This window comes from Lissotriton helveticus, chromosome 1_1 (assembly GCF_964261635.1).
Source record: "Lissotriton helveticus chromosome 1_1, aLisHel1.1, whole genome shotgun sequence".
NCBI classification, from domain to species: Eukaryota; Metazoa; Chordata; class Amphibia; order Caudata; family Salamandridae; genus Lissotriton; species Lissotriton helveticus.
The window spans coordinates 1,018,853,355-1,018,997,533 of NC_136057.1; positions in this window are offsets into that span (position 1 = coordinate 1,018,853,355).

Below are 144,179 nucleotides of genomic sequence, written 5' to 3' on the forward strand. Positions count from 1 at the left end.
GTTAGTGGCACCTGAAGCACTCAGCGTGTGCGCACCCTGCGATAATGCATGGTCCGGGCTGGCCACACTGGGAGGAATGTCTTTTGCCTACTGAATTCTGCCTTAATAAGGGTATGTGGTGATGACTTGTGGTGCACTGACTTAGTGGCACCTGAAGCACTCAGCGTGTGCGCATCCTGTGATGATGCGTGGTACGGGTGGGCAGCACTGGTAGCAATGTCTTTTGCCTACTGAATTCTGCCTTAATAAGGCTATGTGGCGATGACTTGTGGTGCACTGAGTTAGTGGCACCTGAAGCACTCAGCGTGTGCGCACCCTGCAATGATGCGTGGTCCGGGCCGGCCGCACTGGTAGCAATGCCTTTTGCCTACGGAATTCTGCCTTAATAAGGCCATGTGGCGTTGACTTGTGGTGCACTGAGTTAGTGGTACCTTTAGTGCTCAGCATGTGCGCAGCCTGCGAAGATGCAGGGTCCAGGCGGGCCACACTGGGAGCAATGTGGCTTGCGTACTGGACTGGGTCATCTGCAATCGCCACTCCATCTGAATTGTGAGCCCTACTGTACGCAGTGTAGATCGAAGGCAGTAGTCTGTACAGACATAAGTCTGCGTTGCTGTGCCGCTGTGTTCGCAGGGGGCCTATGTCGAGGATGCCCGCAGTCATGGGGGCGGCCACATGGCATGTGAGGGCCGCCACTCTGGCAGATGTGTTGGCCTTACCAGAAGTGAACCACGCCCAGAGCCCTGGTCTATTTATTCACACTTCTATGCTGGAGTGGTGTACGTTGGACCAGCCCACTGCGCTTCCGCTTACAGGGGGGGACAACACAGCTACATGACCGAGATCTTCCTCACTGCCTGAGGTAACATGGTTGTGTCTATTGTCCACAACACTACAAGCACCAGCAGTATATGTACACATGGAGAGGTTTGTGCTCTGCATAGTGAGGTCTGTCCAGCATATCACCGCTAGACTTGGTATTGCGTGCATTATTATTGATCGGCGACTTGGGTCCTTCACACATACTTGGTTGCCACATCTCCCAACATTCAGCTATTGTGTGGCTGAGGGACCATGCCATTTTTGTAAGGTCAGCTGTCCTGCTCTGCACTGCCTCGGTGGTTGTAGGGAGCGGGGTGGTCCGGGGGGAGGTCCTGAGGGTGGTGGCAGTGGGTGTTGTGTAAGGGTGGGCGTAGTTGGCAGAGTACTACTACACAGAACTCCACGAAGTCGAACTAAAACTCTGCAACTTCGATCCGCCTACAGAGACCTCATACATTTTTGGTAAATCAACAAGTATCTCTGTCTTTAAATGCTAAATTGCATATATTCATTTCACAAAAAAGATAGTGATAATTTAACAAGCACTGAGAGAGGTGATGGTTTTGGGATCCTCCCTAACCTAGGGAGAGAAACTTGCAGATGCCTTGAACCTCACGAGTCAAATGCAAAAGCATTGACATTTTTACATCAAGCTGCAGTTCCACTAGTCATTACTAGATGTCCCTCACGAGTCAAATGCAAAAGCATTGAAACCCTGAGCTGAGAGCTAATACTATAAATTCTACAAAACTGCAGCTTCATGAAAGGGTTTCAATGCTTTTGTTTTGACTCCCGAGGGACATCTAGTAACGACTAGTGGAACTGCAGCTTGATTCAATGCTTTTGCATTTAACTCGTGAGGGACACCTAGTAACGACGAGTTGAACGGCAGCTCTTTGTAGTATTATTTTGATATTGGATACTATTATATTTACTGCCCACTGCTAATCTCATCCCATAATGCTTTGCGGGGCCTTTGGTTAGGATTGTAATTTTGCCCATAATAACTGTGCTTGGGGTGGTCCACTGAATCGTTCAGAATGATATGCTATTTGTGTTCAAGGCATCTGCTTGGTCCCCCCCCCTTGTTTAGGAGGGACCCCAAAATCATCACCTCTCTCATTGCCTGATATTTTTCAATTTCAAAGTTCACTTTTGTGAATTGGTTTTATGCTTTTTAACATGTAAAGTTGCTTTATCAAAGCATTTGTGGGTGCAGTTTAGAAGCTGACTTCGCTACATGGGGGAGCGGATTTTTGATTTGTTTGCCTAACTACGTGCTTTTCATGGAATGTGTAGTTAACAAATCTCCGCAAACTCCAAGAGCGGAGCGGAGTTCATTGCCCAGGGTTAGTGCTGTGGCCTTCTTGGGTGTCGGAGCTGCATGATCCTTAACTCTATGATATGTGTTGGTCTTTAGATGTGATTCTGGGCTGGTCTCCCTTTCACACTCTAGGTAGTCGTCCTGCTTTACCCCAGTAAAAGGCAGATGTTAAATTCCTACTGCTAACGCTTGTTAACACCTGTTTGTGGATCGCACCCCAGATTTGGCTGCTCGTTGAAAATATCGGGAAGTGGTATTTTCATCTTATTTTTGCACAGAAATGCCTACTCTGCATATTATTACCATTAGTTGTCGCTCTCTTTTTTTGCGGAAGCTATTGCTGGAAAACTGGCTAATTTCACTAGGTTGAGAATAGAATGATAATTTAAAATGACTGAAAAAGTGAACATTATAATTAGAAATTAGCATTTAAAAAACATTTGAAATTCACTGAAAAAAACCATAGGTTTCAGGGACATTACAGTTAGAAATTAGCATTTAAAAAACCTTTGAAATTCACTGAAAAAAACATAGGTTTCAGGGCGTTATTGTTAGTTGGACATTTCACTCATACAAAACCATAGAAATTGTGCTGTTATAGTTAGTTGAGCTAACTATAACCCGCGCCCCTGCAATGCACTGCTGATTACGTCACATATTACATCATTCATGACATGGTCAGTGACATTACTGAGGACATCACTGATGACATCTTAAATGACATCACTGATGACATCATCAAGTGACTGTGTGTTTCTGTAAAGTTTAAATATGATATATATATATATTCACAGAAAAAACCATAGGTTATGGACCATATATAGTTAGGAATTAGCATTTACAAAACCTTGAAAATTCACTGAAAAAACCATAGGTTATAGACCATATATAGTTAGGAATTAGCATTTACAAAACCTTGAAAATTCACTGAAAAAACCATAGGTTATAGACCATATATAGTTAGGAATTAGCATTTAAAAAACCTTATTTTACTCACACAAAACCATTGAAATTCCATATATAGTTAGTTGCACTAACTATATATCGCGCACCCGCAATCCACTGCTGATCATGTCACATATTACATCATTCATGACATGGTCAGTGACATCACTGATGACATCACTGATGACATCTCAAATGACATCACTGACATCACTGAACGCAAGTGAACGGAAAGGAAACAAAATTAGAAAGTGTAGAAACAACTATTCACATTATTTACAAAACAATAACAAACTTTCAGCTCAATCATATTTGAACCCTGGCCAACTGATTTGTAGTCTCTTTAAAGGATTTTTCCAATTAGACGTGTGTCCGAAAATTATTTGGCACTATATACAATTCTTAGGTTGGTCCAAGGGTAATGAGTGGTAGTGTCGACGTTTCGACTCGTCTTATGCCCAACCGGTGATTTGAACCTTGGGATTGCGAGTCTTCATCAGGACTGGAGAATGTACGTGGGCAACCAAGGGATAATAATAACCCCTTCAATAGGATGAAAAGCAAAGGGACGTGGTCCTGAATTCCAACTTCCTATTAATACTTCTTATTATGTGGATTCCATTGTTACCACATCTCGTTGAGGTTTCCAAATGTCATACAGGCACCATGGTAAAAGATTTACCTTGGAAAATTGGATGATTCGCAATTTCTCGAAAGCTCCAGTCTTTAAGTCAGGTAGCTTATCAGATCATAGGCGTGCCTATTCCTCGGTTCGTGATTCTACAATGGAGGAAGGGAGAGGCACTTTCTCGAAAGCTCCAGTCTTTAAGTCAGGTAGCTTATCAGCTCATAGGCGTACCTCTTCCTCAGTTCGTGATTCTGTCTATCTGTGAATACAACCGGTCAACCTCGCCTGCCCCGTGGACGTTATAATTCAACAAGAAGAAGAAGAAGAGGAACAGGAGGACGAGCACGAAGAGAGGCAGTTTTTGCCTGAGCAGCCCAGGACGTCTCACCGGAAAGAAAACTTCATTTGGCAATTTTTTAAAATTCCCAAAGGTCAGAAAAAAGTAAATGCAAGATACGTAACTTGCCTTATATGTCAAGATAGACTGTCCAGAGGGACCGACAAAAAATACAGTTTCGGAAACTACACAATGCATCGCCATATGACTAGGTGGCATCCTAACAACTACAGTGCTGCACAGTTTCGGAACGACCTAGATAATCTCCCTATTATGGCCAGAAGATCTGTTGTACCGGAAGTAACGGGACCAGAGGGCAGGGAGATGGTGCCAAATATACAAATGAGATTTGGTGAAGTAAAACACACCTGCGTATTTTGCGATGGATTCATTTCCTACGGAGAAAGAAGCATCACTCTGATCAACAGAGCTATTGACTATCATATGCAAGTTTGTCCGAAACGCCCAAAATAATAAATACTTCTTTTTTTTGTTTTGTTGCTCCCGTTGAGCCCTTTACAATGAATCGTTTTCATTGCCCCCTCCAAGAAAAACCCCAAAAAATATAAAACTGTTCCGAAAAATTCAAAAACAGTAAAAAAATGTTCAGAAAAATAAAAAAAAAAGTTCTTTTCAGAACTACCTCCCCGTTATTAAAAAATTGGTACAATATTTGGAACTGTGCCAACCTCTATTTCTCTTAGTTCGCTTCCTAGTTCGCTCGCCGGTACGCGAACTGGAAGCGAACCAAAAACAGTAAGTATAAGGGAGGGAAACACACACTTATGTTAAAATAAAGACAGCTATAGGGGAGTAAACTAGAGATACTATTACCCGTAATCCACTGCTGATGATGTCACATATTACATCATTCATGACATGCTCAGTGACATCATCAGCAGAGGATTGCGGGTTTTTTGACAACATGCCTTATCCACGGTTTAATAACGCTGCCTTTTGCTTTATATAAGTTTTCAAATTGTATGAAATATATACCAATAGGTCGTTATGAACCTTTAGGTAGTGCTTTTCTTCATGAGGTCTGGTCGCTTCCATACACATACAGATGTTTCAAAGATGATCAAGAAGTTTATCTGAATGGAGAGGAATGCACTGAGACGCCAGATCATTCACTAATGTGTAGGCACATACAGTTACACGGTTCATGCAACAAACACCGACCAAATATGGCTTGCGTGTTGCAAGGCACGCCAGTTCCTGCTATCATCCCCACGTTCAAGTTGTTGGAAAATGGTAGTTATTTGATGCTCAATAATGAAGATTGTTCTGAGTTAATTAAAAGTATTCCTTTTATCGTAACAGTAAGTGAACGGGTTATTTGCTGCAGAAATGTTCTATTTCCTCCCACACATGAACATAGGGAGTTTTCAATCTGGCCACAAATACCAACCTTGGGACACGTTTCAACGGCATGGCAAGAATAAGAGCTCTTTTGTCTCAGAGAGAGGTGGCCTTGAGTTCGGCCCGTGAAACTTTCGTACTTCACATAGCGAACACCCGTACAGAGGTGCACACCCTTTTCAATTAAGATTTGCCTTTCAATTTCAGCAACATGTTTCCGACTATCTTTAACGCATCCTCCACAAAGTCCCTGACACACTTTTTTAAAGTTGTTACCAGTGGTCTCGTGACTTCATTTGAGAAAATCTTTGGAGTCATCCCTGCTTCCTTTCATTGTATTTTCTGCACTCTGGTTCGTGGATTGGCATTTTTACTTGCATTACCAGCGGACGCTCTTGTGCTTTTTTACATTTTTAAATATGGATGTCCCTCCTATGCAACCTCCGACCCTGCAGCTGCTGACACTGTTCCGCAATCGCATGCTAGAATATTATGGCACAATGCCGTTGGCGATATTAAGCACGGCATATGGATTATCTTTTCGGTTCTCCTACTTCACCTGTGTCCAGCCTGTATTTCACTGCCTGACCTGTGATTTCGATTGGGCCATTGATTTGTGTCTCTGCGGACCGGTTTCTCCTGACGTCGACTTTAATCAGCTGATGACTCCTATCATTACTCACGAGTTGGTTTGTCCTGGCGAAAGGATTATGGCTGTGGCATTGATGCATGGACTACTTGGTCCCCGGAATTTACTGGCGGCAGCACAGTCTTTCTTGGAAGAGAGCTTTCTTGAAAACCCACCGAGCTGTCCTCTGATGGTGATAGAGGATCCGGTGCTGGGAGAGCACGTATGTTCTTTTCCGCTTTTAAATTGGATGGCTGAACTGTTTTCGGATGAAGACGGTGACTTCCTATTGGAGGCTGTTGCAGCTTATTTTGCATACACAGTTATGTCATAGACCTTTTTCATGTTTGATATGCTGAGTACTAGCATTTCATTGACAATTCATTGACTTATTTGTCAAGTTTTTATTATTTACCTTGCCTATTGGCTTAAGACTCGATAAAGTACTTGGCTGTTTTATTTTTCTTTAGCATTAAATTTTCCTAGTTTTTAATGCTTTACCTTGCGGACCGTCCACATATAAACTTGCAATCTGCTCTCATGAGATGGCACTTCTATTATCTTATTCAGTTCGTTTCCGGATCATGAGGAGGTGTCATCTAGGTCCTGGATATCTTTACACCGTGTTAAGTTAGCATGGGCTCATTACCGGTTTAAACGCCATTTTTCCTTTTTTGCAACTTCTGCACACGACACTTAGTTGTTGCTTTAGCTTTCCACCTAGTAGTTCATCGTGGTTTACATGAGAATAATATGTTATTGGTCTACTATCTGCTTTACTTGTTAAACTATATCTGTACAGCGAGTGCTAAAGTTTCAAGAACAACACGATACAGAATTGTTATGAGGTCTGATCTCCACGACTTCATACTCATAACATAAGTGCAACTTCTGCCAATTCTGGGCATGAGGCGGGTTTTATATTGCTTTGCCGAACACACATACACAACAGTTGATGCGGTTCACATGAAGAGAGAGCTGGTGTATGGTGATGTGATTCCTTCAAATCTAAGACACTAAAGTATGGGCACGCCCTAAACCAACACAAAGAGACCTTCTTAGCAAATAATATAATATGTGTATTAGGGAGGGTGAGATATAAGCAGCCGCGGGCCGTGGAGGGAGTTACGATGGGGCAGGGAGGCGGGGAGGGGGAGAAGCAGGGTGGAGCCCTCTCTACCTTGCCCCTCCCCCTCCCCGCCTCCCTGCCCCACCGTAACTCCCTCCACGGCCCGCGGCTGCTTATAAGTGTTGCTAACTCTTATTCATTTACAGCATGTTAACATACTGTCACCATTCGCTTTTTATGTACTAGTAACTATGCTGGTAATTTTGCTACTGATAATATGTGTACTTGTATTCTCCACCCTGCTTCTCCCCCTCCCCGCCTCCCTGCCTCACCGTAACTCCCTCCACGGCCCGCGGCTGCTTATAAGTGTTGCTAACTCTTATTCATTTACAGCATGTTAACATACTATCACCATTCACTTTTTATGTACTAGTAACTATGCTGGTAATTTTGCTACTGATAATATGTGTACTTTTATTATCTAAGGTACTACGCCTGAGAAGACGGCATTAGTAAATAAACATTTCAAATACACATCTGTTCTTCTTAACTCCATGTTCTGGTTTCTAAGAAATCTATAACGACCGACTGTTCATGAGTTCCACGTATCCTGAGGTACTATAAGTTCATATTCTGGATTGTCTAAACATTGAGAGTTTGTTATATCCAATGTGACACTGTACCTAGCTTGCTAAGGAGTTTTTGATTACTAACGTGAGTTTTGGGACACCCTAATTCGCCGAGGTTCCAATCCTCTGTCCACAGTTCTGTGTGACAACAGAAACCCTGCGACAGGGGCACCCCCGACCCTTGCTGGAGCTTCATCACACTTGCGATACAACTCCAGCAATGCATTCGCCGAGGTTCCAATCCTCTGTCCACAGTTCTGTGTGAGAACAGAAACCCTGCGACAGGGGCACCCCCGACCCTTGCTGGAGCTTCATCACACTTGCGATACAACTCCAGCAATGCGCCACCTTTACGGCACAGATACATCACGCATCTGTGCTGTTTTTGCCCCATGATGCGCCGCATTGTAAATGCAGCACACCATAGGTGACGGAACAGCGGCACAGAATGACTAACACATCCCTGGTGATGCGCCAGTCATCATAAATGTATCCTATGCTTCTTATCTTGTTAGAGATGAACCGCCATATATATCATCAAAGTTTTTTGCATTTCCTAAATAGCGAACTTTAAGGAATAAATAGCGATTCTTTACCATTCCTAGTTTGCGATGAGCTATTTGCTAATTAGCTGAATGTAGCCCAATAAAGCCCAATGTAGCCCAATGTAGCCCAAAGATGGCCGCCAGACACACAAAAAAACAAATGTAGCCCAAATATCAGCCAGATGTAGCCCAACTATAGCCCAGTGACAGAATGACCAATCAGCTTCGCAAACCTCCGTTACGCGAAGCGGAGCGCTGTTACAGATATATATCTTTTTTTGAACGTTAATTTCTCAAAATCCACTGGAGCACATATATTGAGACCTAGCAAAGGCACATCGGGCTACCAGTCCCTAATATTTTGCCAAGTTTCGTGCAAATCCATTCAGCCGTTCAATTATTATTATTATTATTTTTTTTTGCCCCGCGGGGCCCTTTTAAAACCTCCACATCAAACCTAGGGGGTCAGCGAGGATCTACTATGCCCCCTTATAGTTATTTCCCCCTTTGTTTTGACCTCCTCTTGTCTCTCGATCCTACCGAGAGACAAGATGGCGGCCGCTACGGACTGTTTGGAATGTTGACAGACGCCGGAGAACCAATCAGCTTCGCTTCACAAAGCTCCGTTGCGCGAAAAGTCCGCGAACCAGAGCGCTGCCCGGTCCGCTGTTACAGATATATATCTTTTTTTAAACGTTAATTTCTCAAAATCCACTGGAGCACATATATTGAGACCTACAAAAGGCACATCGGGCTACCAGTCCCTACAATTTTGCCAAGTTTCGTGCAAATCCATTCAGCCGTTCGGGCTAAAAGTGAGGCCAACCGCCCTATGGAAAACTCAATGTTAAAAACACGTTTTGGGACCCCCCTTTTTTCTCGGCCCCCACTGGACGAACCCCCCCCAAATTTTCAAGGGTTGCTCAGAAACAAAATGTGCCATTTTCCTGAAAATTTCAGCCAATTCCGTCCACAAACGCCAAAGTTATTAGACATAGAATTTTCAAAAATCCCATAGAGAAAAAATCCTAACTATATATACCTACTGGCGACCGCCAGTAGGTAATATATATATATATATATATATATATATATATATATATATATATATATATATTACCTACTGGCGGTAGGTAATATATATATATATATATATATATATATATATATATATATATATATATATATATATATATATATATATATATTACCTACTGGCGGTCGCCAGTAGGTATATATAGTTAGTATTTTTTCTCTATGGGATTTTTGAAAATTCTATGTCTAATAACTTTGGCGTTTGTGGACGGAATTGGCTGAAATTTTCAGGAAAATGGCACATTTTATTTCTGAGCAGCCCTTGAAAATATGGGGGGGGTTCGTCAAGGGGGGGCCGAGAAAAAAGGGGGGTCCCAAAACGTGTTTTTAACATTGAGTTTTCCATAGGGCGGTTGGCCTCACTTTTAGCCCGAACGGCTGAATGGATTTGCACGAAACTTGGCAAAATTGTAGGGACTGGTAGCCCGATGTGCCTTTTGTAGGTCTCAATATATGTGCTCCAGTGGATTTTGAGAAATTAACGTTTAAAAAAAGATATATATCTGTAACAGCGGACCAGGCAGCGTCCCAGGACGCGTACTTTTCGCGCAACGGAGCTTTGTGAAGCGAAGCTGATTGGTTCTCTGGCGTCTGTCAACATTCCAAAAAGTCCGTAGCGGCCGCCATCTTGTCTCTCGGTAGGATCGAGAGACAAGAGGAGGCCAAAACAAAGGGGGAAATAACCATAAGGGGGCATAGTAGATCCTCGCTGACCCCCTAGGTTTGATGTGGAGGTTTTAAAAGGGCCCCGCGGGGCAAAAAAAATAATAATAATAATAATCGAACGGCTGAATGGATTTGCACGAAAATTGGCAAAATATTAGGGACTGGTAGCCCGATGTGCCTTTGCTAGGTCTCAATATATGTGCTCCAGTGGATTTTGAGAAATTAACGTTCAAAAAAAGATATATATCTGTAACAGCGCTCCGCTTCGCGTAACGGAGGTTTGCGAAGCTGATTGGTCATTCTGTCACTGGGCTATAGTTGGGCTACATCTGGCTGATATTTGGGCTACATTTGTTTTTTTGTGTGTCTGGCGGCCATCTTTGGGCTACATTGGGCTACATTGGGCTTCATTGGGCTACATTGGGCTACATTTGGGCTCCAACATATATATAGGCCAATGTAGCCCAATATATATTTTTCAAAGTTAATTTTCGTAAAAACCACTGGAGCATATATCTTGAGACATAGCAAAGGCACATCGGGCTACCAGTCCCTACAATTTTGCCAAGTTTCGTGGAAATCCATTCAGCCGTTCGAGCTAAAAGTGAGTCCAACCGCCCTATGGAAATGAAGGAAATGAATGGGTAATTTGTAATTAGCAAATAGCTAATCGCAAACTAGGAATGGTAAAGAATCGCTATTTATTCCTTAAAGTTCGCTATTTAGGAAATGCAAAAAACTTTGATGATACATATGGCGGTTCATCTCTAACAAGATAAGAAGCATAGGGATACATTTATGATGACTGGCGCATCACCAGGGATGTGTTAGTCATTCTGTGCCGCTGTTCCGTCACCTATGGTGTGCTGCATTTACAATGCGGCGCATCATGGGGCAAAAACAGCACAGATGCGTGATGTATCTGTGCCGTAAAGGTGGCGCATTGCTGGAGTTGTATCGCAAGTGTGATGAAGCTCCAGCAAGGGTCGGGGGTGCCCCTGTCGCAGGGTTTCTGTTCTCACACAGAACTGTGGACAGAGGATTGGAACCTCGGCGAATTAGGGTGTCCCAAAACTCACGTTAGTAATCAAAAACTCCTTAGCAAGCTAGGTACAGTGTCACATTGGATATAACAAACTCTCAATGTTTAGACAATCCAGAATATGAACTTATAGTACCTCAGGATACGTGGAACTCATGAACAGTCGGTCGTTATATATTTCTTAGAAACCAGAACATGGAGTTAAGAAGAACACATGTGTATTTGAAATGTTTATTTACTAATGCCGTCTTCTCAGGCGTAGTATCTTAGATAATACAAGTACACATATTATCAGTAGCAAAATTACCAGCATAGTTACTAGTACATAAAAAGCGAATGGTGATAGTATGTTAACATGCTGTAAATGAATAAGAGTTAGCAACACTTATAAGCAGCCGCGGGCCGTGGAGGGAGTTACGGTGAGGCAGGGAGGCGGGGAGGGGGAGAAGCAGGGTGGAGAATACAAGTACACATATTATCAGTAGCAAAATTACCAGCATAGTTACTAGTACATAAAAAGCGAATGGTGACAGTATGTTAACATGCTGTAAATGAATAAGAGTTAGCAACACTTATAAGCAGCCGCGGGCCGTGTAGGGAGTTACGGTGGGGCAGGGAGGCGGGGAGGGGGAGGGGCAGGGTAGAGAGGGCTCCACCCTGCTTCTCCCCCTCCCCGCCTCCCTGCCTCACCGTAACTCCCTCCACGGCCCGCGGCTGCTTATATCTCACCCTCCCTAATACACATATTATATTATTTGCTAAGAAGGTCTCTTTGTGTTGGTTCAGGGCGTGCCCATACTTTAGTGTCTTAGATTTGAAGGAATCACATCAGCATACACCAGCTCTCTCTTCATGTGAACCGCATCAACTGTTGTGTATGTGTGTTCGGCAAAGCAATATAAAACCCGCCTCATGCCCAGAATTGGCAGAAGTTGCACTTATGTTATGAGTATGAAGTCGTGGAGATCAGACCTCATAACAATTCTGTATCGTGTTGTTCTTGAAACTTTAGCACTCGCTGTACAGATATAGTTTAACAAGCAAAGCAGATAGTAGAGCAATAACATATTATTCTCATGTAAACCACGATGAACTACTAGGTGGAAAGCTAAAGCAACAACTAAGTGTCGTGTGCAGAAGTTGCAAAAAAGGAAAAATGGCGTTTAAACCGGTAATGAGCCCATGCTAACTTAACACGGTGTAAAGATATCCAGGACCTAGATGACACCTCCCCATGATCCGGAAACGAACTGAATAAGATAATAGAAGTGCCATCTCATGAGAGCAGATTGCAAGTTTATATGTGGACGGTCCGCAAGGTAAAGCATTAAAAACTAGGAAAATTTAATGCTAAAGAAAAATAAAACAGCCAAGTACTTTATCGAGTCTTAAGCTAATAGGCAAGGTAAATAATAAAAACTTGACAAATAAGTCAATGAATTGTCAATGAAATGCTAGTACTCAGCATATCAAACATGAAAAAGGTCTATGACATAACTGTGTATGCAAAATAAGCTGCAACAGCCTCCAATAGGAAGTCACCGTCTTCATCCGAAAACAGTTCAGCCATCCAATTTAAAAGCGGAAAAGAACATATACGTGCTCTCCCAGCACCGGATCCTCTATCACCATCAGAGGACAGCTCGGTGGGTTTTCAAGAAAGCTCTGTTCCAAGAAAGACTGTGCTGCCGCCAATAAATTCCAGGGACCAATTAGTCCATGCATCAATGCCACAGCCATAATCCTTTCGCCAGGACAAACCAACTCGTGAGTAATGATAGGAGTCATCAGCTGATTAAAGTCGACGTCAGGAGAAACCGGTCCGCAGAGACACAAATCAATGGCCCAATCGAAATCACAGGTCAGGCAGTGAAATACAGGCTGGACACAGGTGAAGTAGGAGAATCGAAAAGATAATCCATATGCCGTGCTTAATATCGCCAACGGCATTGTGCCATAATATTCTAGCATGCGATTGCGGAACAGTGTCAGCAGCTGCAGGGTGGGAGGTTGCATAGGAGGGACATCCATATTTAAAAATGTAAAAAAGCACAAGAGCGTCCGCTGGTAATGCAAGTAAAAATGCCAATCCACGAAGCAGAGTGGAGAAAATAGAATGAAAGAAAGCAGGGATGACTCCAAAGATTTTCTCAAATGAAGTCACGAGACCACTGGTAACAACTTTAAAAAAGTGCGCCAGGGCCTTTGTGGAGGATGCGTTAAAGATAGTCCGAACCATCTTGCTGAAATTGAAAGGCAAATCTGAATTGAAAAGGGTCTGCACCTCTGTACGGGTGTTCGCTATGTGAAGCACGAAAGTTTCACGGGCCGAACTCAAGGCCACCTCTCTCTGAGACAAAAGAGCTCTTATTCTTGCCATGCCGTTGAAATCTCTCCCAAGGTTGGTATTTGTGGCCAGATTGAAAACTCCCTATGTTCATGTGTGGGAGAAAATAGAACATTTCTGCAGCAAATAACCCGTTCACTTACTGTTACGATAAAAGGAATACTTTTAATTAACTCAGAACAATCTTCATTATTGAGCATCAAATAACTACCATTTTCCAACAACTTGAACGTGGGGATGATAGCAGGAACTGGCGTGCCTTGCAACACGCAAGCCATATTTGGTCGGTGTTTGTTGCATGAACCGTGTAACTGTATGTGCCTACACATTAGTGAATGATCTGGCGTCTCAGTGCATTCCTCTCCATTCAGATAAACTTCTTGATCATCTTTGAAACATCTGTATGTGTATGGAAGCGACCAGACCTCATGAAGAAAAGCACTACCTAAAGGTTCATAACGACCTATTGGTATATATTTCATACAATTTGAAAACTTATATAAAGCAAAAGGCAGCGTTATTAAACCGTGGATAAGGCACGTTGCCAAAAAACCCGCAATCCTCTGCTGATGATGTCACTGAGCATGTCATGAATGATGTAATATGTGACATCATCAGCAGTGGATTACGGGTAATAGTATCTCTAGTTTACTCCCCTATAGCTGTCTTTCTTTTAACATAAGTGTCTGTTTCCTTCCCTTATACTTACTGTTTTTGGTTCGCTTCCGGTTCGCGTACCGGCGAGCGAACTGGGAAGCGAACTAAGAGAAATAGAGGTTGGCACAGTTCCAAATATTGTACCAATTTTTTAATAACGGGGAGGTAGTTCTGAAAAGAACTTTTTTTTTAATTGTTTTTGTTGTTTTATATTTTTTTTATTATTTTTCAGAACATTTTTTTACTTTTTTTGAATTTTTCTGAACAGTTTTATATTTTTGGGGGTTTTTCTTGGAGGGGGCAATGAAAACGATTCATTGTAAAGGGCTCAACAGGAGCAACAAAACAAAAAAAAAGTATTTATTATTTTGGGCGTTTCGTACAAACTTGCATATGATAGTCAATAGCTCTGTTGATCAGAGTGATGCTTCTTTCTCCGTAGCAAATGAATCCATCGCAAAATACGCAGATGTGTTTTACTTCACCAAATCTCATTTGTATATTTGGCACCATCTCCCTGCCCTCTGGTCCCGTTACTTCCGGTACAACAGATCTTCTGGCCATAATAGGGAGATTATCTAGGTCGTTCCGAAACTGTGCAGCACTGTAGTTGTTAGGATGCCACCTAGTCATATGGCGATGCATTGTGTAGTTTCCGAAACTGTATTTTTTCTCGGTTCCTCTGGACAGTCTATCTTGACATATAAGGCAAGTTACGTATCTTGCATTTACTTTTTTCTGACCTTTGGGAATTTTAAAAAATTGCCAAATGAAGTTTTCTTTCCGGTGAGACGTCCTGGGTTCCTCAGGCAAAAACTGCCTCTCTTCCTGCTCTTCCTCGTCTTCCTCTTCTTCCTCTTCTTGCTGAATTATAACTTGAGCAGGTGGTCCACCCTTCCTTGGATGTGGTGGAGGTGGTGGGGAAGCACCAGCTGAAGCTACTAAAGAAGCCATTGCTCAGTGATCACAAAGGGTCTTTCTCTCACAATGATGAAAGTCAGAGTGAGGAAAGAAGGAGGGATTTTCATCATTTGGGAAAAACAAGAGTTCTCAACCAATCAAAAGTGTTCATTTTAGATTATATGACCTAGTCTTACATCATTAGGAAACCAAAAGTGAAATGAACCAATGAAAAGTGTTATTACCAAGTCACATGACTTGCTGTGTTTACGTTAAGCGCTTTGCAGGGCCTCCCGGTTTGCTTCCAGAAACCTGCGCTTTGCGACTCGCTTCGCGTACCAGTTCGCTAACGTAGCACGTCATATGACGTATCACGCGACAACGTGAAACGTCATGCAGACGGGAGGCATCACGATGTTGTTTTCTAACGCGGCACTTGCGGTAAAGAAACGTTTACCGGCTCGCGGTATATTTCGCCGCATCAAGGTCAGCTAACGGGAAGCTTCCCGATTCGCGAAGCGGGAACGAAGAAAAAAAAATATTTTAAAAAAAAATTATTCATAAACATATAAAATATATTTTTGGATTTAAAGAAGAATACATTTTACAGCTACAGATATTAGCTGTTAAAAAACCAATGAAATTCACTGAAAAAACCATAGGTTATAGACCATATATAGTTAGGAATTAGCATTTACAAAACCTTGAAAATTCACTGAAAAAACCATAGGTTATAGACCATATATAGTTAGGAATTAGCATTTAGAAAACCTTATTTTACTCACACAAAACCATTGAAATTCCATATATAGTTAGTTGCACTAACTATATATCGCGCACCCGCAATCCACTGCTGATGATGTCACATATTACATCATTCATGACATGGTCAGTGACATCACTGATGACATCACTGATGACATCTCAAATGACATCACTGATGACATCACTGATGACATCTCAAATGACATCACTGATGACATCATGACACACCAATACCAGTTACTACATACGCACTCACTGATTCCTACGTCTACACACACATTCACTCATTCACCCATACAATAACTCATACATACAGTCACTTATTATTACAACACTATCATATGCACTCATACACCTATGCAGACAGTCACACACTGCCACTCATCCATGGAGTTACTCACACACCAAGTCAGTCCTGTAAAGAATCAATCACACTTCCATTTCTTCATCTATACAGTTAAACACAGAACACCATACTTCAGTGACATCACTGATGACATCACTAATGACATCTGAAATGACATCACTGATGACATCTCAAATGACATCACTGATGACATCATGACACACCAATACCAGTTACTACATACGCACTCACTGATTCGTACGTCTACACACACATTCACTCATTCACCCATACAATTACTCATACATACAGTCAGTTATTATTAGAACACTATCATATGCACTCATACACCTAGTCAGTCCTGTGAAGAATCAATCACACTTCGATTTCCTCATCTATAGTTAAACACAGAACACCATACTTTTCACACATATACTAACACATACTTACTCTCTTATACAATCACTGATACAAGTACACATTGATATGCACAGAGTCACACACCTCCCAGCCAGCCACACACACACTCAGTCTTCCATACATCCAGTCATTCTTCAATATGTAAAACGTATTTAAACTTTACAAAAACACACAGACACTAGATGATGTCATCAGTGATGTCATTTGAGATGTCATCAGTGATGTCATCAGTGATGTCACTGACCATGTCATGAATGATGTAATATGTGACATCATCAGCAGTGGATTGCGGGTGCGCGATATATAGTTAGTGCAACTAACTATATATGGAATTTCAATGGTTTTGTGTGAGTAAAATAAGGTTTTCTAAATGCTAATTCCTAACTATATATGGTCTATAACCTATGGTTTTTTCAGTGAATTTTCAAGGTTTTGTAAATGCTAATTCCTAACTATATATGGTCTTTAACCTATGGTTTTTTCAGTGAATATATATATATATTACCTACTGGCGGTCGCCAGTAGGTATATATAGTTAGGATTTTTTTCCTATGGGATTTTTGAAAATTCTATGTCGAATAACGTTGGCGTTTGAGGACGAAATTGGCTGAAATTTTCAGGAAAATGGAACATTTTGTTTCTGAGCAGCCCCTAAAAATTTGGGGGGGTTTCGTCAAGGGAGGGCCGAGAAAAAAGGGGGGTCCCAAAACGCGTTTTTCCCATGCAATTTTCCATAGTGCGGTTGGACTCACTTTTAGCTCGAACGGCTGAATGGATTTCCACGAAACTTGGCAAAATTGTAGGGACTGGTAGCCCGATGTGCCTTTGCTAGGTCTCAATATATGCGGTCCAGTGGATTTTGAGAAATTAAGGTTCAAAAAAATATATATATCTGTAACAACACTCCTGGCAGCGCCCCGGTTCGCGTACCTGACGCGTAATGGAACTTCGCGAAGCGAAGCCGATTGGCTCTCCGGTGTCTGTCAACATTCTAAACAGTCGATCGAGAGACAAGAGGAGGCCAAAACAAAGGGGGAAATGACCATAAGGGGGCATAGTAGATCCTTCTTGACCCCCTAGGTTTGATGTGGAGGCTTTAAAAGGGCCCCGCGGGGCAAAAAAAAAAAATGTTTTCTTTTTTTTGCGTGGGGAGCGCCCAGTACGCGCACCGGGAAGCGGTCCGGGGAGCGTACTATGAGGAAAAAAGAATGATAGACTTTTCAAATATTGTATGTTTATTGATTGTTCGTTTTGTTTTTATTTTTTTATTTTTGTGATTGTTTTTCAAAATTTAATAGACCGTCTAACATTTGACTGTCCGAAATGTCGTCATTTTCAGTGAACATAACTTCCAACATTTGAGTGTCCGAAATGTCCTTATTTTGAGTGAACATAACTTGCAACATGTCCTCATTTTGAAGGAGGAAATCTACAGATTGTACACATTGTAGTAGTTCATGGTCCTGTGATTCATCCATGAATTCAATGTCATTTGGTTCAATGTTTTCTTGATTGGTCTCTTCAAGGACAATTTCAAATGACACTTTTTGTTCTCCTTCTATTTTGCCTGAAATTTGCATAAAAATATATATATATCAGTAGAGATAGGGCACTGTTGGGATTAATTTAACAGTGAATGTATCTTTGGGTAGTGAATAGTATCAGACTGGTAGTAGAAATATAAAAATGTGTATGTGATGAAACCTTAGTAAATTCATAATTATACAAGACAAGCCTAAATCCATCCATAACTATAACAGAAAAGTCTATCTAAATCTATAACTATTACAGAGGGATAGTATATAACTATCAGAAAAAGTTTTCCATATTAACTTAAAGTGCACAATATACTTTAGTTTTCAAAATAACATCTTACCTTTTAAAAACAAGTTTAAGTTGTCAGTGAAAATGCTCTTGCAATGTACTTCAGGAAGTAGTAGTCAAAATGGCTGTGTTTCTCTCTCTTTCTTTATATATATTCAGGTACATAACCAATCAAATGTCAGGTAAAAAAAGTAGAAAATGAAAGTAACATTTTACTTGGTTGTCAATTCCAACACTTCAGATGTGTTTTGTGAAGTAATTTACCTCAGGGTATTTAGAGAGGTCTACAGGCTAAATGGTTAAATGGAATTCCAATCAAATTTGTGAAAATGGTAGGGATTGGTATGTAGTATGAGCTAATCTATATTTGGTGAAAGTGTCTCCAGTGGTTTTTCTGTGAATTACTTTCCCACCTTTTTTCAGCGAGTGCTTCCCGGTGCGCGCCCCGCTACGCGAACCGGCAGCGTTACGGGAGTCCTCCATTTTGTGTTTCGGTAGAATTGAGATACAAGATGGAGGGCAAATAATGTTCAGAATGGGTAGAAGGGGGCACGGTAGATGTATCCTGACCCCCTAGGTTTTCTGAGGGTGGCTGAGGAGGCCCATATGTGCGGAAAAAAAACATTTTTTTTAAATTTTCGCGCGGTTAGCGTCCGGTGCGCGTACCGGGTAGCGCTCCGGAAAGCGTAAATTGTGAAAATTAGTAAAAATAAAGTTACATTTAAAATTTGTTTATAGTGATCATAGTAAGGGTAGCTCTGAGAAGAGCTTTTGGGTCTGTGGTAGATTTAGGTACTTATAAGTAGGTACCAATACATAGTCTTAAATTCAGGATGAAAAGTCTGTTCCCCTCATCTGAGAAGTGAACTCCATCTTCTCTGTAGATATCTTGCATGTAGTAACGCAAGTTATTGTTGTAGATGGAGCCCATTCCATGGTCTCTCATGTAAGCTGAAACAGACTTATTTACATGCTTCCTCGATTTCTCAATTTGTGGAGAAAATTGCTTGGACCACCTCCATTTCTGTCTTTGGCATATATTTGAATATACCAAGGCAGTTTGAGGAAAAAGTGCCATCAATTGCTCAAAGGTGTCCTTTAAAAGCATTTCCAGACCTACCCCAGTCAAAGTGCCCAAATAATTTCCTCCACAGTGCACAATTAACAGGTCAGGTTTTGGCAAATGCAAAAAGGTTTTCACCAATGGTATCAATTGGTGACATCTTAATCCTCTGTGGCCAATTCAGTTGATTTCTACATTTTGTAAATTGAGGTTGTGTAAATTTCTGTTATCAGCATACCTTTGAGCCCAATGGATGTAACTATGTCCAACAATCCTGACAGAAAACATAGTGAGAGGAGGTTCTGCTGCAGTCAGATGAAGTGTGGTAATGAAATGGCAGTTGAAACAGTAGGAGTATGTAATGAAAAAAACTGTGGAGTTTCTGTGCTAATGAATCAGTAGCAGTGATTGGTGGATTTTGATTGCTGGAAACAGAAAGTTAGGGTGCATGGATGAGTTCTTTGAAAGATGTAATTTGAATGGTCAAGAAAAAATCATTTTATGAAAGATTGCACTGGATACGCAGGTGTACTGAGAGTTCAGAGTTCAATTGAAACATTGTTGTGTGAAGTTGCAAACATGAGAGATCTTTCAGGAGGTGGTTGCTATGCAAAAAAGGCAGAAAGGGCAGAGGGGGGAAGGGTGTTGATTTGAAAAAAGTGAGGGAAGAGTTTTGATTGGGTGACATGAGAGATATGTATGATGAATTACAGCATTTCTGTGCCATTGTTGGTTGCAGCCTCTGGAGTGCATACCCTTTGTTCTGCTGAAGACAAATTGGTGTGTGTCTGAGACTGTTTTGAAACTCAAAAAGTATTTGCTAAGGTGAGAAAAGATTCATTTAATTTAAATAGAGATTAGTATGCTTTAAGGAGAAAATTATGAAGAAAGTTGTGTATTTAAAATGTTGCTTTGTGTCAAGTGTTTTACAAATAGATTTGGTTTCTTTGAGTTACATAGCCATGTTAAAAGTGACTTCCCCATGAATGTAGGTATATAATTGCTTAACATGATGTGTTTAAAAACGTTTTTTTAAATCAATTAGGTTTCTTGATATGTACTGCTAGAGTTTCATAGGTTGCTTGGGGCATATTTACAAGGCCTTTGAGTTCCATTGATGTTATTTTTCCCATTTTAATTTAAGACATTTCCCCGTGGTGCAAGGTCCTTGTAAATACGCCCCCATGTGTGCTTGGCAAATTTAGATTTTGATTCTTTGAGTTACATAGCCATGTTAAAAGTGACGCTAAAATGGTGCAAGGGCCTTAAAAAAACGCTTTCATGTGTCTTAGGGCATTTTAAGTCACTTCCCCATGAATGTAGGTATATAATTGCTTAACATGATGTGTTTAAAAACGTTTTTTGAAATCAATTAGGTTTCTTGATATGTACTGCTAGAGTTTCATAGGTTGCTTGGGGCATATTTACAAGGCCTTTGAGTCCCTTTGATGTTATTTTTGCCATTTTAATTTAAGACATTTCCCCGTGGTGCAAGGTCCTTGTAAATACGCCCCCATGTGTGCTTGGCAAATTTAGATTTTGATTCTTTGAGTTACATAGCCATGTTAAAAGTGACGCTAAAATGGTGCAAGGGCCTTAAAAAACGCTTTCATGTGTCTTAGGGCATTTTAAGTCACTCACCCATGAATGTAGGTATATAATTGCTTAACATGATGTGTTTAAAAACGTTTTTTGAAATCAATTAGGTTTCTTGATATGTACTGCTAGAGTTTCATGGGTTGCTTGGGGCATATTTACAAGGCCTTTCAGTCCCTTTGATGTTATTTTTGCCATTTTAATTTAAGACATTTCCCCGTGGTGCAAGGTCCTTGTAAATACGCCCCATGTGTGCTTGGCAAATTTAGATTTTGATTCTTTGAGTTACATAGCCATGTTAAAAGTGACACAAAAATGGTGCAAGGGCCTTAAAAATACGCTTTCATGTGTCTTAGGGCATTTTAAGTCACTTCCCCATGAATGTAGGTATATAATTGCTTAACATGATGTGTTTAAAAACGTTTTTTGAAATCAATTAGGTTTCTTCATATGTACTGCTAGAGTTTCATAGGTTGCTTGGGGCATATTTACAAGGCCTTTGAGTCCCTTTGATGTTATTTTTCCCATTTTAATTTAAGACATTTCCCCGTGGTGCAAGGTCCTTGTAAATACGCCCCCATGTGTGCTTGGCAAATTTAAGTACTGACAGGGTGTGCTTCTACATAGGACCTGTGTTGTGTTTTCAAATTATGACCAGAAAAGTGGTTTTTTTTTACAAAAAAACACTTTTCACATTTATGAGAAGGTCATATTGGTGTCTGCTTCTTTAAATAAATATTGAACTGAGTAATATTAAACTGAGGCTTCTGTAAGTGTCAAGGGAGGTGAGTAATGTACATTGCTCTGTTGTATACAGTCCTCATCTTCTGTGTACTCTTGGATATGCTAGACTCCATCTGCACAATGAGATATCTAAGCAAAGGAAACACAGGTGATGTGATTGTGAAATGAGCAAAGGAAATTCCACATTTTTCAATTACATCACCTGTGTTTCCTAACATTACGAATCACATTGTGCAGATGAGGTTTAGGCCTGTCCAGGGACACAGAAGAGGTCTGGCCTTTGTTCAAGAGTGCAGTGGACATGACTCACTTTATTGTTAGGCCTGCACATGTATTATCTTGTCTGTACTCTTCAATAAGCCTAAATTTCATCTGCAACCCTGAGTAGGCCTCACCTCAAATAAACCTCTGGATAGGCCACACCTTATCGTCATCTTGAATCAATCATTTAAAATGTTAGGGGCACATTTATGATGGCCGTGCGCCTCTTTTGTGCCGCTGTTGCGTCACTTTTGTGATGCAGCAGTGATGCAAAAGATGCACCATGTTGCAAGATAGGCCTCACTTCATCTCCAACAAGATATCGTCAGTTTAAACTGTAAACATTTAGGACTGTGTAGGGGGCATGGAGAAGCTGAATCTTCTGTAAATGTCAAAATTGTTCCATACAGTGCTCACCTTCTGCATAGTCTTTGATATGCTAGACTCCATCTGCACAATGAGATACCTAAGCAAAGGAAACACAGGTGATGTGATTGTGAAATGAGGAAAAGAATTCCAAATTTTTCAATTACATCACCTGTGTTTCCTAACATTATGAATCACATTGTGCAGATGAGGTTTAGGCCTGTCCAGGTACACAGAAGAGGTCTGGCCTTTGTTCAAGAGTGCAGTGGACATGACTCACTTTATTGTTAGGCCTGCACATGTATTATCTTGTCTGTACTCTTCAATAAGCCTAAATTTCATCTGCAACCCTGAGTAGGCCTCACCTCAAATAAACCTCTGGATAGGCCACACCTTATCGTCATCTTGAATCAATCATTTAAAATGTTAGGGGCACATTTTTGATGGCCGTGCGCCTCTTTTGTGCCGCTGTTGCGTCACTTTTGTGATGCAGCAGTGATGCAAAAGATGCACCATGTTGCAAGATAGGCCTCACTTCATCTCCAACAAGATATCGTCAGTTTAAACTGTAAACATTTAGGACTGTGTAGGGGGCATCGAGAAGCTGAATCTTCTGTAAATGTCAAAATTGTTCCATACAGTGCTCACCTTCTGCGTAGTCTTTGATATGCTAGACTCCATCTGCACAATGAGATATCTAAGCAAAGCAAACACAGGTGATGTGATTGTGAAATGAGCAAAAGAAATTCCACATTTTTCAATTACATCACCTGTGTTTCCTAACATTACGAATCACATTGTGCAGATGAGGTTTAGGCCTGTCCAGGGACACAGAAGAGGTCTGGCCTTTGTTCAAGAGTGCAGTGGACATGACTCACTTCATTGGTAGGCCTGCACATGTATTATCTCCTCTGTACTCTTCAACAAGCCTACATTTCATCTGCAACCCTGAGTAGGCCTCACCTCAAACAAACCTCTGGATAGTCCACACCTTATCGTCATCCTGAATCAATCATTTAAAATGTTAGGGGCAGATTTATGATGGCCGTGCGCCTCTTTTGTGCCGCTGTTGCGTCACTTTTGTGATGCAGCAGTGATGCAAAAGATGCACCATGTTGCAAGATAGGCCTCACTTCATCTCCAACAAGATACCATCAGTTTAAACTGTAAACATTTAGGACTGTGTAGGGGGCATGGAGAAGCTGAATCTTCTGTAAATGTCAAAATTGTTCCATACAGTGCTCACCTTCTGCGTAGTCTTTGATATGCTAGACTCCATCTGCACAATGAGATACCTAAGCAAAGGAAACACAGGTGATGTGATTGTGAAATGAGGAAAAGAATTCCAAATTTTTCAATTACATCACCTGTGTTTCCTAACATTATGAATCACACTGTGCAGATGAGGTTTAGGCCTGTCCGGGGACACAGAAGAGGTCTGGCCTTTGTTCAAGAGTGCAGTGGACATGACTCACTTCATTGGTAGGCCTGCACATTTATTATCTCCTCTGTACTCTTCAACAAACGTAAATTTCATCTGCAACCCTGAGTAGGCCTCCCCTCAAACAAACCTCTGGATAGTCCACACCTTATCGTCATCCTGAATCAATCATTTAAAATGTTAGGGACAGATTTATGATAGCCGTGTGTCTCTTTTGCGCCGCTGTGCGTCACTTTTGTGACGCAGCGGCGGTGCAAAAGATGTGCTATGTTGCGACATATTTACAACTTGATGCATCTAGGCAGATGTGTCATGCTGTAAAGTCCTGTGCCACATGAAACCTGCGTCAGGGTTCATGTGAGTGTTTTTTTGTAGGGTGGGCAGTCATTTGCATGAAAGCCCTGTAAAACTAACACAGTAAAATTAAGAAGATTTCACTGAGTCACCTTTATGGCATTGCTGAATCAAATCCTTACGCCTGTTTGAAACAGGCATAAGGAGTGATGCACCATGCAATGTGTGGCTTGCCCCTGTGCATTGCAGTAGATATGTCGCGCTTATGACGTGATTCCTGCAATGCGCCGTTTTTGTGGAACAGATGCGTGATGCATCTGTGCTGTTTTTGCTCAATGGTGCTCTGCATTGTAAATGCGGCACATCATGGGTGGCAAAGCAGTGGCGCACGTTAACAGGTGCATCCCTGGGTATGCGCCAGTTAACATAAATCTGCTCCTTTAAATTTAAGTATTAGCAGGGGACACAGTGTTGGTGAGGCTTATCCAAGGTTAAGAAGAGATGAGTCCTGTTCACTGAAAACTTGGACATAGGCCTCACCTCCTCAGCATCGCTGGACATGGTTAAATAATATCTGCAAAATGTTACTCTTGTTAAACAATTTTACTATTATAGTCTCTGAGATTTGTCTCTTACTCTGCAACATCTCATTGTTGTTCTCTTTTTTTAAAGATCACGACAACATCAAGCATGAGTGATAATGACCAATCTGTTGATCTCGATCTTATCATTGAACTTGTTATTGAAACGTCAGTGGAAGTAGATCCCTTGGATGATTTATATCCTGTGGATGAGGAAGAATATGATGAGGATGCAGATTTGTCAGAATTGTATGACATAGGGTGGGCAGCTGACCTGCTCGAGCCTATTAACCTATAAAGACTTTTAAATATAAATTTAAGTTACTCGAAATGAAAAGTAACCATGTAAACCGTTTTATTTAAAATTAAATACAACTTCAAAAACAGATTGTGTGAAGTGTCTTTATTAAAATAGTGAAATATGCTAATAAAATTAGTTCAGATTCACATATAAAAGAGCACAGGTCAAATGTAGAAGCATTCCATTTCTTTGCTACTATTTGTGAGTTTTAAATTTGATAATGCACTAAAAATTATTGTATGTAGAATTGACAACTAGTCTGTTAATTTTTTGACGACTGTTATTGATTTACTGTTTGGTAATAGTGGTTAATAACATTTGTATTATATTTTACCACAGATTCAACTGCAGATCATTTCAAAATTATACGATGCCTTCGAAGGACAGGAGGAAAAAGGCTACAAAACGTCAAACACAGCAGCTTACTAAATGCTTGCAGCAGTCCTCTACAATAAAAACTTGTCAAGTCACCAAGAAAGCTCCGGGTAAGACAACAAAATCTTTTTTAAGAAACATTTGCAGACGAAAAAGTATCAGTACAGAACATGTTTTAGTCCAGAAAAAGAGAGCCAATTTAAATGGGAAGGAAAGGCCACTCAAAAATGTTACTGCTAGAGCAGGAGATAACTCTGTGCATGGTAGTAGAAGGAAAAATCAGTTTAGGGACATTCGTAGACGAATGTTCCGCAATAGGATAATTGGCAATTTGTTAAAAAATATTAAGAAAAGTCAACAGAAAGTGGCTTTTTATAAGAGAAAGAAAGATGTAGAGAAAATTATTGATCAGGCTTTCGAAATTAAGCGAAAGTTATTTATTTTGATAATCAATAGAATTAGGAAATTAAACGAGGCAATTTATGATTTCAAATCAAATAGGAGATGGAAGAGAACAGTTAATCGTAGTAATTTTTGTGAAGTTTTTACAGGAGAATGGATGCATAGTTCAAGTTGTGAGGCATTTTTTAATGAGGAGAGTTATTTCCAGGATAATGATTTGGTGCATGCAGTTGACACCAGTGGTCGAGCATATGAGGTGAAAGATGGATGTGTGGTTGAAAAAGAAAAACTTGTGACAACAGAGACAGAAGAGGTGTTAGGTGATGAAGTTTTAGGGAGACGTCCTAAGGGTCCAGTGTACACCTGGAAGTGTAGTAGTATTTGCAGTGTGCGACAGGAATCAATTGATTTGTTTTGTAATTTCTTACGTACATATAGTAAGAAAAGTCTGAAACAAAAAATTAAGTTGTTGCAAGACTTAGATCCTTGCAGATTGAGAGAACTGACAGGTTTGCATGGTCATTCATTGGCTTGTCTTTCCAGGAGAGTATGCCAGAGCGTTTTTCATCATTTCAGGATGCTAGCAGTGCATCATAATAAAGTGAGGAAATTAGTTAGAATGTTGTATTATGCTAAGAGTCCAGCAATTATGCTTAAACAATTATGCACTGCTCTTTTGCATGGTTCAGAAGTAGATGTGAAGAATATTTGTGCAGAAATTGAGTTTTGTTACTTTGCAAGTAAAGAGGAGAATGTTGAAATTGACCCAGAAGAAGAAGGTAATGTGGAAGAGAGTGTACAGATTTCCAGTACAGATAATTTTCAGAAGGAAATTGCCACGTTTCAGGTGAAATCAAGTGAGAGGCCTAATTTCACTTGTGTGTTTTGTCGACGCACTTATTATAAGAATAAGACTAAGTTAGTGGATTTATATGCAAAAAGTGAAAGAGAAAATAATAGTGAATGGAAGGATTTCGCAACATACTTGATGGTAGAAAATTGTTTTGATTTGGGATTGGATCAACGTGTGTGTACTTATTGTTGTAACAAATTAAATCAAAACCGGATGCCTGCTAGAGCGGTTCATAATAATCTGGAATTGGCTGAGATTCCTTCTGAATTGAAGGATTTAAATACTTATGAATCTATTTTGATTCAAAGTGTCCATCCTTTTCAGGCTATTGTACATATGGACCCAAAGACAGGAAAATTGCCTCCATCAGATTTACAGAGAGGATTAAAGGGAAGAGTTGTTTATTTGCCTCTAGATTTGAAGAAAAACATTAATACAATTGGAGTAGAGAAAGTGGAAGAGGAACCTCTGGTTATCTTAGTTAATGGGGTTCCGACAAAGAGTAAGAAAATATGGCAAGATTTAGTGGATGTTAGGAAAGTCAAAAAGGCAACATTGTATTTGAAGAAAAAAAATAAGTACTATAAGAATGTATATGTTGCAGAAGAGGAAGTAAGTGAAGAAGAGGATAGCGATTTGTGTGCTGGTCAAATTGAGAAAGTAGAAGTCTCTAAAAATGAAGGAATATATGAACATTATAGTGTTCATCCTTTGCATTCCAAGGAAGTCATGGGGAATGCTATTGAGTTGTTTCAAATGAAACAAGCCAAAGGGAGTCCCATTAGTGTTTGGGAGGAAAGTTTGGAAGCTCGGTGTTTCCCACAGCTATTTCCAACAGGTGAAGGAGGAAGATATGATGAGCGACCTGATCAAATTCCTGCTTCTGAATACCGTACTTTACGATTGTATGCAGAAGATCCTAGGTTTCGTCAATGCATTCCCTATTTGTTTCATCTCCTGTTTGAAAGCGATCTGTCTGGACTGTCATATGCAGTGAACCACATCTTGAAAAGTGGTGTACAGATGCAAAATATCTCGGCAAGGGACTTTATGGATAAAGTCAATGTGCAAGACAGTATTTTGGATTCTCACCTGATTAATCTCATGGCGTGTCAGCGTGGTACTAATGAGTACTGGTACCTTCGTCATGGTGATTTAAAATGTATGCTGAGGAACTTAGGAACTCCCACATGGTTCCTCACTCTCAGCTGTGCCGAGTATGGCTGGGAAGACTTACTTGAATTTCTACGAGAGGCAAATGGAAACATTGAAAATATCGAATTCAAGACACCCGGAGAACTGTGCTCTTTGGATCCAGTGAATGTATGCAGGTACTTCAATCATAGGTTTGAAGCTATGATGGCTTTCATCATGAACAAGAAAAATCCACCTCTTGAAGAGGTGTTGGATTTCTTCTGGAGAAAGGAGTACCAAGCAAGAGGTGCTCCTCATATACATATGCTGCTATGGATCAAAGATGCACCCAAATTTGGAACAGATCCGGATGACTTAGTGATGAGTTTCATAGAACAGTATTCTACATGTGCTGTTCCAAAGACAAAGGAAGACAAAAGCATAAGAGAACAAGTTTTACGCTTCCAAAGCCATCGTTGCAGAAAGTACTGTAGTCGTAAATTCAGAAACAAGGACAAGTTCTACACAAAATGTCGTTTCGGCTTTCCACGACCGGTGATTTCTAAAGGAAAAGTGAACAGTTTGATGTCTTCGCTGCGACATAATGTGACGAGGAAATCACCCAAAAACACATACAATTTGAAAAGGAACGAAGAGTCCAAGTACATCAACGACTACAACCCAGTGATTTTGTCCATGTGGAATGCTAACATGGATATACAGTTTGTGGCTGATAACTGTATGGCTGTGGCTCGGTATGTGACATCTTACATCACTAAAAAAGAAAAGACAGAATTGAAGGATATGTGGGAGGACATTTCCCATGAAAAAAGCCTCAGTAAGAAGTTGTACAGTTTCAGTCTGAAGATGTTGTCGCATCGAGAAATCGGAGCTTACGAATGTTCTGATCGGTTATCTTCAGCAAGTCTCTATGCCAAATCTAGGAGTATCATTTGGGCGAGTCTTGGTCTTGCTGCAACGCGTAATCGAGTTCTGAAACCTGTGCGAAAAATTGAGTATTTGGCGGAAAAGGAGCCAAACAGTACCGATATTTTGAAGACTAACAAGTTGGATACATATTATCCAAATAGAAGCAGTCACCTCGAGAATGTTTGTCTGTATGAGGTTCTACAAAATTACATATTCAAGAGGAACATCAAAGAAGATATTGATAAAGGAGTGTATGCTGTAATTGGAAGTGAGGGATGTCTGGTCAAGCAAAGAAAATGCCATTTGGTAAACCATCGAAAATTGAATGGCGAATCTCCTGAAAGAAAAGAGTTTTTCTATTTAGCTCTTTTGCAACTTTTCAAGCCTTGGCGTGTAGAAGAGGAACTGCTTGGAGATTTCCTCTGTTACGAAGACTCTTTCAATGCCGCCAAGGAGACCATAGAATGTCCTGTTTTTCCCAAATATCTAGAAATGTTGAATGCGGAAATCGAGCAGGAAGCAATGATTGCAGCCGAGATTGCTAGAGACAGTTCTCAGGACAGTCAGAGTTCTGTTTCATTGAGTCAGGATCCACTAGGAGGACCAGTTATCGAAAATGAAGCTGCCACTGCCATGATTGAAGTGGAAAGAGCCATGGCACATGCTCAGGAGGATGCGGTTAACTTAGAAGACTTGGAAAGACAACTCAACGTTGAGCAGAGGAAAATATATGATGAAGTTACCAACCAAATTGATCATGGATTAAGTCATGAGAAGAAAGAGTGCTCATGTACGTCGTTGAAGCCTGTCCGACTGTACGTGAGTGGAGAAGCGGGAACTGGAAAAAGTTTCCTCATTAAAGCAATTTCATGTTATTTGCAGAAAAGGACTGAGTCATCGCTGTCTTGTGTTGTCACCGCTCCAACTGGACTGGCAGCACATAACATTAAAGGTATTACTTTGCATCGTCTACTGATGCTGCCAGTGGAGCATGATAACAAATTACAATACCACAAGTTATCTGGAGATGCTTGTTGTGAAGTTTCAAGAGTCTTGAGGAAAATGAAACTTCTTATCATTGACGAAGTAAGCATGGTTTCCAATGTCATGCTTGCCTTTGTGCATTTGAGAATGCAAGAAGTTCTCAAAACAGAGTATGATGTGTTATTTGGTGGCAAACACATCATTGTTTTCGGTGATCTTCTGCAGCTGACACCAGTGAAAGGACAACCTGTGTTCAAAATGCTCACGCATGAAGATACCAGGAAGTGCCTAGGGAGCATTGGCAACGTCAATATAAGGTTAAACTTCAATTATGCTGAACTGCGTGAAAATATGCATCAAGCGAAGGATGAAGATTATAAGAATATTCTACAAGATGTTAGAATCGGAAAAGTGACCGAGCATGGGAAAGAAGCTTTACATGCACGATTACTGTCAAATTTGTATCCAGAAGAAGACGTTGTGCCTGAGAATATTTTTCGGAAAATTACTGAGAAGAAATCTGGAATATGTTTGATGCCAACTCTTGCAGAATGTGCCATCTTCAACAACAAAATGTTGCATTTAGAAAACCAAGAGATTGTGAAACTGGAAGCTATTGACAGAGTAGAGCATATGGGAGCAACAATTATTTTGTCTGAGAATTTGAAATCAAAATTGGATTCATTAGAGAAGACTATATCTAAAACTGCAGGTTTTGAAAAGACTCTGAATGTGTGCTTAAATTGCCGTATAATTTTAAGAAGGAATTTACATGTTGAAAGAGGTCTGGTAAATGGATCAATGGGTAATGTTGTTGATTTTGAGAAATACAGAAATAGAGATGGAATTGAATTTTTAAAAATTTAATTTGATGGCATTGAGGAAGTACAGCTAATTGGTCGTTGCTCTGCTAGGTTTTTGCTTGTAAAAGACTTAGTTATATGTTCGCCGTAAGCAGTTTCCTGTTTGCTTGGCATATGCGGTGACAATCCATAAATCACAAGGTTTAAGTGTAGACAGTGCATTGGTGAATATTGGCAGTTCTGTGTTCAAGGAGGGTATGGCATATGTGGCATTGTCACGAGTCAGAAGTTTATCGGGATTGTTCTTGATTGAGTGTGATGTCACAAACATTTGTGCGGATCTAGATTGTGTTAACGAATACAATAGGTTAAGAAGAGAGTATGCCCCACATTTGCCTCAATATCCTTTGTTTGAGAAACATGTGGTAGGCCGGAAACGAAGAAATGTGACCAATAGTAGGGAGGTTGTAGCAAAAAGACAAAAAGTCGATGAACCTGAAATTATAAGCACAAAAAAATGGATTCTGTTGAAGATGTTGTTGGTTTTCAATTTGAAAATAGTTCTGGTGTCAACTGCTATGCTAATGTAGTGGTTAATGTTGTCTTTTCTCTAGAAACTTTAAAAGAAGAGATTGTGGTCAATTCGGATCAAAGATTTTGCAGTTTGTTGAATTCTGTGTTAGAGAAATGTAGCACTGATAGAACAAAAATAGAAAGTGTGTCTGAAATTCGAAATCTGTTAGACAAATGTTCAGGTCAAATGCAATTCTCTCAAAACATTCAGCAAGATTGTCAGGAGTTTTTAATGTATATGCTTGATGTATTGCAAGATGAAGGTGTAGATGTAGATCATCTGTTTGGCTTTTCTTATCAATGGCAGCATGACTGCGAGAACTGTAGGGTATCAAGTACTACTAGTGTAGAGTCTGAAAGATTTATATATTTAACTTTGCCAGACAGTAAATCAGTGTCCTTTAGTAAGCTAGTAAAAGCAGCTGATCACAACATGGAGTGTAGTCAATGTAAGTCTGCAATGTTCTCCACATTATTTATACGAACATATGGCCAGTATGTCATCTTAATGTTCCAACGATGTAGGCCTGATGGAACAAAATTGACAACTTTAATTAAAAATTTTGTGGCTTCGCAGTTGTCAATATCAGGAAGGACTTTTGTAACTGCAGCAATTATATATCATGACGGTCCTTCAACAACATCAGGACATTACACAGCTTATTTGAAGTCTAGACACGGCTGGTCATTCTGCAATGATTCTGTTTTAACTTAAAAAAAAAAATTGCCTTTTGACCTTAAAAATTCTTACCTGGTGTTTTTACAACCAAAATTTTAGGGTAGGAATCTCGGGATTTGCTCTGAGGAATTTCAAGAGGTTCTAATGGCTCCTACACTATTTGGCCTTGAGGATAAGTGTAGTACAGAGTGAAAAGTTAATGTGGAACATGAGTGAGCAAGAAGGGTGAGATATTACTAGTACAGGATTGTGAAAGTGATCTTGGACGTTTTCTTTCTGAAAGTTGCGGAAAAAGAAAATGACGGGATTTGCTTAGAAGAATTCCAAGAGTTATAAATGGCTCTTACACGATTTGGCCTTGAGGATAAGTGCGGTAGAGAGCGAGAAGTCATTTATTGTATGTAACATATTTGTCAATACGATGGAGCTTTTCTTTCAGAAAGTGGCGGGCAGAAAATAATAACAGCACAACAGAGTATAAGCTGTTCATAGGACATCCTTCGACGTCATGGAAAGTAAGTTACTTTTCAGGAGTTCTGATTTCTGATTGGTTATGTTATATGGGTTTTTTAAACTTCCCCGCTGTTATATGATGAATACCTTCAACTCACTGTTTTTAGTGAAATTTGATATATTCTGAGAACAGCAAAAATAAACCATTTAACATGTATAATTATTTCTGTACCTTTTTGTATTTATGATATACATTTAGAACTATGTAGGAGGCATGGAGAAACTGAGGCTTCTGTAAGTGTCAAGGGAGGTGAGTAATGTACATTGCTCTGTTGCATACAGTCCTCACCTTCTGCGTACTCTTGGATATGCTAGACTAAATCTGCACAATGAGATACCTAAGCTGAGGAAATACAGGTGATGTGATTGTGAAATGAGCAAAAATATATGCACGTTTTTCAATTATATCACCTGTGTTTCCTAACATTACGAATCACATTGTGCAGATGAGGTTTAGGCCTGTCCAGGGACACAGAGGAGGTGTGGCCTTTGTTGAAGAGTGCAGTGGACATGACTCACTTCATTGGTAGGCCTGCACATGTATTATCTCCTCTGTACTCTTCAATAAGCCTCAATTTCATCTGCAACCCTGAGTAGGCCTCACCTCAAACAAATCTCTGGATAGGCCACACCTTATCGGCATCCTGAAACAATCATTTAAAATGTTAGGGGCTGATTTATGATGGCCGTGCGCCTCTTTTGCGCCGCCATTGCGTCACTTTTGTGACGCAGCAGCAGTGCAAAAGATGCACCATGTTGCAAGATTGGCCTCACTTCATCTGCAACAAGATACCGTCAGTTTAAAATGTATATATTTAGGACTGTGTAGGGGGCATGGAGAAGCTGAGGCTTCTGTAAGTGTCAAAGTTGTTGCATACAGTGCTCACCTTCTGCGTACTCATTCATATGCTAGACTACTTCTGCACAATGAGATACCTAAGCAAAGGAAACACAAGTGATGTGATTGTGGATTGAGCAAAAAAAATTGCACGTTTTTCAAATACATTACCTGTGTTTCCTAACATTACGAATCACATTGTGTAGATGCCTCACTCAGTCTGTATCTGGCACTCTTTCCTTCACTTCCTCTGTCTCCTCTCTCTCTCACCCTCTTTTCCTTATTCACCCTTTCCTTATATAGTTTACCTTACTCACTTTCTTTTAGTAGCTTACACAACTTCAATTTAGTTTACTCTTCTATCATTCTTTTCTGTCACTGAAAGTATCTTCTTTTTTTCTCTCTAAGTAATTTACTCTATTTAAATTTCTTTTTGTGTCTGACTGTCTATCACCGTTTCTTTCTCTTTTTTTTCTGCATGTTTATCTCTAACTTTATTTCTTTGTTAAATTGGATGATTGTCAATCTTTTCCCTTGTCTTTTCTAATTTTTAAATACATGTTTTAATATTTTTCAAATTTTTGTTGTTTTTTTCACAGATTGAAAGTATAAAAATAACAAGTGACTAAGTTAACGACAATTATAAGGTAAGTGTTTTGTACTCTTTTCGTTACATTTCTATCACATTTAACTTCTATTAGTTCCACTGCTTCATTTCTTTAACCCTCAGTTTCCTGCCTTTGCTACTTCCCTCATTCCTTTCTCTATTACTTACTTACTCTACTCCTTCCACTCCTTTTCTCAGTCCCACTGTTCTCATAGTTCCTCACTCTTGTTTACTCACTCCGTCTCTATTACTCTCACTGTCTCTGACTGATCACTCTTTCACTACTTGTTCATTATGCTTTCTCCCTGTAGTTCAAGCACACTAAGGGGCATATTATCAACACAGGCAATAAAATTATCGCTGCTTTTATCGGCAGAAAACTGCCGCAAAAGCGGCTTTAGCGGCAGTTTTCTGCTGCAAAAGCGGCTTTAGCGGCAGATTTCTGCCGATAAAAGCAGCGAAAATGTTATCGCCTATGTTGATAATATGCCCCTATGTTATTTACATTTCTTTGCTGTTTCAATCATTCCTTTTCTGTTACTTCTTCTTTTCTGCTTTCTGTTTTTTCTCTCTGTTATTCCACATGTTTTAATCTTATTTTGAACATTCACTCACATTCTCTAAGAAACTCTTGTTTATTATTCTTCTACTCTCCTTTTTTTCTTTCACTTCCTTATCTATTTTGTTTTTCACAATTATACCCTCTTCCATCTTTTCTTCGGTAAATAGATCTATTAAACAGTATCTATGGTTTACTCCCTATAGCTGTCTTTCTTTTAACATTACTCTCTGTTTCCTTCCCTTATACTTACTCTTCTTTTTTTTTTTTTTTTTTTTTTTGGTTCGCTTCCGGTTCGCGTACCGGCGAGCGAACCGGGAAGCGAACCAAAAGAAATAGAGGTTGCCAGAGTGCTAAACATTCTAGCAATTTTTTTATAAAGGGGAGGTAGTTCTGAAAAGAACTTTTTTTACAATTATTTTTGTTGTTTTATATTTTTTTTATTTTTTTTATGAACATTTTTTTACTTTTTTTGTATTTTTTGAACGGTTTTATATATTTTTTGTTTTTTTTTGGGGGGGGAACGAAAACGATTCATTCTAAAGGGCTCAACAGGAGCAACAAAAAAAAAAAAGATAATTTATTTTCTGTGCCGGTTTGGACAATCATGATTGTCAATTGCTAAGTTGATTAAATTGATGCTACTTTCTCTGTAGCAAATCAACTGACCGCAACGCACGCACACTTGTTTGATTGTCCCGAACCTCATCTGTATATTTGGGACCGTCTCCCTCGCCTCTGGTCCCTTCACTTCCTCTACATTTGATCTTCTGGCCACAGGAGGGGGGTTATCCTGCAGGTCACGTACCTGCGCAGCACTGTAGTTGTTAGGGTGCCACCTCTCCATATGGCGATGCATCGTATAATTGCCATAACTATATTTTTTATCTGTCCCTCTGGACAGATCTTTCTTGCAAATAAGGCAAGTTACATACCGAGCATTCACTTTTTTTTGGCCCTGGGGATATTTAAAAAATTGCCAAATAAAATTCACTTTGACACGGGACCTCCTAGGCTCTTCTCGCAAAAAATGCCTCTCTTCTTCCTCTTCCTCTTCTTCCTCTTCTTCCTCCTCTTGCTCAACCATAACCTGAGGAGGTGGTCCTCTCTTCCTAAAAGGTGGTGGTGGTGGTGGGGGTGCACCAGCTGAAGCTACAACACTTGCCATTGCTAAGTGATGAAAAAAGGTCTTCCTCTCACAAAGATGAAAGTCAGAGTGAAGAAACAAGGAGGGGTTTTCATCATTTGGGAAAAAAAATAGTTCTAAACCAATGAAAAGTGTTATTTTTAGGTCACATGACCTAGCCTTACATCATTAGGAAACCAAAAGTGAAATGAACCAATGAAAAGTGTTATTAACAAGTCACATGACCTGTTATGCTTACGTTACGCGCTCCGCGCCGCGTCCCGGATCGCTTCCGGGAAGCTGCGCTTCGTGCCTCGCTTCGCGCACCGGAGCACTTCCGGGTGCGCTAACGCGGCGCGTCATAAGACGCATTACGCGACAACGCGATACGTCGCGGTTACGCGACGCGTTACGATGTTGTTTTCTAACGCGGCAGTTGCGCAAACGGAACGTTTACCGGTTCGCGGACCGGGTCGCGGCAGCAAATTGAGCTAACAGGAAGCTACTCGGTTCGCGGACCGGAAGCGAAACAAAAAAAATTATAAAAAAAATATATATAAAAAAATTGTATTAAAAACATATAAAATATATTTTTCGATTTAAAGAAGAATACATTTTAAAGCTTTTGATATTTGCTATTAAAAAACCATTGAAATTCACTGAAAAAACCATAGGTTATAGACCATATATAGTTAGGAATTAGCATTTACAAAACCTTGAAAATTCACTGAAAAAACCATAGGTTATAGACCATATATAGTTAGGAATTAGCATTTACAAAACCTTATTTTACTCACACAAAACCATTGAAATTCCATATATAGTTAGTTGCACTAACTATATATCGCGCACCCGCAATCCACTGCTGATGCTGTCACATATTACATCATTCATGACATGGTCAGTGACATCACTGATGACATCACTGATGACATCTCAAATGACATCACTGATGACATCACTGAAAACAACATCCAGTAATTTTATGTTTCTGTAAAGTTTAAATATGTCTTACATATTGAAGAATGAGTGGATGTATAAGTGTCTGGATGAAGGATTTAGTAGGTGCATGACTGACTGTATGAGTGAGTGATTAAATATGTCTCACTGAGTGCATGGGTTAGTGACTAAACTGTCTTAAATTGTGCATCATTATGTCTGTTGTTCTGTAAACTGCTGCATGTGTTGATCAGTAGCTATATGAGTAACTATATGGGTTATTGATTGATTGCCCAAGTATTTGTATGGGAGACTGAGTGTGTGTGTGGCTGGCTGGGAGGTGTGTGACTCTGTGCAGATGAATGTGTACTTGTATCAGTGATTGTATAAGAGAGTAAGTATGTGTGTAGTATATGTTTGAAAATGTAAGGTGTTCTATGTTTAACTGTATAGATGAGAAAATGGAAGTGTGATTGATTCTTTACAGGACTGACTAGGTGTGTGAGTAACTCCATGGATGAGTGGCAGAGTGTGAGTGTCTGTATAGGTGTATGAGTGCATATGATAGTGTTGTAAAGATGAGTGATTGTATGTATGAATGATTGTATGGGTGAATGAGTGAATGTGTGTGTAGACGTAGGAATCAGTGAGTGCGTATGTAGTAACTAGTATTGGTGTGTCAAAGGTTTCAAAAATTATACTCTGTATTTAACACTGGGTGTAACAGAGGTTATATTAAAGTGTGAGGAGAGGCATTGTATTGTCACATGAATGATATCATCAGTGATGTCATCATTGATGTCAAATGAGATGTCATCAGTGATGTCATTTGAGATGTCATCAGTGACGTCATCAGTGATGTCACTGACCATGTCATGAATGATGTAATATGTGACATCATCAGCAGTGGATTGCGGGTGCGCGATATATAGTTAGTGCAACTAACTATATATGGAATTTCAATGGTTTTGTGTGAGTAAAATAAGGTTTTGTAAATGCTAATTCCTAACTATATATGGTCTATAACCTATGGTTTTTTCAGTGAATACATATATATATATATATATATATATATATATATATACACCAAGGTGTATTGAAGAATGAGTGGGTGTACAAGTGTCTGGATGGAGGATTTAGTAGGTGTGTGACTGACTGTATAAGTGAGTGATTAAATGTGTCTTATTGAATGCATGGGTTAGTGACTAAACTGTGTGAATGTCTGTATCAGTCTGTCTATTGCTGTGTAAGGTGCTGTATTGCTTGGTGAGTAGCTACATGAGTGTCTACATGGGTTATTGATTGGTTGCCTGCGTATTTGTATGGGTGCAATGGGTTAAATGTCCAACTAACTATAATGTCTCTGAAACCTATGGTTTTTTCTGTAAATATAAATATATATATTTATTTATTAATGTTGATATTGAACATTTAAATTTATGTATACTTATAATGTAATTTATGGTTCAAGCGTCTTTGCACAACATTTTTGTACAAGCCTATTTTGCACATGTTATTTTCTTAACATCTCCATATCATGGTTAGAGAATAGCATACCTTATGATACGGTAGATATGTCCCATACCCAATTGAAGAATCAAGAACTTTGGCAACTATGCCGCAATACAGCAAGGGTCGGGGCAGTGTCTAATTTTCCCTTGTGACATTGTCATTTTGATTTACCTCCAATGATCACCAATAAATTGGATGGTCTCGACCACTTACTATGTCAGTAATATTTTTCAAAAAAAGACTGAGTTCCATACTTCATACAAATTTGAAAATACAGTAGGGAGCGTATTGGGTAATCTGTAAATCTATAAGTTTATACTTGAGATAAACCAGGTCACTTGCAGTAGTAACCTATTATAGTAGCATTATATATTCAGCATGTTGTCACTTTCCTTTTAGTACTTATCATTCACGATATCACTATACCAGCGGGTATTGGACTATTGGCACACCATAGATTTCAAGGGTAACTTTGTGCCTTGTCAATAAAATATATTAAAAAAAATTAAAACATATTTTTTTTGACAGACAAGAGGTAGCTTTACAAGTTCCAAATCCATTCACTGGGTACACAGGACACCAAGGGCATTACGAAGTATGCACTTTATCATATTATCTACATTTAGAATGTTTGTAATTTAGTACACATGTCCAATTGTCAATTCTGATTTTAGAATGTTATTCCAGTAACTTAGGGGTGGGCGTAATTCACGAAGTAGTGCTACGCGTAGCTACGAGAAGTGCACTTTGCGAGCTACGCGTAGCCCTACGCGAACTGCGTAGTAGCATGTTCGCACTGTGCAAGATGTTGTTTTCAATGATTGCACAGTACAGACGAGCATCCGGCACTGTGCAAACTATGAAAACAGCATCTTGCACAGTTCGAGCTGTTCTTTTCTGCCGCTCGAGGAGATTTTTACTCGAGCTGCAGCTTTCTCAACGCGGACTGGTAGTTTCTCATCGCGAGCAGTCACGAGCATGCGCGACCCCTCGCAATGAGACACCTGACCTTCCCGCGTTGAGCATCTCGCCTGGAGGTTTATTTTCCATGCTCGCGATCGGCAACTTGATGTTGCTGATCACGAACAAGTAAAAAGTCTCTCTAGGATGTTATTTTGCTTGCTCGTGGTCGCCAACTTGACATTGAGAACCGCGAGCAAGAAAAAAATGACCGCTGCACTACGCTACGCAAGTTTGCACTGTGCTACGTGCATTTAGCGTAGTGCAAAGTTTCGCTAACTTCGCAAACTACGCGAGCGTAGCGTAGTGCTTTGCCCAGGGTTATTCCAGTTTCATACGTCATAAGTATTTTACATTGACTGATAGCAACAATGCAAAGGATTTCCTCTATGTCTATCAAACTGCTGGTCATGTGATGTTTTTTTCAACTGCACTGTCACTTTAAAAAGCACAGAAAATATATCACTAAGTTATGTGTACAAGGCTCGCCAGAGCCAAAATGCGTAATGACGACTATGAAGTAAAAATTAATTTTTTGCACTCATCTTGGGTCCGTGTCCGTTTTTGGTGTCTGGTATTTATGGTGCTCAACGGAAGAAAGTAATATATATGTAAGACGAACCCAACGCCTCCTCCAAAATAGGAAAAAGCACAGCACACTCCGGAGTTAAAGGCAAGGGCTTTATTAAAATATTATGGGCGTAGTGCTGGCAGTCCCTTGAAACCCTAAGGCATGGCTCTCATCAGTGCCTGTTCAATCAATCAATCAATCAATCAAAGCATTTGTATAGCGCGCTACTCACCCGGAGAGTCTCAAGGCGCTTGGGGGGGGGGGGGTCGGCTACTGCTCGAACAGCCAGGTCTTGAGCTGCTTCCTGAAGGCGAGGTGGTCCTGGGTCAGGCGGAGGTGGGTCGGGAGGGAGTTCCAGGTCTTGGCGGCGAGGTAGGAGAAGGACCTTCCCCCTGTGGTGGCTCTTCGGATGGGGGGGACGGCGGCGAGGGCGTGGCCGGTCGATCGAAGCTGTCGATTGGGAGCGTAGAAATTGAGGCGGCTGTTGAGGTATCCTGGGCCTTGGTTGTGCAGGGCTTTGTGTGCGTGGGTGAGGAGACGGAAGGTGATTCTCTTGTTGACCGGGAGCCAGTGCAGGTCTCTCAGGTGTCCGGAGATGTGGTTGCGACGGGGGATGTCCAGGATGAGTCTTGCTGAGGCGTTCTGGATCCGCTGGAGTCTCTTCTGGAGTTTGGCGGTGGTTCCGGCGTGGAGGGAGTTGCCGTAGTCCAGTCGGCTGGTGACGAGGGCCTGGGTGACCGTCTTCCTGGTCTCGGTGGGGATCCATCGGAAGATCTTGCGTAGCATGCGTAGGATGTTGAAGCACGACGAGGAGACGGCGTTGACTTGTCTGGTCATAGAGAGGGAGGAGTCCAGGATGAAGCCCAGGTTGCGTGCGTGGTCTGTTGGTTTAGGTGCGCTTCCCAGGGCAGGGGGCCACCAGGAGTCGTCCCAGGTGGAGGGTGTGGATCCCAGGATGAGGACTTCCGTCTTGTCCGAGTTCAGTTTCAGGCGGCTGTTCTTCATCCATTCGCCTACCTCTTTCAGCCCTTCGTGTAGGTTGGCTCTGGCTGTGGCGGGGTCGTTGGTGAGGGAGAGGATCAGCTGGGTGTCGTCGGTGTAGGAGATGATGTTGAGGTTGTGCTGGCGTGCGATGGCTGCGAGGGGACTCATGTAGACGTTGAAGAGGGTTGGGCTGAGCGAGGAGCCTTGAGGAACGCCGCAAATGACTTCAGTGGCTTCTGATCTGAACGGGGGGAGGCGGACTCTCTGTGTCCTTCCGGCGAGGAAGGAGGTGATCCACTCCAGTGCTTTCTCCTGGATTCCGACATTGCTGAGGCGCTGTCCTAGGGTACGGTGGCAGACAGTGTCGAAAGCCGCGGAGAGGTCTAGGAGGATGAGGGCCGCTGTTTCTCCGTTGTCGAGCAGAGCTCGGATGTCATCGGTGGCTGTGATCAGAGCGGTCTCGGTGCTGTGGTTGGCCCGGAAGCCAGACTGCAGGAGGTCGAGGGATCCGTTCGTCTCGAGGAAGGCGGCCAGCTGCTTGTTGACGGTCTTCTCGATGACTTTAGCGGGGAACGGTAGCAGCGAGATGGGTCGGTAGTTTTTGAGTTCGGTGGGGTCCGCTGATGGCTTCTTTAGTAGGGCGCTGAGTTCGGCGTGCTTCCAGCTCTCCGGGAAGGTGGCGGTGTCGAAGGAGGTGTTGATGATGTCCCGCAGGTGGGGTGCGATGACAGCGTCGGCCTTGTTGAAGACGTGGTGAGGGTAAGGGTCGGTCGGAGATCCGGAGTGGATGGAGTTCATCGTGCGGACGGTGTCTTCGGTGCTGATCGGGGTCCAGGCGCGGAGGGTGGTGGTGGGGGGCAGTGGTTCGGTCGTGGCGTGCGTCGGTTGAGTGCTGAAGCTGTTGTGGATGTCCGCGATCTTGTTGTGGAAGTAGGAGGCGAGGGAGTTGCAGAGGTCTTGTGAAGGGGTGATGTCGTTGTTTCCGGCGTTGGGGTTGGAGAGCTCTTTAACGATGTTGAAGAGTTCCTTGCTGTTGTGTGCGTTGTTGTCCAGTCGTTCCTTGAATGCAGTTTTCTTGGTGGTGTGGATCAGTTGGTGGTGTTTTCGGGTGGCGAACTTGAGGGCAGTCATGTTGTCCGGTGTTGGGTCTCTGCGCCAGGCTTTCTCAAGGGCTCTGCAGTTCTTCTTCGAGTTCTTGAGTTCGTCGGTGAACCATGGGGCTTTCTTGCAGCCGGGTCTGCTAGGCGGGGTCCTCAGAGGGGCGGGGTCGTCTGCGCAGTCGCTGATCCACTTCCTGAGGTTGGTGGCCGCTTGGCTGGGGTTCGTTGTGCTGGTGGGTGGGTTCTTGTTCAGGGAAGTTGCGAGCTGGTCGGCTGTGATCTTGTTCCAGCTTCTGCTTGCAACTGGTTGCTGTTGGTGGTGGATCATGGTCCTTTTGAAGCTGAAGTGGACGCAGCTGTGGTCCGTCCAGTGGAGTCCGGTGGCGTGGCTGAAGGCGATGTCCTTGCTGGAGGAGAAGACGGGGTCGAGTGTGTGTCCGGCGTAGTGGGTGGGGGTGGTCACCAGTTGCTTGAGTCCGAGGTTGGCGAGGTTGTCCAGCAGGGTGGTGGTGTTGCGGTCGTTGTTGTTCTCCAGGTGGAAGTTGAGGTCCCCGAGGAGGATGTAGTCAGCGGAGGGGAGGGCATTCGGGCTGACGAAGTCGGCGATGTCCTCGCTGAATTGTGTGCGTAGTCCCAGGGGTCTGTAGATGAGGGTGCCTCTGAGGGAGGTCTTGGGGTTGATGTGGATCTGGAAGTGCATGTGCTCGGCGGGTGCGAGGGTGTCGTCGGTGTTGGTCGTGATGCGGATGGAGTTCCTGTGGATGATGGCGATGCCTCCTCCTGTCTGGTTGACGCGGTCGCTCCGGATGATCTTGTAGCCGTCCGGGATGGCGATGGCGATGTCGGGCGCTGAGGAGGCGTTCATCCCGGTTTCCGTGAGGAAGGCGACGTCTGGAGATGTGGTGTCGAGGAGGTTCCAGAGCTCGATGGCGTGTCTGTGGACTGAGCGGGTGTTGAGCAGGATGCACTTCAGGTGGCTGCTGCTGTTGCTCGTCGAGGTCTTGGGCACTGCTGGAGTGGTGCAGGTCCGGATGCAGGTGAACTTGCAGGTGTTGCAGCAGAAGGGTCCGTGGGTGCGTCTCGGGGTGGCACGGTAGCAGCCCGGGAGTCTGCCGGCGTTAGGTGCGTAGAGGTCGGTGGCGGCGTAGGTCCGGTGGGAGGGCTGGTGACTGCGGGAGACAGGAGTCCTGGCACTGGGCGCGGTCCAGGCGCGGATGGGCGCAGACGGGCTTACCTTTGGCGCACCTTTGGCGCTCAATCGGTGCTCCCGCTGCGCGCGTCTGCTGCGCGGTCGCTCTGGGGGCGTCATAAGTGAGGAGCCGGGAGGGCGGGTCAGCTGGGTGTCGGGAGCGGGGGGGCCAATGGGCAGGAGGGGGGCGGAGACGCTGGAGGGCAGTGGCGGGAAGGAGGACCGAGGGCGGCTCAGCGGCGGCTGGGTCGTCCGGCGGTTGGAGGGAGAACACAGGTGGGGGAGGGCAGCAGGAGGGGGGGGAGAGGGGTACAGAAGGCAAAGGGGGAAACAAGTGGAGAATGCAAGTGGAACAAGTGAAAAATACGAGGGGAGACAAGTGGAAAATACAAGTGGTGGCAAGTGGAAAATACGAGGGGAGACAAGTCAAAATACAAGGGGAAACAGGTGTAAAATAAGAGGGGAAACAAGTGAAAAATACAGCAGGCGAAGGACAAGGGGAGACCAGGCACGCAGCAGAAGGCAAACCGCGGCGCAAAACGGAGGTGGTAGCAGGAAGTGCGCAGCAGTCAGCAGGGCAGAGTACTGGCAACAGCGGGCAGGAGCAGCGGAAGTGGGGGCGACCTCGCCTGGAGCAGGCTCGAGCGGTCGCTCCTTACCCCTGTGGACGGTCCCCTTAAGTGAGGAGCCGGGAGGGCGGGTGAGCTGGGTGTCGGGAGTGGGGCGGCCAATGGGCATGAGGGGGGCGGAGACGCCGGAGGGCAGTGGCGGGAAGGAGGACCGAGGGCGGCTCAGCGGCGGCTGGGTCGTCCGGCGGTTGGAGGGAGAACACAGGCGGGGGAGGGCAGCAGGAGGGGGGGAGAGGGGTAAAGAAGGCAAAGGGGGAAACAAGTGGAGAATACAAGTGGAACAAGTGAAAAATACGAGGGGAGACAAGTGGAAAATACAAGTGGTGGCAAGTGAAAAATACGAGGGGAGACAAGTCAAAATACAAGGGCAAACAGGTGTAAAATAAGAGGGGAAACAAGTGAAAAATACAGCAGGTGAAGGACAAGGGGAGACCAGGCACGCAGCAGAAGGCAAACCGCGGTGCAAAACGGAGGTGGTAGCAGGAAGTGCCCAGCAGTCAGCAGGGCAGAGTACTGGCAACAGCGAGCAGGAGCAGCGGAAGTGGGGGCGACCTCGCCTGGAGCAGGCTCGAGCGGTCGCTCCTTACCCCTGTGGACAGTCCCCTTGTTCTAGGCCTGGGCGGTAAATTCTGTCCCGCTCGCGGAATTTGGGTAATTTTGCGTTCCGTGGAGTACGCAAAATTGGCCAAAATTCTGCATTCCGCGACTTCACGAAATGTTTTGCTTGTTCGCGTTCTCAAAATGCGTGTTCTCAAGATATTTCCCCAGGGCATGCAAACAGTGATTGCGAACAGTAAAAAAGCATTGTGAACATGCAATTCCGCGTGTTCGCAGAGATTTTTTACTGTTTAGCGGAGATTTGCATAACACGATTACACAAATTCCGCCCACCTCTAGCCTGTTCCAGGGGCTCCGCGCTCTCTGTGTTGGTCAAACAAGATGCAGGTGAGTGAAATAACCGCTCCCTTTATGATATCATTGTGCTTTTCCTCCAATGGGTGGTATGCTGTCCACCCGGGCTTTCAGCCTGCCAGGCAGATGCATGCTGGTAAATGCAGTACATACGGGTGTCTGTTCAGTGACAGAGACACCTCTCATATTCACTAGTTTGGCAGTCACTACATCTGCTGTCTGGAAAGTTTTGGGGTAATCTGTCAAGAAGTAGCTGAGAAAAAGAGGAGGGACAAAATGTGTTTTTCTCATGCAATTTCTCCTAAGAATTTCAGACATGACTACAGCCTGAACCGCTGACCAGAATTACACTGAATTTGGCAGAATGAGCACTTTTTGTCACTTGGTGTAAATCAGTGCAGTAGTTTTAGAGTTATTAAAGAAAAAGGACTTATGTATATATAGAGACGTGGATCTACCACAGTGGATCTGTGGATCCATGTATCAACAGCAATGCTGTGATTGGCTGGTCTGGGAGAAAAGTTACTGCTGCCATTTTGTGAATTAGGACACGGTTCCTGGGGGTAAAATAATGTATAAATAGAATATAAGGGGTCTGACCTCATGGGACTAATTGAGGGGTCTGTAAGGTATCTCATGGGACCGGCAGGGACTGGAAGAGTGAGGGGTAGGTCTTTCCACCACGAGCACGGAGATCAAATGACATTGCCCTACTCAGTGTCTAGCTCCTGCCGGAACACGTTAAAGCCTTAATCTGACCCGATTAGGGTTGATGTTCTAGGTCTACAAATACCACTTTTTAGGGTGCTGTTTGGGTGGTCACTCACTTTCTTAAATTGGGACCACCACCAAAAAGTGTAGATAGATCTTACATTGGTCCTGAAGAATTGCCATCTACTTGACTTAATGGCAGGAAACATGTTGACCTAACTCTACAGTGCATTACCCTGTAACCTTATAACAGTGGTGCATGCTATTCTTTTTTAATCATGATAGTGGCCACATTCATTAAAATTGCTCTGGGTGGACCTCTACCTCCTGTTTTAACCTCACATTTCCACATCTACAGTCACTATGGCCCTTACACGCACTGCACCAAAGGGGGGAAAAAAGATATCCGCTAAAAGGCCCCACCATGGGTGCTGATCAGGTATTGCAGACACCTCTCTGATCGGGGGTGTGAGGGTTTTTTTCCAAAAGGAGGAAATTTCCTCCTGCCTTTAGTGAGCACTATATATCTCTCCACGCACACATTGACCTGTATTGTCCGTTAGGAAAAGCATACCACTCTGTTTTTGCAAGAATTTGTCCAAAAATGTTTTATATTTTGAGCACGAGGATCCGTGGATCCAACGCGATGCTCAGTGCGGCCCCTGTGTGAATCTGAAGTGAATCCAGATCTCAATTAAAAAACACATACAGTTACTCACATACAGCCACTCACATACAGCAACTCACATACAACCACTCACAGACCCACTCAATATGCTCTCACATACCCACTCACACATCCACTCACACACTCATACAGCCACTCACAACCATGTGGTCACTGATATATCTACTCAGAAACCCAGAGAAACACTCACACACCCGCTCACAGACCATCATAGATACACACATGCATGCACACACACATATCTACATAAGCACTTGCACACCCATATAGCTACTCACACATACAGCCACTCAAACATCCAGTCAGATACACAAAAACCACTCACTCACCCACTTATAGAACCAGAGAACCACTCTTATATCCACTCATAAACCCACACAAGCACTCGCACACCCACTCAGACAGACACCCACCCATGTACCCACAAATGCAGCTTGTGACACACCCACCACTCACAGACTCACACGTCCACTTATACACCCACTCAGATACCCAGCACATATACACACGCTTACACAATTAAACAACCACTGACACATCCACTCACATACCCATACAGCCAGTCACACACCCACTTAGAGACCTTGAAACCCACTCGTACACCCATTCACACACCCATACAAACACTCACACACCCACTTACAGACCCAGAGAACTACTCACATATCTACTCAGACTCACACAGGCACTCACACATCCCCTCACGCATGCACACAGCCACATACACACTTAAATAGCCAGTCACATCCCTACTCACAAACTCACATAGCCACTTACACACCCAATCACACACCCACACCACGCTCTCACACACACATTTACATACCCACACAACCACTCATGCACCCATACAACCACTCACAAAGCCACTCGGATACCTATAACCACTCACATAACACAGTCAGTGATCCAGAAACTACTCACACACCCATTTACACACTCATACAGCCACTCATACACCCAATAAAAAACCTATAGAACCGTTTGTGCCCTAAGGTAACTATAACTCGCACCCCTGCCATGCACAGTTTTCTCATCAATAATTTCACCACATATGTTGCAGTGGGATTATCAATGATATCAAAGAAGATGTCATGACTGATGTAATTTGTGGGGTAATTAGCAGTGCATGGCAAGGGGGAGAGTTAAAGTTATCTTACGGCACGGGGTATAGTTACCTGAGATAAATGTAACTGTAACCACTGCATTATTTATTTTTTGGGGTAGAAAATGTGAACCTAATTATAACGTCCTTGTAACCTTTGCGTTTCAGGGAATTGCTGAGGTTTTTTAATTTAATTTGCTAACTATAATATCCTTGTAACCTTTGGTGTTTTTTTCAGTGAATTTCTATTTTTAATGCTATTTCCTAACTATAAAATCCCTGTAGCCTTTGTTTTTTTCCAGTGGATTTTTAAGTTTCTTTTTTAGCATAGTAATATTTAGTTACCAAATGTTTATCCACCGTCATGCATGACCTTGGGCAGGCCCTGCAGCCAGCCCCCAGTTGTAGTCAAGGCCATGCACTGCGGGGAGTTGGCTGCAGGGCCTGGCTTGCAGCCAGGCCCTGTGGCCAACCCCCACAAAGGCAGCCAACCTGCGGGCTCCCCACCAGGCCCCCTTTTGGTCCCAGGGACCTCATTCCTTGTGTCCATCATTATATTTACCGAGGAGCGTGCATGCAGACCCCCTCCCCGGCTGCTTTTAGCCCAGGGGGGCCCATCTCCCTGGATCTTGCTATATAATAAATGGATTAGGGGACACACAGTCCCCAGGCCAATTCAGGACCTAGGTATCTTATCCCCTGAGGCTTGGCACATTCTGTGGGGTAGGGGACAAGTGTCCCTCATCCTCACTCAATGTTGGCCCCAGGGACCCCATCTAAATGGGCGGCACATTTTTCTAGGTGAGGGGGTGTATGGTCCCTTCCCCAGAACATTTGGGTTCCCGAGAACCCCATCCGAGGGGACCACTATTATATTTAAGCAGAAGGGGGCCCACAGGCACCCTTCCCATGCCAATATCAGCCCTGGAGACCCCATCCATCAGGACATGGCAGATTACTAAAGGGGGAAGGAGACATGCATCCACCTCCTCAGGCCAATGACGGCCCCAGGGACCCCATACCCTGGGGCCAAGACAACAATGGGTGGGTGACCATCCAGACACCCACCAAATCCTTGTTGGGGGCAGAGGAGGATCCCCAAGGCCATGTGTCCCCAGCTATCTCCCTGTATCAAGCAGGAGCCAGTATTCCTCACACACACACCGCTAAAAATGATGCTCCCAGCGGGCAGGAACAATATTCAGATCTGTTTCCCTGTGCGCATTGTTGCGGGCAGGGAAACAGATCTGAATGCCATTCCCAGCTACCAGAAGCTTTTCTGAAAGCTCTGGAGAGTTGAGAGAGGACTTCATTTTTGCCTTCACTTTGATGGAGTTTTTAATTACACCCACTAAGTGAGAGCAAACACAGGTTTCCCTGCTCGCACTAGTGTGGACAGGAAAACCACCATGCCGCAGGGCATGGCCCTCCAGGATATAGGAAGAGCCTGAGGGATTTGTGCATTGATGACTACAGGAGGGAGGCCCGCAGCTGACCCTTCCTTTTCGAATTATGTCCTGGCGATCAGGTCCCTGGGGTCAAAATAGCCCCCTTTTTAAGCCTTGGGGATGGGGGTTCCCAGGCCGATATTGGCCCGATGTGTGCCCTGTTTAACGTTTGGCTGGGGCCAGGGGGTTGGGATTCCTGGGCATGAAATCAATCCAGGAGGGGAGCCACATGCACCTTCCTACTTCTAATAAAGCTTGCCTTTGGAGATGGGTTCCCCTGACCCAAATTTGTCCAGAGAGGGCACTGCATGGCCCCCTCACTCTTTTTTTACCGGTTGGGCCCCAGGGGATGGGGGCCCCAGGGCCAAAAGCATCCCAGGAGGGTGGATTGCATGTGTCTACCTCCCCCATACTAATATTATAAATTACTCCCTGGGAACTAGTCCACCTGGGGGGGGGGGGGGGGAACAAGCGCCGGAGACTGCACTTGGTTTTTTCCCCCACAAATCCTCCTCAAATATGCTGCAACATTTTAAAAAAAAATTTTGGGCTCCCAGTGAGGTTCCTGTGGGTATTCACCACCAGGCCTACGGGGCCATGGTGTTCAGAGACACAAAAACACTTGCACAGCCATTTACACCCCTATACAGCCAGTCACACACTGAATTTCAGACCAAGAGAACTACCCACACACCCATGTACTGACCCACACAAGCCCTAATACACCTACTCACACACCCAAGACACCCTCACACAACCAATTACACACTCACTTGCACACCTATACAGCCACTTATAAAGCCACTTGCAGAACCACACAGCCAGTCATACACTCACTTACACACCCACCGCAGGCAACTATAAGTGCTGAATTTCAATGTTTTGTACAAGTTAAATCTTAGTCTAACTATAACAACCCTTTTACCTTTGTTTTGTGAATTTCTGAGGTTTTTTAAAATGTTATTTTCTAACTGTAACATTCCTTTAACCTTTATTTTTTTGTGAAGTTCAATTTTTTTAATGTTATTTCATAACTCTAACATCCCTGTAAAATTTGTTTTTTTTCGTGAAATTGTGAGTTTTTTTCAATTTTATTTTCGAACTGTAACCTATGAAAGTGAGTTTGTGAGTGAGAGCGTTAGTGTCTCGATGGGTGTGTGAGTGTCTGAGTGGGTCCAGGAGTGGCTGCATAATTGTCTCACTGGGTCTTTTTCTGACCTCAGTTTTGCCTTAACTGCAATAGTTGAGGGGGCCTTGAGGGTCCCCATCCCCTGGGCATGGCCACATCTACCTGGGTGCCCTGGCCCCACCCAGGGCACCCATTGTGCTTTGATGGGGACTCTAGGGGAGCCTTAGTGCCCCCACAGTCCCAACCTGCCCCATACCTTCTACGGGATCTGGCATTGCTCTGGCATGTAGGAGTCTGCTAAATATGCAGCACCTGGGTGCAGGAGCAATCCTTCATCTATTTCCCTGCCTGCATGACAGCGGGCAGGGAAACAGATGAAAACCCTGCTCCCAGCAAGCAGAACAGTTTGATTGCTCGCTTGCTCGGAGCAGGTTAGTGTTTACTCTCGCTTAGTGGGAACTGTCACAGCTCCTGCCAAGCAAAAGCAAACTGCTATCTCCAAGGGTGGGCACCTCGGGAGATAGATGGAGCTGGCCCAGGGATTTGATGAACCACATGACTCCTGTTCTTTAGTTTGCACAGGCCAGCCCTGGGAGGTGGTGGTCCCCGGAGCCGGGTTGTCTGCGCAGCCCCGCATCATCATTTATTTAGTCCCAGGAAGGTGGTGGTCCCTGGAGCTTAATAAAGCCCCCGGAGGGGGGTCCATGTGGCATGTGGTGGTACCTGGGGCTCAATGATCTCACTGGAGGGGGATCCACGCATCTCCCTCCCATATTTAAATAAAGCCCCAGGGAGGAGGTGGTCCCTGGGGCTAAAAAGAGGCATAGGAGGGGGATCCTGTATGCCCCTCCTTCACTTTAAACATATAGCTAAGACCCCAGGACTGGGAGGGAAATCTTTAAACAAGCTCGGGAGATTATGCTTGTTTTCTGGGTTTTTTTTCCTCAAATTCATGAATATTCACAATTTCACATCAAATACTGTACCAGAGCTAGCGGCTCAGGGTATTCTACCCAGCCCCCTTTCTACATTTTTATTTGTAAAACTCGGCTAAAGCCAAGTCTCACATTGGCGGTCAGCACTTCATGGTTGAAGTGTTGCAGGCAATCAGATCTCTGCAACAGATTCACATTTTTCGCAAAGGCTTCACAACTCTAGATATGGAAATTTGTTTTTCCGTTAAGATCTAGAAAACTACTGAACGGATTAACACCAAATAGCGTGCTTTCTGTACCAAGTGCTATCTTTCTGCCACATTTGGTGTAATAATTCTGTCTAGCGGTTCGGGCTGAAGTTGTCTAAAAATTACCTCTGGGACTTAACAATGGAAACACACTTTTTTACCTCCCTTTTTTCTCTGCCTTCGCATGACACATCACCCCAAAACTTTCCATGCGCAACTAGAATCACTGGTGCACCGTTTTAAGAATATTTCATGAAGATTCGTCAAAGTGTGCCAAGGATATAGCCAAGTCAAAAAACTCCTTTCCTATTGAAACGAGGTCCTATCTATAACTACATATTAGCGACCGCCAGTAGGCTATATATATATATATATATATATATATATATATATATATAATCTTCAGACAAAAGGGTGAGGCATCGGCTCTAGTTGTTATAGGGCTAATGAAACTAAAATTTTATTTTTCATCCACAGACGAGGTTACTGCTGTAAACAAGTTATGCCCAACAGAAGATGTTCTTCCATACGCTGGCCAAATAATCTTTTATGTGCATGTTTCTTTTGGTTTTGTTGGTGTCTGTGAAATCAAGCAATCAGTGTTCACCAGTAGGTAGTTAAAGTAAGGACCTAGTTTCCATGGGAAGAGCACTTTTTGTTTTACTCATACCTTTGGTGCAGTTTGAAGAATCTTCGCAAAATTTCAAAACCAATACATTACTCACTTCAGCTGCTAACTTGACAGTTTCAGAGTAATCCGTCAAGTGAGGGTCAAGAAAAAGCAGGGGTACCAAAATGTGCTTTCCTCATGTAAATTCCCAAAGAAAAATTATGATAACACAAAAAGTGTTGAATGGATTTACACCACATTTGTCAGAAAGCTAGCTCTAGGTCCGGAAAGCAGCCTTTTTGTGATTTGGTGTAAATCCATTGAGTAGGTTTAGAGATGTTAACTGAAATCCAAATGTTTCTCTTTTGAAATGAGCTCCTGGGTGGGCTAAGTCCTGGGGTCATTTAAAGAAAATAGAAGGAGGACGCATGGGGCCCCTTCCTAAGGTTCTTTGAGTCCTGGGGACCACCACCTTCCCGGTATTTTATCTTTCTAAACGGAGGGGGGGTGCGCAGAGCCCCTTTTGGGCTTCATTGAAGCCCCAGGGACCACCACCTCCCCAGGGCTTTATTTTTTAGAGAAGAAGGGGGAGTGCACAAACTCCGTCCTGGGCTTTGTAGAAGCCCTGAGGACCCCCCTGGGCAAACAAATACAAAATTGAAGGGGGTTTGCAGGGGCCTCCTGGATGCCAGTGACAAACCACTCTCTGGGGCCTATAAAATATCTAAAACTGAGAGGGGGGGTTGCCTGGCACCCTTCTGGGCATGAGCAAAAACAGGCCCCTCACTTAGAAATACTTTAAACTTGGTAATACATCCAATATTCACATGAAAAACAGCATTGTCCCACACACAGAAATTATTCAAAAAATATTGTCAAATTTTATTTACACATTTTTCTGATATTTTTTAGAACATAATAACAGCAGAAGCTCATACTAGAGACCACACAATACTACAATAGTTCTATATATACATATTTATGAATAATTTCTGTGTGTGGGACAATGCTGTTTTTCATGTGAATATTGGATGTATTACCAAGTTTAAAGTATTTCTAAGTGAGGGGCCTGTTTTTGCTTATGTTTTACTTTCCCTGCCCCCCCTCACTTTATCAGTCATCAGGGACCCTCGTTTGTTACTGTTGAACCCTTCTGGGCATTTACGGCTCCGGGGAGCACCATCACCTCCGGGGTAGGCCTGTGAAAGTGTAAGGAGGGATGCCATGCGGCACCCCTCCTGGAGCCAATAATGGCCCTGGAGACCACCACCGTCCAGGACCAGCTCCTACCTGTTTGCTGCATGTTTAGCACAGACAGGGAGCCGGCAGGAACAGTGGGGGCATTCAGGCTCCCCCACGGTTCTGACTGGGTGCCCTAGATGGCCTCTAGGTCACCAAGCATTTGAAAGGCAAGCCCTGGATCATGGGACTCCCTGGGCTGAAATTGGTTTGGGGAGGGGTTTCTGCATAGCCCCACCCCCTTTTTATTGGGTGACCTCCCCACCCACTTAGTAGTATGCAAAGGTCTTCCCTCCTTTTGCCAGGACTATGGACAGCTTACCAAAAGGCCACCAGTTACACACGATTTTGGTGAAGCATTCTTCGTGACGAGGAATATGAGGACATCTCTACCAAACAAAGAATGTTATGTTATGTTATGTTATGGGTATTTATTGTGCGCACAGCTGCTCCAGCAAAGGAGCGTCCTGGCGCATGACAAGGTGAAACACAACACCGCTAACAGCAGGAGCAGAAGAAAACAGATATGAACAAAGTTAAAACAAGAAAGTCTTGATAGCCCTACGAAACTGTAGAAGATCCTCCAAGAGTCGGATCTCAACCGGGAGGGAGTTCCAGATAACCGCAGCTCTCACTCGAAAGGAACGGCCACCGGTACGACAAAGCTTAAACCGGGGTACAATGGCGAGAGCCTGGCCCAAAGATCGGAGGGAGCGAGACGGGACATAAAAAGATAGAAGATTAGTCAGGATCTGGGGGGCAGTGCCCTTCAAAATTTTAAAGGCCAAACATAAAACCTTAAACTGGATTCTCATCCTCACCGGCAACCAATGCAGGGAGCGGAGGACGTTAGATACGGAGCAGAATCTAGGCAAACCAACTATAGCTCTAGCGGGCGTATTTTGGACGCGCTGCAGGCGAGTAAGTTCAGCCTGGTTAGACCCCACCAGGAGAGAGCTGGCGTAATCAAGCCGGGAAATCACCGTCGCCTGAATCACCAGCTGCCTGGTCGGGGCATCAAAAATTTTTAGAACAGGTCTTAAGCCCCGCAGCACACCAAAACAGCAGGACGCAGTTTTCTTTGTATGGCCAACAAAGTTAAGGCTGGAATCTAGCCAAACTCCCAGATTTTTCAATTCAGAGACCGGAGTCGGAGATGGTCCTAATTCCGACGGCCACCACCTATCTCCCCAGAGCTCCGCGCACTTACCGACAACCATGATCTCTGTCTTACTGGCGTTAAGCTGGAGACAATTCACAGTCATCCAGTTAGCCAGTGCCTTCAGTCCACTCTGAAACCTAGGGGCATCCAGATCCGCATCCCCGCTGAGAGTAACCGCCTGCTGAGTGTCGTCAGCATATGACACCATAGTCAGGCCCCACTGCTTGACGACCTCAGCCAGCGGTCTCACGTATAGGTTAAATAACGTGGGACTCAGTGAGGAGCCCTGGGGGACCCCCATGGCCAGAGGATGGGATTTGGACTGGTAAGGTGGAATGGCCACGCAGAAAGAGCGGTTGTCGAGAAAGGAGCGGAACCACTGCAGAGCAGACCCCCCGATGCCAATCTCCTCCAACCGGTGTAGCAGGATGCGATGAGAGACGGTGTCAAAGGCGGCGCTAAGGTCTAATAGTACAAGCGCCGCCGTCTGACCCGCATCCAACACTGCATGCAAGTGCTCCACCATAGCAAGGAGGGCCGTCTCCGTGCTGTGCCCAGCACGGAAGCCGTTTTGCGTGGGGTCCAGCACATTGGCCCGAGTAAGGTGGTCTGAAAGGACCAGATTAACATGGGCCTCCGTGACTTTTGCCGGCCAGGGGAGTAATGAAATAGGGCGGTAGTTCTCGGGTTTTAAAGGATCCAAAGAGGGCTTCTTCAGGATCGGAGAAACCACCGCCTGCTTCCATTTAGTTGGTACTATGCCAGAGGCCAACGAGAGATTGACTAAGGAACACACCATCGAGCGTCCCAAAAAAGACTGGTCTCTAAAGAAAGCAGGCCTCAATGGATCCGAAGGGGAGCCAGATTTAATTTGCTGGGCCAGTTTATTAAACCCCTCAGGAAGTAGTGGTGGGAGAGAATGCAAGATGGTATGTCCTTGTGCACCGTCAGTGCCTCCCAGAACTGGCCCAGTATTAGGAAAGGCCTGGTAAATAACCTGGATATTTTCCAAAAAAAAGGATGCCAAAGCCTCACAGTGGGCGATGGAACCAGTTGGCAGGGAAGAAGTCCTTTTTGCCAAAAGATCTTTCACCACTTTAAAGATGGTTTTTGATGGGTTCGGGCTATTGCGGAATTCCAGGGCGTAGAACGCCGCACGGGCTCTACAAATGGCTCGATGGTAGAGCTTAACGGAGGCCACATAGGCGGCTTTCATATCGGCCGCATAGGCCTTCCGCCACGCCCTTTCCGCCCGTCTACAGGTGCCCTTCAGCGCGTAAGGCACTATTGTACCAGGGACTCGACTCTCTAGAGCTCAATTTGCTCAGAGTGATGGGAATCAGGGAGTCCAGCGCTCTAGAAATCCACCTGCAGAACTGATCATATGTAAATGTAAATGTAAATGTATTTCGATTTATATAGCGCACTAATCACCCAGGGGTCTCAAGGCGCTTGCTTAGGGAACCCGTCCTGGTATTCCCCTGTGAGATACCCCGGCAGGGTATTCACAAGGTTAAAGCCAGGCATCCCGCCGCGAGGGGCCGTAGTGGAGATTAAGCAAGCTATTGCCCAGAGTCGCAGAGTGTGACCCCATGAGTCGAGTAGGCACCGGAGCGAGAATTGTCGAGTTCGTGGAATTTTGAGCCCGAGACCCGCCGAGGCGGGGAATCGAACCCTGGTCCACGGCTGATCTCAGCTTCCGGGTCTGCCGCCTCTAACCACTGAGCCACGCTTCTACATTGTCCAGAGGGCCTAACGGCTCTTCCGCCAGGACCCGATGCAAGTCCTCCAGCCTGAGCTTACTCCAGTGCCGCCTAGGGACCCGTCTACCAGATGGAATGGACGGGGTCTCCGGCAAAGGGCACCGAATGGACACCAGGAAATGATCCGTCCACCCTAGTGGAGAGATGGACAGAACACTGGCTCCATCTACGTTTGTAAAAAAGGGGTCTAAGATGTGGCCCCCAACATGAGTAGGCTGAGACACCTGTTGGGATAGCTGAAGGGCCTCAAGATCAGCTAAGATGTTACTAACCACCGGGATGGTCTGGTTATCGAAATGAAGGTTCAGATCGACCAAGATGGAAAAAATAGCACAACCCGTCACTAACGCACTAACGTCGTCTGGGAAGGCTTCTCTGAACACTGCATCGTTACCCGGAGGTCGGTAAACAACCATCCCAGAAAACGTAAACTGGGGGCTGATCGAGATCTTAAAAGAGGCACTTTCGCAACCCGCGATATTAAGTCCATTCCAGATACAGGTGAAACCGGACCTAACTATAAGGGCAATGCCACCACCTCTGGTAGGCCGATTCAGGATGTAAATAGAGTACTCAGGGGGACAGACCAAGTTGACAATGGCCACATCAGCCTCCTGAAGCCAAGTTTCCGTAATGGTAAGAATATCGGGGGATTCGTCCTTAATAAGGTCATAGATAGCTTGGTGATGCTTCACCATAGACCTAGCATTCAGATTCAACACCCGAAGCATACGCACGGGGCAATTGCTCCGAGGGACAGATGTAATATCCCTCTGGCAAATAGGCACAGGGGAGTTGAGCATCCATCTCTTGCAGGCGCAATGGTAAGGGCCACGCAATGGATGAATCGGTGCTAGGTCACACCTTGGGACGGTCTGCCCGATAGACCAAAGACTCTCTCTAGAATAGGTGAGCATCACAGCACACAGAAGGAACTAACCTCAAATGGCCGACTGGCCCGGTGCGTCCCGCGCGTCCTTAGCGCGGACGGGCGCAGACGGGCAGGACTCAGGCACGACTCCGGCAACGCGACGGCGCCCCAACTGCGCGTCCCGCTGCCCGGGGGGAGCGACTTTAGGTAGGCGTCCCGCGAAGCTGCCCGAGCGCTGCCCCGCTCAAAATGGCGCTTCCGATGGTCTGTGAATTACTTCATATATCTAAGAGGAAGTACCCTGGTTTGTTGGAGATTTACCATTTCATAGTCTAGTTGTCCTCTCTCTTGGAGGATACATGTTATCACAAATTTCTGGATAAAGACGAAGAAGGAACAACCACAGTGCTGAAATGCACACAAGGTCACTGGCAACATTTTCTTGTGATTCATTACACAGATGTAGTGTAAAATACGTACTAGGAATTTAATCAATAAGGTAGTAGTTACTAATTAACCAAAAGAAAGTACTCTACTTGAGTTGATATTTTATGCAACAATGTAGACTGTTGTTTGATAAAGGGGCAGGCCTTGACGCCCTTGGGCATAGTAGCGCTATACAAAAATTCTCCCTCAACTCAACTCAGGTGATGTTCCCTTGTGGACCATTCAATGACACAGACACTGACAACCCATACAGACACTGAGGAATCCACTCAAACATCCACTGACAGATCCAGTCAGACACTGACACACCCACTCACACACACACACACACTCACAGACCCACTTAGATACTCATGTACCCACTCAAATGCCCACTGAGACACTATCACAGCTACTCAGAGACCCATTCAGACTTCCAAGTACAACCTTACAGACCCACTCAGGCACATACACCTACTCACAGACCCACTCAGACACTCACTTAGAGACTCACTCATACTCTCTCACAGCCACTCACAGACCTACTAAGAGACTCGTCCACCCACTCTTAGACCAACTCATAGACTCATGAACCCATTCACAGACCCACACAGACACTCATGCACTCACTCATGGACTGACTCATGGAGGTAATCGCAAAACCACTCAGACACTCACTCATGCACCCACTGAGACACCCACTCAGACACTTCTGCACCAACTCACAGACCCAATCAGAAACTCATGCACCCCCTCACTGACCCATAAAGCCACTCACACCCATAAAATCACCCCGTCACAGACAGATATAACCACTCACACACCCAATCACTCTCCCATACAGCCACTCACACACATACTCAGTCACTCACCAATTCAGCCATTGGCACAGCCATTGACTCACCCATACAGCTGCTAACACATCCATTTATTCACCTGTACAGATACTTATGCCCCCACTTCTTCACCCATACAGACACTCACACACTGATATGGACTGTCAGAAAGCCACTCAGATGACATATGTTAGAAACAGTATCACTCAAGTCAGGTCAAGTCAAAACATGCTTTATTCGGTAACTGAAATCCATAACAGCCAACATATTAAAAAGGCAATCATTTAATCAACACAAATTAAAAAATTTAAAACTTTGGTCACTTAAAAAGGATTAAAATAAAAACATTTATTATATCAATAAAAAATACAAGTTTCAAGTTTTTTAAAAATAACAAAAATACATTTTTATAAAGTGCAGAGTGATAAAGACCAAGTGTATTGGCAAAATATCGAAAAGTGCATATGCAGACATAATGTATGCCCTAGGCCTGGCTGGCTATTATAAAAAACAACTTTTTCCTATGCCTGGTGGCTCCTGTTAAAAAACTTGTACCCCCGAGACAAACCAAGGGAGAGGGTAACATTTGAAGGTACAATAGGGCAGGCCTAACTTGAGTAAACTGGCAACCTCTGAGCAGCGGGAATATGAACCTTTTAAGAAGAGAGTGATAAAAATCACAAAAGAAAATAAAGTGTAAGGTATCTTGCTTTGAGAAGTTGTCACAGGGGCAGGGATTTAGGGTACCACGTTTTGCAAAACCTTGGGGAACCGCCAGAAACCAACGGACTAAAAGCAGTTGAAATCTAGTCAATACAAAGCGGTGAAAGGCATTGCTAACAATAAGTAGATATAGTTGGACTTGCTTGCTCAGGTAGAGTGTAACATACCTTCTCACAGTGTACTTTGCCAACTTGATTTCTTCCTTGAGTCCTTGGCTTTTAACCAGGAACTGTTGTTTAGTAAGTCTGACTGCAGGTTTATCCAAGGGTTTGGAGCTTAGGTACAAGTCAGGGCAGCTGAACCACTTTGTCAGATCCATTACATATTTTAGCCAGGGAATGTGATTTGCTCCCTCCAATGCTACACAATCAATAATTATAAGCTGGATTAAGTTAGTGGTGGGACAAGCCCATATTCTTAGCCAGCGCAGCAAAAGGGATACTGATATCAGGTCCGAAATGTACAGTACACCCAGCCGCGGTTGGTAGTGGGAGTACCTGCGGGGCGGTGACGTGGGGAGGGGGAGGGTCAGGGTGGGAGGTAGTAAGCTATGGATTACGGAGGTTTACAGGTAAGTAAACATATAAATAAATAAAACTAATTTTGTTGCGTACACTGCATCCCCAAATGCGATGCAGTGCGCGCAACAAAATTTGTTTTACTCATGGTTTACTCATGGTGAACTACCCTGCATCATGATTGATAATTCACTTTCTTACATGAAGGAAAGCTCAAAGCCAGTTAATGGCCAGCCCTGATGCCTGCAATACCTAGGAGTCTGTGTTGTGATAGACAATATCATAGGCTGCCAAGAGGTCAAGAAAATACATGACTGCTTCTTTGCTTTCATCAAGGGTGACATTCAGGGCTTCACTGACACCTGCCAAACTAGTGGTCTGACAATTGAATATCATTGATTCAGTTTCTAGTTTTATTTCTCATACGCCTGGAGTTGTCTGATAACTTATCTTTCCAGAATTTACAACAGGGTGTGCTTGCATATTGAAAAAGAGAGGGGAATGGGATGATGTTATGAAACTTTGCTTTATACTTAGAGTGGGTGATTCAAAAGATTCTACATGGATCTGCTGGCTCTGATTATCTTGGGAAGATTGAATCCAGTTGTGGGCCAGCCCAGATGCACATGCCTAATCCATATGTTTCTGACGAGGCTTAAGGATTGCGTCATATTGGGTCCCACCATGTTGAGGCCCATCATGTCATTGACTGCCAACAGTTCCATGAGAACCAAAGCTGCTAGCTTGTCTTCATTGAGGATGGCTTGCAGTGCAGATGAATATTGTTATTGTTTGTCATTCTACCTGAAGTCACCTATTTATTCCTTGGTGAGGGCGATCCAATCCCTTACTTTCATGGCTTCCTTATACATGCAGCCAAAGTGTTTGCTGCCCTTGAGCTGATGTCTCTCAGAAGAAGCTTCAAGCTTTCTTATGTGCTCTCAAAAGTCCTTCTGCCCTTAGGTGGTGTACAGCACAAATCTAACCAAACACAAAAGAGTGGGGTACAAGAAACAGTTTTTTAAAGGTGTCAATATTTAATATTCTTCGAAGAGGTAAGTATTCAGTTCTTTCCTAAATTGGTGAAGGAATGGACTAATAGTGCTGTCATGTAGAACAGTGGAGAATGAAGTGTTTCATTAAGTTGTGATTGCATAGAAAAGCATAATTGCTCACTGCTACAATGCTGGTTCTTGTTCATAAAGTGGTAGTTTTCTTTTCCTCGTTCGCTGGGTCAGACATGTCACATTTTCTTGCTGGGTTAGAAAGTATTCGGCCAGGAGAGGATTTTCATGTTTGCCAGGGCTCCTCTTTGAGTCCCCTCCTGTTTTCATAATGTTGTTTTTCAGATTGGCTGCTAGGCCTTGTATGGGCGTGTGGCCTGTTATCTGGAGGCTCCATTTAGTTTGCATGCTTGTAGCTATCACTCAGTGGTTTTGACACTCGATTTAAAAAAACGTGTAATCTATGGGATAACTGCTGTTTCATATGTGACATGTTTATTTATGCATAAGGTGAACGTTTTTTTCTCTCTATGGGATATAACCAGGCCTGCCACCAGCAGCACCATTACATAGGAGAGGGAAATGTTGTTTTTGCACATGAGCCTGGCCGCACGAGGCAGTGTCAATGATAACGAAACTGCAGAGAAAATCCAAAATCCATTATAAAAGATCTTATCAAAAGAGTGCACCTTAGACATGCTAAAAATAAGATACATGTTCTTAGTGTTCAGAAACTAAATCTTCCGAAAACCTGTATTGATTTTTGTGAGCCCCTATAGCTTTATAGCCAACTTGTGTATCTTAATGGGTTGGGCTGTACAAATGTGTTAAGTGTTTTTTTTTCACAATTTAACAGTTCTATGGAAAACTTTGGAAACTTCACAAGGATGCACAACGTTTTACTTCCCCATCTTTGTTTGACAACGTCAATGTTAGCATCAATTTATCGCTCAAACTGGAAATGTGCAGGGATAAATTCAGCATGCGTATGGTATTGTGCCCAGAAAAGCTCCGCAGAGTTGCTTGTAGAGAAAAAGGTGGCATACATTTCTCATCCTAGCTTGGTTTGATTAGACTGAAAATCATCCAACAAGAGGATTAAAATGATCTCACAAGGAGTAGGTGTCTGTAAATTTTTAAAATAAATTCCTGCAAAATTCTCAAAATTATGTTTTCAAGCAAAATGTGATTGGACGGTATTTTGCGTTATTTTTTTGAGGCGAGAGCATACCTCAGTTTAAAAAGGCTACCAAGATACTAGTAGGAGACTGGTCTGAACATTAAAAAAATGTCTTTGGCCAGCCATTTCCTGCACAGATCATTCTCCTTTAAGAAAAAATTATACAAAATGGCTGAATATAAAATTTCGAGAAATGTTTCATTACAAGAAATTCTGGAATTTCGTAAAATTAGTCGGCATAATTAACATTTTGTACAGGACTAATAATGGAAAGAAAATCTTTGCACTGTGATGTCAAACCTTAACTGGGAAATTTGGAAAACTTGGCTACTTTTCCCAGTCCTGTTCCTGGCCCTTTCATGGCCATCCCAAATTAAAATCTTACAGCCAGGCCAGTTGTACATTATGCAAAGAAGAAATATCTAACCGCTTACTGTCCTATATCCTTTTATTTCAGTGCTTTTCTCGAATTTGTTTATCGCCTTGTCATCTGAACCCGTCTCGTTTCATTTCCTGCCCTTTCCTCTTTCCACATTTCATTCCGCTTCATGTTTGTGATCAATCAGTGTCAAAAGTGAAAACTTGTTTAGTGACTGCAGGATAGAGGTCGCATCAGCGTCTACGAGATCTAATCTGTATTTGTGATGGGAAACCATTGTTTGTGACAGGTGTGATCACTGTTCTGTGAGATGAGAGAATCTTACTTCTGTAAGGTGTGTTTGGGGTGTAAAAGCAGCGAGCCGCATCTGTGTGGTATGTATGCAATGTATGACATTTTCTGTGAGACCCGATCAGTGGCTATGAGTAGTTATCAGGGTCTGTGTGGCAATAAATAAGGTGGAAGAATTTCACAAAATGCTAAACAGACAAAATTCGCGGATTATTTTCAATTCCCCTGTGTAGCGAAATTAGCAGCTGTGGTCCGTGCAGGTATCATAGGTGGGGCTGCGTGGGGGAGGGGGATTTCGAGGGACACTGCAGAGGGAAAATTATAGAAAGAAATAATTTCCCCTCGGCATCGTCCCTCAAAATACCCCACCAGCCGCGGCCGGCAGTGGGAGTACCTGCAGGGCGGTGACGTGGGGAGGGGGAGGGGCAGGGTAGGGGTAGTAATGTATGGATTACGGAGCTTCCCAGGTAAGTAACCATTGAAATAAATAAAACGAATTTCGTTGAGTGCACTGCATCCCCAAATGCGATGCAGTGCGCACAACAAAATTTGTTTTATTTATTTAAATGGTTACTTACCTGTAAAACTCTGTAATCCATACATTACTACCCCCCACCCTGCCCCTCCCCTTCCCCACATCACCGCCCTGCAGGTTCTCCCACTGCGGGCCGTGGCTGTACCCCACCGCTCCACCGCTGTTACCTGCACGGACTGCGTCTGGAAATTGTACTTTAGACCACCCTCAAATTCTCTCCACAGATGAATAAGAGAAACCGGTGGTTCTGGGATTTGAAGGGGGTCTGCGTGTTTCTCTGGCAAAATTGGATCCAGTGAGAACCATACAAACTGGCCAAACAACCAACAAAAGAGATAGCATGTGCCTGTTTTGTGTTCTTCTCACTAGATCTTGCTTTATGATGAACTACAGAAACTGCAAGAACTGTTCACAAACCGTGCCTTTTGTGGTGTGTGGCAAGATGATCGAGTGCCGCTCTTTGTATTTCTTCTGTGGTAAGTGATGAAAATGTGCAGATTTGTATTGCAATTTGCTTCTGTATTTCAAATACAAAAGTTAAATAATAATACATAAAAATATATATATTTTAATTATTATTAATTCTTTTTTATATACACACACATATATATTATATACATATATATATATGTATGAATGAATGTATATATATATATATTCACTGAAAAAAACATAGGTTATAGACCATATATAGTTAGGAATTAGCATTTACAAAACCTTATTTTACTCACACAAAACCATTGAAATTCGCATATATAGTTAGTTGTACTAACTATATATCGCGCACCCGCAATCCACTGCTGATCATGTCACATATTACATCATTCATGACATGGTCAGTGACATCACTGATGACATCACTGATGACATCTCAAATGATTCCTAATTTGGCTGGCGGTGTCTGATAGACGTTGCCAGCCAAATGAGAGCTTTTCCGCCGAGGTTGTAATCCGACCGCGGCGGAAAAGCAGCGGACAGAAACCAAGACCCACCAGCCATCGTAATGCGGCGGTGGGTCTTTGGTGACTCCGCAGAGGATTTTCTGCCTCCTCCGGGCCGGAGGTGGCTTCCGCCGGCCCGGAGGAGGCGGAAAATCCTCCATCCTAATCGGCCCCTAAATATGGTCTATAACCAATGTTTTTTTCAGTGAATTTCAATGGTTTTTGAATAGCAAATATCAAAAGCTTTAAAATGTATTCTTCTTTAAATCGAAAAATATATTTTATATGTTTTTAATACAATTTTTTTATGTATTTTATTTTTATTAATTTTTTTTGTTTCGCTCCCGGTCCGCGAACCGGGTAGCTTCCCGTTAGCTCAATTTGGTGCCGCGACCCGGTCCGCGAACCGGTAAAAGTTCCGTTTGCGCAACTGCCGCGTTAGAAAACAACATCGTGACGCGTCGCGTAAGCGCGACGTATGGCGTTCTCGCGTAATGCGTCTTATGACGCGCCGCGTTAGCGCACCCGGAAGTGCTCCGGAGCGCGAACCGAGGCGCGAAACTCAGCTCCCCGGAAGCGATCCGGGGCGCGGCGCGCAGCGCGTAACGTAAGCGTAACAGGTCATGTGACTTGTTAATAAAACTTTTCATTGGTTCATTTCGCTTTTGGTTTCCTAATGATGTAAGGCTAGGTCATGTGACCTAAAAATAACACTTTTCATTGGTTTAGAACTATTTTTTTCCAAAATGATGAAAGCCCCCACCTTTTTTCTCACTCTGACTTTCAACTTTGTGAGAGGAAGACCTATTTTGCTTACTAAAAAATGGCTTCAGTAGTAGCTGCAGCTGGTGCACCCCCACCACCACCACCACCTCCTAGGAAGAGAGGACCACCTCCTCAGGTTATCCTTCAGCAAGAGGAGGAAGAAGAGGAAGAAGAGGAAGAGGAGCAAGAGAGGCAGTTTTTGCCTGAAGAGCCTAGGAGGTCCCATGTCAAGGAAAATTACATCTGGCAATTTTTCAAATATCCCCGGGGCCAAAAAAAAGTAAATGCCCGCTATGTTACCTGTCTTATCTGCAAAGGTGCGTGACCTGCAGGATAACCCCCGTCCTGTGGCCAGTACATCAAATCAAGAGGCAGTGACGGGACCAGAGGCGAGGGAGACGGTCCCAAATATTCAGCTGAAGTTTGGGAATGTGAAGCATGTGTGCATTTTTTGCGGCCAATTGATTTGCTACAGGGAGAGTAGCATAAATTTAATCAACACAGCTATCGACAATCACAAATGTCCAAACGCCTGTGTTGATAATATGCCCCTTAGTGTGCTTGAACTACAGGGAGAAAGCATAATGAACAAGTAGTGAAAGAGTGATGAGTCAGAGATAGTGAGAGTAATAGAGACGGAGTGAGTGAACAGGAGTGAGGAACTATGAGAACAGAGGGACTGAGAAAAGGAGTGGAAGGAGTAGAGTAAGTAAGTAATAGAAAAAGGAATGAGGGAAGTAGCAAAGGCAGAAAACTGAGGGTTAAAGAAATGAAGCAGTGGAACTAATAGAAGTTAAATGTGATAGAAATGTAACGAAAAGAGTACAAAACACTTACCTTACAATTGTCGTTAACTTAGTCACTTGTTATTTTTATACTTTCAATCTGTGAAAGAAACAACAAAAATTTGAAAAATATTAAAACATGTATTTAAAAATTAGAAAAGACAAGGGAAAAGATTGGCAATCATCCAATTTTACAAAGAAATAAAGTTAGAGATAAACATGCAGAAAAAAAGAGAAAGAAACGGTGATAGACAGTCAGAGACAAAAAGAAATTGTAATAGAGTAAATTACCAAGAGAAAAAAAAGGAAGATACTTTCAGTGACAGAAAAGAAGGATAGAAGAGAAAACTAAATTGAAGTTGTGTAAGCTACTAAAAGAAAGTGAGTAAGGTAAACTATATAAGGAAAGGGTGAATAAGGAAAAGAGAGTGAGGGAGAGAGGAGACAGAGGAAGTGAAGGAAAGAGTGTCAGATATAGACTGAGTGAGGCAACAAAGGAAGATAAATGAGTGAGGGTGAGTTATACTAACTGATTGCACCAAAAAAGGAGAACCCAAAAATATTTAATTTAGAAAACAAAGGGAGGAAAGATGGAAAAGACAAGCAAATCAGAAGGTCTAAAAGCTGGAACATGGTGCAAGGGAGAAAAGAAAAAAGCAGAGTTGGATTAGGGAAACAAAGGTTGAAAGATAAGTGGAGTTAGAGAGCAAGGGTGAAAGAGAATAAAACAAAACACAAGGTGAGTATGTAAGGAGGATTGATAGAAGGTAGTAAAAGATGAGTGAGCATGAGATAAGACGAGTACAAATTAAAATTAACTATACAAAGTCTGGAATTAATTATACATGTTAAATGGTTTATTTTTGCTGTTCTCAGAATATATCAAATTTCACTAAAAACAGTGAGTTGAAGGTATTCATCATATAACAGCGGGGAAAAAAAACCACAATCAAAATGATTGTGTTTAAAAAACCCATATAACATAACCAATCAGAAATCAGAACTCCTTAAAAGTAACTTACTTTCCATGACGTCGAAGGATGTCCTATGAACAGCTTATACTCTGTTGTGCTGTTATTATTTTCAGCCCGCCACTTTCTGAAAGAAAAGCTCCATCGTTTTGACAAATATGTTACATACAATAAATGACTTCTCGCTCTCTACCGCACTTTTCCTCAAGGCCAAATCGTGTAAGAGCCATTTATAACTCTTGGAATTCTTCTAAGCAAATCCCGTCATTTTCTTTTTCCGCAACTTTCAGAAAGAAAACGTTCAAGATCACTTTCACAATCCTGTACTAGTAATATCTCACCCTTCTTGCTCACTCATGTTCCACATTTCCTATGACATTGATACTGCTTACTATGAGGCACACTTACACTACCTCTATGACTACTACAATTATTTAATTTTCTACATCACTTTTAATCACAAAGCAATTTAAAACAGTACATAAAATTATATCAACTCCTAGAATCATTATAGGCCAGTTACTCACCCAAAATTCTCTCTTCTGAAAACAGAAAGTAAGAATATTTTTAAGTCAAAAGGCAACATTGTTTCATAGTCAAATGTGAATCATTTCCGAAACATCAGCTTTTTTTACATTTTAAATAAGCTGTGTAATAAGCGGATGTTGTCAAAGGACCATCATGTCATATAATAGCTGCAGTTACAAATGTTCTTCCTAAAATCAATGACTGTGTAGCCACAACATTTGTAATTAAAGTTGAAGACTTACTTTCATCAGGTTTATATAGTTGGAATTTTAAAATGACATTATAACCAAAAGTTTGTACAAATAATGGGGACAGCATTGCAGACTTACATTACCTCTACTCCATGTTTTGATTGGCTGCTTGAATTAGCTTATTAAAAGAAACAGTTTTTCTGAACTCATTCAAAGTGCAGTTATTTTTCCATGACGTCAAGTGTTATGGTAAGAACACCGTTTGCTTTGGGAAATACTCTGTTGTCCTTTAACTAATCCGTGCCCACCACTTTCTGTAAGAAAACCTTTTTTTTTTCCAGGAACTACTTAAAACTCAAAAATAACTTTTGACTCTGTACTACACTTATCCTCAAGGCCAAATAGTGTAGGAGCCATTAGAACCTCTTGAAATTCCTCAGAGCAAATCCCGAGATTCCTACCCTAAAATTTTGGTTCTAAAAACACCAGGTAAGAATTTTTAAGGTCAAAAGGCAATCTTTTTTGAAAGTTAAAACAGAATCATTGCAGAATGACCAGCCGTTTCCAGACTTCAAATAAGCTGTGTAATGTCCTGATGTTGTTGAAGGACCGTCATGATATATAATTGCTGCAGTTACAAAAGTCCTTCCTGATAGTGACAACTGCGAAGCCACAAAATTTTTAATTAAAGTTGTCAATTTTGTTCCATCAGGCCTACATTGTTGGAACATTAAAATGACATACTGGCCATATGTTCGTATAAATAATGTGGATAGCATTGCAGACTTACATTGGCTACACTCCATGTTTTGATCGACTGCTTTTACTAGCTTATTAAAGGACACTGATTTACTGTCTGGCAAAGTTAAATATATAAATCTTTCTGAGTCTACACTAGTAGTACTTGATACCCTACAGTTCTCGCAGTCATGCTGCCATTGATAAGAAAGGCCAAACAGATGATCTACATCTACACCTTCATCTTGCAATACATCAAGCATATACATTAAAAACTCCTGACAATCTTGCTGAATATTTTGAGAGAATTGCGTTTGACCTGAACATTTGTCTAACAGATTTCGAATTTCAGACACACTTTCTATTTTTGTTCTATCAGTGCTACATTTCTCTAACACAGAATTCAACAAGCAGCAAAAACTTTGATCCGAATTGATCACAATCTGTTCTTTTAAAGTTTCTAAAGAAAAGACAACATTAACCACTGCATTAGCATAGCAGTTGACACCAGAACTATTTTCAAATTGAAAACCAACAACATCTTCAACAGAATCCTTTTTCTTTCTGCTTATAATTTCAGGTTCATCGACTTTTTCGTCTTTTTGCTACAACCTCTCTACTATTGGTCACATTTCTTCGTTTCCGGCCTACCACACGTTTCTCTAACAAAGGATATTGAGGCAAATGTGGCGCATACTCTCTTCTTAACCTATTGTATTCCTCAACACAATCTAGATCCGCACAAATGTTTGTGACATCACACTCAATCAACTACAATCCCGATAAAGTTCTGACTCGTGACAATGCCACATATGCCATACCCTCCTTGAACACAGAACTGCCAATATTCACCAATGCACTGTCTACACTTAAACCTTGCGATTTATGGATTGTCACCGCATATGCCAAGCAAACAGGAAACTGCTTACGGCGAACATATAAGTCTTTTACAAGCAAAAACCTAGCAGAGCAACGACCAATTAGCTGTACTTCCTCAATGCCATCAAATTTAATTTTTAAAAATTCAATTCCATCTCTATTTCTGTATTTCTCAACATCAACAACATTACCCATTGATCCATTTACCAGACCTCTTTGAACATGTAAATTCCTTCTCAAAATGATACGGCAATTTAAGCACACATTCAGAGTCTTTTCAAAACCAGCAGTTTTAGATATAGTCTTCTCTAATGAATCCAATTTAGATTTCAAATTCTCAGACAAAATAATTGTTGCTCCCATATGCTCTATTCTGTCAATAGCTTCCAGTTTCACAATCTCTTGTTTTTCTAAATTCAACATTTTGTTGTTGAAGATGGCACATTCTGCAAGCGTTGGCATCAAACATATTCCAGATTTCTTCTCAGTAATTTTCCGAAAAATATTCTCTGGCACGTCTTCTTCTGGATACAAATTTGACAGTAATCGTGCATGTAAAGCTTCTTTCCCATGCTCGGTCACTTTTCCGATTCTAACATCTTGTAGAATATTCTTATAATCTTCATCATCCTTCGCTTGACGCATATTTTCACGCAGTTCAGCATAATTGAAGTTTAACCATATATTAACGTTGCCAATGCTCCCTAGGCACTTCCTGGTATCTTCATGCGTAAGTAGTTTAAAAACTGGTTGTCCTTTCACTGGTGTCAGCTGCAGAAGATCACCGAAAACAATGATGTGTTTGCCACCAAATAACACATCATACTCTGTTTTGAGAACTTCTTGCATTCTCAAATGCACAAAGGCAAGCATGACATTGGAAACCATGCTTACTTCGTCAATGATAAGAAGTTTCATTTTCCTCAAGACTCTGGAAACTTCACAACAAGCATCTCCAGATAACTTGTGGTATTGTAATTTGTTATCATGCTCCACTGGCAGCATCAGTAGACGATGCAAAGTAATACCTTTAATGTTATGTGCTGCCAGTCCAGTTGGAGCGGTGACAACACAAGACAGCGATGACTCAGTCCTTTTCTGCAAATAACATGAAATTGCTTTAATGAGGAAACTTTTTCCAGTTCCCGCTTCTCCACTCACGTACAGTCGGACAGGCTTCAACGACGTACATGAGCACTCTTTCTTCTCATGACTTAATCCATGATCAATTTGGTTGGTAACTTCATCATATATTTTCCTCTGCTCAACATTGAGTTGTCTTTCCAAGTCTTCTAAGTTAACCGCATCCTCCTGAGCATGTGCCATGGCTCTTTCCACTTCAATCATGGCAGTGGCAGCTTCATTTTCGATAACTGGTCCTCTAGTGGATCCTGACTCAATGAAACAGAACTCTGACTGTCCTGAGAACTGTCTCTAGCAATCTCGGCTGCAATCGTTGCTTCCTGCTCGATTTCCGCATTCAACATTTCTAGATATTTGGGAAAAACAGGACATTCTATGGTCTCCTTGGCGGCATTGAAAGAGTCTTCGTAACAGAGGAAATCTCCAAGCAGTTCCTCTTCTGCACGCCAAGGCTTGAAAAGTTGCAAAAGAGCTAAATAGAAAAACTCTTTTCTTTCAGGAGATTCGCCACTCAATTTTCGATGGTTTACCAATTGGCATTTTCTTTGCTTGACCAGACATCCCTCACTTCCAATTACAGCATACACTCCTTTATCAATATCTTCTTTGATGTTCCTCTTGAATATGTAATTTTGTAGAACCTCATACAGACAAACATTCTCGAGGTGACTGCTTCTATTTGGATAATATGTATCCAACATGTTGGTCTTCAAAATATCGGTACTGTTTGGCTCCTTTTCCGCCAAATACTCAATTTCCCGCACAGGTTTCAGAACTCGATTACGCGTTGCAGCAAGACCAAGACTCGCCCAAATGATACTCCTAGATTTGGCATAGAGACTTGCTGAAGATAACCGGTCAGAACATTCGTAAGCTCCGATTTCTCGATGCGACAACATCTTCAGACTGAAACTGTACAACTTCTTACTGAGGCTCTTTTCATGGGAAATGTCCTCCCACATATCCTTCAATTCTGTCTTTTCTTTTTTGGTGATGTAAGATGTCACATACCGAGCCACAGCCATACAGTTATCAGCCACAAACTGTATATCCATGTTAGCATTCCACATGGACAAAATCACTGGGTTGTAGTCTTGATGTACTTGGACTCTTTGTTCCTTTTCAAATTGTATGTATTTTTGGGTGATTTCCTCGTCACATTATGTCGCAACGAAGACATCAAACTGTTCACTCTTCCTTTAGAAATCACCGGTCGTGGAAAGGCGAAACGACATTTTGTGTAGAACTTGTCCTTGTTTCTGAATTTACGACGACAATACTTTCCACAACGATGGCTTTGGAAGCGTAAAACTTGTTCTCTTAGACTTTTGTCTTCCTTTGTCTTTGGAACAGCACATGTAGAATACTGTTCTATGAAACTCATCACTAAGTCATCCGGATCTGTTCCAAATTTGGGTGCATCTTTGATCCATAGCAGCATATGTATATGAGGAGCACCTCTTGCTTGGTACTCCTTCCTCCAGAAGAAATCCAACACCTCTCCAAGAGGTGGATTTTTCTTGTTCATGATGAAAGACATCATAGCTTCAAATCTATGATTGAAGTACCTGCATACATTCACTGGATCCAAAGAGCACAGTTCTCCGGGTGTCTTGAATTCGATATTTTCAATGTTTCCATTTGCCTCTCATAGAAATTCAAGTAAGTCTTCCCAGCCATACTCGGCACAGCTGAGAGTGAGGAACCATGTGGGAGTTCCTAAGTTCCTCAGCATACATTTTAAATCACCATGACGACGGTACCAGTACTCATTAGTACCACGCTGACACGCCATGAGATTAATCAGGTGAGAATCCAAAATACTGTCTTGCACATTGACTTTATCCATAAAGTCCCTTGCCGAGATATTTTGCATCTGTACACCACTTTTCAAAATGTGGTTCACTGCATATGACAGTCCAGACAGATCACTTTCAAACAGTAGATGAAACAAATAGGGAATGCATTGACGAAACCTAGGATCTTCTGCATACAATCATAAAGTCCGGTATTCAGAAGCAGGAATTTGATGAGGTCGCTCATCATATCTTCCTCCTTGACCTGTTGGAAATAGCTGTGGGAAACACCGAGCTTCCAAACTTTTTTCCCAAACACTAATGGGACTCCCTTTGGCTTGTTTCATTTGAAACAACTCAATAGCATTCCCCATGACTTCCTTGGAATGCAAAGGATGAACACTATAATGTTCATATATTTCTTCATTTTTAGAGGCTTCTACTTTCTCAATTTGTCCAGCACACAAATCGCTGTCCTCTTCTTCACTTACTTCCTCTTCTGCAACACATACATTCTTGTAGTGCTGATTGTTTTTCATCAAATACAATGTTGCCTTTTTGACTTTCCTAACATCCACTAAATCTTGCCAGATTTTTTTACTCTTTGTCGGAACCCCGTTAACTAAGATAACCAGAGGTTCCTCTTCCACTTTCTCTACTCCAATTGTATTAATGTTTTTCTTCAAATCCAGAGGCAAATAAACAACTCTTCCCTTTAATCCTCTCTGTAAATCTGATGGAGGCAATTTCCCAGTCTTTGGCTCCATTCGTACAATAGCCTGAAAGGGATGGACACTTTGAATCAAAATAGATTCATAAGTATTTAAATCCTTCAATTCAGAAGGAATGTCAACCAATTCCATATTATTATGAACCGCTCTAGCAGGCATCCGGTTTTGATTTAATTTGCTACAACAATAAGTACACACACGTAGATCCGATCCCAAATCAAAACAATTTTCTACCATCAAGTATGTTGCGAAATCCTTCCATTCACTATTATTTTCCCTTTCACTTTTTGCATATAAATCCACTAACTTAGTCTGATTCTTATAATAAGTGCGTCGACAACACACACAAGTGAAATTAGGCTTCTCACTTGATTTCACCTGAAACGTGGCAATTTCCTTCTGAAAATTATCTGTACTGGAAATCTGTACACTCTCTTCCACATTACCTTCTTCTTCTGGGTCAATTTCAACATTCTCTTCTTTGCTTGCAAAGTAACAAAACTCAATTTCTTCACAAATTTTCTTCACATCTACTTCAGAACCATGCAAAAGAGCAGTGCATAATTGTTTAAGCATAATTGCTGGACTCTTAGCATAATACAACATTCTAACTAATTTCCTCACTTTATTATGATGCACTGCTAGCATCCTGAAATGATGAAAAACACTCTGGCATACTCTCCTGGAAAGACAAGCCAATGAATGACCATGCAAACCTGTCACTTCTCTCACTCTGCAAGGATCTAATTCTTGCAACAACTTCATTTTTTGTTTCAAACTTTTCTTAATAAATGTCCGTAGAAAATCACAAAGCAAATTGATGGAATCCTGTCGCACACTGCAAATACTACTACACTTCCAGGTATACACTGGTCCCTTAGGACGTTTTCCTAAAACCTCATTACCTAACACCTCTTCTGCCTCTGTTGTCACAAGTTTTTCTTTTTCAACCAGACAACCATCTTTCACCTCATATGCTCGACCACTGGTGTCAACTGCATGCACCAAATCATTATCCTGGAAATAACTCTCCTCATTAAAAAATGCCTCACAACTTGAACTATGCATCCATTCTCCTGAAAAAACTTCACAAAAATTACTACGATTAACTGTTCTCTTCCATCTACTATTTGATTTGAAATCATAAATTGCCTTGTTTAGTTTCCTAATTCTATTGATTATCAAAATAAATAACTTTCGCTTAATTTCGAATGCCTGATCAATAATTTTCTCAAGATTTTTCTTTCTTTTATAAAAAGCCACTTTCTGTTGACCTTTCTTAATATTTTTTAACAGATTGCTAATTATCCTGTTGCGGAACATTCGTCTACGAATGTCCCTAAACTGATTTTTCCTTCTACTACCATGCACAGAGTTATCTCCTGCTCTAGCAGTAACATTTTTGATTGGCCTTTCCTTTCCGTTTAAATTGGCTCTCTTTTTCTGGACTAAAACATGTTCTGTAGTGATACTTTTTTTTCTGGAAATGTTTCTTAGGAATGATTTCGTTGTCTTACCCGGAGCTTTCTTGGTGACTTGACGAGTTTTTATTGTAGAGGACTGCTGCAAGCATGTAGTAAGCTGCTGTGTTTGACGTTTTGTAGCCTTTCTCCTTCTTTGCTTCGAAGGCATTGTGTAATTTTGAAATGATCTGCAGTTGAATCTGTGGTAAAATATAATAAAAAATGTTATTAACCACTATTACCAAACAGTAAATCAATAACAGTCGTCAAAAAATTAACACACTACTTGTCAATTCTACATACAATAATTTTTAGTGCATTGGCAAATTTAAAACTCACAAATAGTAGCAAAGAAATGGAATGCTTCTACATTTGACCTGTGCTCTTTTATATGTGAATCTGAACTAATTTTATTAGCATATTTCACTATTTTATTAAAGACACTTCACACAAGCTGTTTTTGAAGTTGTATTTAATTTTAAATGAAACGGTTAACATGGTTACTTTTCATTTCCAGTAACTTTTAAAAATAAGTCTTTATAGTTCCATAGGCTCGAGCAGGTCAGCTTCCCACCCTATGTCATGCAATTCTGACAAATCGGCATCCTCATCATATTCTTCTTCATCCACAGGATTTAAATTATCTAAGTGATCTACTTCCACTGATGTTTCAATGACAAGTTCAATGATAAGATCGAGATCAACAGATTGCTCATTATCACTCATGCTTGATGTTGTCGTTATCTTTAAAGAAAGAGAACAACAATGAGATGTTGCAGAGTAAGAGACAAATCTCAGAGACTATAATAGTAAAATTGTTTAACAAGAGTAACATTTTGCAGATATTATTTAACCATGTCCAGCGATGCTGAGGAGGTGAGGCCTATGTACAAGTTTTCAGTGAACAGGACTCATCTCTTCTTAACCTTGGATAAGCCTCACCGACTCTGTGTCCCCTGCTCATACTTAAATGTAAAGGGGCAGATTTATGTTAACTGGCGCATCCCCAGGGATGCACCAGTTAACGTGCGCCGCTGCTCTGCCACCCATGGTGTGCCGCATTTACAATGCGGAGCACCATAGGGCAAAAACAGCACAGATGCGTCACGCATCTGTGCCGCAAAAGCAGCGCATTGCAGGAATCACGTCGCAAGCGCGACATGACTACTGCAATGCACATGGGCAAGCCACACATTGCATGGTTCGTCACTCCTTATGCCTGTTTCAAACAGGCGTAAGGATTTGATTCAGCAATGCCATAAAGCTGACTCAGTGAAATCTTGTAAATTTCACAGTGTTACTTTTACAGGGCTTTCATGCAAGTGAACGCCCACCCTGCAACAAAACGCACACATGAAACCTGACGCAGGTTTCATGTGGGGCAAGATTTTACAGCGTAACACATCTGCCTAGATGCATCAAGTTGTAAATATGTCGCAACATAGCGCATCTTTTGCTCCGCCGCTGCGTCACAAAAGTGACGCAACGGAGGCGCAAAAGAGGCGCACGGCCATCATAAATCTGCCCCTAACATTTTAAATGATTGTTTCAGGATGCCGATAAGGTGTGGCCTATCCAGAGATTTGTTTGAGGTGAGGCCTACTCAGGGTTACAGATTAAATTTAGGCTTGTTGAAGAGTACAGAGGAGATAATACATGTGCAGGCCTACCAATGAAGTGAGTCATGTCCACTGCACTCTTGAACAAAGGCCAGACCTCCTCTGTCTCCCTGGACAGGTCTAAACCTCATCTGCACAATGTGATTCGTAATGTTAGGAAACACAGGTGATGTAATTGAAAAACGTGCATTTTTTTCCTCATTTCCCAATCACATCACCTTTGTTTCCTTTGCTTAGGTATCTCATTGTGCAGATGTAGTGTAGCATATGAAAGAGTACGCAGAAGGTGAGCACTGTATGCAACAACTTTGACACTTACAGAAGCCTCAGCTTCTCCATGCCCCCTACACAGTCCTAAATATATACAGTTTAAACTGACGGTATCTTGTTGCAGATGAAGTGACGCCTATCTTGCAACATGGTGCATCTTTTGCACTGCTGCTGCGTCACAAAAGTGACGCAATGGCGGCGCAAAAGAGGCGCACGGCCATCATAAATCTGCCCCTAACATTTTAAATGATTGTTTCAGGATGCCGATAAGGTGTGGCCTATCCAGAGGTTTGTTTGAGGTGAGGCCTACTCAGAGTTACAGATTAAATTTAGGCTTGTTGAAGAGTACAGAGGAGATAATACATGTGCAGGCCTACCAACGAAGTGAGTCATGTCCACTGCACTCTTGAACAAAGGCCAGACCTCCTCTGTCTCCCTGGACAGGCCTAAACCTCATCTGCACAATGTGATTCGTAATGTTAGGAAACACAGGTGATATAATTGAAAAACGTGCAAATATTTTTGCTCATTTAACAATCACATCACCTGTATTTCCTCAGCTTAGGTATCTCAGGTGATGTAATTGAAAAACGTGATTTTTTTCCTCATTTCACAATCACATCACCTGTGTTTCCTTTGCTTAGGTATCTCATTGTGCAGATGTAGTCTAGCATATGAAAGAGTACGCAGAAGGTGAGCACTGTATGCAACAACTTTGACACTTACAGAATCCTCAGCTTCTCCATGCCCCCTACACAGTCCTAAATATATACAGTTTAAACTGACGGTATCTTGTTGCAGATGAAGTGAGGCCTATCTTGCAACATGGTGCATCTTTTGCAGTGCTGCTTCGTCACAAAAGTGACGCAACAGCAGCGCAAAAGAGGCTCACGGCCATCATAAATCTGCCCCTAACATTTTAAATGATTGTTTCTAGATGCCGATAAGGTGTGGCCTATCCAGAGATTTGTTTGAGGTGAGTCCTACTCAGGGTTACAGATGAAATTTAGGCTTGTTGAAGAGTACAGAGGAGATAATACATGTGCAGGCCTACCAACGAAGTGAGTCATGTCCACTGCACTCTTGAACAAACGTCAGACCTCCTCTGTCTCCCTGGACAGGCCTAAACCTCATCTACACAATGTGATTCGTAATGTTAGGAAACACAGGTAATGTAATTGAAAAACGTGCAATTTTTTTTGCTCATTCCACAATCACATCACTTGTGTTTCCTTTGCTTAGGTATCTCATTGTGCAGATGTAGTCTAGCATATCAAAGAGTACGCAGAAGGTGAGCACTGTATGCAACAACTTTGACACTTACAGAAGCCTCAGCTTCTCCATGCCCTCTACACAGTCCTAAATATATACAGTTTAAACTGACGGTATCTTGTTACAGAGGAAGTGAGGCCTATCTTGCAACATAACATGGTGCATCTTTTGCACTGCTGCTGCATCACAAAAGTGAGGCAATGGCGGCGCAAAAGAGGCGCACGGCCATCATAAATCTGCCCCTAACATTTTAAATGATTGTTTCAGGATGCCGATAAGGTGTGGCCTATCCAGAGGTTTGTTTGCGGTGAGGCCTACTCAGAGTTACAGATTAAATTTAGGCTTGTTGAAGAGTACAGAGGAGATAATACATGTGCAGGCCTACCAACGAAGTGAGTCATGTCCACTGCACTCTTGAACAAAGGCCAGACCTCCTCTGTCTCCCTGGACAGGCCTAAACCTCATCTGCACAATGTGATTCGTAATGTTAAGAAACACAGGTGATATAATTGAAAAACGTGCAAATATTTTTGCTCATTTAACAAACACATCACCTGTATTTCCTCAGCTTAGGTATCTCATTGTGCAGATGTAGTCTTGCATATCCAAGAGTACGCAGAAGGTGAGCACTGTATGCAACAGAGCAATGTACATTACTCACCTCCCTTGACACTTACAGAAGCCTCAGTTTCTCCATGCCTCCTACACAGTTCTAAATGTATATCATTATCATCATAGTAACTATGAAACTCTAGCAGTACATATTGTGAAACCTAAATGTCTTAAAGTAACGATTTTTTAACCAACAAACAAATAATTTATTCTCCTAGATTGATGGTGAGAAGTGATATATGTATTTAAAGATGCAGACACCTTTTTGTCATTGTTATAAATGTAAAAAGAATTCCTTTTCTTTATGAACCATTTTCATGTTATAATTTGAAAACACAGCACAACTCCTATGTACAAGTACACCCTGTCAGTACTTAAATTTGCCAAGCACACATGCGGGCGTATTTACAAGAGCCTTGCACCACAGAGAAATGACTTAAATTTACCAAGCACTCATGAGGGCTTATTTACAAGGACCTTGCACCACCTTTAAAGTCACTTTTAACATGGGGAAAATGACGTGACTGTGGCTCATAAGCTTTGTAAATTTGCCTCCATGTAGACTATGAAACTCTTGCAGAACATATTGTGAAACCTTAATGACTTCAAGAAACGTGTTTTTAAACCGGCAAACAATAGAATTATTCTCCCATATTCATGGTGTAAATTAAATATTTATTTAAAGAAGCACACACAATATTGACGTTCTTATGAAATGTAAAAAGCATTTCTTCTTTTAAAAAAACGATTTTGTGGTTATAATTTGAAAACACAACACAGCTCCTATGTACAAGCACACCCTGTCAGTACTTAAATTTGCCAAGCACACATGGGGCGTATTTACAAGGACCTTGCACCACGAGGAAATGCCTTAAATTAAAATGGGGAAAATAACGTCAAACTGACTCAAAGGCCTTGTAAATATGCCCCAAGTAGCCTTTTGAAACTCTAGCAGTACATATCAAGAAACCTAATTGACTTCAAGAAACGTTTTTAAACACATCAAGTAAAAAAATTATTCACCCAGATTCATGGGGAAGTGACTTAAAATGCCCTAACACACATGAAAGCGTATTTATAAGGCACTTGCACCATTTTTGCGTCACTTTTAACATGGCTATATAACTCAAAGAAACAAAATCTATTTGTAAAACACTTGACACAAAGCAACATTTTGCACCACGGGGAAATGCCTTAAATTAAAATGGGGAAAATAACGTCAAAGTGACTCAAAGGCCTTGTAAATATGCCCCAAGCAGCCTATGAAACTCTAGCAGTACATATCAAGAAACCTAATTGACTTCAAGAAACGTTTTTAAACACATCAAGTAAGCTAATTATTCCCCCAGATTCATGGGGAAGTGACTTAAAATGCCCTAACACACATGAAAGCATATTTTTAAGGCCCTTCCACCACTTTTGCGTCACTTTTAACATGGCTATGTAACTCAAAGAAACCAAATCTATTTGTAAAACACTTGACACAAAGCAACATTTTAAATACACAACTTTCTTCATAATTTTCTCCTTAAAGCATACTATTCTCTATTTAAATTAAATGAATCTTTTCTCACCTTAGCAAATACTTTTTGAGTTTTAAAACAGTCTCAGACACACACCAATGTTTCTTTAGCAGAGCAAAGGGTATGCACTCCAGAGGCTGCAACCAACAAAGGCACAGAAATGCTGTAATTCATCACACATATCTCTCATGTCACCTAATCAAAACTCTTCCCTCACTTTTTTCAAATCAACACCCTTCCCCCTTCTGCCCTTTCTGCCTTTTTTCCATAGCAACCACCTCCTGAAAGACCTCTGATGTTTGCAAGTTCACACAACAATGTTTCAATTGAACTCTGAACTCTCAGTACACCTGCGTATCCAGTGCAATCTTTCATAAAATGATTTTTTCTTGACCATTCAAATTACATCTTTCAAAGAACTCATCCATGCACCCTAACTTTCTGTTTTCAGCAATCAAAATCCACCAATCACTGCTACTGATTCATTAGCACAGAAACTCCACAGTTTTTTTCATTACATACTCCTACTGTTTCAACTGCCATTTCATTACCACACTTCATCTGACTGCAGCAGAACCTTCTCTCACCATGTTTTCTGTCTGGATTGTTGGACATAGTTACATCTACTGGGCTCAAAGGTATGCTGATAACAGAAATTTACACAACCTCAATTTTCAAAATGTGGAAATCAACTGGATTGGCCACAGAGGATTAAGATGTCACCAATTGATGCCATTGGTGAAACCCTTTTTGCATTTGCCAAAACCTGACCTGTTAATTGTGCACTGTGGAGGAAATGGCTTGGGCACTTTGACTGGGGTAGGTCTGGAAATGCTTTTAAAGGACACATTTGAGCAATTGATGGCACTTTTTCCTCAAACTGCCTTGGTATATTCAAATATATGCCAAAGACAGAAATGGAGGTGGTCAAACGAATTTTGTCCACAAATTGAGAAATCGAGGAAGCATGTAAATAAGTCTGTTTCAGCTTACATGAGAGACCATGGAATGGGCTCCATCTACAACAATAACTTGCGTTACTACATGCAAGATATCTACAGAGAAGATGGAGTTCACTTCTCAGATGAGGGGAACAGAGTTTTCATCCTGAATTTAAGACTATGTATTGGTACCTACTTATAAATACCTAAATCTACCACAGACCCAAAAGCTCTTCTCAGAGCTACCCTAACTATGATCACTATAAACAAATTTTAAATGTTACTTTTTTTTTACTAATTTTCACGATTTACGCTTTCCGGAGCGCTACCCGGTACGCGCACCGGACGCTAACCGCATGAAAATTTGAAAAAAAATGTGTTTTTTTTCCGCACATATGGGCCTCCTCAGCCACCCTCAGAAAACCTAGAGGGTCAGGATACGTGTACCGTGCCCCCTTCTACCCATTCTGAACATTTTTTGCCCTCCATCTTGTATCTCAATTCTACCGAAACACAAAATGGAGGACTCCCATAACGCTGCCGGTTCGCGTACCGGGGCGCGCACCGGGAAGCGCTCGCTTAAAAAAGGTGGGAAAGTAATTTACAGAAAAACCACTGGAGACACTTTCACCAAATATAGATTAGCTCATACTACATACCAATCCCTACCATTTTCACAAATTTGGTTGGAATTCCATTTAACCATTTAGCCTGTAGACCTCTCTAAATACCCTGAGGTAAATTACTTCACAAAACACATCTGAAGTGTTGGAATTGACAACCAATTAAAATGTTACTTTCATTTTCTACTTTTTTTACCTGACATTTGATTGGTTATGTACCTGAATATATATAAAAAAAAGAGGGAGAAACACAGCCATTTTGACTACTACTTCCTAAAGTACATTGCAAGTGCATTTTCACTGACAACTTAAACTTGTTTTTAAAAGGTAAGATGTTATTTTATAAATTAGAAAGGAGAACTATGTTATGCACTTTAAATTAATTTGGGAAAACATTTTCAGATAGTTATATACTGTCCCTCTGTAAGAGTTAGACATTGAGAAAGGCTTGTTTATTATAATTATGGATTGATCTAGGTTTCTGTGGTCTAATTATGAATTTACTTAGACTTCTTCACAGGCACTTTTTAATAGTACTACTTCACGCCTGAAACCATACAGTGCCCATAGATAACTTCTCTGTTAAAAACTCACAAGTACCTGTCTGAACTTAAACCCAACAGTGCCCTATCTCTACTGATATATTTATTTTATATGCAAATTACAGCAAGAAAATGGAAGGAGAGCAGATTATTTCCTTCAAAATTGTTCTGGAGAACAACACAGAAAAAGTTATTGAGGACAATGATGACTCAGATTTCATGGATGAATCACGGGACCATGAATTAGTTCAATGTGTAGATGCAGTAGATTCGCTGATTGAAAATGAGGACATTTCCGTCAATTTGTTGTTAAATGTTCTGTTAAATTTGGAAAAAGAATCAAAAAAATAAATGTATATTTAATAATCAAAAATTGTTCTAGACTTTAATCATTTTTATATGTAATTCATAAACTAGTACCTAATTGATTATAATGTAAAGTCAGACTTATAGTATACTGTGCAACTTTTTTATGTTACATAGTAATTTTGCTCATAGTTACTTCCTTTCTCCAACTATATTATCTCCAATGTGTATTTACCATCTCTTTTTCATCTCCTGCCTCCATGTTCTTTCTGCTTTCCTGACAGACTATGATATGGATTCCATATTCCACAATAACTTCTGTAACAACATGCAAGATATCTACAAAGGAGACGGTGTATATTAATTTTTTGACTCTGCATTGGTACCTACATATAGCTACTTAAATTAAAAAAAACAACAAAAAAACGACAAAATGAACAATCAATAAACATACAATATTTGAAAAGTCTATCATTCTTTTTTCCTCATAGTACGCTCCCCGGACCGCTTCCCGGTGCGCGTACCGGGCGCTCCCCACGCAAAAAAAATTTTTTTTGCCCCGCGGGGCCCTTTTAAAGCCTCCACATCAAACCTAGGGGGTCAGGGAGGATCTACTATGCCCCCTTATGGTCATTTCCCCCTTTGTTTTGGCCTCCTCTTGTCTCTCGATCCTACCGAGAGACAAGATGGCGGCCGCTCCGGACTGTTTAGAATATTGACAGACACCAAAGAGCCAATCAGCTTCGCTTCGCGAAGTTCCGTTACGTGTCAGGTACGCGAACCGGGGCGCTAACCTGAGCGCTGTTACAGATATGTATATTTTTTTGAACGTTAATTTATCAAAATCCACTGGAGCACATATATTGAGACCTAGCAAAGGCACATCGGGCAAACAATATCTACAATTTTGCAAATTTTCGTGGAAATCCATTCAGCCGTTCGAGCTAAAAGTGATTCCAACCGCCCTATGAAAATTGCATGGGAAAAAAGCGTTTTGGGACCCCCCTTTTTTCTCGGCCCCCCCTTGACGAAACCCCCCCAAATTTTTAGGGGCTGCTCAGAAACAAAATGTTCAATTTTCCTGAAAATTTCAGCCAATTCCGTCCTCAAACGCCAAAGTTATTCGACATAGAAGTTTCAAAAATCCCATAGGAAAAAAATCCTAACTATATATACCTACTGGCGACCTCCAGTAGGTAATATATATATATATATATATATATATATATATATATTATATATATATATATATATATATATGTATATATATATATATATATATATATATATATATATATATATTCTTTACCACACCAAACTTTCAATCAAAGAAGGCGCTGACTCCGTGAATCTTCAATCCAAACGGTTTATTTCATATTCAGTTTCTGCTCAGACGCGTTTCGGCGGCTTGCTCCCGCCTTGTTCACTAACATCTGCATTATAAATTGTACGACATATATACAGGTACATGTTGTCATGGGTTCAATTAACAAAACTAGTTTGCACTGGCTGTTGCTAAGGTTTCAAAAGTTACACCCTCTGCGATGACGTGGACAAGAACATGCCTTGCACATTTAGAATTCATGGCAGTTTTTTTCACTTGTTGTCATAAAACATTTTCTAGTATGTAAAAACTAAACATTTAAATTTATGCTCGTAATATATCTTACGAAAATCGTGTTTTAACTGTGTTAAAATAATAATAATAATCACATAGCATCACACGCTATTCAGTTAATCTCATTGGATACATTGTTTTGTTTGCTTACATGTCCCGGGTACTTCTGTGTTTGTCCGCTCATACTAGTTCTTATGTCAAACGTGATTGGCTTAAGGCTGTATAGTGGACAGTGACTTAACATGTTATTGGGCGCTACGTCGGGAGTGAGAGTCATGCATCCGACTTATGTGGTCTAGTCATCTGAACCGGCCCGGTAGATTTGTGCGTGCAGGGCATATTGGTTAGTAAGTACTTTAAGATGCTCCTCGCACACTGATTTAGTCTTTACAGGCCAGTGCCTGTTGTTTTCAGGTAGAATGTTAAGCATATTAAACAGCGGGGGAACTACATACGGGACTCGTAATGGTGTACTCGTGTTGATGCCTGGTGATTTAAAAATTTAAAGGGTGCGTGAAGTGAGGTGATTTATACGGCACCTCAAGGGTGCCCATACCCAGTGTATATATATATATGAAGTAGAACTCTTCAGCTTCGCAAATCCCTTTCCCGTAGGGCACAAACAAAGAGCACGGACCAGGAAAGTGCAAATCCTTCGATTTTATTCCTTTAAAGTTTACTCCATAGTACGTACATATATATATATATATATATATATATATATATATATATATATATATATGCAAATCAGTTTCTCCTCCTTAACGGTGAAAGGAAGCGAAGGACACTGCGGATTTCGTAGGGGCTTTTTAATTTGGATTAAGCATAACTAGTTTCGGCATTCGCCTTCATCAGATGCTCCAAATGCGTGCTTCCAGTGTCTTTAATTTATGGGCTCCTGCTCCCGGTGGTTTGTGGAGCCCCGCCTCCGGTTCTGCTTGTTCGCGCCAATTACGGGGACTACCAGTCCCACAATGCTGCATATCAAACAGTCCGGTGCTTTCAGGATGCCGCTACGTTCTTTCAGTCGTTGCTCTCACTACCTCCATTCTCTCATTGCCTTGAGCTTCCTGGCAACCAAGATGGGAGACACAAAACAAACTATCCAGAGATTTGTTTGAGGTGAGGCCTACTCAGGGTTACAGATTAAATTTAGGCTTGTTGAAGAGTACAGAGGAGATAATACATGTGCAGGCCTACCAATGAAGTGAGTCATGTCCACTGCACTCTTGAACAAAGGCCAGACCTCCTCTGTCTCCCTGGACAGGTCTAAACCTCATCTGCACAATGTGATTCGTAATGTTAGGAAACACAGGTGATGTAATTGAAAAACGTGCATTTTTTTCCTCATTTCCCAATCACATCACCTTTGTTTCCTTTGCTTAGGTATCTCATTGTGCAGATGTAGTGTAGCATATGAAAGAGTACGCAGAAGGTGAGCACTGTATGCAACAACTTTGACACTTACAGAAGCCTCAGCTTCTCCATGCCCCCTACACAGTCCTAAATATATACAGTTTAAACTGACGGTATCTTGTTGCAGATGAAGTGACGCCTATCTTGCAACATGGTGCATCTTTTGCACTGCTGCTGCGTCACAAAAGTGACGCAATGGCGGCGCAAAAGAGGCGCACGGCCATCATAAATCTGCCCCTAACATTTTAAATGATTGTTTCAGGATGCCGATAAGGTGTGGCCTATCCAGAGGTTTGTTTGAGGTGAGGCCTACTCAGAGTTACAGATTAAATTTAGGCTTGTTGAAGAGTACAGAGGAGATAATACATGTGCAGGCCTACCAACGAAGTGAGTCATGTCCACTGCACTCTTGAACAAAGGCCAGACCTCCTCTGTCTCCCTGGACAGGCCTAAACCTCATCTGCACAATGTGATTCGTAATGTTAAGAAACACAGGTGATATAATTGAAAAACGTGCAAATATTTTTGCTCATTTAACAAACACATCACCTGTATTTCCTCAGCTTAGGTATCTCATTGTGCAGATGTAGTCTTGCATATCCAAGAGTACGCAGAAGGTGAGCACTGTATGCAACAGAGCAATGTACATTACTCACCTCCCTTGACACTTACAGAAGCCTCAGTTTCTCCATGCCTCCTACACAGTTCTAAATGTATATCATTATCATCATAGTAACTATGAAACTCTAGCAGTACATATTGTGAAACCTAAATGTCTTAAAGTAACGATTTTTTAACCAACAAACAAATAATTTATTCTCCTAGATTGATGGTGAGAAGTGATATATGTATTTAAAGATGCAGACACCTTTTTGTCATTGTTATAAATGTAAAAAGAATTCCTTTTCTTTATGAACCATTTTCATGTTATAATTTGAAAACACAGCACAACTCCTATGTACAAGTACACCCTGTCAGTACTTAAATTTGCCAAGCACACATGCGGGCGTATTTACAAGAGCCTTGCACCACAGAGAAATGACTTAAATTTACCAAGCACTCATGAGGGCTTATTTACAAGGACCTTGCACCACCTTTAAAGTCACTTTTAACATGGGGAAAATGACGTGACTGTGGCTCATAAGCTTTGTAAATTTGCCTCCATGTAGACTATGAAACTCTTGCAGAACATATTGTGAAACCTTAATGACTTCAAGAAACGTGTTTTTAAACCGGCAAACAATAGAATTATTCTCCCATATTCATGGTGTAAATTAAATATTTATTTAAAGAAGCACACACAATATTGACGTTCTTATGAAATGTAAAAAGCATTTCTTCTTTTAAAAAAACGATTTTGTGGTTATAATTTGAAAACACAACACAGCTCCTATGTACAAGCACACCCTGTCAGTACTTAAATTTGCCAAGCACACATGGGGCGTATTTACAAGGACCTTGCACCACGAGGAAATGCCTTAAATTAAAATGGGGAAAATAACGTCAAACTGACTCAAAGGCCTTGTAAATATGCCCCAAGTAGCCTTTTGAAACTCTAGCAGTACATATCAAGAAACCTAATTGACTTCAAGAAACGTTTTTAAACACATCAAGTAAAAAAATTATTCACCCAGATTCATGGGGAAGTGACTTAAAATGCCCTAACACACATGAAAGCGTATTTATAAGGCACTTGCACCATTTTTGCGTCACTTTTAACATGGCTATATAACTCAAAGAAACAAAATCTATTTGTAAAACACTTGACACAAAGCAACATTTTGCACCACGGGGAAATGCCTTAAATTAAAATGGGGAAAATAACGTCAAAGTGACTCAAAGGCCTTGTAAATATGCCCCAAGCAGCCTATGAAACTCTAGCAGTACATATCAAGAAACCTAATTGACTTCAAGAAACGTTTTTAAACACATCAAGTAAGCTAATTATTCCCCCAGATTCATGGGGAAGTGACTTAAAATGCCCTAACACACATGAAAGCATATTTTTAAGGCCCTTCCACCACTTTTGCGTCACTTTTAACATGGCTATGTAACTCAAAGAAACCAAATCTATTTGTAAAACACTTGACACAAAGCAACATTTTAAATACACAACTTTCTTCATAATTTTCTCCTTAAAGCATACTATTCTCTATTTAAATTAAATGAATCTTTTCTCACCTTAGCAAATACTTTTTGAGTTTTAAAACAGTCTCAGACACACACCAATGTTTCTTTAGCAGAGCAAAGGGTATGCACTCCAGAGGCTGCAACCAACAAAGGCACAGAAATGCTGTAATTCATCACACATATCTCTCATGTCACCTAATCAAAACTCTTCCCTCACTTTTTTCAAATCAACACCCTTCCCCCTTCTGCCCTTTCTGCCTTTTTTCCATAGCAACCACCTCCTGAAAGACCTCTGATGTTTGCAAGTTCACACAACAATGTTTCAATTGAACTCTGAACTCTCAGTACACCTGCGTATCCAGTGCAATCTTTCATAAAATGATTTTTTCTTGACCATTCAAATTACATCTTTCAAAGAACTCATCCATGCACCCTAACTTTCTGTTTTCAGCAATCAAAATCCACCAATCACTGCTACTGATTCATTAGCACAGAAACTCCACAGTTTTTTTCATTACATACTCCTACTGTTTCAACTGCCATTTCATTACCACACTTCATCTGACTGCAGCAGAACCTTCTCTCACCATGTTTTCTGTCTGGATTGTTGGACATAGTTACATCTACTGGGCTCAAAGGTATGCTGATAACAGAAATTTACACAACCTCAATTTTCAAAATGTGGAAATCAACTGGATTGGCCACAGAGGATTAAGATGTCACCAATTGATGCCATTGGTGAAACCCTTTTTGCATTTGCCAAAACCTGACCTGTTAATTGTGCACTGTGGAGGAAATGGCTTGGGCACTTTGACTGGGGTAGGTCTGGAAATGCTTTTAAAGGACACATTTGAGCAATTGATGGCACTTTTTCCTCAAACTGCCTTGGTATATTCAAATATATGCCAAAGACAGAAATGGAGGTGGTCAAACGAATTTTGTCCACAAATTGAGAAATCGAGGAAGCATGTAAATAAGTCTGTTTCAGCTTACATGAGAGACCATGGAATGGGCTCCATCTACAACAATAACTTGCGTTACTACATGCAAGATATCTACAGAGAAGATGGAGTTCACTTCTCAGATGAGGGGAACAGAGTTTTCATCCTGAATTTAAGACTATGTATTGGTACCTACTTATAAATACCTAAATCTACCACAGACCCAAAAGCTCTTCTCAGAGCTACCCTAACTATGATCACTATAAACAAATTTTAAATGTTACTTTTTTTTTACTAATTTTCACGATTTACGCTTTCCGGAGCGCTACCCGGTACGCGCACCGGACGCTAACCGCATGAAAATTTGAAAAAAAATGTGTTTTTTTTCCGCACATATGGGCCTCCTCAGCCACCCTCAGAAAACCTAGAGGGTCAGGATACGTGTACCGTGCCCCCTTCTACCCATTCTGAACATTTTTTGCCCTCCATCTTGTATCTCAATTCTACCGAAACACAAAATGGAGGACTCCCATAACGCTGCCGGTTCGCGTACCGGGGCGCGCACCGGGAAGCGCTCGCTTAAAAAAGGTGGGAAAGTAATTTACAGAAAAACCACTGGAGACACTTTCACCAAATATAGATTAGCTCATACTACATACCAATCCCTACCATTTTCACAAATTTGGTTGGAATTCCATTTAACCATTTAGCCTGTAGACCTCTCTAAATACCCTGAGGTAAATTACTTCACAAAACACATCTGAAGTGTTGGAATTGACAACCAATTAAAATGTTACTTTCATTTTCTACTTTTTTTACCTGACATTTGATTGGTTATGTACCTGAATATATATAAAAAAAAGAGGGAGAAACACAGCCATTTTGACTACTACTTCCTAAAGTACATTGCAAGTGCATTTTCACTGACAACTTAAACTTGTTTTTAAAAGGTAAGATGTTATTTTATAAATTAGAAAGGAGAACTATGTTATGCACTTTAAATTAATTTGGGAAAACATTTTCAGATAGTTATATACTGTCCCTCTGTAAGAGTTAGACATTGAGAAAGGCTTGTTTATTATAATTATGGATTGATCTAGGTTTCTGTGGTCTAATTATGAATTTACTTAGACTTCTTCACAGGCACTTTTTAATAGTACTACTTCACGCCTGAAACCATACAGTGCCCATAGATAACTTCTCTGTTAAAAACTCACAAGTACCTGTCTGAACTTAAACCCAACAGTGCCCTATCTCTACTGATATATTTATTTTATATGCAAATTACAGCAAGAAAATGGAAGGAGAGCAGATTATTTCCTTCAAAATTGTTCTGGAGAACAACACAGAAAAAGTTATTGAGGACAATGATGACTCAGATTTCATGGATGAATCACGGGACCATGAATTAGTTCAATGTGTAGATGCAGTAGATTCGCTGATTGAAAATGAGGACATTTCCGTCAATTTGTTGTTAAATGTTCTGTTAAATTTGGAAAAAGAATCAAAAAAATAAATGTATATTTAATAATCAAAAATTGTTCTAGACTTTAATCATTTTTATATGTAATTCATAAACTAGTACCTAATTGATTATAATGTAAAGTCAGACTTATAGTATACTGTGCAACTTTTTTATGTTACATAGTAATTTTGCTCATAGTTACTTCCTTTCTCCAACTATATTATCTCCAATGTGTATTTACCATCTCTTTTTCATCTCCTGCCTCCATGTTCTTTCTGCTTTCCTGACAGACTATGATATGGATTCCATATTCCACAATAACTTCTGTAACAACATGCAAGATATCTACAAAGGAGACGGTGTATATTAATTTTTTGACTCTGCATTGGTACCTACATATAGCTACTTAAATTAAAAAAAACAACAAAAAAACGACAAAATGAACAATCAATAAACATACAATATTTGAAAAGTCTATCATTCTTTTTTCCTCATAGTACGCTCCCCGGACCGCTTCCCGGTGCGCGTACCGGGCGCTCCCCACGCAAAAAAATTTTTTTTTGCCCCGCGGGGCCCTTTTAAAGCCTCCACATCAAACCTAGGGGGTCAGGGAGGATCTACTATGCCCCCTTATGGTCATTTCCCCCTTTGTTTTGGCCTCCTCTTGTCTCTCGATCCTACCGAGAGACAAGATGGCGGCCGCTCCGGACTGTTTAGAATATTGACAGACACCAAAGAGCCAATCAGCTTCGCTTCGCGAAGTTCCGTTACGTGTCAGGTACGCGAACCGGGGCGCTAACCTGAGCGCTGTTACAGATATGTATATTTTTTTGAACGTTAATTTATCAAAATCCACTGGAGCACATATATTGAGACCTAGCAAAGGCACATCGGGCAAACAATATCTACAATTTTGCAAATTTTCGTGGAAATCCATTCAGCCGTTCGAGCTAAAAGTGATTCCAACCGCCCTATGAAAATTGCATGGGAAAAAAGCGTTTTGGGACCCCCCTTTTTTCTCGGCCCCCCCTTGACGAAACCCCCCCAAATTTTTAGGGGCTGCTCAGAAACAAAATGTTCAATTTTCCTGAAAATTTCAGCCAATTCCGTCCTCAAACGCCAAAGTTATTCGACATAGAAGTTTCAAAAATCCCATAGGAAAAAAATCCTAACTATATATACCTACTGGCGACCTCCAGTAGGTAATATATATATATATATATATATATATATATTTATATATATATATATATATATATATGTATATATATATATATATATATATATATATATATATATATATATCTTTACCACACCAAACTTTCAATCAAAGAAGGCGCTGACTCCGTGAATCTTCAATCCAAACGGTTTATTTCATATTCAGTTTCTGCTCAGACGCGTTTCGGCGGCTTGCTCCCGCCTTGTTCACTAACATCTGCATTATAAATTGTACGACATATATACAGGTACATGTTGTCATGGGTTCAATTAACAAAACTAGTTTGCACTGGCTGTTGCTAAGGTTTCAAAAGTTACACCCTCTGCGATGACGTGGACAAGAACATGCCTTGCACATTTAGAATTCATGGCAGTTTTTTTCACTTGTTGTCATAAAACATTTTCTAGTATGTAAAAACTAAACATTTAAATTTATGCTCGTAATATATCTTACGAAAATCGTGTTTTAACTGTGTTAAAATAATAATAATAATCACATAGCATCACACGCTATTCAGTTAATCTCATTGGATACATTGTTTTGTTTGCTTACATGTCCCGGGTACTTCTGTGTTTGTCCGCTCATACTAGTTCTTATGTCAAACGTGATTGGCTTAAGGCTGTATAGTGGACAGTGACTTAACATGTTATTGGGCGCTACGTCGGGAGTGAGAGTCATGCATCCGACTTATGTGGTCTAGTCATCTGAACCGGCCCGGTAGATTTGTGCGTGCAGGGCATATTGGTTAGTAAGTACTTTAAGATGCTCCTCGCACACTGATTTAGTCTTTACAGGCCAGTGCCTGTTGTTTTCAGGTAGAATGTTAAGCATATTAAACAGCGGGGGAACTACATACGGGACTCGTAATGGTGTACTCGTGTTGATGCCTGGTGATTTAAAAATTTAAAGGGTGCGTGAAGTGAGGTGATTTATACGGCACCTCAAGGGTGCCCATACCCAGTGTATATATATATATGAAGTAGAACTCTTCAGCTTCGCAAATCCCTTTCCCGTAGGGCACAAACAAAGAGCACGGACCAGGAAAGTGCAAATCCTTCGATTTTATTCCTTTAAAGTTTACTCCATAGTACGTACATATATATATATATATATATATATATATATATATATATATATATATGCAAATCAGCTTCTCCTCCTTAACGGTGAAAGGAAGCGAAGGACACTGCGGATTTCGTAGGGGCTTTTTAATTTGGATTAAGCATAACTAGTTTCGGCATTCGCCTTCATCAGATGCTCCAAATGCGTGCTTCCAGTGTCTTTAATTTATGGGCTCCTGCTCCCGGTGGTTTGTGGAGCCCCGCCTCCGGTTCTGCTTGTTCGCGCCAATTACGGGGACTACCAGTCCCACAATGCTGCATATCAAACAGTCCGGTGCTTTCAGGATGCCGCTACGTTCTTTCAGTCGTTGCTCTCACTACCTCCATTCTCTCATTGCCTTGAGCTTCCTGGCAACCAAGATGGGAGACACAAAACAAACTGTCCAGGTCTCACCTAGTAGTCTAGGTCCGCCGTCCTCCAGCAGCTTTATGGCACCAGGTGAGTATTCAAGGCGGGTCACAGCTTTTGTCCAGTACCCTGAATACATTCAACAATGATTACCCATGTATCCGTGTCCACTTTTTGTGAGAGGGTCCTCCGTACGCTCCATAGGCAGAGCGATTAATAGGCAAATCAGCTTCTCCTCCTTAACGGTGAAAGGAAGCGAAGGACACTGCGGATTTCGTAGGGGATTTTTTATTTGGATTAAGCATAACTAGTTTCGGCATTCGCCTTCATCAGATGCTCCAAATGCATGCTTCCAGTGTCTTTAATTTATGGGCTCCTGCTCCCGGTGGTTTGTGGAGCCCCGCCTCCGGTTCTTCTTTTTCGCGCCAATTACGGGGACTACCAGTCCCACAATGCTGCATACCAAACAGTCCGGTGCTTTCAGGATGCCGCTACGTTCTTTCAGTCTTTGCTCTCACTACCTCCATTCTCTCATTGCCTTGAGCTTCCTGGCAACCAAGATGGGAGACACAAAACAAACAGTCCAGGTCTCACCTAGTAGTCTAGGTCCGCCGTCCTCCAGCAGCTTTATGGCACCAGGTGAGTATTCAAGGCGGGTCACAGCTTTTGTCCAGTACCCTGAATACATTCAACAATGATTACCCATGTATCCGTGTCCACTTTTTGTGAGAGGGTCCTCCGTACGCACCATAGGCAGAGAGAATAATATGCAAATCAGCTTCTCCTCCTTAACGGTGAAAGGAAGCGAAGGACACTGCGGATTTCGTAGGGGCTTTTTTATTTGGATTAAGCATAACTAGTTTCGGCATTCGCCTTCATTAGATGCTCCAAATGCGTGCTTCCAGTGTCTTTAATTTATGGGCTCCTGCTCCCAGTGGTTTGTGGAGCCCCGCCTCCAGTTCTGCTTGTTCGCGCCAATTACGGGGACTACCAGTCCCACAATGCTGCATACCAAACAGTCCGGTGCTTTAAGGATGCCGCTACGTTCTTTCAGTCTTTGCTCTCACTACCTCCATTCTCTCATTGCATTGAGCTTCGTGGCAACCAAGATGGGAGACACAAAACAAACTGTCCAGGTCTCACCTAGTCGTCTAGGTCCGCCGTCCTCCAGCAGCTTTATGGCACCAGGTGAGTATTCAAGGCGGGTCACGGCTTTTGTCCAGTACCCTGAATACATTCAACAATGATTACCCATGTATCCGTGTCCACTTTTTGTGAGAGGGTCCTCCGTACGCTCCATAGGCAGAGCGATTAATATGCAAATCAGCTTCTCCTCCTTAACGGTGAAAGGAAGCGAAGGACACTGCGGATTTCGTAGGGGCTTTTTTATTTGGATTAAGCATAACTAGTTCTGGCATTCGCCTTCATCAGATGCTCCAAATGCGTGCTTCCAGTGTCTTTAATTTATGGGCTCCTGCTCCCGGTGGTTTGTGGAGCCCTGAGCCAGTTCTGCTTGTTCGCGCCAATTACGGGGACTACCAGTCTCACAATGCTACATACCAAACAGTCCGGTGCTTTCAGGATGCCGCTACGTTCTTTCAGTCGTTGCTCTCACTACCTCCATTCTCTCATTGCCTTGAGCTTCCTGGCAACCAAGATGGGAGACACACAACAAACTGTCCAGGTCTCACCTAGTCATCTAGGTCCGCCGTCCTCCAGCAGCTTTATGGCACCAGGTGAGTATTCAAGGCGGGTCACGGCTTTTGTCCAGTACCCTGAATACATTCAACAATGATTACCCATGTATCCGTGTCCACTTTTTGTGAGAGGGTCCTCCGTACGCTCCATAGGCAGAGCGATTAATATGCAAATCAGCTTCTCCTCCTTAACGGTGAAAGGAAGCGAAGGACACTGCGGATTTCATAGGGGCTTTTTTATTTGGAGTAAGCATAACTAGTTTCGGCATTTGCCTTCATCAGATGCTCCAAATGCGTGCTTCCAGTGTCTTTAATTTATGAGCTCCTGCTCCCGGTGGTTTGTGGAGCCCCGCCTCCGGTTCTGCTTGTTCGCGCCAATTACGGGGACTACCAGTCCCACAATGCTGCATACCAAACAGTCCGGTGCTTTCAGGATGCCGCTACGTTCTTTCAGTCTTTGCTCTCACTACCTCCATTCTCTCATTGCCTTGAGCTTCCTGGCAACCAAGATGGGAGACACAAAACAAACTGTCCAGGTCTCACCTAGTCGTCTAGGTCCGCCGTCCTCCAGCAGCTTTATGGCACCTTTATATATATATACATACATTGCCTCCTGCCTGAAAATAAAACATCTTGTCTTCGTGGGAGTGTGTCTTCATGGCTAAGGGCAAATTTGGTGAGAGACTATACTGCGGTCCTGCCGGAAACAATGCACCACCACAGAGGAAGAATTGTGGGTCCGGTTTGGTTCAAAGTTGGAGCCAGGCAGAGGAACAGTAGATTGGCAAAGACAACGTAAGTACTGCTGGCTCTTGCACTGAGAGGCTCACTGGAGGGCCATACACAATTTTAATCTTGCTTTATGGCTATGCACACCCACTTGAGGGTAACAATGTACTTTGCAGCACTACTTTCCCAGCCTGCAATTAAAAAACAAACTTACCTGAAAGGTCCACAGAAGGACAATAAAGCTTTATAAGCATGAGAAAAAAGTGCTGCAGATGTTTGGAGTAAAGTTGTGAGGCTGCCTGTGTACAAGGATCGGGGGATCCAAAACGTGTAATGCTGGAAAGAATTCCTACACCAGACCTCCTGCCTAAAATAAAATCCTTTTGTCTACATAGGTGTGTGTCTTCATGCCTAAGCGCAAATTTGGTGATATAGAAATATAATCTTTGTTATCGTTAGAAAAACTTAAATTTTTCTTTCCATACAAAGCCAAACTTAAAATACACAAACGTTAGAAATTCTTAGGTTATAGTAATACGTTAAATTTACGCACCACCTTTAAAACAATTTAATTTTATTTATTCTTTAGCTTCAATGAAAAGTTCGAGTACAGAAAAATTTAAACTTCTAAAGTTATATCTTTAAATTATAATTTACGCAACAACTTCAAATTACTATAACTCGCGCACTTCTGTACATAGGATTTTTAACTTGCCCTTTGGGCTCCCTTCATGCACCTCCTGGGTGAAATGAGGAGCCATTAGTGCTCCTGCCTGGCAGCAGCACATGTTTTTTCTTGCTTCACCAGGTGAGAGCAAACTGAGTTTCTCTGATAACAAGAGTGCAGGTAGAGAAACACATGTTTGTTCCCACCTGGGAGCGAGGGGCAATTTTTAAAGCTCCCATTGGCCGTAAGCAGACATGTCTTTCCTGCCTGCTCTCATGTGAGCAGAGAAATGACTCTGTCCTGGGTGTGAACTCCTCAGGACATAGTTAGTGAGACTGGCATGAGGGATGGGGTCCCCACGGCCCCACTGCTTGGGGAGGGCAGCCATCCCCCTTTTCTTTTCTAATTATGCCCGAACCAGAGGATGGGGACCCCGGAGCATAGCAGATGTTTGAGGATGGGGGTATGCACCCCTCTCATACATTTTCAATTGTGCTGCCCCACTGAGGCCTGGCCCATCCTAACAGTCTTTCATTTTGTAACATCAGAGCTAATGTTTTTTTAGTTTTTTTTTTACATTTTGCAATAATTTCAGCTGTATTTGTTGTATTGCACATATTTTGGTTCCCCACTTTTTTCTCGACCCCTACTTGATGGAACACACTGAAATTGATGAGACATCTTTCTGAAAAGTCCACGAGGCCTGCTAATTTTCTAAAGGGTGTAAGTTAGCATTTATGAGGTGTGCTGATTAATGCCTTCAAATAGGATCAATGTCTTGCGGGTGAAGGTGTAAGTAGAGATGGCATATACTATCAGGACTTGTGAGGTTAACTGGTGATCTGGCCAATGCTTAATTTATAAAACAAAGGATCTGTGGGGTCCAAAGATTTCTTGGGAACACATCAATGCCACTGACAGATGCAGTGGTTGCTAAACACCAAAGCTCCGTAACCTTGTTTCCACATCATGCCTCTTTTTTCCCAATACTCTATGCTTCCTGTCTCTTAAGCTCACTTTTACAGATTCTTTTTCAATCCTTCTTTCTCCTTTTGTCTCTGGTTTCCCATTTATTTATTTCTCCTTCAATCTCCCTTTTCTGCTTTTTTTTTACTCCACGTCAAAGTCTGATAATGAAACATATGTCAGAAAACCTAAACATGAGTGTTGATGCTCACCATTTGCAGCCACACCCACAAATTAAGCACTGGATCTGAGCCAGTAAAAAGTGATCGCCTTCTGTGAGGTGTGATCAAGGTCTGTGAGTTGAGAGGAGAGGTAAGATGCTTTGAACAACTGTGAAGTGTTCATTGTCAATCAGGTGTGACCAGCAAGCTTGTGGGATTGGGATAATTGATTATGTAATTCTACCATGATTAGCATGTTTAGTGACTTAACATATCACCTGCACCTGTGGGGCATGATCAGCAGCGTGAAGGTTTGATCAGCAGCTGTGATGTATGATCAGAGTCTGTGAGGACTGGTTGTCATCTGAGCAGCATGATGAAAACCTGTGATGTGTGGTCAATATCTGAGAGGATCATCAAGGTCCGAGGTTTAGTGAGCAGCTGTGAAATGTGATCTCTCTTCGAAAGGTGAAATCACTGTGAGGAACAAATAAAGTTGACTTACAGTCGCCAATTATGAGGTGTGTTCATTGCCATTCCTGTTTGACCAGCAAAAGTGATCATGATCATTGCATGAGGTGTGATTAGCATCTGTAAAAAGTGGTTAGTGGTTTAAGATCTGATTGATGACTGTTGTAGTGTCTTGTAATAAAAGAATGCTGACACTCTTTTGATTCCCACTGTATACCTTAGACCTGTGACTTAAGCTTTGGAGGAATGAGTTGAAGGCGGGCTTAGAATGTTGCTTTCTGAATGACACACAGCAGAATAAAGACTTGTTAAATTAATCTCCATGTGTGGCGTACTTATTGGTACTAATTGGTGAATGCCTAGGCTGGCAGGACGCTACAACTGACGACGAGGTACAGGATCCGAAGCCCACACACTTAGAGCGCTCTCCCAGACAGTTTGCCATGGGTCAGCCAACTGCTTGTGCAAGCCACTTGTGCCGCTGTCGAAGTGTAGAATCGATGGTGGTACAGGTGGAGTCTTAGCACAACAGAAGCCTCTATAAACACCTGAAGAGAAACAAATTACCATTGAAAGTCTACATGTTGGTGATCAGGAACTGAATGAAACGCCTGCAAAAAAAAGATACTGTGCTATTACCCAAATGAATGCCATTTGTTAAACGGAGTAAGAACGCAAAAGGCAGATGCAAGCAGGTTACAAAAGCAGCGCACAACAATAGTTCAGTACAAAAATGCATGTGCTACAAAGCAGAGAATAACCAGGTGGATGTGAAGAAACATTTAAGCACAAAGCCAACCAAAAATTCACACAGTTATTTTATTACATGGACTAGCAGAATACAAGGCTTATATACTTACCAAAGCCATTAATAAATCATCATGCCACAATGTGCTGCAAAGCAATACAAGCAAAGGAATACATACAAAAGGAACATCTTAAAGGCAAAGGCGGTCTTCTTTAGAACTCAGCTGAATCAAGCCATTAACCGTCCCAAACAATTATTTGAAATAGTTAAACAACAATCGCTCAACTCATCAAACTCTACGGAACTAAGAGAGATTGCTACCCCCAACTGCGAGGACCTGGCCAGCTTCTTCTTAGAAAAAACAAAAACCATTGAACTAAACCTACAATCTAAGAATGTTCTCCTACCAGCTACCGATCAAGGACCAATTCACTACAATGGTGGGAGCCCCAAAAAACAATGCCTCCTGGCACACCTTCACAACCTACACTGAAAATGCCATCTATAACATCCTTCTAACGATTAATCCCTCCAATCACTTCACTGATCCACTACCTCCTGCCATATTCAAAATGGTAAAAACTTCTATTCTTCCCTTATGGACAAACATTGTAAATGCCTCTCTGAAGCAAGGCACTATACCTGACTGCCTCAAAGTAATGCAGGTTACACCCATACTAAAAAAAAGCCAATTCCCTCTCCTCAGACCTCAACAACTACTGCCCCATATCCAACATCCCCACTCTGGTGAAACTACTTGAAAAATGTGTGCAAACTCAACTATGCGATTCAATTTCAAATCTTTATTTCGATCTGGTGATCATAAAAGATATACAAAATATCACATCATTAAAATTCCAAAGTATCAGTGTATCGTTGGTATTAGTACATAAGTTTTAAAAAGAAATAATAAAACAGGGGTAATAGTAAGACAAGGGCAGGGAGTTTCAAGGGTATCTTGCCATCTTAATGTATCGGATTCGGGCATGCCACATTGCAGTTAGGAATTTAGCTAAAGAAAACACAGTTGGCGGTAATAAATCTGTCTTTAGAACTCTGAATGCAGGTAGAAATGTTCTAAATCCCAGGTTTTTAAGGAGGGGGACGAGCCAAAATTTCCTGCTTTTTTGATAGGCTCGACAGAAAAAAATCACATGTGCTTCATTCTCCTTAGTGTGGGCACATGCAGGGCACGTCTCTGTGGGGGACCTGGAGGACCATGCTTTGGTAAAGGACATCAGAGGAAGGGTCCCGTACCTCCATTGCAGAAATAGTTTTCTTGTTAAGACAGGAGTCATGCCATCCAAGACGCTTTCGAGGTTGTATGAGTCTTTGATTGTGATAACACGATGTGTCAGAGATCCCTCTCGTGCGCTGTCTAGGGCTCGGAGAAGCATTTTGTCGTAATATGCTCTGGAGAGCACTTTCCTTGGGATCATGGTACTTGTGCTTTCTGGATGTGACCATAGTTCTGGTAGTCCAAGGGTCTCACAAGTTCTCCTGATATAATTTATCCAAGGGATCTTGGTGGCGTTGGGGAGAGATAGAAATTCCTGTAACTCAGATCTGTAGGAGGTAAGATCTTGGCTGCTCCAGATACGACGCCAGAATGTTAATGGTTTGAGCCTTAATTCCTCTGTGATAGGCCTCAGACCCAAATCCAGTCTCAGGGGCAGGAGTGGGGTACTTGGCGGGAGAGCGGTCACTGCCTTAGGAATTTGTTTTCTGTGGTCAGCAAATTAGATGATAAATTGTGACCCCATATCTCTCCCCCATAGGTAACTCCCCCCCGCGCCTGGGCTTTATATATTTGGATAGCGGGGCTAAGAGGGCAGTATGTTGACTTAGTCGCAATCCTCATGATACCACCCACCCTCTGGGCCAGCTTCATATTCGCTTTAATCTGGTGAGCCCCCCACGTGAGGTTTTGGTTTAGGGTTATCCCCAAATACTCTATTGTGTGGACCCTTTCCAAGCGCACTGTGCCAAGCATAGGATTTGGCCGCTTGAAGGACATGGGGTTTAAGATCATAAATTTTGTTTTCTAGGGGTTAATTTCGAGTCCCCTTTCTGTGCAAAATTCCAGAAAGGCGTCTAACACCCTCTGTATGCCTATCGGGGATTTGGACAGGAGCAGGGTGTCATCCGCAAACATAATTGCGGGCACCCTGCTACCGGTCAATTTTGGGGCATCGGTGTTGGCAATCCCAGTCAGGTGCTTGATTACCCCGTTCACAAAGAGGCAGAACAAGGTCGGTGCAAGCCCACAACCCTGTCTCACCCCTCTGTGAACGGGGAATCTTTCAGTTAGATTACCACTTCTCCCGCACCTGACCCGTGCGAAGTTGTTTAAATGTAATTTCATCAGGATTGCAAGGATGTCTTTCGGAACGCCTAGCTCTCCCATTACCTCCCATAGTTTGGATCTTGGCACTAGATCGAAGGCGGCACGTAGGTCCACAAAGACCGTGTACAAGGTGCCGCCCTCGATCAGCGCAGTCCTCCAGTACATGAGATTTAGTCAGAATATTTGGTCAATTGTGGAGACCCCCCTCCTGAAACCTGCCTGGTATGGGCTAAGTGTGTCTGTTTCCTCCAACCAGTTCTGCAACCGGTCCAATATTAGCCTACCGAAAAGCTTCTGCGAAACATCGATAAGGCTTATTGGGCGGTAGTTGGCTGGGAGCAGAGGGGATCCCTTTTTAAATATTGGGACCACCTCTGCGCCCAGCCAAGTGTCGGGGACCTCCATACCCTTGAGAATCGCATTAAATATCAGCAGGAGATAGGGAGCCCATATCCCTGGCTCCTGCTTGTAAAGATCTCCTGGCACCCCATCAAGCCCTGGGGCTTTCCCTCCTGCCAACCCTGCAATTGCAGCGCAAACTTCTTTTTCCGTGAAGGGTTCACCCTCTTGGTTGCTCGGAATAGTACAATGGGGGGTACCTTCCGACGAATCCTCCATTGCATATAAGGATTGATAGTGCTCTTGCCATGTGCTCGGGGCAAAGTTGGGTTCGATTGCTGAGGGGAGATCTTCTGACCCATTATTGACTAGCCGCCAAAATTTACGAGAGTCTTTCGTGGCTAGTGCACCAGAGAGTTCCTCCCAGTATTTTTGGTCCCATTCGGCCTTAGCATTTGCCAACAATGTCTTATAAGCCCGTCTTCTGGCTTTTATCTCCTCCCGGGATCTACGCGCCTTTATTGCGGGTAGAAGTTCTCATTTTGAGTCCCAGCATGTAGCATTATACCAGGACTTTGTATATGTCCTGCTAGTTTTACCTGCTCCGTTAACAAATAGATCTAACTCCAGGGTATTTATCAGATCTTCGTGGATTCGCCATAGCTGCTCTCTGTTTTCCCTATTATCTAGTTCCTTTGCAAGGGCAAATGCCTTTTCCAGCACTGGGGTAATTCTGGCATAGAGCCTAGGTAGTTTGTCGCCACTTGTGGCCAATTTTCCCCACCTAACTCTCCTCCTATTATTCTCCAGAAGTAACCCTGTCACTGCATTTTCTTTATCCGGTCCCATGTCCTCGATGCCTGGCATGGCGTATTCGAGTTCGAGGGCATTATGGTCACTGTCCTCTCTATCCAGAACCCTGAAGTTGATAATTCGTGACCAACGTGACAGTTGGACCAGGACATAGTCTAGTCTGGATTCACTTCCTATTTTATTGAAAGTGCATTTGCTTGGGTTGTCTGATTTGGTGCGGCTGTTACAAGCCCTTAGACCATGGTTAAGAGTGAGTGCGGTTATCTGGAGTGCAAGGGGGGTCCAAGCTCTTGGTGGGGGTGCCACCGTGGCAGGTATCAGCCATCTTGAATCCTCCCCTAGGGAGGGTCCATCAAGAAGGCCAGGAAGTGGCTCATAGTGCGAGTTCTTTCCCCTGCAACCACGTAGGGGCAGTCCCTTGGGATTACGCTCAGGAAAACCGAGAGTTCTTCGATGGTATTTGATTCGCATGATATAACAGCGGGTCTCGAATAGACGTTTATTATCATCAGTTTTGCTAAATTTGGCCATTCTAACAGGACAGGTAAAATATCTTCAGAGTCGACAGTTAAGCACCTGGCCTGACAGCCTAGATGGGAGGCAACCAAAGTTGCCAACCCACCTGACGGTCGTCCCCTTCCCCCCCATTTTGCATATTTGGAGAACCCTGCGAACCCTGGGCATGTGTACTCCTCTCTTGCCCAGGTTTCCTGGAAGAGGCAGATACTTTTTGAGCTAATGAAAGACAGCCACTCCGGGCAATCCATTTTATTACCAAGCCCAGCTACATTCCATGAAATCATGTTGAATGTTGGAAGTCTTGGGGGTAGTGTCTCAGTATTAGAGTGGCTGTTTTCTTTTGCGGCAGAATTTACCGTTGGGTGTTGTAATGATTCCCCCTGTCCAGCCCCTAAGTTACTACTGTTTCCCGATGTATCTGTTATAGGGTTACCAGGGTCTTGGCAGTGACTGAGTTCATTGGGAGCAGTTGGTAATTCTTCTAAGGGCTGGGCTCGTTCACGGTAGGTAAATCTGTCCTCACAGCCATCTATTAGATAACATTGGTGCCAACCCCTGACTTTAGATTCTAGCAGTCAGTCAACCGTTTCCAGGCTGCTGTACCTGTTAGAAGTGGGGAAGTAAGCTGGGTGGTGCATTCTGTGTGGCCCTGGGACTCCCCTCGTTCTGCCACCCCATCCACCCCTCCTCCTTGTGCTATTCTCCCAGCCCTCTTCATCACCATGTATAGGTAGGTATTCGGGCACAAAGCTCCTATGATAATGAGGCTCTCTCCTTCCAACACAATTACTCTCCCAATCTCCCAATAATTCTTGGTGATACCCCCATCTTGGATCTTCTATTGTATACATGCTTGATGGGTAAAAGAATGAGAGAGGGAGAGACTGGATGTTGCTCCCTTGGTCATCAAGACCCCAGCTGCAGATGTAGGAGGCTGTCCTTGGTTCTCTAAAACTGACCACAACGCAGTCACCTCTGATTGTTTTTCTCAGATTACCCACCCAGGCGACACGTCTCACCATAAGAACATCGCTGGTTGTGCCTTGCGGAAGAGGTCTATATATAGACAACCAGTTAATAACTTTGTTCTTGAGTGAGGCAGTCGTCTCTGTGGCAGTGGGTAATAGTTCGGGGACACCCACCAGGATCACTGTATAGGGGGACGCATCAGGTGGTAGATTTGCAGGTTTGATTTTGCGGAGATTATTTTGCATATTATCTACGGGTTTTGGATCGCTTTGTATTTTGTCAGTGGGATTAGCATTATCTTTGAGGTTTACAGATGTGTTTGAGGATGGAAGTACCAGGGCCTGAGTTTGTGTTGGTGGAACAGTTTTGTTTGCAGTGGCCATAGGTTGCGGAGTCTTATTTTGGTTGGGTTTGTGTTGTGTATGGTGAGGAATGGCTGGGCCAGTTTTCTTCATTATATTTGTGGCGTCAACGCTCTTTTTAAGCTTTTGGTCTAACCCCCCTTTGGCTCCCTTAGTTTCTATTTTGAGACTGTCTGCCAATTGGACTGTAGATTTTTCAATGTTGACCAACCTGGCTTCGATCTTTATCAGCCGGACTTCAAGGGGGCTTAAGAGTGACCTAAACAATGTACCTATATCTGCGAGTGTAATGTCCTCGCTAGAGGATTCCATAGAGATGTTAGTGGAATGAGGTGATGTGTCCGTCGGTACGATAACAATAGGTGGGGCATCTGCACTAATCTTGGATGATTGGCCGGAGATATTGGCACCAGAACTAGCAGCGTCCTTTTGGGGGTTGGGCTTAGATGTTTTTGGCTTGCACCCTCCTTTAGTTTGCCCCCCTTTCTTCCTTTTTGGAATTGCCCCTTCCTTTACTCCCCTTGAGCGATCGGAGGTGTTCTCGCTGATGGTGACTATGGCCGAGTCCTGGCTAGGGATCGGGAGTGGGTTAGGTGGGTTAGGTGGTATTTGGCCCGTTGGTAGAGTCATTAGGCTCATATCCTCAAGATCAATTAAGGCCTCCATGGTAAGGTCTGGGTTAATAACTGACTGATTTAGCCCTGAACCCTCATGGATGGAAGTGTGAAGTTCTGGCCTTCCTTCAGGTGTTTTAGCCAGAGCCAGTGGACCCATTGATGATCTCCTTACCCAATCGATTTCTTGGGAGATACGTCTTTCGAGTACAGCAATCTCGTCTATCAGAAGTGTTCCTGCTTTGACAAAGTAATTATCGATGGTACCTTTGGCAGTTCCAGCCGCAGCCTGTGCGGATTTGCTCCTTGTTTCCCTGGTACTCATCTCTGGGTCTGTGTGGTCAAGGGGTGTGACAAGTGGGATGGCGTAATGGTCCCGACCAGGGGGGTGGCCCGGTCCCGGTCTCTCCGGTCCTCGAACGGCCTCAAACGGCCCGCCCTTTGCCCGGGATTCGCTCCGCGCTTCGTTCCGCGCGCGCGGGTCTTAGTCTGTCTATATATGTGTACGCTAGGGGCGTGGCTGACAGGGAGAGCGGGCCAGATCTCAGGTGTTGGCCTCGCAGGGACTCCTGGTTGTTGGAGTCCCTGGTGTCACGCTCGCAGTCCTGTAGCGCTGCCACACACACCCCAGTGGAGTCTTTGTGCTGCCGGACCCGCGGAGCGGGTCCGGCGAACAGTTGCAGGAAACTGGGCAATGCTAGTGGGTCCGAGCAGCAAGTCCTGGAGTCCGCTCTATCCGAGGTTCAAAAGGAAAGAAAATCCCCTATGCAACCACATTGAGAACTTCAATCTTCTAGATCAACACCAATCTGGCTTCCGCCAAGGACACAGCACTGAATCAGCCTTCACCCACATTACGGACGACATATTAAAAATGCTATACCACAATGAATTGTGTTTTTTGATACTTCTTGACTTATCCTCAGCTTACGACAGGGTGAAACATGACAACCTATTGTCCCTACTGGAACAAAGGATGGGTTTATCTGGTCCAATATTACAATGCTTTACCTCTTTTCTAAACCAAAGAACTCAAAGAATCAAGATGAAGCAATACCTCTTTCATCCCTCCATGGTCACCCTAGGAGTTCCACAGGGCTCTGCACTTTCACCCATCCTCTTCAATCTAATCATGGAACCCCATGCAAATGCGCTGAACTCCACAAACATTCTAATTCACATGTATGTAGATGACACACAATTGTAAATGAAAATCTCCTCCCCTGGGGATTTCATCTCCCTCAACGCCACTCTACATAACACTCAAAATTGGCTCACCAGCAACCACTTCATGCTCAACACCAACAAAACAGAATTCCTCTTCATCTCGCCCCCCAAACACACATCAAAAATAGACCTCTGGCTGAAGCATCTAACAACCTTTAACTGCTCTCTCCACAGCATTGACTCTGCCAAATCATTGGGATTCACCCTAGACAAACACCTGAATATGCAGGCACATATCAGTAACGCCACCAAAGCAGTTAATCATCAGATGAATTTCCTAAGGAAACTTAAACCCTTCCTCCCACTGGTTGACTTAAAAATGGTGGTATAAGCCCTAGTATTACCAATATTGGATTACGGAAGCACCACTCTATGTGGACTTCCCAAATACAAGCTGGCCCCGCTGAGGGCTTCCCTAATTGCTGCGGCCAGGCTGGTCTCTGGAACAAAAAGAAACAAGCACATTTCCCCAACCTTAAAAGCATTGAACTGGCTACCTTACGAGGCAAGAATATACCTAAAGATTGCCTGCATGACCCATAAAGCCCTTCACACCAAAACCCCCTGTTACTTAGCACAAAAGCTAGAGCTGTCTGGAGGTTGCAGACATTCGCAAAGCGCTAGCTCACTACTACTGAAACCACAAGCATTCCACATAAAGAGAACCGGCTGCAGAGCCTTCTCAGGTATCGCACCGGAGGTTTGGAATTTATTACCACCAGATGTTCACAGGATCCCTTCCTCCTCTTTCTTAAAAAAAAAAGTGAAAATGCTTCTAATGAACAAATTCACATCCTAAGACTTTATCAAACTTTATAAACATATAAATAAATGGTCCGACACCTTCGGTTTCTCCCATTGTAGTAGTGTCCAAAAGAGACAGTGAAGGAGCTGGACACATAAGCATTGGCATGCGTCAGGCCACAAGGCAATTGAGAGAGAGAGAGACATCCCAGTTCGCACATTGCTGATATGATAACTCAACCGAATAGTGCAGAATTCTTCTCTTAACTCGACCTTAAAGGATATCACCAATTGGAGCTTGAAGAAAAATCCAAGTATATTTCAACTTTTTCTATGCATATTGGTCTGTTTCCCTATAAGCAATTGAGGTTTGGTGTATCCTTTGCTGCACAACCTTTCCAAAACACCATTCGACATAGCAAACAGCCCGCAATAAATGCATTTGCATATTGTGATGAGATATTAGTTTTTGGAGCCACACAGAAAGAAAATGACAAAGCTCTCATGCAAGTATGTTGCTTGCTGACCAATACAGGCTTAACTCTGAATGCAGCCAAATGTGAATTCCACAATAAAAGCTTAAAATTCATTGCCCATGTCTTTTTTGATGGGATATGAAAACTGGTCCAGCAAAAGTGCAAGCATTGTCTACTGCAAATCCCCCATAAGACGTTTCTATGTTACGAACCTTTCTTGGACTGACCAGCTCCTGTTTGACATACATACAAGAGTATGCTACAATCAGCACACCGTTATGAGAACTAACAAACAAAGAACATATCTTTTAATTGGTCACTTGAGTGTGAGAAGAGCTTCTAACACATCAAGCAAACCATTGAGAGTGCCACTGAAATGACCTACTATGAACCCAAACTACATACAGAGGTTTTAGTTGATGCTAGCCCTGTCAGATTAAGCAACATCCTTGCACAGCACAGTGGACCACCAAATTCCCAGAGACACATAGTGGCATACGCCAGTAAGAGCCTGTCACAAGCAGCACATGCTTACACGCAATCTGAGACACAAAGTTTGGCAGTGGTCTGGGCTTGTGAATATTTCCATGTTTTCTTGCTCTGAAAGCCTTTCTCTGTAGTGACTGATCATCAAGCACTGTATTTGGCAATCTAAAAGCCAAAATGCCTCTTTGAATTGAACATTGGTATTTGAGGTTACAAGAATGCAGCTATATGAATATTCATCACCCATGGAAAGATCAGAATCCAACTGATTATTTTTCAAGAGTGCCATTACAATGCCCTGGTGCCTGACCTAAAACAGCAGAGGCCTACATCAATTTTATTGTGAAATCAAGCACACCAGGGGCCATGTCTTTAGAACAAATTGTCACAGCCATGAGCCAAGATAGTGACATGTCACAATAAGGAGACATTATTGCTCATCAATCGTGGAACTAGCACTCCAGACCTTTCACTAATCACAATGAGTATTTGAAGTTCCAAAATATAAAATATGAACTTTCAGTTACCTAAGAAGGCCTCATTCTGTGAGGTACATGACTTGTTATTCCGGAAAGTCTAGCACAACAAGTAATCAATGTAATCCATGTGGGTTGCCACCATATCTCGATGAAAGGGTAAAAAAAGAATTAAAGACTTGTCCTATCTGCGACTTTCTTTCCTCTCAAGTCATTCATTACCCTGTACACATGTCAGACTTGCCACATCCTGCTTGGAAGACGATTCCTATTGAATTCTTTGGTCTCTTGAGAATGGACATCATCTGCTAGTCATTGTTGAGGAATACTCCCATTTCTATTGGTGGAAGATCAATACATGAAAAGGTAATTCAGAAACTACATGGCATCTTTGCGACAAGGGGTGTAGCTGCAGTACTAAAGTCTGACAATGGCCCACCTTTCAATATTTGAGAATATAAATACTTTCTAATGGCCTGGTAGAACCGTTTATGAGTACTCTAAAGAAAGCTATTCACCATGCTGCATTGGAGAAGCTCAACCTCAAAGCTGTTTTAAACACTACTTTTTCAAGCTTAATATTTGTCCTCTCACCCCACGACAGGGGAAAGGCTTGCAACTCTCATATTTGGAAGAGCCATGATGACCACACTGCCCCAATGAATCAACTTCAGGTCTAAGAATGAGGCAGACATTCACACTAGTGACTTTGGTTGCAAACAGAAGATGAAAATATATGCAAAAAAAAAAAAATATATATATATATATATATATATATATATCATGCTCCAAAGGTTGCCCCAGCTTTGAGTAGCACGCCGCACAGAGGAAAAGTAAACCTTTATTGGGAGGTATGGAAAAGCATCCCGCCTGCCAGTACAATCCAACAGCTGCTCCGTCCATGAAACCTGGCGTGTTTCGAAGATCTTGCCGTCTTCCTCAGAGGTACAGTGATGGCAGTTGCAGTCTCCGTTCACCGTCCTAAATGAGATACCACAGTCAACATAGGCTCCTCCTTTGCGTGGGGCATTATGGGAATGGAAGTTCACAGACATTTTTGGCATCTATCGCCGCATCATAGCTGTGTTAAAAAATCAAAAGCTCGCAGATGAGCCCCCGCAGGCAGTGCCCTTCCTCAATCCTGCCTCTGTGTCCCACAAAATCGGCCCCGTAGATACCAAGCCAAGTTGCCCCCTCTTTTTTCCCACGGAGTGGTGCTTACTCGACCGCATGGCTCCAAAGGTTGCCCCAGCTTAGAGTAGCACGCCGCACAGAGGAAAAGTAAACCTTTATTGGGAGGTATGTAAAAGCATCCTGCCTGCCAGTACAATCCAACATATTTTGGCAGACACAGTGGGACCAGCGTCTGAAGTGAGTCTACAGTGGGTGCACTTGAGGTGAGAACAGAACCATCAGCTTAGTGTTCACTGTTCTGGGAGAAATAGTATCTGTTTTTTTCTGCACAGTGCTGTTCTTTGTCAGAAATGGTAATATTCTTTTCCTGATGACTCTACAGAATAGTCTGCTGATGCTGTTGTTGACGGTGCTCCCACTGCAGCTGATTGCGATGCAGGCCATCCCGTTTTGATAGATTGATGCAATTAATCCTGATGACCTCCCGCCTCAGCTGGCAGTGTTTAGCTCGTAGTATTAAGTTCAGTTTTGTGACATGTTACATCTATGTGCTTTATTTAATGAACCTGCTTCTGCCAATTTGTTTTGTAGGCTGACATTTATGAGGGCTTATTTCACACACTGTAATCATTGTCTGCATAGTATCTGAAGGCCTAGAAGTGCAGTTCTCAGTGTCTCTAGCCCGCACCACACAAACCCCACACCTCGCCCTCTCTCTAGTGCTATTGGTGAGTGATTTTTTGATTTTGTAAGTTTTAAGCGAGGATTAAAGGTTAGTACAATAAGGAAGAATCAATAATCGATTCACAAATCTCAGAAGTGAATGGTGCTGCAGGTACCTGAGCTGCAAGCACTGATTCTGTCTTTATGACCCCAAAGGAGCGATTGAAGGTCTGAAATGTGTATTCACTACCCTGCGTGTGAAAATGTGCACTATTGTGTGTGCCGCAGGCTGATTCCACCTAGACCCTGCTACAGCGCACAAACAGCTTGTAACATCAGTAAAAGCAATGTGGAAACCATCAATGAAGCCACCAACAGAAGCAGAACACTCTTCGAGACAAACAAGCTCTGCAACAATACTCTGCTTGAATCTTCTATGCCTCACATCACAGACAAGTGATTTGCCAGCGACCTCCTCTTCTGTGAAAGAAATACAGATCTAACAGCACATTTATAAGACTTTCACACACTGAAAATTCTGTAGATTCAGTCCCACTTCATTCTACTGTAATTCACATAGATGTATGATTGATGTGCCCTGCATACGTGCAGTACTTACACCATGGGCAAATGGTTACGTCAGGCTTCTTCATCTCATATTGATGATTTGGAAGGAGCAAATGCCATTAGGAGGCCTTCCTAACTGCATCAGAACCAGGCCCTAGATGGGAATGCTTTCCTAACTGCATCATAATCAGGCCCTAGTGATTAAATAAATACTCAAATGTAATATTATTCAATGACTAAAAAGGTTTTATCGGAATGTGTTGTAAATCTCTGTATTTGTACAAATATGATTACAGCCTTGAAGAAGTCACTGCGTGAAGAAACACGTATCGGCTGTTCTTCATTGGTCTTAAATACATGCTACGATCTACAACCATTTGACTACTATTGTCTATTTTTTATGAGGAATCATGTAAATATCATGTTTTGAAAGTACTGTTTAGAACTATTGTTGAGAGGGATTTAGTATTATGATCATATATGTCTGCACAGAGGTACTTTCATCAATGTGTTTCACATATCTGTGGTATTAGGATATGTTTATACCAACATAGCACCACATGATTACTTTCTGACATCCTCTTGCAATTGTTGCACATGACATTAGATGTGCGGTCGATTAAAACCACTAATACATGTTCTAATATTATTTACCCCTAACAACTCAAAGTACATCGATGGCAAACATGGATGATGGATTCCACATTTAAAATGTGTCCCAAACCATTCCATCAACTATACACGATACATGGTGAATTTCTGAAAACGAATATAGCTTTTGTATACTTCCAATCAAACAAAGCAGTTCCCGCAAGGAACTGATAATCACATTAACCCCTTCCACGCTGATGACGAGCTGGGCTCGTCATGAGGTAGCCTCCTGGCACGCTGATGACGAGCCCAGCTCGTCACGTAACATGCGCTTTAAAAAATCTCAGCGTACGAGCGGAATTCCGCCCGCACGCATGCGGTTAAGCAACAGACAAACAACTACTTTCCCCAAAAAGGATAACTGACTTTGAGTAAGCTATGATCCAAGCAATCTTCAAAATATACCCCCACACAGCCATACAAAGATGTTAGTACCATTTTAATCAACGTATATGGTGTCTCTTCAAAGAATCAGCCCTAAGCATGGAATAAGCCACCAACAGCCAATTTACCTTCGAAATTAACAAAAGCGTTGCACTAGACTACGTCGCTGTCACGTAAGTAGCCAACGATTACAACATCCTAATAGAAATTCCCATTTACAAACTAATAAAGCGAAAATAACTCCCCTAATGGACTACTTCAAGGATACATGGGTTGCCAGACTGCACAGGACAGGAAACAGACACCAACCAATAATACAGATGCCATGGTGGAATCTCTACAACAGCACCTTGGCACATGAAGCAACAACAAACAATGCAGTGGAAGGATGGTATAGTGACTTCCAAATCCACGCTAGACAGAACTCAACCTAGGCTATACAAATTAAAAGAATCCTTACAAAAAGAGAAAGTCTACCAAGAACTTAGAATTGAACAATCAGTTACAGAAATATGTCCTAAGATAACCAAATGAACAGGTAAAATGTATGAAATGCTACAATTCAAAGTAAGACTATTTATAAATACCAAAGGACTAGACTACTTAGGGGGAATAGCCAAAGCTATCCTCTAAACCACATATGAAGGGCATGATTACGAGTTTGGTGGTCCAACTGCCCAAAAAACGTGTCCATTCCGGCCAGTATCCCACAGCACCAGTGCTCTTTAGACCCCGTATTATGAGTTGACCACGGTGCCGGTGATGTGGATGTTGAGATCTTGCAGCGGTGGTGAGTACTTTTTCCAAATATATTGATACCTGTGTCTGCATTTCGATTTCTTATGTGTCGGATGATCACATATGCATGATACATGTGGAAAACCCATTGCCAGAGTCCAGCCGATGTGCGCGCCCCCCTCCCCACAGCACAGCGGGGGAATAACCCCCGCAGCAAAGGGGTTATAAACTACAACATAGTCAACCATATATATGTTTTTTAAGTTTAATACAAATAAAGTATTATTATTATATCATTTTAATAAATAATCCTGAACTTTGCATTATTCACTGAGATAATAAAAATATTAATACTAGCTTTTAGTTAAATAGAAAGAAATAGTTTAAATTAATGAAAAACCGAAACTAACAAAGTAACTAGACATAATTAAATAAATATATCACATACTTTCAACAAAATGACATAATAAATATATCAATGTTACATTATTTTGACTATATCACATTTCCCACCCACAGTAAATCAATAAATTACATGTACGATTTTGTTATCCCAGATTTCTCTCCAAATTCACATAGTTTAAAAAATGAATCCACCAAAAAGTAGTTAAAATGATAGTAAAAAGCTCGAAACAAATGCTAAAATGTAGCTAAAAAAAGCAATCACTTGAAGCAAGACACAGTCTCTAGGGTTCATAAAACACCCGAAAAGTATTTTGAAAAAAAAAAGAATCGCTCCAGGAAACCAGAACAGCAAGGAAATTGATAAATAAAAATTTTGTTTATAAAAATTAATTCAGATTTATTGAAGAAAACAAAACGGAAAGTCTGACGTACCTTAGAAACTACAAGGAAATTGAAACGTGCATCAAATAGATAAAACACCTTCCCACACAAAATAAAACGCTTCATTCTTAAATGTATACATAAATAATTTCAAACTACAAAAATAGTTTGCATAACATATACACATCCCCCCATTCTTACACCTTAAAATCAGTAACAATTAAGTTACCTTTACCAATTAACAGCAGCACCCAACCACAACTTCTTCCTTCCAGATACAACCTAAAATTAACAGCAATAAACTACTAAAGTTAGTGAGCAGTAGAACCAATGGCTATCTCCCCATAGGATTGAATGGGTAAAATAGCAACAATGTTAAAAAATATTACACATGTACAACAATGTTCCCAAAATTCATACACAAATTGTAAAGTATATACTAAATAATATTGTAACATATATAAAATAATTAAAGTATGTTAATGTTTATATTAAAAAACACCATGAAAAATTATTTAAAACATGTTTGTAAAATTACAAAAAATGTGTAATGTTTATAAAAATATGAAAATGTATATTTTGAAAATGTATACAAGAACAGCGGTTAGAAAAAAATGGTTACATTTTTATTTAATAAATGGCATCTTTTAAAATAAATTCTAAATCAAAATATAAAAATATGATCAGTATTGTTTTCTTATAATATCTAATGTAAAAATAATGATGACTTACAAAGATTACACTATTTTACTATACCAATCCAAACACTATTTTTACAAAGCATTTAACACTACAAACATAACACATACTTTCCCCACATGACTATAAACAAAGTGAAGACATAACTATAACACTAACTAGTTAAAATTCACTATTTCCACTGCAATAAAACTTTCCTCAAGGAATGTTTTTGGATACTAAAAGGGTGAAATGTAATGTTACCGATCCAAAATGAAGTAAGTCAGGGGAAGTGCTGTACACTAAAGAGCAACATTAACTATTCCAATGTCATAAAAACATATCTTGGGAAAGTTTAGAACACTAAAATGATTAAATGTACTATTTCCATTCCAATATAAAGTAACTCAGAGAAGGTGCTAGACACTAAAGGGGTAACATTTACTATTACCACTCCAATCTAACTTAACTCATGGAAGGTGCTGGACACTAAAGGAACAACGTTAACCATTCTCACTGCAATAGAACTTACGTCAGTGAAGGTTTTGGACACTAAACGGGTTACATTTACTATTCCCACTCCAATATAAAATAAGTTGGGTTAGTCGTTGGACACTAAGGGGCCGATTACATTCACATTAGGAAAGGTTCCGGATGGGATTAGGTATTTCAGGATTCATTTCTGAACCCTTGTTTCTGACCGAATCATACAGATTTCCCAATGACCGATTACGGTGCCCCGAAACCGTACGGGCAGTCTGAATCTGGTCCGAAAGGCATTGGGACAAACTGAGTCTTTCTGAGCCGAATAGTACAGCTCTATTTCGAACGAGCAATTCCGATGACCTATTTGGACAGCTGTTCCGATTTGGTTTGCCCGAAACAAAACGGCTGGCGGAATTGGTATTTGGGGGGCCCGTTGCAGGTCCCCCTACAACCGGAGGAGTATGAATGTAGCCCGTGGGGTACCCAAGGGACCCCTCTTCCCAACCATGCACAATGCGGCAGGCCCCATGGGGTTCCAACCACAGGGTGCAAGGTTTTCATCAACCATCCCTGTTTTCAATGGGAGCCTTTGTTTGCGTTTAGAACATGGGCTCCCATTAAAGTCAATGTGAGTCCGACCTAACGATGTTGGGAAGCATTGTAATCGGACGTCCGGACTCACCAGTCCCGATTGGTTTGGAAACGAGTCCGGAACCGATTCGTTCGGGACAGTTTCCTAACAAGATCATAATAAACATTTACTAATCCCAATCCAATCTAACTTAACCCAGGGAAGGTGCTGGACACTAAAGAAGCAACATAGACCATTTCCACTACGATAGAATTTATCTCATGAAAGCTTTTGGACACGAAAAGGATTACATTTACTATTCCCACTCCATATAAAATAAGTCAGGGAAGGTGTTGGACACTAAGGGCCGGATGTATGACATTACAACGCATGCATTTACATCGCATGCCTTTACAACGTAAGTTTTACAACGCAGTCCATTGCAACACATAGTGCTTTGGGGTGCTGGATAGTGAATAGTTTAATTTACTATTCCAACTCCAGTCCCCGTGGACACTAGGGAAGGTTATTGGATAGTAAATTAACCTATTCCCTATCCTATAGCGCCCCCCAGAGCAATGCGTTGTAATAGTTTGCGTTGTAATGGTTGCGTTGTAAAGGCTCTGCGATGTAAAAATTGCGTTGCAAGTGTTGTTCACCCTAAGGGCCTGATTACGTGTTTGGTGGTGCTGTGCCTGGTCCTCCCCACCACCACACCGCAAAACCCTTGGTCAGGCCGCCTACGAGATTATGAGTGCTTCTCATGTCTGATGAGCTTTGGGTTATGTTTACATTCCTACGGTGGTGCCCTGAAAATGGGCACCATAATAGGAACTCCAGAAACAGTTCCTGCATGGCCCTGCATGCAACCAATGGCACAGAGGCACAAGGGTTCCTCTGCACCATGCTTTTCAAGGAGTAGGAACCACCATGAAAACGGTGGCTGAGAGGTAACTTGTAATATGCTTGGCAGGACAGCAGTGGTGCCGCCAAGCATATCGCAGCCTCTACACTGCCACAACACCTCCAGTGAATGGCGGTTACCTGGCGGCTGCGGCGAGGCAATGGCGGTGCCGCCGCCCTAATAGGGCAGTCGGAAGACCGCCACACCCCTATGAGTCTAGTGGTTGGTAGACCACCAGACTCTTAATTGAGCGCGAAAGGGGAAGCATTTACTAAGCGTACTACAATCTAACTTAAATCAGGGAAGATGGTGAACACTAACGGGCTGAATATGAGTCTTATGGTCCGTGGACTGCCAGACACGCAGGGATGCGGTGGTGTTGGTCTCCCCACCGTCCTGTTGCGAGATGGATGGTGAGACAAACACAGCCCGCTGCAACCGCCAGGGCACCGCCATTCCCTGGCGGTGCTGCGGTGGTGTGGAGGTAACCATATCCTTGGCGGGATCCCACCAAGCATGCTAGGAGTTGCTTCTCTGCCAGGGTTTTCATGGCAGTTCCTCCTCCATGAAAACCCTGGTGGAGAGGAAACAAAGGGGGTCCCTCAGGGCTCCCTGGTGCCTCTGCACCTTGTGGATGCACACAGGGGTGCACAACATGTGCCCCTGTGTTCATGCACACCAGCTCCTGCATGGCATGGACTTTTCAGTCCATATAATGTGGGAGTTTTTTTTGGCATTACCATTGCGGTGCCTGTGTTTAGAAGCACCGTCATGGGAACGTCCACAAAAAGCCCTACAAACAGGAGGAAACTCCAATATAAAGTTACTCAGGGAGGGTGCTGGACACTAAAGATGCAACATTTATCATTCCCACTTCAATAAAACTTATCTCAGGGAAGGGTTTGGACACTAAAAGAATTACATTTACTATGCCTAATCCAATTTTGGGTGAGAACTAAGACTAGAGCAAGTAGTGTGTCACCAGTGACCTACAAACCCTTCTGAATAGCCTTTTGCATGGATAGATGTGAGTCCAGTGAGGAGCAAAGATGATAGTATCACATCATTCCTCGACAAATCAACAGCTTGGTATGCCAGGACACTCTATTACAACTAAAGGCAGAGAATGGAAGCTTCCATCAGAAAATAGTTCAAAGTGAAAGACAGAAACAAGTGATTCTGTCACAGTTGTAGGTTGTATCCACTAAATCCTATATTACAAAAGATATATTATTGTCACTTCATAGACATGTTCATATTCAATAAATGTTGTCATAGGGCCTTATTTTGAATTTGGCAGTCTGATAGACCGCCAATCCCACAGTGGCGGTGCGGCTATCGCCGCACCATTGGTTCGACTGCCCTGATACAAGTTGGGTAGTTGGACTACCATGGGACCTCTGCTTCCGCCAGGGATCTGTGTTCCCTGACAGTCTTGCAGAAATCTGAGGCACCTTATATGCCGGCGCCGCTACGACACAACCAAGTATATTCGAAGATTCCACACTGCCGTTTTAATGGCGGTGAGCCTGCCATGAAAAGTGTGGTGGTGAGGAGTCAGGCCCCCTATTGCCTCAGGACCAGGGGATGCAAGAAGGGGGGCCTATAATGTGCCCCCCTGTATGCATACAACCCTAGTTTCTGCAGGGCATGGACTTAACAGTTCATGCCCTACAGGAACATGCAATGGAGTTCCCATGGCGGTACCTTGCCATGGCTCACGTTTGAGCCTTAGCACTGCACCGCCATGGGCCAGCTGCTGCAGGACCTCTGAACCTGGATTCTAGCTAGAATCCAGTGGGCAGTCCAGTCGCGGCTCGCATGACTCATGCTGGTGGGTCGCTCGGGAGTAAATGCGGGGGTTACCTTACCGGGTCCTGTCCGCCTTCGCTCCTGGCCGTGTCCCGTGCCCACGTTTTCCTGCTGCTTTCCTGCTCTCCTGCTGTGGTGTAGCTCCTATATTCCCAATAGGCTCTGCGCATTGGAATAATGTATCCTATAGATTAGACGTAGGACTGAGGTCGACTAGGTCTCTATCGAATATATTAATCTTAAAAGTGAATGCCAGCTAGCTCAGAGGTCACTAGAAACTTTCTCGAATTCACAAGAAGGGATTACTTTCTGACAACCGCATAAACATGACAACTTTGTTTCCCAAGAATAAGAAAAGTATCTCTAGAGTCGCAGAAACAATAGATAAGTATTTCACTCAGTCACTCGTGCATGCTTCGTTTATACAGAGGTGCAGAGAAATAGAGAGACGAGCGTTTTCAATAAAAGGTTTTATTGAACAGTCTTCTTTCTCATGCAAGAAAAGTGAACTGCTACAATCGTAATGCGGACTGCCTAACCCAATGTACCTAACCTAAGCCTAGTACGCGGGAAGGAGTAAGTGTGGTGTAGCATTGGTTTAGTTTTCTTTGCCAAAAATCTATCCAAGGTTTCTCTAGTTTCTAATCAGCTCCATACCTTTAGTTTAGAATAAAGGAGGTCTGGTATCTCAGTCTCGGGACTCGATTTCCCAACACCCCTCAAGGGGAGCTTGGAAACACTGGAGCTGGATTCTCGCCAAGAGAAATGCAGCCTCTCGATCAGTGCATCAGCTGGAGGGTCGACTTGCTGTAGCGAGCTGCGTCGGGCAAGTAGATAGTCGAACTGCCCTGAACCACTGTGTCTTGCTAGAGCAAGTGAAGACATATTTATACCTTGAAGACGTAAAGTCGGGAATAATAACGTCAAGAAAGAACCCCAAGGGAATAGTAGTTCTTAGTAAAGTACATGAGCTCTTGGACGAATCAATATTCAAGCAAGGGAAGGTCCCTGACTGCTTAAGCCGATTTTCCAAGAAATCGTTGTGATGTTTTGATACGGGTGGAAGTAGCCATGCGTCTATTTGCTCTGCATGGGCTATGTCTAAATAAGGGAATGATTTCTATGCCTATATTAGGGCAGTGTGAATTGTACCTATATAAGGGCATGAATCGGGAAAATTCAATCAGATCCTAAAACGCTATACAACACCCACTCCACTTTATTATGTACGCCATTACTAGGTTCTTAAACACATAAAATATATCTAAACATGATGTGTTAAAATCCCACCCAAAATACATAAAAATGCATTTGAAACGTTTTGTACACGAAAAAGAGCATTTGTGCTATATGCATTTAAACACAATGTTTTATTCAAAGCATATAGATTAAATTTAAAAAACGCTATCCAAATGAATCATGAATCATGAAAATACATTTATGAAATGGCTCCTAAATACAGAAGAAAATGTTGAGACCATTCCATGACAGAATATATCCAAATTTTTGTTTGTGGACAAGGTCAAATATTGTCTCTCGGAAGTATTCAAAGAATTCTTGTTCTCTAGGAATAGTTCTACTTTAAGCAGATTACTTTGTGCAAAAAAAAGTTCCATTTTGGAAAAAAGTAAAATCATAGAAAAATAGAGTTCCAAAGTCAGAAGTTTGTTTTTGAAAAGTGAAGGTCGGATTCATAGAACACTGTGTGCTAACATCAAAAGTCAGTGGCATTGTTTGGAGAAAACATCAAATCCTCTAAGCTGGTGTAGAATGCATCTACTACTGTAGGTGAAAGTTGGACTACTTCGTTAAGCAGATCAATTGCACATAGATGAGAAGCATCACCGTCAGCGTCAGCCGCATTAGCAATGTTCAAAGTTGATGGTACCTGTGTGCCTGTTGTTCCACGTATCGCACCGTCTGCAGTTTGCGTCTGTGAGATCTCAACGAATGCCCTCATCAGGATTGGTAGCCGCTGGGGACAACAGAGTGCATGAGCCGTTACTGGTTCAAGCAAACGTTCGTTGGCAGGATTGATGGGAGTGTCAGACAGATGTCTAGCACGCATTCTTCTCCACATAGCAGGCATCGTAGAACAGGTAAGATGCAATCTTGCCAGATTGGTCGAATGATAGAAACCATGTGGTATTTAGATCTCTTAAATGAGCCAAGCCTAGAATTTGTATCATGCGCTCACGACACTTTATTGCCAGGAGGATGTTCTCCAAGGTGATCTGGGTGTCGATGGTTTCTTGGCTTGCCATACCAGAGCAGAATGAATAAAAATAGTATTCCTGCTAGGAGACCCAAAAGGAGAGGCAGGCTGCCAAATACAGATTGTACGAAGTTTGGAAATACGCCTAGGACTGCTTCAAAGGGTGCTAACAGTCCCGAAAAAATCATCTTAAATACATGTACAATACCGCTCGTATCAGACATGTTTAAGGTACGACCTAACATTTCTGAGAAATGTATAGGGCAGTTTGTCGATAAAATGGCATGTATCTCTGCAGAAGTCCTTGCAACCTGCAGATCATATGTCTCTTTGGCCGAGGTCAGTGGCACAGTTTTTGTAAAAGAATGGCTTTCAGTCTGCTTAAAGTATCAATTTGAATAGAAGAGATCTTCAGTGAAGACCATAATGGCAACTCTCCGTCTGACTTAGTTTTAGGAAACAATACTTGCATACAGCAAGTGACCCTGGCTGACACAGTAATGAGATACGGGGTTCCTGGCAACATGCCACAACAGCTGTGATAATTCAACATAATGTAACTTCCATTCGAAAGTTGCTTAAAAATTGGATCTATCACTGCAGCTGGAGAACCTTGCAGGTGGCAGGATAAGTTGTTCGAGGAACCATCGCAGGCCCGTGTAAATTAATACCCTGAATTTAGAGTGAACCACTTAGTGTGCTTTCACAATTCGTACCACTAAGAAACACTTCTTTTCCCCCACTCCAACATTAGTTTGTATAAGGTAAATCACAGGATGTCTTGATGTATTCTTTAGCCTACCTTTCATATACGCCCGATGGTATATGTTTAAACAATACTCAACCTTTAAAATTGTCAAAGGCAGAGTGATAGTACCATGTATTATCCATTCTGTCACTGGCTTCTCAGAAACAGTTATTGGTAATCTTTCCAGTTTTTTAATGCTTTGCACTGTATAGTCTGCCTCTCTCTGTGCCAAAGCGATTTGTTTATCTGTAAGGTTAAATTCAGAAAACAATGACGTGGTGTTGATTAGATGCCAAGGAACTTAGCCAGAATGAAGGTTTTGTAACGTCCAGCCCAAAAGCATTCTAGAACGCAGTTGTGACTGACCATGCTGTAACATGACCAAGTCCTGTTCTATTATGTCAATGCAGAGGATACTATGCTGTCCAAAGAATATATTCTGGATGACAGAGTCGTTAGCCCATTGTCAACTACAGAGAGAGATTTCTTTACGTAAATGCTAGCAGCCCGTCCCGACGTTGTCCGGGTATGAATTGCTGCTGGCCAGTAGTATATTGTTTTGTAGGATTTCGTTTTGATAGCATTTCTTATCTGTGACAGGCCTGTGAAACGCTCCGATTCACAGTGCACTGCTGATGCACTTAAGAGTGCGCGTTCAGTAGTGTGTGAACTCGAGTTTCCTTACTTTATTTTTCCTTACAATATTATATAGCGCGAACTCGACAACATGGCATGAGCACAATTTACATTACACAAGAACACATTCATTTGTGGTAGGCACGCGGAGACAAAGCGATTTGCCTGGAATCACAGGATGATGCCGAGATTCGAACGTAGCTCCCCAGCACTAAAGTTCGCAATTCTAGAACTTGTGGCGAGAGGTGTGTCTAAAAGTGTATGTCGGTGCTGGCCATCAATGAGAGAGACCTGTGCATTTTTCAAATGGGTGGTGAAAAAATATGAGTAAGTTGCTGGAGATGTGGGCCGCCGTGCCACCAATGTACTTACCGGGGGAGGGTAAACACCCATTATTCCGCAACTTTCTTTCCGCATACCATCACTCCGTATACTTTCATTACGAAAGTACCATGACTCCGCAATGCCATTATAACGCATGGCATTACATTTTATATGCTTTTACTACGCATACATTTACAACGAAATTCGTTGTAAATGCATGAATGGTAAAAGCATGTTTTTTTAATGTTTGGATAAGGTAAGTATGGGTATAGGAGTATATGTTTTGGGGTACTGAGGTATACGTTTTGGGGTGTTTGGGTATTTTAAGGGTTCAGATATATTTTTATGTTATGGGGTACAGGGGAAGATTTAGGGTTTAGGGATAGGTATGGGTTTGGGGGTACAGGGGTATTTTTAGGGTTCAGGGCTAGGTTTGGGTTTTGGGGTATAGGGGTATTTTTAGGGCTCAGGGGTAGGTTTGGGTTTTGGGGTACTTGGTATTTTAAGGGTTCAGGGCTAGGTTTGGGTTTTGGGGTTCAGGGGTATTTTTAGGGTTCAGGGCTAGGTTTGGGTTTTGGGGTACAGGGGTATTTTAGAGTTCAGGGGTAGGTTTGGGTTTTGGGGTACATGGTTATTTTTAGGGGTCAGAGCTAGGTTTGGGCTTGGGGTACAGGCGTATTTTTAGGGTTCAGGGGTAGGGTTGGGTTTTGGGGTATAGGGGTATTTTAAGGGTTCAGGGCTAGGTTTGGGTTTTGGGGTACAGGGGTATTTTAGGGTTCAGGGGTGGTTTTGGTGTACAGTGGTATTTTTAGGGTTCAGGGCTAGGTTTGGGTTTTGGGGTACTGGGGTATTTTTAGGGTTCAGGGGTAGGTTTGGGTTTTGAGGTACAAAGGTATTTATAGGGTTCAGGGCTAGGTTTGGGTTTTGGGGTACAGGGGTATTTTTAGGGTTTAGGGATAGGTTTGGGTTTTGGGGTACAGGGTATATTTATAGGGTTAAGATGGGTTAGTGTTTAAGGGCGTTGGGGTATTTTAAGGAGTACGGGTGGGTTATGATTATGGGGTGCAGGGGTATTTAAAGGGAGCAGGGTGGGATTAGCACACGATATGAGACATGGCATGAAGGGCAGAACGTACCACATGCCCCCAGCGTTTGTCACGCCCACAGCACAACGCAGACACGCCCACAAAGGACTACTTTGCTGGCACGGTTCTTTTACCTTTTAAATGTATATGGTGGGCGTCTGCATAGCCAATGTCATTCTCCTGCAACTGCCCTTTCCAACGCTGTATTGGGTGTTGTAATTGGTGCTGTGGTTCCTGAGATTACCCGCCTCAAAGGTTTGGGCTCTCTCTTTATTATATTAGTATAGATGATCAATTTCTCGTATTCGTTCTGCAGTCTCTGCTTGCGTTGTTTTCAATGCTTTATTATACATGGCATAGATACTGGCGTATATAAATCGTTTATGACGCGGTTTTGCAGGTCCTTTTAAGAAGTCCCTTAAATCAACGCCATCGTTAAGTAAAGATAAGTGTTGTTTTACTTCCTTCAGTGTAGATTTTTGTAGCCACTCAAGGCACAGTTTTCCCACACTGTATGATGTTACTATCCCTGGATGTTGTCTCTGGACATATCTTGGATTTGGCCTAGCAAATGTGAACCCTTGCGTTTTATTCAGGAATCTATCTTGACAGTTGTTTGTGTCTGTGGGCCAGATTAACCATTTTTTCCAATCAGGATCTGTTCTGTTGTTAAGCGAAATAGTTTTTACGTCAACCACCCCCTCTTTCAGGTGTAGGTGTAGGTACTGACGGTTTGTTTAAATCTTTTATCTTAGCTAATCCAAGACCAGAAGTCTGTTGAAGAGTGTAATTTAAAAACAATATCTGTTCTGGGATAATGCAGGCTCTAAATAAAGCTTCTAAGCCCTGCAGCTGCCAGTCTTTTGTGCCCCAGACGGTTTTTGTCTCAATGGTGTCTTATCCAAAAGTCAAAACCCAATGTAGACAGCTGAGCATAAAAGGCTGCAGAATACATTTGCTTTGTATTTGTCAACATACTTTTCATTCCTGTTCTATTAACATTTTTAAAGTAAAATGTTTCTGGATTTGAAACATTAAAACCTGAAAAGCATGGAAATTTGTCGTAAAAATGTTTTTGAGCTACCCTTCGGTGGCGTTGGACAATGTTCCCATTGGTTATAAGTTAATACATTTCTAGGATTTGCAGATTTATGCAAGAAATGATGACCATAGTGATTATAACAATACATTTGTTCTTAATATGATGAACCATCTAAGTATTCATGATTTGTAAATTTTGCAGACATTTCTAATTCCGACATCATATTATTAACAGTCTCAAAGTCCCAATCATCAGAAAATGTGCTGGGTGAAACAAAATCACTCATGGAAACCTTGAATTTGTGTGGAATCTTAAACAGTTCCGCCGGACCAAGAATGTCATATTCAGTTCTGTCCCAAGCTATACCAACTGGTATAGGAATGGCTGTGATGTTTACTGCTGACAAGTCTCTTTGTTAACAATGGGATGATTTGTGTGGTTTGAGGAGTAAGTTGATGTTCTTTCTTACTGTGTATTTTGTACTATATTTTCCATTGATCAGCATTCCCAAGGTAAATACCAGAGTCAACCAAAGTAGAAGGAAAAGTACACCTAAGATAATCCATACTTCAACCCATGGTGAAACCAGATATATTTTTTCCAGTTGTTGCAAGAGATCTGTTATCTGATTTTTGAAAGTCTTTTCAGCTGACGGCGTTTCAGGTTTACTTGGATCCTCAGAAAACGTATCAAAGTTAATTAAGTAGCCAGAGGCAGTTCTGTCAATTGTAGAAATTGCTTCTGGATTTGATGAAATCGCTGGAATCACTGGATCACTTGTCATATTAGTATACTCGGATGCTATATCATTGTAGAAAGGAATTTCTTGACAAACTGTTATTTGGGCCTCAAGAGGCACAAATTCCAGTGCTTTGTTGCATAGTCCTTTGTTCTGTGCTGCAGAGTCTTTGAATGTTATCAGTTTCTCAGTCTGAACCTCTTGGATTGTAGCCAGATTTGGGCGTCTGCTATATCTTTGGAGTCCAATTGGCCTACTACTTATGATCGGCCACATGATGTGGTTTTACCAGGTCGATTGATACGAACCTGTTCTCCTTTCTTCCAGCAAGGGGCGGCAGCAGTACTGTTCTTGATCCGTGAATTGCTAAAACAGGTACTGGTTGTCTGTATGAAGGCCCAAATTCCTTCTTGTCCGCGATCTTTTCTCTGAGTAGATCCCCAATCTTTGTAATCCAGGCAGGCCTTGCTGGGACAGGTGGTTTTTCTTCAGTGGTCTTTGGCTTCAGGAATATGTTGCTTTGACTTTTTCTTGTTTCATTTAAGTCCTGCAAAACAGCCAAAAGGTCTTTGATATCAAAAGGTTTTTGTTCTACCACAGAAGTGTGACGATCAAGGTCCTGGACAATCATTCTAGTTCCAAAAAGGATTTCATATGGAGTGATTCCGCCTAGAGAACTTCTTGGCAGATTGTTAAGACTATGTTGGACACTTTTTAGATGTTTGACCCACCCGTCACCCGAACTTAGTACCCTAGCTGTTATAGATTGCTTTATGTCCTGTTTTTTTCTCTCCACAACCGAATTTCCCTCCGGATGGAATGGACAGAATTACGCAATGCAACGCCCAGATTGGCCATGGCCTCCTTGGAAGCTTTTGAGCTAAACACAGGACCCTGGTCAGAATGTAGCGTGCTGACTGCGTATGTGCCGATAAAGACTCGCAAATCTTTTATGACAGTTTGGGCATCAGCCGAGCGCTGGGGCCACATCCAAATGAATCTCGAGCATGGATCCACTGCGACCATGATATATTTATAGTTATCATCCCTCAGTGAGGGACCGCAGTGGTCCAGGTAAACGCAAGCTAATGGTTTATCTGAAATGAACAGGGGCATCTGCGCCGGGCGTTTCACTGTAGAGACTTTCATCTTTTGGCAGATTTTACATTCCAAAACATAGTTTCTGGTCTGTTTCTTCATGCGCGGCCACCAGTATTGCTGCTTTAATATTGATGCTGTAGCAGAAACGTCTGCGTGTGTGGAGGCGAGTTCTTCATGTGTTGCTAAGATTAGTCCTAATCTATGTTCCATTTTTGGAATTACTCTATCCCCCACTCCAGGGATACGAGCAAACGGAACATTATTTGCATCAGTTATATACGAGTATTTGAGTGGAAAGCCTTTTGGTAATGTTTTACCACTGTCTTTGCTTGAAGCATTGACAGCTTGCATTATTTTGCTGTCTATTTTCGTTTTTGAACGAGTGATTGCAGCTACGGAAGCCGTTTGTACAGCTGCCTTCGTGGCTTCATCAGCCAATGAATTCCCTGTAACATGAATGCCATCATGTTGATGACTTGAATCACATGAATCACTTGAGCTTTTTGTAGTTCTTTTCGTAACTGAACTACTTGTTCCCCAAGCAATTTATGGTTCATTGTGCCACCTTTTGCATCTTTGAAACCATTTTCAATCCAGTTCTGCAAGTATTTGTTATAAGATTGAACGCAATAATATGAATCGCACACTATAAGTTTGGGGAATTCGCGATCTGTATTTTCTAGCGCCATCTTGAAAGCCTGTAGTTCAGCTCGCTGAGCTGTAAAATCTCAGAGAGATTGTTTTTTTGTGACCATAGGTCGGAATTTTCCATCGTGCCAGTGACCTTTAACGATCGCACATGCAGCACTATAAACTTGTTTACCCCCGATTGCGGGCTGTGATGATCCGTCTGTATCAATTATACATCCGTACTGTTCTAGAGGCAGAATCTCAATAGGCAGAGGACATTATTGTTTGTAATGTAGAAATTCTTGTGTTTTCAGATAGAGGTCAAAAACGTATTCAACATCTGTCGCAGCAAGAGAATTAACACATTGTATCCATCTCGGTTGTAAAGCTTTTGCATTTGGAATGCTCGCTTTTGTTACTGCTTCTAAAGCAGGTACAGGAGTAACGACCATTATGCGTTTTCCCTGTGTGAGGGCTCTCTCTTTTGCTACTGCAGTTTGAAACGCTATCAGAATTTTTTCTGTAGAAGTGAATTTCATTTCTGCTTGTGTGTACAAGTGTGAATTATAAGCAATTGCTACTTTTTCCCCTTCATTAAAGGTTAAGTACATGAATCCGGATCTTCTTGGAATGATTTGGCTTACTAAGTTGCGTATATTTATGCATGTTTGTAAATGTGTGGTTGCAACATGTCTGTTTGCACTGAACGCACAATTTCTGGGTGTTTTTGAGTCCAATTAATTTGTTTGAAATACGGTTTGATTAATTCGTAGAGAGGTTTAACCCTTTCTGCGTAATCTAGAATGTAAGTTCTTCCAAAATTTAGGAAACCTAGAATTGACTGTAAGTTTTTCAGCGTTTTTGGAGGTTGGAGCAGCGCACATTTCAACTGGTGCTTCTAAAATACGCCTAACCCAATGTACCTAACCTAAGCCTAGTACACGGGAAGGAGTAAGTGTGGTCTAGCATAGGTTTAGTTTTCTTTGCCAAGAATCTATCCAAGGTTTCTCTAGGTTTTAATCAGCTCTATGCCTTTAGTTTAGGATGAAGGAGGTCTGGTATCTCAGTCTTGGGATTCGATTTTCCAACACCCCGCAAGGTGAGCTTGGAAAGACTGGAGCTGGATTCTCGCAGAGAGAAATGCAGCCTCTCAATCAGTGCGTCAGTTGGAGGGTCGACTTCCTTCGGCACTTGCTGTAGCGAGCTGTGTCGGGCAAGGAGATAGTCGAACTGCTCCGAACCACCGTGTCTTGCTAGAGCAATTGAAGGCATATTTATACCTTGAAGGTATCTAGTTTGACGTAAAGGCGGGCATAATAACGTCAGGAAAGAACCCCAAGGGAATAGTAGGTCTTTGTAAAGTACATGAGTTCTTGGACAGATCAATATTCAAGCAAGGGAAGGTCCCTGACTGCTGTAGCCGATTTTCCAAGAAATCGTTGTGAAGTTTTGATACGGGTGGAAGTAGCCATGCCTGTATTTGGTCTGCATGGGCTATGTCTAAATAAGGGAATGATTTATATGCCTATATTAGGGCAGTGTGAATTGTACCTATATAAGTAATTATCAGATAACACTTGAGTCTATGTTCAAACACACAATCACCTTAAACTTTGAATAAATTGAAACTGAATTCTTATACACAATTTTTCAAAACCTCAAGTTGTATTTGTTCATACAAGGTTATTATTAGAAACGGTTAATTTGTCATCATGTACAATCAAATAACTTCAATGTAATTGTAGAATCATTACATTTTTAGAGTGCTCTCTGTGAGGAGGGGATAGGATGTGCATAGGGAGTGAGGGACAAGGTAAAGGTGCTGTGACATGTTGAAACCATCACGTAAAAATCAAAGAAAGCCTTTACAGTCAAATTTATGATAAAGGTTCCCGAATAGCATCACCCATAGGTTTAGATCAATTTCATTAGTTAGGTCCTATGGTGTGTAGAATTGGCGTAGTTCTACGTTTCGAACCCCGTAAACGCTAAAGGGTTGGTTCAAGCCTCATGTTGGGGTCTTCATCAGGAAAAAAACTGAGAGAGCCTAAAAATAATACAGAGACTGAAATCAGTTCATGAGGTGATTGTCCAAAAGAGTCTAATAGGTGAAAGGAGGTTGTTACCTACATCAGGGGACGATAGCTGACTGTACCGTCTATGAAAAGGGCCGTGGTGAGCTCCTCAGGTTTCTGTAATAAATTAATTTAAGTAAGTCTCAGAGGACTGAAAAGGCTATAAACCTGAAAGGGGGCAGGTATGAGAAAGGGACTTACTTTGGCTGTATTGTGCTTGGCCAGTGATGAAGCGTCTGCTCAGACGTGTTCGAACTATTCGCGCCTCGCGTCTCGTGATATGGATTGAATCCTTCTGAAAAATTATAAACACAGGGGCCGCCATCAGTGACTATGCGGGCATAGGAACAGACTTAGTGACAGTATCCAAAGCCCAGACATAACGTGAAAGATCGTACGTGTTGTCAGAAGACTTCGAACGATCATGATGTGAATTCAATCCCTCTGAACTATTGTAACCAAAGGGGCCGCCATCAGTGACCATGTGGGCATAGGGACGGGCATAGTGACTAAATCGGAAGCACAGACATATCGTAAAAGTTTGTGCGTATTAAGTTCAGGTTGAACAAAGCTCCTTAGGGTCTTACGTTTCCCTTCCAGCTAGGTTGGTGCTTTCACACGCATCAACAAAAGTTAATTACCTCTTCTCGGGATACCACGAGCAGGAGTCCGCTACACTGTCTCGCAGCGTCTGTCTCGCCTCGCGGTGCAGCAGCTCATTGCTAATGAGAAAAGGGCTCGTCACACGCGGGCCAATCGGGAGGGTGTGACGTGTGGACGGGCTACACTCAGGGACCAGGTAAAAAATCCAAGTGTGGAGAAGTCGACCGAATAATCAAGGTCTCTGAAATATTACAAGTGAAGTCGATGCATAAGGTTAGGAGTAAACTAAATGCATGGCGCCAATAGCGAATTCTACAAAAATATATACATTTGTTAAAAAGCAAACATTTGTTAGCAAGCACACAGGCTTGGTTCAGTGATCTGCTGAGGAAAGTTATCACATCCAATATAAGCAATGACGTACTCATATGGCTGAAATTAAAAACATCTAGAGAGATGACAGCATTTTCAGTGGATTGTCTAAATGGTATGCATGCAAAGCCTAGATAGGGAGTAATGCGATAAAGGGCATAGCGCCGACAGCGTTCGAAGTCTTCTGACAACACGTACGATCTTTCACGTTATGTCTGGGCTTTGGATACTGTCACTAAGTCTGTTCCTATGCCCGCATAGTCACTGATGGCGGCCCCTGTGTTTATAATTTTTCAGAAGGATTCAATCCATATCACAAGACGCGAGGCGCGAATAGTTCGAACACGTCTGAGCAGACGCTTCATCACTGGCCAAGCACAATACAGCCAAAGTAAGTCCCTTTCTCATACCTGCCCCCTTTCAGGTTTATAGCCTTTTCAGTCCTCTGAGACTTACTTCAATTAATTTATTACAGAAACCTGAGGAGCTCACCACGGCCCTTTTCATAGACGGTACAGTCAGCTATCGTCCCCTGATGTAGGTAACAACCTCCTTTCACCTATTAGACTCTTTTGGACAATCACCTCATGAACTGATTTCAGTCTCTGTATTATTTTTAGGCTCTCTCAGTTTTTTTCCTGATGAAGACCCCAACATGAGGCTTGAACCAACCCTTTAGCGTTTACGGGGGTCGAAACGTAGAACTACGCCAATTCTACACACCATAGGACCTAACTAATGAAATTGATCTAAACCTATGGGTGATGCTATTCGGGAACCTTTATCATAAATTTGACTGTAAAGGCTTTCTTTGATTTTTACATGATGGTTTCAACATGTCACAGCACCTTTACCTTGTCCCTCACTCCCTATGCACATCCTATCCCCTCCTCACAGAGAGCACTCTAAAAATGTAATGATTCTACAATTACATTGAAGTTATTTGATTGTACATGATGACAAATTAACCGTAGAATGATCTAACAATAACCTTGTATGAACAAATACAACTTGAGGTTTTGAAAAATTGTGTATAAGAATTCAGTTTCAATTTATTCAAAGTTTAAGGTGATTGTGTGTTTGAACATAGACTTAAGTGTTATCTGATAATTATTACTCGGATCCATTTTTCTTTGTACTGTTTCATGGACCCAGGTCCCCGAGTATTTAAGGGCCCACCCCTTTATTACTCACATTGTACCTATATAAGGGCATGAATCGAGAAAATTCACTCGGATCCTAAAACGCCATACAACACTGCCTCTGGCAGGAACAGGAAGCAGGCATACTCCCTCCCCTCCCCTAAGCCAATGACAATGCTGCAATGGCAACATTGTGATTGGTGTGGACGGTGCCCAGAAAGGATCCTGTAGGGATGCTATTTTCTCTATCTAGGCTGCATGCAGCCTAGATAGAGAAAATGCAGAGTGCGCATGACTGGTTTGGTCGGCCCCAGAGGGCCGACCAATCACGTCAAGGCCCATAGCATTGGGCAAGCCACTCCTCCCCGACTCTCCCACCGACCCGCCCCCAACCGGGCATACTATTCTGCTTACTCACAGCGCAAGAAGCAGAAACATAAAATGGTATTTAAAATACCATTTTATGTTTCTGCTTTTCGCACTGCGAGAAAGCAGTGGGGGAACGCTCCTCCGCCCTAAAGGAGGAGCCACCCTGGGGAGGGTCGCGTTATGGCTTTGTCAGTGTGGCAGCGAGGCACTGGCATGGCGGCCCGCTGCCACACTACCAAAGTCAAAATAAGGCACAGAGTCTAAACAGATCTTTCAAAATTCCTGATTTTCATCCGCTTCCACCATGAATCTTCATGGCAAACCCAAGCTTCTTCATAGCCCTCCAAGATCCACGTACAGAAGACTGTACGTTTTGTGACACTTCCCTTTCACATGGTAGTTGTGTATTCATATGTCTTTGGCAAAAAGCTATTGCATGAGTAGCATCTCCCCTACACTCCACCCGTCCTTACTGTGATAAGTTGGTCTAGGGCAGTGGCTGGACTTTACCTATTTATTTAATGGGTCCTGCATGTGGGGCGTATGCAAGTTTTCATGGAGAGGAGATCCCATTCTGCATATGGCTATATGGGTTTACTGTTGCACAATGTTGCATATTACATTGCTTACCTGTGGTTGATTCATCCTCCAGGTCGCAGTAATCTGCCCTTGGTGTCTGCTTACCATACCAACGTAAGTGCCACAGCATCTGACACTTTCTCTTTGGCTGCAGTCATTTGCTCCAGGCTGTCAAATCCCCCACGTTTAGCCAGTGTCGTTTTGCTTCAGATTTGCCATATAATGCCATTACTTTTTGATTTCTCCACATTCCTCCTTGAGGGCAACCACTTTGATTTTGGAGTGGGTGTCACTCCAAAAAACAGCTTACTTGGCTTGTAACTTAGAGGATAGAAAACGTTTTTCATGGTGATTATGCATCTCATTCATGAGAATTTGATCTCCTCCTCTGTGAATTTCATTTTAATTTTCTTTTTCTTGAGCCTTTGGGTTTCTAGGTATGTAAAATTCCTTCCCGTCACCTAGATTCAGCCATTTTTGGAATGTTCACATGATCACATCTCACACCACCACTGCTCATGCAAAATATCTTTAGCAAGATGCAAATTGTGCCTAACCTCTGGGGACGGTACCGCAGGAAAGTGAATTTGACAAATGTTCAACACTATGAGGACTGTGCTGTTCTTTTTTTATGCAGGGCTGCACGAAAACTAGCACATTTGCGCCATATTTCTCCAGCAGCCACTCAACACTCAATTATCCTGTCTATGTTTGTGGGCGCACTTGTATTTTTTGACAACACTTTTTGGCTTTGGACCAACATTCAAAGTTGAGTGAACAACAGGAGTAACAGGTGTTTTTAGGAGAGGAGATGACCTTTTGCTGATAGAGGCTGAACATCATACTTTTTTTTTCTGCAGAGTGTCACCCCTGTACACCTTTGGATGATTGATCGGAGTATATCGCAAATGTCAAGAGCGCACGTTCAGGCCTCTTTTATGTCTGAAAATCCATATTGCAGCTTCTTATCAGATTTATTTCTTGTGACTCACACCTCATTCTCCCTCCGCCCGGAGCTACGCACAGGGCTTGGATCCTTAAACACCTGCAACTATGCAAAAACCTGTTGCTTTTCTCATTTCCTGCACATTCACTGATGCCTGACTGGGCTTCATTGCATTCTGGACCAGGCCCATTCAAGCTGGCGCCATCCGAAGCCTTTTAAAAGGTAACGCTTACAGTGGAACAGGGCCACGCGCGTGGGTTAATTCAGGGTCAGGCTTCTGCGAATTGGACTCTCGCTGGTTGGACTGTGAGGCGCTCTGGGCTGGAATAGTCTCTGTCGCCAGAGCCCAGAGCACAGCAGTGATGATTCTGAAAGGTGTATTTCCCTCCAGCTCTGCTTTTGAACACAGGGTCGCATCTGATGTGCTGGCAGTCGAAGAATGCGAGTTAATCAAAGCCTGTGCAAATACAAGGAGATACATTGTTCCACCAAAAGGCATATTTAACCCTCTGACTCTTCGAGGTCACCATTTGATAGATGTTCAGCCTTTACTGAAAAACACAAATGGCTGATTCTGTTCAAACCCCGGTGTAGGCTTCCAGCTTGTTGATGAACTTCATGTAAGCAGCTTTGAGACATTAGCTAAAGCGGTCGACCGTTGAAGACTGCGCATGCGCACCACCGAAGAGCACGTTCATTCTAGTTTAATTCCTGTATCCTGTCAGTCGATCCTTTACCGCCAATGGCATAAGAGCTTTGTTTTGTTTCCAGGGAACCCCCTTGTTTTACAGGTAGATTGTTGTAAGCAAGCCCACTTGGATCCAAGAGAGGCTTGGGAAATCCAGGAAGCCTAGTAACCATAGGTGAAACAAGTGCTTGGAAGTCTTCATCATCCTGGCAAAGAGCTGTGGCATTGGGTAAACAGCTTCTCGACCACCATACATTTCTTCTCGCTCCACACAAAGGCCAGACTCATATTGGCTTCACTGACAATATTTATGACATTAGTATCAGCAAAAAGGTGTCTCAAATGAAATCCAGAAAATCATATATCATGATAATTTATTTGAATGCACTTTTTGAACCGAGCCGTGGAAGAGACCACCAAAACACAGGCTTTCTGTAGCTGCCAGTATGGCCTGTGCACTTGTGCAGTGGTTAACAGAGACTAGGGCGCATATTCATCAAGGTGTTGCGTCACCCTTGCATCATGCAAGGGGGAACAAGGGCAATGCGAAACCTAAGTGAGATTTATCATAGCACGCAAGGTCACCTGGCGTAGTCCTGCATGGCTTAATCAATCTAGAGTAATGCAAGGCAGCACAGATCGCCGCCTTGCCCTACTCTACCCTAGGGAGGTGTTCCATGGGTGGAGCGCAGGTGTTCCCACTCCTCCACCCATAGATATTGGTACATTCCCAGATTTACCATTAAAGGTAGACTTGGGAATGCTTCAAAATGCATCAAAATGCTACGCCTCCCCAGGTGAGGCGTAACAAGGAGAAATATCTTTATTTCGCCTCGCTGTTTCCTCTTTTTTCCCTATGGAAAGAGGAAAATGCCTCTCAGGATTGTTTTTGTACAGGAAGGTGTCCCTTCCTGCACAAAAACAATCCTGCCTACAAAGCAGGCACCCTTGAAACATGATGCAAGGGTTTGTACATTGGTGCTAGAAAGCACATTATGTGCCAGCGCAGGTAGTGAGCAAGAATGTGTCACATAATGTTAAACATGGCCCATTCCTACCCTCTTCCTTTCACTCAGTGCTGCAAGGTAGCTTGTTGAGTTGCACTGCATGAAAGACTGATAAATCTGCCCCTAGTTGAAACAACATACAGACTCCCCGCCACCTTCTGCACTGGATGCAAGCACTCCATTTGTATAGTCAAGAGTCCAAGGTAAATAGCCCTTTAAACTTGTCTCAGGTCTCCACGTCAACGGTTTTTCGACATCGGCCTGTGCAACTCATTGGGAATACTTCACATTGCTCTACAGTTATGATTTGAGGTACTGTGTTCAGCAGGACTAACTGGGTCCCTGTAGCCAGCCCGTACTGTATCGCAGTTGGCTTGAACTTGTGACTTTGTCCCCGTTCGGCGAGACCAGATAATCACAGTTGAGGCATAGTGCTTTTGTTGAAATCTTTAAACTGGCATATCTATGGTTCTGCTGATTGGATTTCTGTCATTTTGATTGTGTTCTATTTATTGAAGCTACCTCTGTTTTTCAAATTTGGTGTGGGATTTTTCTTGTGTTTTCACTTTATTACTGTTTAAGTGCTGCAGAAAGACTTTAAACATTGCCTTTAAGTTAACCTTTTCAGTGCTCATGACGGCTCCCGGCCGTCATGAGTCACAGTAGGCGTGTGCTTATGACGGCTGGGAGCCGTCAGAACGTTGCTGCTCCACCCATGCGCTGTTAATTCCCACGACTATGCGGGAGAATTAATCAGTGGGCGGAGTTCTGACGGCTCCCGGCCGTCATGAGCACACGCCCACCGTATAATGACTGGTTGTCTTCATGTTTCTCTCTTTTTAGTTTAGAACATTCTACTCTTAGTGGGTGAAATATTTCAATGACTGTATAGCCCTTCTACCTTGGACTATACCAGTTGTTAAATGCCCTCTCACTTGTTATAGGCCCATAACCCGTGTTAAGGGACATTAACAACGGGTTTAGCCATCGGCAGTGGGCTATAAGGCTACAGTGTTAAAATTGTTATTCATGTATTTGTTTAGGAGCACAACCATGAAAGTCAATACTCACATACCAGACCCCTGCTTTCAAGGTCAGCACCTCATCTAACCATCCCTTCCTATAACAAAGAAAGTAAAGACTTGGCTTTTTCGGAAATAGGAGTGGACAATCAAACAGACAACTGGATCCAAAGTTATATTAAATGCTCAGAGATCACTCCAAGGAAGGCACGTAAAAAACTAATAACTTGTTACCATGGCTGACTGTAATCTGTGTACACTGTGGACTAAAGGTAGGGCCTGCATTACAAGTAAAGGTGCTATTTATAACACCTAGTAAATAACTATACCCTGGGGTTTGTTATTTATTGGGTGCGGTAAATAGCACCCATTACGATTTATAGAGAAATAACATTCAGATTTTGGTGTTTAGCAAACCAAAATCCACATGGTATGGTAAATACCATACACATTTCTCCCGTTAAATATCGGCAGGTTTGACCTGCTGAAATGTAATGAATATTGGGTTATTTAATGCATCTGATAATTATCGGATGTGTCAAATAAAACCAAATACATAATCCATCTCAAAACAGGGGTCTGCACATGGGATGGAATTAACCGGCCAACTTGTGATCAGGGCTATTTTCTACTGGGTTCCCCTCCTGAGGAAATTATCCTGGCTACAGTGCTGGCTGGGGAGTTCTCTTCTGTGCCCCGAGAGGACATGTCCTGGCTTGTGTGTTCAGCACAGGGCATTAGTCAGGGCCGGACTGGCTACCGGGCATTTTAGCATGCTGCAGAGCTGGGCAATGATGTCACTGCGGTGGGGGCCAATTTCATTGATGGAGACCTGCGTGTGCTTCGAAATAAACAAAGCAAAACGAATTTCGTTCAGCACACGCAGGTCCCCATCAACAAAATCAGCCCCCAGCTCGGCAGCATGCCAAAACACCCAGTAGCCAGTCCGGCCCTGGATTGAGTGGGCTGGTTTTCCATTTTATCTAAAAGAATTTTATTGGGGCCGGCAGAATAATTTACAACAATCACTGAATGTAAACTGCACGAGCTGTATGTCTCACTGTAGATTCTACCACTGCACTGTTAACCGTTGTGACCCAAAATGTGTTAGAACACCACTCTGGTCCCTCATGCAGAACACCAAAAGGCTTCCCACATGGGCACAGTACAAGTCAACATCCGTCCAACTAAGAAAGATGTTGTGTTCTGCCTGTCCAATGATGTGGTCTGTGCCTCATCAGGGTTCTAGGATGCTGTACAAAGGCAGTTACGACACAAAATATTGTGCTGTATAGTAACAAATATTATTCTGGGCCCAGCCTCTAAGAACACTGCAAGTAACTACACAAGAACATGAGGTGAAAGGTGGAATATACCATCTTGTCTAGGGGTGTCTAAAGTTTAAATTACCTTTTAAGCTTGAAGATTTTGTTTTTAATGCAGCTTTATGATCCTTTTACTGCAGAGAAGGGCCTCACAGCGCAGGGGGTAGACATTATCTTAAACAACCCATTGTTAGCTGGTTGGATAGCCCTGCCCACGACACTACCAACTCTCAGGACAAAATGTTATCTAGCTTTGAACCAGTCTCTTTGGACACTGCCCTGTGGAAAGTTTGACAGTGCAAATTCGGTTCTCCATTAGATTAAGTCCCAGCAAAGATTTTCACCATTCTTGCTCCTGTAATCTCAGCCCCTCTAGTCTCTATATGGAATTCCTCCTTATCCTCAGGACAGTTGCCTAAGGCATGGAAGCAGGTCATGCTGCTGCCCATTTTGAAGAAAGCTGAGGCTGACCCAGCTGTCTTCAGTAATTACCGACCCATTTCACTCCTTCCAAAACCTGCTAAGATGATGGAAAAAGTTGTGCAGGAACAACTAGCCGCCTATTTGGAATCCAGAGAACTCCTTCATGACTCGCAATCTGGATTTCGATCCGGGTATAGTACGGAAACTGCCTTAGCGTGGACAGAGGCGAGGTTTGCTATGTTAGTGCTCCTCGATCTGTCCGCTGCGTTTGATAGTGTCTCACATGCCATCCTGCTTGACAGACTACATAATCTAGGGATTAGAGGCAATTCCCTGGCCTGGATAAGATCATTCTTAACGGTAAGAACACAGCAGATCTGGGGTCGACCTTTCGTCTCCAAAGAAAAAAATACCTTGAGCTGTGGAGTCCCCCAGTGATCGGCTCTCAGCCTCCTCTTTTTTAATGTTTACCTGGCACCACTAGCCGAGGTCATAGAAGACTGCGGGGTCAGAGTGGTCTCTTATGCTGATGATACTCAGCTGATCTTCTATTTCAGTGATCACTCTGACAAAGGCCTTTCTCACTTTAAACAGTGCCTCACAAAGATTGTATCATGGATGACTGGTAATACCCTCAAGCTAAACACTGATAAAACCAAAGTGTTGTTCTTTAATCAAAAGGCCCCATTGCTACCATCGGTGTGGTGGCCGGCCGAGCTCAACCCACTCCCAGTGAACTCGGATCGAAACTTGGGCTTTGTAGTAGACAATGAATAGTCGTGCAAGGTCCAAATCAATAAAGTCACCTCTGCTTGCTTTGGCAAATTTCGTATGGTTAAGAAAATCTTTCCGTATCTCACTCTATGCTCGCACAGGACGGTCATCCACGCCCTCATTACCTACCACCTGGATTATTCCAACAGCCTCTATGTGGGAGCTCCAGCCTTCCTCATCCATCGAGTACATTATACAGAATGCGGCCGCTAGGCTGATCTGCAAAATCCCGTACCGGCATTCAATTAGCCCGCATTTCGAGAAACTTCACTGGCTCCCTGTTTCCTCCCGCATTTAGATCAAGGCCCTGGTCCTGTCTTTCAGGGCACTGAACGGCAGGGGACCTGGATATCTCTGGCGTAGGCTTAAGTTGGTGCACTCAGCCCACACTCTCAGATCCAATTACCTCCGCCTGATGCTTCCCCCCAGGTTCCAGAGCCAAAGGAAAGGAGGCAGAGCTTTCGCGGTGGTCACAGCTAAGCTTTGGAATGGTCTGCCCCTTAGTCTCCGTCTTATTGACTCAGAACCCCTGTTCAGGCACAGCCTAAAGACCTGGCTGTTTTCCACTCTTTAGCGTGTTTTTTGGTGCTTGCGGTTTCTGCTGTCTGCAGCGCCGGGACACCCCCGTTGGGGGTAGCCGTGCGCTTAACAAATTTCTACAATAATAATAATATCTGCTCCAGTGCAATCACAGTCACCTACACCAAGAACCCATCCACTGGCTAAAAGGCGTGAGGCCTGTCCCTGCCCAAATCCTCCAATATTGGCCTGTCTCTGTCCCTCCCTCCCTCAAGGAGACCTTAGCTGTCCCTGCCATACATTCCCCCAATCTGCACCCGCCTATATGTCCTGAACTGTTGTTTGAAAGTGTGGGTTCTAAGCCATCCTGTGTCTATTCAATTGTTAAAGTATATGTTTAAACTTCATTCAGATTTTCATATTGGTGGTTGGATGACCAATTGCAAATGGCAAAGTTTGTTTAGTGCCATTGTTTGGAGCTGGTAAAAACTGAAGTGCTTGTGAGAGACTAGAGGGAATTGCTTTGCTGTTAAATGCAAAGATTTGTCAATTCTAAGCTGTCTTTGCTAGACTGTTTTAATTTTTTCATACTATGTGAGAAGTGGACACTCTGTACCCCTACAATTTTACAGCTCAATAGGATGCCCATGACTTGGATGGATCGGGAACAGTGTTATCCTCAATTTCATGAGGCAATGTTTCCCAGAGACAAGGGACAGTACAGCATTTAAAAATACAGTCAAATAGGAAAGGACTGACTCAAACAGTGAGTTCTAGAGCAGGATTTAGAAAACCATGAAGGTTTATTACAAAATCTGAAAGAGTGCAATACAGAAATGGTAACGTACAGATGCAGCAAATCTCATCTAAATTCATAAAATCATTGACTTTAAGGCTCTCTGTAATAGGAACAGAATAGAATAACAGTAAAAATCAATAGTAGGTTAAGTTTCAAATGGGCAGCAAAATAACAGTAAGAAATTGGGCAGCCTCACTAGTAGTGCCATTGTTTGGAGCTGGTAAAAACTGAAGTGCTTGTGAGAGACTAGAGGGAATTGCTTTGCTGTTAAATGCAAAGATTTGTCAATTCTAAGCTGTCTTTGCTAGACTGTTTTAATTTTTTCATACTATGTGAGAAGTGGACACTCTGTACCCCTACAATTTTACAGCTCAATAGGATGCCCATGACTTGGATGGATCGGGAACAGTGTTATCCTCAATTTCATGAGGCAATGTTTCCCAGAGACAAGGGACAGTACAGCATTTAAAAATACAGTCAAATAGGAAAGGACTGACTCAAACAGTGAGTTCTAGAGCAGGATTTAGAAAACCATGAAGGTTTATTACAAAATCTGAAAGAGTGCAATACAGAAATGGTAACGTACAGATGCAGCAAATCTCATCTAAATTCATAAAATCATTGACTTTAAGGCTCTCTGTAATAGGAACAGAATAGAATAACAGTAAAAATCAATAGTAGGTTAAGTTTCAAATGGGCAGCAAAATAACAGTAAGAAATTGGGCAGCCTCACTAGTAGAGATCCAAATAGAGATGGCTCACCCCCAAAGTCAAGTAATTATTTAGCCGCTTTCTCCAGGGAGGAACATTAGAATGCAAACTCATTTTTATATGAGCAATGAAATAAATGTTCAACATATCAAATTACAGATTTAAAAAGTGTCAAATATCCCTACCTCCATAGCACTAATCCACTTCATGAATATTGATTCAGCCCCTCTGATCTAATCTCATCCTGAGGTGTCAGAAAAAACTAGTTACATAAACCCCCATGGTGAACGAATGCAATACTGTGTGAAAGTGGAAGTTCCTTGGAAAAATGTTACAGTAGTAAACTGTAGTGTAGTTCCTATATTCCCAATAGGCTCTGCGCATTGGAATAATATATTCAGCAGTGTAGACGTAGGACTGAGGTCGACTAGGTCTCTACTGACTATATTAGACTTAATTAGTTTTGCCAGCTAGCTCAGAGGTCACTAGAAACGTTCTCGAATAAACAAGGAGGAGTTTAACTTCCCTGGATAGACAAGAAGGGATTAGCTTCTGACAACCATAAAACATGACAACTTTGCTCCCTCAGAATAAGAGTGTATCTCTAGAGTCGTGTGAAAACAATAGACAGCTATTTTACTCAGTCAATCATGCATACTTAGTTTCACCAGAGTGCAGAGAAATAGAGAGACGGGCGTTTTCAATAAAAGGTGTTATTTATTGAGCAGTCTTCTTTCTCATGCAAGAGAAATGAATTGCCACAATTGCAATACTTAGTATAAAGTGAAGTGCGTACAGTAAAAGGAGTATTATAAAATGATACTGTAAAAGCATTGATATGGTTTCTTAGCCATATGATACTTTAAAATGGATAAAATATATACATACATAAAAACATTGACTAACGTACTCAACTGGTGCTTCTAATCTACGCCTACCCCGGTGTACCTGACCTAAGCCTAATACGTGGGAAGGAGTAAGTAAGTAGCAGTTTAAGTTAAGTTGGTTTTGCCAAGGATCTGAATCAAGAATTCTCTCAAGGGTTTAGTCAGCTCCGTACCTGGGTAATAGAATGTAGGAGGTCTGGTATCTCTCTCTCAGGACTCGATATCCCAGCAACCGGCAAGGGCAGCTGGAAACACCGGAGCTGGATTTTCTCGGCTGGAGAAAAGACAGCGTCTTTCTCAGTGCGTCAAAAGTGAGGGGCTGCGTCCATGGGCTCTCGCATCAGCTGGGCTCTCGGGCAAGTAGATAGCCGCTCTGCTCCAAACCACCGTATGTTTGCTTAAGGCAACTGTTGGTATATATATACCTGAAAGGTGCCGGGTTTGTCGTAAGGTTGGACATAAGACGTCAATAAAAGATGTCACTAAGAACTGGCCGTTCTTTCAGTGCTCGCAGGAGTTCTAGGACAAATCAAAACAAAAGCAAGGGGAATTCCCAGGTTGCTGGAGGTTTGCTTTGTTTAAAGAACGCGTTGTACTTTCTAGGAGTCTAGGGGAGTAGCCTTGCCGTATTTGGACTGCATGGCTATTACTAAATATGGATATGATTCTTATGCCTTTATAAGGATATTATTTATTATAGCCATATAAGGGCATAAATTGGGAATATCAAATTAGGGTCCTAGATAGAAACACAATACCCACTCCACGATCTAATGTCCATCATTACTAAAACTAAGCAATAGTAAACATATATTGATGCATGTGTGTTTTCCAACCCACCCCAAAATACATAAATCGCATTTGAAATGGTATATGGTAAATACACGAAAAATGAGTATTGGTACTGTACGCTTATTAAGCAGTGTCATCATTCAGTTAAATGCATATATATATATCAGCTGAATGAATTGCGAAATTTACACATGAAATGGCTCTGAATACAGAAAAGAAGGTCGAGACCATTCCATCACATATTTATACAAATGCTGTACATGTGCTAGAGGCTGAGGTAAAATATTGTCTCTAGAGTTCCTAAAAATAGAAGCTCTCTTCTCTAAGAATAGTTCTACTTTAAGTAGAGTACTTTGTGCCAAAAAAAAGGTAAATATTTTGGAAGTGGAAAAAAAATAATTTCGCTCTCAAGGGGAAAAATAGTTCCAATTGTTTTCAGTAGCTTTTGTTTTTCAAAGCTGAAGGCCGAATTCAGAGTTCAGGGAACGCTGTGTGCTCGTTGTTTAAAAAGTTTATTCCAGTTGTTCAGGGGAAAACATAATTTCAGACAGACTCGCAAAAAATTGGTCTACGACATCAGGTGAACAAAAATGCTCACAGAAGGTTGTACCTGTGTGGTGCTGCTTTCATCTCGTACTCCACCCCAACATACTTGTAGTGGTGAAGTCTCAACGAATGCCGTCATCAGAATAGGTAGCCGCTGGGGACAACACGATTCATGAGTCGTTACCGGACCTAGCAAGGTATCTGTATCCATTGGCACTGCTGATGGTAGTGTAAGACAGACGTCCAACACACATTCTTCTCCGCATAGCATACATCAAAGCACAGTTAAGATGCAATCTTGCCAGATTGGTCTGAATGAAAGAAACCAGGTCATATTCAGATCTCTTAGCCGGGCTAATCCAAGGACTTTAGTTATGCGGTCCCCGTAGCGCATTGCTAGGATCGTTTCTTCCATCATTGCGGGAGTCTTGTCTGTGGCTTGGCTTGCCATATCGGAGCAGAAGAATCAAAAATAAAATTCCTGCTACGAGTCCTAAAAGTAGAGGCAGACCGCCGAAGACAGAATGGACAAATTTCGGAAAGATGCCCAGAACTGTTTCAAAGGGTGTTAACAGTCCTGAAAAAATTGTCTTAAATACATGTGCGATGCCACTGGTATCAGACATGTTTAAAATATGGCTTAACATTTCTACGAAATGTACGGGGCAATTTGTTGATAATAGGGAATGTATCTCTGCTGCTGTCCTTGCAACTTGCAGATCGTACCTCTCTTTGGACAAGGTTAAAGGCACAGTTGTCTGTAAAAGAATAGACTTCATTCTGCTTAAAGTATCAATTCGAATAGAAGAGATATTCAAACGAGGCCATATTGCCGCCTCCGTGTCTGGATTGCTGTTTGGATACAATACTTGCATACAGCAAGTGACCATGGAACTAACGCTCACGAGATAGGCTTTTCCTGGCACCATGCCACAACAGCTGTGGTCACTTATTAGAACGTAACTACCATTGGAAGGCTGTCTGAAAAATGGCTCTATCTGTTTTGCAGGAGTGCCGTGCAGGTGACATGAACGATTATTTGAAGACCCTTCGCAGGCTCCATGCATGTTAATACCTTGACACAAGAGTGTACCACTTAGTGATTTTTTACAATTGTTACCACTAAGGAATACCTCTTTTTTCCCTTCACTATAACATTTGTGTGTATAAGGTAGTTTCCATGTTGACTTGATGTATCCTTTACCCAACCTTTCATACTGGCCCGCTGGTATATATTCTTGGCAATATTTAAACTGGAAAGTTGTTATCGGAATCGTAATAATTCTGTGTATTATCCATTCAATGACAGGTCTTTCTGACATTGTCAATGGTAATCTCTCAAGTTTTTCAATGCTCAGAATCGTATAGTCTGCTCCTTTTTGTGTCAAACTGATTTGTTTATCAGTAAGGTAAAAGATAGAGAATAATAACGTTACGTTTATTAAACGCCATGGCACGTAGCCTGAATGCAGATTTTGCAACGTCCAGCCAAGCTGTACAATAGAACATAATTGGGACTGCCCATGTTGCAACATTAGTAAGTCCTGCTCTATTATATAAATAGCAGATGATACGATACTGTCCAGTGAATATATTCTGGAGTCGTTAACCCATTGTCCACAACAGAAAGTGATTTTTCCAAATTAATAGATCAATTTCTCGTATTTTTTCTGCTGTTTCAATTTGTGTTACTTTCCAAGCTTTGTTGTATGCAGCGTATATACCGGCCGCTATGAAACATTTTTGACGCTGTTTGCGGGGTCCCAGTATGAAATCACGCAAGTCAGCACCGTCTTTAAGTAAAGTCAAGTGTTGCTTAATTTCAGCCAGTGTGGATTTCTGTAGCCATTCAAGGCAGATTTTCCATACACTGTATGTTGTAACGATCCCTGGATGTTGTCTCTGGGAGTATCTAGGGTCTGGCCTGGTCTGTTTAAACCCCTGTGTTTTGTTCAGGAATCTATCTTGACAGTTATTTGTGTCTGTGGGCCAGATCAACCATTTTTTCCAATCAGGATGTGTTCTGTTTTGGTGTAAAATATGGGATACGTCTATCTCTACATCTGTAGTGCTATTACTATCAGGTATGGGCTTCGGAATAGACGGTTTGTTTAAGTCTTTAATTTTGGCTAGGCCAAGACAGGTTGTCTGTTGAATGGTGTCATACAAGAATATTACTTGTTCTGGGATCATGCAGGCTCTAAATAATGCTTCTAGGCCTTGGACCTGCCATTCTTTTGTACCCCAGATGGTTTTTGTTTCAATGTTGTTTTTCCAAAATTCAAAACAAAATGTAGTCATTTTTTCATAAAATGCTTCAGAATAAATCAATTTAGTATTTGTCAACATTGTTTTCATTCCTGTCTTATTTAACATTTTAAAATAAAATGTTTCTGCATCACTTGTGATAAACCCTGAGAAGTATGGGAATTTCTCATAAAATGTTTTTGAGCTGCTTCTAAGCAGTGTTGCACAATGTTCCCATTGGTTATATGTAAAACATTTCTAGGCTGTGCAGATTTATGCAAATAGTGATGACCAAAGTGATTACAGCAGTACATTTCTTCATAATTTGATGAACCCTGTAAATAATCATGTTCTGTAAATTTTGCTGACATTACTAGATCTGACATCATATTATTAATATTTTCAAAGTCCCAATCATCAGAGAAAGTACTTGGTTTTACAAAGTCACTTAATGAAACCTTGAACTGGTGTGGATATTTCAAGAGCTCAATCGGGCCATAAATTTCATAATCAGTTTTGTCCCATGCTACCCCACCGGGTATTGGATTGGCTGTGATGTTCACTGGTGACAGTTCTCTTTTTGTGATGTGAGAGGATGTGTGAGGCTTAAGGACCAAGTTGACGTTCTGACTTGCTGTGTCCATTGTACTATATGTTCCATCAATGAATTTTCCCAAACATAGAACCATGATGAGCCAAAATAGGAGGAAAAGTACACCTAACACAATCCAAAATTCAATCCATGGAGAAATCAGATAGGTTTCTTTGAGTTGATGAAAGAGTTCAGTTACTTTGTCTTTGAAAGTTTTTGTTGCTGGCGTTTCTTCATGCTCGCTTGGATCTTCGGAAAAGTCATCGAAATTGATGAAGTAGCCAGATGCAGTTCTGTCAATTGTTGGAATTGCTTCCGGATTTTCATTTGCTTTTGGATTTTTCTTTGTTTCACTAGCATAGTCTGAGGCTACATCGTTGTAGACTGATGTTTCTTGACGAACTGTTGCAATTTGGGTTTCAAGAGGCACATGTTCCATGGCTTTGTTGCATAGTCCTTTTTTATTCACTGCAGGTTTATCAAAAGTGATTAGTCTCTCAGTTTGAACCTCTTCGATTGTAGCAAATTTTGGTATTCTGCTATTTCTTGGGAGTCCACTGGGCCTACTACTTATTATTGGCCACATGATTGTGGTTTTACCAGGTCGATGGATACAACGTGGTTCTCCTTTTTACCAGCAAGGGGCGGTAGTACAACTGATATTGTTACGCTGACAGCTAAGACTGGTACTGCTTTTCTGTAAGAAGGCCCAAATTCCTTCTTCACCGCGATCTTCTCTCTGACCAGATCCCCAATCTTTGGAATCCAGACAGGTCTTGCTGGGACAGGGGGTTTTTCTTCAGTGGCTGTTGGCTGTTGTATTAACTTTATGTTACTAAGGTTTCTTCTTGTTTCATTTAAGTCCTCTAAAACAGCCAAACGGTCTTTGATATCAAAGCATTTTTCTTCTACCACTGAAATGTGACTATCAAGATCCTGAATGTACATTCTAGTACCGAACAATAGTTTGTACGGAGTGAGACCTTTTAGAGAATTTCTTGGCAGATTATTAAGACTACGTTGGACACTTGTTAAATGTTTGACCCACCCATCACCCGAACCTAATACCCTCGCCGTTATAGATTGCTTTATGTCACGGTTTTTTCTTTCCACTACCGCATTTCCCTCAGGATGGAATGGAGAAGAGTACCGCAATGCAATGCCCATGCTGGTCATGGCCTCTTTGTAAGCTAGAGAGCTAAACGCAGGACCCTGGTCAGAATGTAGCATGCCAATTGCGTATATGCCGATAAAGACTCGCAAATCTTTTATAACAGTTCTGGCGTCAGCCGAGCGCTGGTGTCTGCATTTTAAGTGAATCTAGTCATAATATTTATGGGGACGCGTTTCTCCTGCTGGATTTTTGCGTGTAGATAGCTTGATGCTTTCTAATAAAAGGGTCCTGGCGATACTCCAGTCGGTTCATGACTGCGATCTCGGTTGCAGTCTGGACAATCCTTTGCAAATTTGTAATATTGCAAGTTTATCCCCGGCCACCAGTATTCTGATTGTAATTCTTTTACAGATTTTAAGATCGCTTGGTGTCTTAGACCCAATCCCATGTGTGCGTCTGCAATTAAAAAGACTCTCCTGTTCGTGTTTGGAATTACTCTATGCCCCACTCCAGGGATTCGAGCAAAAGGAACGGAGTTTGCATCAATTATGTATGTATAATTGAGTGGATAGTTCAGAGGTAATGCTGCATAGTCACCTTTTAAAAACGCTTTTACCGCCAGCATTATTTCTCCGTCTATGTATTTTTTAGAACGCTTTTTTGTGGCTACGGAAGCCGGTTGAACCGCTTCCGCTGTGGCTCTGAGAGCCAATGAATTTCCTGCAATGTGAACGCCATCACGTTGATGACTCAGTGTATGTATCACGTGAGTCTTTTGTAGTTCTTTCTGCAAAAGAACTACTTGTTCCCAAAGCTTTTTATGCTTGATTGTGGCACCTGTGTCATCTTTGTAACCGTTTTGAATCCAGGTCTGCATGTCATTATTGTAAGATTTTACGCAGTAATGCGAATCGCACACTATTAGTGTGGGGAATTCGCGATCGGCATTTTCAAGCGCCATCTTTAAAGATCTTATTTCAGCTCGCTGAGTTGAACAGTTTCTGAGTGATTCAGTTTTGGTAATTAATGGTCTGAATTTACCAAAGCGCCAGCGACCTTTAACAATCGTGCAC